Source organism: Macaca fascicularis, chromosome 1 (genome assembly GCF_037993035.2).
Source record: "Macaca fascicularis isolate 582-1 chromosome 1, T2T-MFA8v1.1".
Classification (NCBI taxonomy): Eukaryota; Metazoa; Chordata; class Mammalia; order Primates; family Cercopithecidae; genus Macaca; species Macaca fascicularis.
The window spans coordinates 126,389,459-126,506,183 of NC_088375.1; the positions used below are offsets into that span (position 1 = coordinate 126,389,459).

General features: G+C 40.9%; 1 long non-coding RNA gene across 2 annotated transcripts; it reads right to left on the bottom strand.

Annotated features, from left to right (window-relative positions):
- Nucleotides 1-54,777: 54,777 nt before the first annotated feature.
- LOC135968680 (uncharacterized) lies at nt 54,778-85,562 on the bottom strand. Of its 2 annotated transcripts, none has more exons than XR_010583620.1 (5): nt 85,250-85,562; nt 83,496-83,650; nt 58,043-58,115; nt 56,938-57,084; nt 54,778-54,942 (listed from the first exon to the last, which is right to left on the bottom strand). It is a non-coding gene; the product is annotated as an uncharacterized lncRNA (long non-coding RNA). The 2 variants fall into 2 exon arrangements; XR_010583621.1 differs by having other exon boundaries at nt 56,938-57,095.
- Between the last annotated feature and the right edge of the window lie 31,163 nt (nt 85,563-116,725).

The following is a 116,725-nucleotide window of genomic DNA, read 5'->3' on the forward strand; positions in this document are numbered from 1 at the left end:
TTTGGAAAATTTATAGTCTGACTGTGAGACAGAAAAGAAAAACCCATTTTCTGGGGAGAAATTCAAACTGGCTGTAGAAATTTGCATAGGTAGCAAGGAGCAGTTAATGTTAATCCCCAAGACCATGGAGGAAATGTCTCCAGGCCATGTCAGAGACTTTCATGGTAGCCCCTCCCATCACAGCCTGGGAGGCCCAGGAGCAAAAAGTGGTTTTGTGAGCCAGGTCCAGGGTCCCTGTGCTGTGTGCAGCCTAGGGACTTGGTGCCCTGTGTCCTAGCTGTGGCTGAAGAGAGTCAATGTACAGCTTGGGCTGTGGCTTCAGAGGGTGGAATCCCAAACCTTGGCAGCTTCCATGTGGTGTCGAGCCTGTGGGTGCAAAGATGTCAAGCACTGAGGTTTGAGAACCTTCACTTAGATTTCAGAAGATGTATGGAAACACCTGGATGCCCAGGCAAGAGTTTGCTGGAGGGGCTGGACCCTCATGGAGAACCTCTGCTAGGGTGGTGTAGAAGGGAAATGTGGGATTGGAGCCCCCGCACAAAGTCCCTACTAGGGCACTGCCCAGTGGAGCTGTGAGAAGAGGGCCACCATCCTCCAGACCCCAGAATGGTAGATCCACAGACAACTTGCACTGTGTACCTGCAAAAGCTGCAGACACTCAACACCAGCCCATGAAAGCAACCGGGAGAAAGGCTGTACCCTGCAAAGCCACAGGGGCAAAGCTACCCAAGATCAAGGGAACCCACCTCTTGCATCAGTGTAACCTGGATGTGAGACCTGGAGTCAAAGGAGATCATTTTGGAGCTTTAAAATTTGACTACCCTGCTGGATTTCAGACTTACATGGGCTCTGTACCTCCTTGTTTTTGGCCAATTTCTCCCATTTGGAATGACTGTATTTACCCAATACCTGTACCCCCACTGTATCTAGGAAGTAACTGCTTGATTTTGATTTTACAGGCTCATAGGTGGAAGGGACTTGCTTTGTCTCATATGAGACTTTGGACTGTGGACTTTTGGGTTAATGATGAAATGAGTTAAGACTTTGGGGTACTGTTGGAGGCATGATTGGTTTTGAAATGTGAGGACTGAGATTTGGAGTGCCAGGGTGGAATGACATGGTTTGGCTGTGTCCCCACCAAAATCTCAACTTGAATTTTATCTCCCAGAATTCCCACATGTTGTGGGAGGTACTCAGGGAGAGGTAATTGAATCATGGGAGCTGGTCTTTCCTATGCTATTCTCGTGACAGTGAATAAGTCTCATGAGATCTGATGGATTTATCAAGGGTTTCCACTTTTGATTCTTCCTCATTTTCTCTTGCCACTGCCATGTAAGAAGTGCCTTTCACCTCCCACCATGATTTTGAGGCCTCCTCTGCTATGTGGAACTGTACGTCCAATGAAACCTCTTTTTCTTCCCCATCTCAGGTATGTCTATGGGCTCAAAAATGGACTAATACGGCACCCAATGTGGACTGAGGTCACAACATGGAACAAAAGACTCAGTACTTCTTGTCTAGTGGGGAGAGACAGATGATAAACTATTAATAAGTAAAATATGTAGTGTGTCAGGTGGTGCTAAGTGCAGAAGGGAGAGCTGGGGCTGTGACCAGGACTGCAGTTTTAGAGAGAGAGATAGAGAAGGCCTTATTGAGGAGGTGCTGTTTGAAGGTGGTGCAGGAATGTGCTATACTGAGTCTGGGAAGAGCATCCAAGCAGCAGAGGGAAGCAGGTGCAGTAGCCGCAGGAGGGAGGAACCTGCAGGAGGCCCGTGTGGCTGCAGGGGAGGAAGCCCAGGGAGGCAGCAATCCAGGAAGCAGAGGGGACTGTGAGGGAGCCACATCATCATGCATTTCTCTATTTCTTGCTTTCTAGTGCTGCGATAGCAGCAGTTTCTTGAGGGTGCTCCCTAAATAAGATTCAAATGTCTCTCTTCAGGGGGTGGAGGACACTTGGGGTAGTATCATTGGAAATGATGGAAAATGCCTCAGTTTCTGGGAAGATTCGTGTCCATCACAGGCAGAATAGCTTACTGCTACCTGGACACGTGGCCCATTCCCTAAGTAGCATGTCTATTGGCTTCTGTGTGCCTCTCCTCCTCCAGGGAGAATTGTAATTTTTAAAAAGAGAATTAACTTAGAAACCTTAAAATCTTTCTAGATATTTTCCAAGAATTACAGAGGATTTTAATCTTAGCAAACTAACAAGGCTACCACTATCCTCACTTCCTTCTCCGATCACCCTCTACCTGCGCAGGGTTGGTTTGTTTATTTGTTTTTAATATACACAAGTTTGACAATGTTGGAAACAATCCTTTTATTGGATTTTTTGTTTTGTGTTCATTGATGCTGTCCTGTTTTAAATTAACTTCCACAAAGTCAAGATAACCACAGCAAACAAGTGATTTGTATTTTGTTACACCGGAAAGACAGACTGGTTTGTACAGGGATTTTAAAGCTTTCTAGAGTACCCTTCGAACCTAAGCTTATCACAGACTCCCTGTTTTCCCTAGTCAGCGTGAGTTTACGCTCATCTCATTACACTGGTTCCACCGCACAATCTCAGCCATGGGCTCAGGAGGAAGTGGCCTGAATCCCAGCACCTGTAATCAGTGCCTTCTGTAGCTATGCGTCACCCAGCCAGTCTTTGCCATACTGCTGGGGGTCCCCACATTAATCTTAGTGCAGCAAATGGGATGGTAAAAATGTGGTATTTCTTTATTTTATTTAAATCAACTGAAGTCCAGCTCCTTAACCACTCAGTGTTGTGCCAATGATCTAGGATGTTGGCCCCTTTGGACACTGGCCATGGTCTACACCACTCACGGCTGAGGCACCCTTTGTTCTAGCCTGCATGGTCCCTTGTTTCCAGCAGTTGTGCCATGCTTGGGATGGCAGCAGTTGGGAAGACATGGAGCATCTGTGTCTGGGGTCTGGCCTTTTCATTCTGAAAAGGTGACGAGCAGAATGTGGATCTCCCTTAGCCTTGGGACCCACTAACCTTTGTCTTCTTCCAAACCTCTGACCCACCTCTTTTTCTCTCTGCTCTTAAAATTATCCCTCTCCTTTTCCCTCTGAGGCCCCTGTCATCCTCTCTCGGCTTCAGTGTTTGCAAAAGACAGAAGAGCCTTTGATCAAAAGTGACTTCTGATTTCTACTTTAAAAAATCACAAAGGGGAGGAAATGCTAAAGGCCTGACTCCTGCCCTGAAATGAGACAAAAGGGAAAATATAGGGAAATAAATACAAATTAGTATTTTACGCTGTTGTCCTGCTACAGGCTGTCAAATTGCCTCCTGTGTCCTGGTACTCTGTCTCAGGAGTAAGCCTTGTGCCTTACAGCAGTACGCTCTGCACATAAAAGGAGATGATTGTTTTGTTTGTTTTAACATAAACAGATTATTATACCTATTGAATCTCCAAGTTCCCACACTATATTGATATGTGGCAATGCAGTTTCACAACCAGACAGTTCAATAAATGGTGTCCAGGTTGAAGGGTCAACTATGTAATTAAAATTCAACACTTTTCAATGGCCTGGGGAGGAGATGGGAAGTATGGGAGAGAGTACAATTAGTTGGAATGCTGAAAAGAATGATAAGGTAAGATTCCCTCTCTGCAGGGAGTCTAGAGCTGTTTCTAAATCTCTTTTGTTTTTGGATGTGTTCGTGAATATGAGTGCAAGCTCTCAGAAGACGAGGCTGACAAAGTTGCAAGTGTAGAATTAGAGGTGAAACTGATGAGTCGGGTGCTTGAGTTTCTAAGTAGAAGAATCTGGTGGAATTCTTCTACCAGAAGATGAGGAACATGGTTTAAAGCCCATCCTTTAGTGATCTTTGTTTTTGTCCTGATTTTATTCCCTTCCTGCTTTACTCTTTGTAAAGATGTTCCCCCTTAAGATATATGGGGAAATGTTCTATAAGGTAATAAAGCTATATTAAGGTGAACAAAAAGCAAATGAATGAAGACTTTTGCTGGAGTTTGGAAAGTTAGCTATTTTATATGTATGGTTTTTTTGACTAGCAGAAATGTATGACTATTATTTTAGGGAATTCCAACCAGAGATTGTGGGAGACTTTCTTTACTTTGCCAAGACTTAATAATTCACTTACTTTTTTTATAAGGCAGTGAGAGACATTCATTGGTCAAATGGGTTGTTCAACAATATTCTTTCTATTTTATTCACATAGCATTAACTAATAATCTTTCTATTTTATTCATGGTACCATTAACATCATCAACACTTTATTGAGTGTAATTGGATTTATTATAATTGATCACAATAAACTGCACATGTTTAAATTATATAATTTCACAAGTTTTGACATATGTATATACTCATGAACACAAGATAGTGAACATACCAGTTTCTGAGTACATTAGGAAACCACCGATTGCTTTTTTTCGGGGGGGGGGGCGGAAGGGGGTTGGAATCTCGCCCTGTTTCCCAGGCTGGAGTGCAGTGGTGCGATCTTGGCTCACTGCAACCTCGGCCTCCCGGGTTCAAGTGATTCTTCTGTCTCAGCCTCCTGAGTAGCTGGGACTACAGGAGCATGCCACCATGCCCGGCTAATTTTTGTATTTTTAGTAGAGACAGGGTTTCACCATATTGGCCAGGCTGGTCTCGAACTCCTGACCTCGTGATCCGCCTGCCTCAGCCTCCCAAAGTGCTGGGATTACAGGGGTGAGCCACTGTGCCCTGCCTGATTGCTTTCTTTCTATCACTGTAGATTCATTTGTATTTTGTAGAATTTTATGTAAATGTCTAGCTTTTCACTCTGCAAAGTTAATCAGAGTTATCTGTGTTGCTGCATGTCTCGATAATTCATTCTTTGTTTTGCAGAGTAGAATTCTCTTGTAGGAATATTCCACAGTATGAGGCAAGGCCCTACAGAGAAACTCTATATAGAAAGGGTCTCCATGGGACCGGGTGCGGTGGCTCACGCCTGTAATCCCAGCACTTTGGGAGGCCGAGGTGGGCAGATCACAAGGTCAGGAGATGGAGACCATCCTGGCCAACATGGTGAAACCCATTTCTACTAAAAATACAAAAATTAGCTGGAAATGGTGGCACACACCTGTAATCCCAGCTACTGGGAGGCTGAGGCATGACAGTCACTTGAACCCAGGAGGTGGAGGTTGCAGTGAGCTGAGATCGCGCCACTGCACTCCAGCTTGGGTGACACAGTGAGACTCCATTTCAAAAATTAAAAATAAAATAAAATAAAAAAAGAAAGGGTTTCCATGGAACACTTGATCCCTCATTGGCAGAAGAGGTCAAGGAAAAACACCAATGTGAAACAAGGGCAAAAGGTGAAAGAAAATTAAAAGGCAGTTAATAACTTCAGGAAAAATTAAAAGGCTCTAATATAAAAGAAATGTGGCAGGGCATGGTGGCTCACGCCTATATAATCCCAGCACTTTGAGAAGCTGAAGTGGGCAGATTGCTTGAGGCTAGGAGTTTGAGACCAGCCTGGGCAACATGGTGAAACCCCATCTGTACAAAAAATAAAAAATTAGCTGGGCATGGTGGCCTGTGCTTGTAGTCCCAGCTATTGAGCAGAGGGCAGCTAAGGTGGGAAGATTGCTTGAGCCTGGGAGGTCAGGCTGCAGTGAGCTGTGATTGTGCTGCTGCACTCCAGCCTGGGCAACAGACTGAGACCCTGTCAAAAAAAAAAAAAAAAAAGAAAGAAAGAAAGAAAAAACAAAAAAGAAATATAATTATAGTGAATACTAGCTCGGCAGTGAAAAATACTGCAAAGTCACATCATCAATGTGCTTTCAAAATAAAACGGTAAGCCTAAATATAGCTATAGAAGAATGTAAACGAGGAAGCAACAAATGTAATCACAAGCTGAGCAGTAGGAGAGAGGACGTGGGGCAAAAAGGGAAGGGTAAGGAAGGTGGGGGTGTGTAAGCCTCTTGCTTACCTGGGTACCTGACAGGTGAGATGGCTGTAGCAGACACTGGCAGTTCCCTGCCAACACACCTGTCCCTGACCATGGCTGCACAAGGCAGCTCTGTGTGCAATTGCCAGCATCTGCATTGGGGTTCCTCTTGATGCTGGAGCTCAGTTGCTGCCCATGTGACAGGAGCAGCTCTAAACTAGTGGTTGTGAGCTCTGTTTCGCACTGGCTCCCATTTCTACGCTGGGTCTGGCGCAGGTGCCCATGGTGGCAGCTGGTTTGATGATGTGCCCTTTACTGGTGGCCTTCCCCTCATCTTACTTTCGCATCTTGTCCTCGAATCGTCCATTTCAGGGTCTGCCTCTGAAAGAACCCAAACTAAGGCAGTCAGTCCACCACAGACAGACATGGAAATAGCAGCAGAGCATTTTATTTAGAGATTATGGAGGAAAACACCAAAAGAAGCAACTAACAGAACTACAGGAAGGGGCGGAAGAAGAGACCATGCTTTTAAATATATGCACGGCATGTACTACTTTAATATAATTAAAAACAATCACTTAAAACGTAAAGCAAACTGGAACAGTATAACAGTGAAATCAAAAGCAGAGAGCACGAATATATCTGAGCGACCTGGCCTGAGGCCTACCCCACCCCGTCCCCCTTAATGTTGTTACCTGAGTATGTCAATCATTGTCAAAAGACAAGCATAAACTGAAATCGATTATTGTATGGATCTCAACAGATGGAAAATATCCTCTGTACAGCAGTTTAAAAAGTATAACGTTAATCACTGTGTTAGGGATTAAGTATACTTCCCACTCTGTGTTTTTGCCATTGTATAGGAAAAATCATGCAGAATACATTGATAATCACTGTAGAAATGAGATGAGATTTATTAACTAAAACACTTAACACTTCACCTGGCACTATATGAAGAAGCACTTTGTATAGGGCACTATGTGTAGTTTATATATATAAAGAAACATTTTGTGTATTGGGTTTGAATGTTACTTGTTGTTGTTGAATATTCTCCTGCTAGTTCACCCTGTCCCCATGGAAGTCCACCCTGTCCCCATGGAAGTCCACCCTGTCCCCATGATGCCCCCGGAATCAGAAACGCTCTATGCTCAAGCAGTCCTGGGAAACCACTATTGCAAGTAAATCTCAGTGCCCTCTACTTTCCACTAGATGGCAGACTTCCCCCAGCTCTGTGGACGGCAGGTACCCAGGAGAGGAGTGCAGAACTTCAGATCTTTACTTTCTCCCTTTCCCTTGACCTGGAAAATCACTGGTCTGCCTCTGAGGCCAGATTTAGATTTCCTGCACAAGCCATCATTACCTTGTTTAGAGAAGTGAAATTAGGGTCGACCTGTCCTGTCATTCCAGGACAGAAGGTGACAAAGAAGGTCCTTTATGCATAGCACTGAGGAGAAGGGCTTGTTCTTATTTTTTAAGACATTTTCCAAAAATAGAAAAATTCTGTTTTACAAGTCAACTAAGAAACGATTGTAAAACAAGTATCGCTGTTCATATACAGAGTCGTAGGTAAATGTTCAGATACCAAAATTGTGACCATAGGACATATTTTTGGATATTTGTTTTCATAGTGTGATGAATATTTTTGTTTGCTTAAAGTAATTTCAGAAGTGTAATCATAATTCAAGCTTGAAATACAAGAATGGTAAAATAAGAGCAAAAATAAGTAATAAAATGCACCACAAAATTTCTGACTCCATTCCCTTTTAGGGATTTCTTCTTTTACAAGTTATTTTTATTGATTTGTGTGACACCCTGGCTGACACGTTTTAAAATAAATAAACTTTGGGTTTCAGATGAACACAGTTTGCATGGCTGTCTCTCTGGAACAATACACATCAGAAGAAGAAATTAATAGGAAAATCAGGCAACCCTCTCTGTGTTTTTGAATTAATCAGGAATTTCCTTCAATTCTAGTAAACAGGTGGAAATAGAAATTTTGAGCTGAGAAAAGTAGGAATCAGGACGTGGAAGGGAAAAGCTGGGTTCTGCTGCGGTGATGTGGGCGACCCTTCATGATGCGCCAGCTGTCTGTTCTCCCAGCTCCCTCCTGGCGGCAGGAACTGAGAAGAGGCGCCCCTCGCTGCCGGCCCATGGGTACCTCTCCTCTCCCCTGTCCTTTCACCCCACACTCTGTGAGTTGCTTTTAGATATCATTCTTTACTTACCAATTGTCTCTTTCTCCCCTGCTTAACTTACCATGAAAAAACTGTGACATGATTACCCCCCATAAATGCCTCTGGAGGAAAAGTGCTAGAAAATTTAAAAAGAAAATTAAGGTGATAAAACTGGCCTCATTAATCTGTTAAACTCCTTCAACTCTGCCAAAAACAGAGATGAGCTTTTCAGCTCAGTTTCCCCAAAATTCACAGAAAAAAATACTGTACTTGAAAACACAGAAGGCCAGGCACAGTGGCTCATGCCTATAACCCTAGCACTTTAGAAGACCATGGCGAGAGAGCTGCTTGAACCTAGGAGTTTGAGACCAGCCTGGGGAACATAGTGAGAACTCATCTCTACAAAAAATGAACAAAAATTAACCAGGTGTGGTGGTGCATGCCTATAATCCCAGCTACTTGGGAGGCAGAGGCAGGAGGATCACTTGAGCCCAGGAGGTAGAGGTTACAGTGAGCCAAGAGTGCATCACTGCACTGCAGCCTGGGCAACAGAGTGAGACCCCATCCACTCCCCCCATAAAGAAAAGAAAAACACAGAGGATGTAAAATGGAGCTGAGATAGTGAAATTCTGCCCAATGTTTTAGGCAGTGCTGGGATTTTCTCACTAAATGATCAATATTTAAAACTAAAATATTTTATTAAAATTAGAAATAAAAAATTATAAAAGTGAAGATTATAAGGCTCATTCAAAGAGACGAGGGTGTACTTATATACTCTCTGAGTTTTAATTGCAAGATGTTTTGTGACTTATGATGGGGTCATGTGACATCCCGATAAACCCATTGTAAGTCGAAAATTCCATAAGCCAAAAATGCATTTAATACCCAATAAACCAATCATAAAGCTGAAAAATCATAAATCAAACCATCACTAAGTTGGAGCCTGTCTGTATTGTTTACTTTAATATTTTGGAATATTGTTTTGAGTGTGTGATACCAAAATCTACTTGACATTTAAACACTGATTAATGCTAATGATTTTCACCCGGTCTTTTTTAAGCCCTAGCACAGCTGCTTGAAAACTTGGCTGCACATTAGAACCACCTGGGGTGGGAGCTGGGGTTAGCTTTTAAAACTCTCAGGTCATATCCCAGACCAATTAAAGCAGAGTCTCTGGGGTGGGACACAGGTACCAGTATTTTTAAAAGTCCCCCAGGTGATTCCAACTGCTGCTAAGGTTGAGAACCACTGCAATCTAACTTAATTCTGACCACTGCCTACACATGATGTTATTAATGGTTGGGATTAAAGTACTATAAATAAAAGGACAGTGTTTCCCAGTGCCCTCCCAGGTGGAGGAGGCCAGGAGGGAGAGATCACGGGATTTGCTGACCAATTAGATAGAGGTTTAAGAGAAGCTGTTAGGCCGAGGCAGATAGATCACTTGAGGTCAGGAGTTTGAGGCCAGCCTGGCCAACATGGTGACACCCCCATCTCTACTAAAAATACAAAAATCGGCCAGGCATGGTGGTGGGTGTCTATATCCCAGCTACTCTGGATGCTGAGGCAGGAGAATTGCTTGAACCTGGGAGGCAGGTGTTGCAGTGAGACGAGATAGTGCCACTGCACTCCAGCCTGGGCAACAGAGCATGATGCTGTCTTAAAAAACAAAACAAAACAAAACAAAAGCTGTTGAGTCAAGGATGACTGTAAGTGTTTGACCCAAGAAAGGCAGAATGATGAAGTTGCTTTTGAGATGGGAAAGTAGCATGAATAACAAGGTGGGCAGAGTGGGAAATGGAGAATTGGGTTTGGACACATGGAAGTTAAGATGCTCATGAAATATCCAGGTTGAAAGTTCAAGTAGGAAGTTCTGGAATCCAGGGAGGGGTTCAGGCTAGTAGACATACACATATGACAGTCATCAGCATTTAGATGGTGTTGAAAGCCTTGCGGTCAGATGATTCTCTAAGGAGTGAGGATAGATAAGGAAGGGATGAAGGCTGGCCCCTCTAGGAAATGGCCAGAGAGATGAGAAGGGAACTGTGGAGGTGCTGAGAAGCAGAAGCCAGAAAAGTGGGAGGAAAACGTGGGGAATAGGATGTGCTGGGGACACACCAAGGTAAGATGAGGACCCGGAACCGAGCCTGCCTCGCACTCCTTCCCTCAGGGGAAGGAGAGGAGGCAAAGAAGGGGGTGGCAGGAAGGAGAGTCCTGCTCCACCACACTGTTTTTCTCCAGCAGCACTGATACTATCCCAGGTGTGAGCACAAAGCTGGGCGCCTGATTGGCCCAGAGTAGAACTGGGTAAGTGCTGAGAGCGGAGGGGAGGGAGACTGAGACTGCTGGGGAGGGACTCTGGTTAGGACCATTGACTCTGAGTTAAGGGAAAGGAGGAGGTGGAGGCATAGAGAAGTGTGGGGGTCAAGGGACAGGGGGTCCCAAGGAATTTGAACAAAGGGCTGGGAATGATTGTCAAATAAATTGGAAGGGAAGCCTCCCGCCAGACAGATTCTGAATCATAAAGCTGACAGGAAACAGTTTAGGGCGATAACAATTTCTAGTGACCCAGCTACTTTAAAGTCTTTAAAGGGTGAGGGGTGAGCAGCACGTAAGAATGTGGCAGCAAGGGGTGGGTAAGCGATCAGACACAGGACACGGGACCGTTGACGGAGCAGGGTTTTCACAGGAAGGTCTGTGGTGGTGGGTGGGGGAACTGTGAGGGAGAGGAGGGGGACAGTGAGGGGAACACATAGCCTGCCTGCCACTCTGCCGAGGGCGAGGGGCGACCTCCTTGGAGGCCTTGGTTCAGTAGGAAGGGAGGCTGGGAGGAGGCACCTCGCGAGGGCTGGGCAGAGCTTTATGATGCAGAGATGTGAGGGCTGAGGAAGGAGGGCCTAGTGAAGACAGGTGCCACGCCTGTAACCCTAGCAGCTTTCGGGAGGCTGAGGCAGGAGGGCCGCTCGAGCCCAGGAGTTAGAATCCACCATCCACCGTTAGTAACACAATGAGACCCCGTTCTCTAAAACCCCAAAAAAGCCAGGTGTGAGACGGTGCCGGTGTCCCACCAGTCCCCTCTCTTTCCTGAGGCTCCAGCTCCAGGCGGTTCTCCTAGGGGCAGGCCCAGCCTCTGGCTGCACTGGGCGAGCGCAAGGCAGATATGGAGGCCCCATGCCGGCGGGATGCCAAGGTCAGCTGGTCACTAAGTCCCAATGGAGTCATCACCAGTGTTACTAAGAAAGTGTGGGGCCCGCGGCACAAACCCCAAGCGGGAGGGAGGAGAATCTGGAAAGCCGAGCCGAGTGGGAGAGGTAGCTGGAAGGGCCGGCTGCGCGGGACTGGGAGTATCCAGGAGGTGGGGCATCTACCTGCATTTTTGTGCGGTGATTTTTTCAATTCAGTCCCGGTGAAGTCCGGGGTGGATGGGCGTGGCACATCTAAAAGGGCAGGAATAGGATGGGTGGAAGGCACGGTTTCCAAAAAGGGCTATGCAATAATTACTACAACAGTGACAAGATTGTAAAGAAAAGGAGGAAACTAAACATTGTAAAATATAGAGGCTGTGCCTTTTAAATCAAGAATAGCCAATTAGCCTATTGTGTTATGTAATATCTCATTCATTAGTCATTGAATTACCTCTGGCTGCGTGTACTGTTTCCCTGATGTTAATTTTTATTCCATTATGAAGGAATAAATCAAATCCAGTGAAAGGAAATCTGACCTCTTTGCTGTCTCCGGGAGGAAGGCCTTGAACCAAGTCTTTTTTGTGGTTTAATATTTTCGGTTTCAACTTAATAAAGAGGAGCCTGAGGGATAAGAAAAGAGGTCAGGTTTTGTCTTTTCCACTTGAAGTACATAAACAGAATAGAAAGAAGTAATGATGTGTTGTCAATTGTAAGGAACATGAAATCAACCCAGAAAATATGAAATGTTGATGGGGATACACAAGCACCAAGTGTTCATGGTACGACTGAGAACAGAGTAATTAGTTCACAAAGTTCTTGTGGATGCCTGCTAACCATCTAGCAGAGCCTTTTCTAGGTGGGAGGCTTGTACAAAGGTAAACAATATGCTGTTTTGTTCTTAGAGCTCACAATCTGCTGGAAAGGCTGACATGAGAAAATAACTCAATACAGGTGCTAAGTGCTGTAGCAAAAGCTTGTTCAATGATTTATGAGAACAATGGGCAGGGCATTTGACAAGTTGTGAGAGGGGAGATGAAATGTTTGCTGTCTTTGGAGGATGAGGATAATATTGCCACACAAAGAAGGTAAGTGAAGCATGTTCTGGAGAAAGGAGACGGCATATGTAAAGGCATAGAGGCAGGCAGCATAGGTACATTTGGGGAAATTGCTAAGATGTTCTGTGAGGTTGGAGTGCTCCCTGGGGAGAGTGGTGAGAGCTTTGGTTAGAAAGATAGGTTAGTACCAGTTATATGCCATGCTGAGGCACTGGGTTTGATAAGAGAACCACTGGAGGATTTAATCAAAGGGGAATGCATGCTTAGTTGCATCTTTCTGAAAGGTGGATGGGTTGGAGAGGCGTGGATGGCAGGCAGGTGTGGACTGAAGGCAGAGGCTAAGCCCTTACCTCTCATGTCTGTATCCCCATGTGTTGTGCACATTATTTGGCATATGGTTGGTACTTGATAAATATTTGTTGGATGAATAACTGAAAGAAGGAAAACGAGATTTCTGATTTGGGGTGGTGGATGTGAAGTTTTAGGAGGTGCCGCATCTGGGAGAGTCATGTCTCTCTCCTGCCCCTGCCAGATTTGTCAACCCATGCCTCATGGGCCCACTGGCTCATAAAAGTGAAGTGTCGATTAGGGAGAATGAGAAGGAAAGAAACACCAAAGAGCTACTATCACAGTAGTTAGGTGATGAGTATTTCAAAAAGAAAGGAGTGATCAACATCGTCCCCTGTAGTACAGATGTCCAAAAAGAACAAGGTCCTTGAGTTGTGCCAAGTCTGAGGCTTCAGTGAGAACAGTTTGGTGGAGTTGCAGCTACAGATTCCAGATGGCAGTGAACTGAGGAGTGAATGGGAGGGAAAGAAGAGGGGTTCAGGAGGGTAGACATTCTTTCCAAAAGCTGGGCTTGAAGGGAAGAAGGGGAGGAGGCAACCTGAGAGGGAGGCGTGATCAAAGGGATGCTTTTTTTCGAGGGTGGTAGGCTTATGAATTTGAGAAAAAACAGTGAGGGAGGGAAGAGGTTAAAGTCACTAGGGAGAGATGGAATAAGAGAGATGGGCTCAAATATAGATAATTATAATTCAGATACTTTTAGTTTGAAGTTTGAAATCTGATTTTTGAAAGAATGAGTAAGTGACAGCTAGGGAAGCAGTAAGGGGTGGAGGGGAGAATGATGGATTGAGGGTAGGAAACCTGGGTTCTGGTCCCTGTACCTTTCCCGACCAACTGGGAGTGTCCCCAAACTATCAGTCTGCTCTGTGCCTTCGTTGTTTCACCTCTCAGACAAGCAAAGTTCTCTGGAATGATTTCCTTCAGCAACAGAATTCTGTGATTCAGAGTATTGTAAGCTTGGCAATATCTACATTGAAGATAAGACTCTTCCCAAAGTACAGTTTGCTTCCATCATAAATTAGCTACTTCATTTTTGGAATTTTTACTTTATTTATATTATCTTTAAGAAGAATTGAGATAGTAGGTGAGAAAGAACTTTGGAGACTGAAGAAGTAAAACAGTATGAAAGTCACATTTCTGGTTATTAATAATCATGCTAATATTCTTGACCTACAGACCTCACATGTTTTTCCTATTTTGTATATATTACCCCAGAGTAAGAAATCTTAGCAAAAGGAGAACCAAAATTAAATTAGCTCCTTATCTAAAGCTTTTAGATGCCCTGCTATAAACCTCTCAAGGATAATAAACTAATCACTTCCCTGTGGATGGTGAATTTATGGTTTGCATAATTATTTCCTCATGATTTAATTGAAAATATTAAAGATTAAGCACACAGATACCAGGGATCCTAATACCGGATTACGTATTTCCATCTGTTGTGTCTGCAGCACTTGTGGCCTGGAAGATTTAAATAGAAATGCTTGCGAAAGATGATGAGTCAGATGTGGGGCTGGGCCATTCTAGGGCATATTTAAGTACGTGATCACTGGCCAGTGGATGCCATTTTCCGGGGTTCTGTGGAGAGCAGAAGGCTAGCAGTTGCCTTTCCCTACCTCTGGCTTCTTCCTAATCCTGCCCATCAGATCATCCTGCAGGATCTGGCAACGCCACCAACAGTTCACACCCTCAGGCCTGGCAGCACAGGACTTGGCTGGCTTGTTATAATATCAGCCTTATGAACCCACCCACTGCACAGGTCTCTCCTGTATTTCAGAGGCACAACCAGTTGCACCAGCTGGAAGCCTGACAGCCATCTTCAGTCCTCCTTTTCTTTCTTCTCCCATGTCCCATGCATCATCAATGACTATGGATTTTGCCTCCTCCACAGCCTTTCTTCTGTATCCCCTTGCTCTTGTTGTGTTCAGGAGCTGCCTCCTCCTCTTTCTGTTTCTCAGCCTACTCCCTTCATATCCACACACTACTGCCAGGGTGAAGTTCTGGAACTTGGCATTCAAAGTTCCTCCTGTTTTGGCCCCGGATGCTTCTAGAGTCTGGTCTGTCATCCCTTTTACTTTCACATCTATTAATAGATTCCCACAAATGTGGTGGCTCCGTTTTTGCCTAAACTGCCCTTGGTATGTGGCTTTTCCTGCTGCCAGAACTTCATGGCTAATGTCAGCTTCCCTTTTAAGACTTCCTAGTCCAGTTTCTCCAACCAGCTGAAGAAGGAATTGCTAGTTTCTTTGTTCTACTCCTCTTGTTGCACAGATTAGAGGTTCTACATCATATTTAGAGGTTTAGTTTAATCTATCATCACAATTAGACTCTGAGCTTTTTAAAGGCAGGGGACTAGGTCCTACTCATCTTTGTATCTTTAACGTCTAGTATACAATAGGCACTCAATACATACATACTAAATGGAGCTGAATTTTGTTTTATTCTTTCCTTCATTGGCTATCTAACTTTTTCATTTATATTTTCACAAATATGTGTATTAGAATAGACAGTTTTTTACACATCTTCTAATAATACTAACACCAATATTACTACTAGTAATAATTACTTTTATGTATTATGTGCTTCCAAAATGCAGGCACCATTCTAAGAATTTGACATACATTATTTATTTTATTCCCCACAACAGTCAGGCGAATGAGGCGTGATTGCCCTTATTTTATCTACCTGAAGAAACTTAACCTCGGAGATGATGCAATTGGACTAAAGTCCCATAGCAAACGCATTGGACAGGCCTGCAGACCTGGGCCCACCAGGAACATGTACCCTTAGTTGTCTTGCACGGGACTCTTACAAATTGTACTTATCATTTCTTGAATGTACTTTAGCCACAAAATATTTATCAATTGTTTTAAAGAAGTTTTGAAAATTGCACAAAACCACAATGAGATACCATCTCACACCACTCAGAATGGCGATTATTAAAAAGTCAGGAAACAACAGATGCTGGCAAGGCTGTGGAGAAACAGGAACACTTTTACACAGTTGATGGGAGTGTAAATTAGTTCAACCATTGTGGAAGACAGTGTGGTGATTCCTCAAGGATCTAGAATGAGAAATACCATTTGACCCAGGAATCCCATTACTGGGTATATACCCAAAGGAATATAAATAATTCTACTCTAAAGACACATGAATACATATGTTTATTGCAGCACTATTTATGGTAGCAAAGACTTGGAACCAACCCAAATGCCCATCAGTGATAGACTAGATAAAGAAAATGTGGCACATATACACCATGGAATACCATGCAGCCATAAAAAAGAATGGGTTCATGTACTTTGCATGGACATGGATGAAGCTGGAAGCCATCATTCTCAGCAAACTATCACAGGAACAGAAAACCAAACACCACATGTTCTCACTCATAAGTGGGGGTTGAACAATGAGAACACATGGGCACAGGGAGGGGAACATCACACACCAGGGCCTGTTGGGGGATGGGGGGCAAGGGGAGGTAGAGCATTAGGACAAATACCCAATGCATGTGGGGCTTAAAACCTAGATGATGGGTTGATAGGTGCAGCGAACCACCATGGCTCATGTATACCTATATAACAAACCTGAATGTTCTGCACATGTATCCCAGAACTTAAAGTAAAATAAAAAAAATTGCACACGGTGTTAATACTTTCTCTTATTTAAAAGAAAAGCATCACAGAAAGAGTTCTTTGACCACTGCAAGGGATGAAAAAAAGACTGTTTTTACTACTCTCACAACACATCCTACTCAACATGGCACATCCTGCTTCACTTCTCACTCCAGATGTGCGTGAAGTTTCCCCACACACCAAGCAGTTCTCCACTAGACACCAAGGGGGTGTTCTGACATTCAGTTTAATTCTGACACTGTCTACCTGTAGTCAAAGTCAGATCCCACAGGTGAAGGGCTCAGTCCTATGAGACTACCTGCCACTTGAAAATGCCAACTGCAATTCCTAGCCTCTAGAACACCTGACTGACTGACTATAAACTGGGGGTTTCCACAACCCCCTCTTCAGGTTTGTTCACTTCCTAGTGTGGCTCATGGAACTCAAGGAAACACTTACGTTTAACCAGATGTTATATTAATAAAGCATATGATAACCATACAGATGAGCAGCCAGTTGGAAGAGAAGCACGGGGCATGGTATGTGGGAAGGGTATGGTGCTTCCATGCCCTTTTAGGGTGTGCCAACTTCCAGGCACCTCCGTGAGGTCAGTGTCATGCGCGTCCATGTGAGGAGACCACCAAACAGGCTTTGTGTGAGCAATAAAGCTTTTTAATCACGTGGGTGCAGGTGGGCTGAGTCCGAAAAGAGAGTTAGCGAAGGGAGATACCGATGGGGCCATTTTATAGGATTTGGGTAGGTAAAGGAAAATTACAGTCAAAGGGGGGTTGTTTTCTGGCGGGCAGGAGTGGGGGTCACAAGGTGCTCAGTGGTGGAGATTTTTGAAAAGGAATTTCACAAGATAATGTCATCACTTAAGGCAAGGACCAGCCATTTTCACTTCTTTTGTGGTGGAATGTCATCAGTTAAGGCAAGGACTGGCCATTTTCACTTCTTTTGTGGTGGAATGTCATCACTTAAGGCAGGGGCAGGGCATTTTCACTTCTTTTGTGATTCTTCAGTTACTTCAGGCCATCTGGGCATATACGTGCAAGTCACTGGGGATGTGATGGCTTGGCTTAGGCTCAGAGCCCGACTGTCAGCAACCTGGAAGATCCTCAAACCCTGACCTTTTGGGTCTTTGTGGAAATTTTGTCACATAGGTATGACTGATTAATTCACTGGCCATTGATGATGAACTCAACCTTCAGCTCCACTGCCCTCCACAGAGGGGAATGTTCTAATCCTCTAACCACAAGGTATACTGTCACTGAATTGTGTACTAATACAATTGTGTACTAATACTAATAGGGAAAGAGCAAGCTATTTCAGCAAAGAGGTCCCAAATATAGCTGATTAAATAAAGTAGAAGTTTATGTTCTCTCATGGAATAGTCCCAATGTGAGCAGTTGAAGTGGAGCATTGACTCCATTCACATGGCCATGGACCACGATTTAGCCATGTCTGCAGGGTTGAAGCTAGGTGGAAGGTAGTTCCAAATTCCATCCTAAGAAAAGAGGAATGCATAGGGGAGCTCATGTTGGTGTTGTTCTAAGAAGCAGACCCCAAAGAGGCACTCAGCACTTTTCCTGATATGCTATTGGGGGGACATGGGCATTTCATATCTTAATAGATGCTGTCAAATAGCTTTCCATACTGGGCAACTGTACCTGTTTACACTGTTTCCAGCAGAATATGAGAATCTTCTATGTTCTCCTTATTGCTTGATAGTAATGGATTTAATTTTTTTCTACCAGTTGAAAAGATGAAAAATGATGTCTCATTTTTCTGTTGAGCCTTTTTCTTATTGATTTGTGAGTTTCTTTCTATTAGAGTCTGATCTTTTATCTGGGATATACATGCCAAACAACTTCTCTCGGTCTCCAACTTCTCTATTAACTGTTATGATTGGGTTTCTTAACCTTGGCACTACTGACTTTGGGGCTGAATAATTCTTTGACTGGGTGGGGTGGGGGGACTGCCTTGTGCGTTGTAGGATTTTTGGAAGCATCCTTGGCCTCTATCCATTAGATGCCAGTCAGACCCTGCCTCCCCTTCTGAGTTTGGCAACCCAAATGTCTCCAGGTATTGTGAAATGTCCTCTGAGGCGCAAAATTGCCCCAGCTGAGAACAACTGACTTACACAAAGTGTAATTTTTAGAGCAGTCAAATTGATAAAGCGTTTCCTTATGATTTTGCTTTTTGTGTCTTGTTTAGGAAAGCCTTCCCTACCCACAAATAAAGTATCTTATTTTTTCTAGATTTCAATTGTTTATTTTTCTTTAAAACATTAGGTCATTAATGCTCCAGAATTTTTTTTTTTTTTGTATAAAGTAGGAGGTAGGGATCTGTAGCAGACCCAGTTTATGCACCACCCCAGATATGCCTGGGTCTGCCGACTGCCCTGGATCCTGGCTACCTGCCTTGTTTCCTGGCCAGAGCAACCCTGGCAATGGTTCATTCATGATCATAAAGTTATGGCCCCCAATGCCACAGACTGAAAAATCCCCTCTTCAGCATTAACTGACAAGCAGAGTTTGCCACACAGGCCATATGGGACCTGTGAAGCCTCTAACTTCCTTAGCGGCTCTCCAAGGGGTCAGGGAACATAACCGGGAAGTACCAGGGAGTTAAAGCCTCAGCAGGTGGGCTTCTGCTAATGGTAGTGAGGAGGGGAAGGGAAAAGCCAGCATTTAGTTTGCTTCCTTTTCCCATGGTGTTCTAAGATGCAGTGGTTTCCTATGGCCTTCCAGAAGATGTGCTGTGAGAACAGCAATGAGCTGTGTTGGTGGCAAAGCTGTGGCCAGCTCAGTAATTTGCTCTTTGTCCTTGCCACAATGAAGTGTTAGCCCATAGGCTCTTCCTTGGGTCTGTTCTAAAGTCAGACTCTCACTTTAACATTTATCTCGCATGGATAACTAGTTTTCCCCACTTTTTTTTATTGAATTGACCATGGCTTTTTTCACCCTGGGGATGATTTTGGCTGCAAGTAAAAAAAAAAAAAAAAAAAAAAGAAAAAGAAAAAGAAAAAGGAAATTGCAAATGAAAGTAACCGCAAATGAAAGTAACACCCCATTTCCCACAAGGCCAAGGGTACCCATGCAAAGTGAGTCTGAGCAATATCCTTAGGTGTCACAATGGAGATATGCTAATAGTGATTCTGGGTTATGGAAATATCTTTAATGAGATATGTTAAATTGTCAAAATTAAGAGAGGAGGGAACAACTGCCAAATAAAAATTAAAAAAGAAATTGCATCAAGGAAATAATTGCTGAATAACTCCACACTGTCCTATTCTTTTAAGAATATAAACAAAAACACTGTTTTTGGTCTTTGAGAGTTCAGAGTGGGTGTTGGACTCCTCTCAGAAGTCTGGAGCAGTTACTGAGCAACTCAACAACACGAGAGTGTGGAAAGAGGGACCGAAGAGCCAGGGAGAACCCCGTGTTCAAGAGTATTTTTACAGTATCTCCAGTAATTAGAGATTTGTCTTGTTAACAACCTATTATTAGGGTTAAAGCTGTTAGCAATTTATTTGTTTAGTGTAAATTGCAGGTTTTGAAAGGTAATCTCTTTCCAAGTCCTGGAGAAGATAATCAGCATTGGGATACCAGGAATTTGAGTTGAGGAATTGAGGAAGTAATAATAAATGACTATTATTTACTGAGCACTGAACTGGTCAATTTCCTTGAATTATCTGATCAGGATCTCTTAAGGTGGGTCCTATTATTATTCCATGGTATTTAGAGGAAGGACATGACTGCTTAAAGTTGTACCCCTATTAGTTGGCAGAGTTGGAGTTAGAACCCAGGATGTTCTGCTTCTAGAGTTGATGCTTTAGTTTTGTGGAGCACATCTGGAAAATTAGGGGTGGTGGCGTGGGGCAGGGGAGGAAGACCCAGAATCTGGTGAGAGTGGGATGGAATAATAAGGATAAATTAATGTTATAAATTATTATTAGTATACAGATAGCTATAGTATATTGGGTACCTACTCTTTGCAACCTATAGGGGAAGAAAAATAATTTTCCTTCTACTTTTCTAAATTCTCAGCTGGGCCTCTGTAACAAAGGACAGATTGGTAAGAGAAAAACAGCAGTTATTAACATGTATATCACATATGTAACACATAGGAGTACCCAGAGATGAGTAACTCAAAGGTTTGGTTAGAACTTGAATTTTTACAAAATCTTAGCAAAGGGACAACAAACTTTTAGTGATAGACAAAGGAAAAGGACCTTGAGTCTCTAGGGAAAGCAAATTGTGGGATGGCAAATATATGGTAAACTAATAGCATTTGAAGGCTTGTTACTAAAGTTTGTTGTATAGATTCCTCTGGTGCCATCTCTAGGCTGATGAAAGTTTAAATTTGCCCTCCCTGGGAGAGAGGGGAGGAGGGATACCTTTGTAAATTTATGTCCTGCTTTGTGGCAAATAGGAGGAAGGCAGAGAGCTTTTCTTGTGTCTGTTTCTTCTCAGTTGCCTTTAGCTCAAAATAATTCTTATGCCAAAGTGACATATTTTTGGAGAGGCATATTTTGATCTCCTACAAGCCCATCTTATATATATCATATTATTAACCCTCTCAACAACTCTAGGAGGGCTGTGTGATCCCGTTTTACAGATGGAAAAGGCAAGACTGAGAGAAGTTGCGTGAAATTCTCTTAGCCACACATCTCCAAAGTCCAGAAAGCAGCCTGATTGCCAGGCAAAGTAAGATCACCTGACTTCCTTCTTACCAGGGCCACAAATTGCTGGTGCCGTTTAGAGAGGGACATGCTCTTAGAACCAGAAATTGCTTCAGCATTGTAAGTCTGTCAAAAGCTGCCTTGGGAAGCAATTGAGACTCCAGAACTAGAATTCTATTAGCTTATTATGCTACTTTGAATTTGTTACATTAATATATCGAATTAACCCAGAGCCCCATGTAGAGTTTAATTTGTATGTCTTCCCTGAGGAATATTGGGCCTATTGCAGAAATTCAACTTCCACAGGTAGCCCTGAACCCTGGAGGTTAAGGTAGGGAGGAGCTGCAGGAGGTGCCTCAGATGGAGTCCTGTGGTCCCTGGGCTTCCTGAGAGTGGCCTAGCCGGGCTGTGCATCAGTTCTGTGTCATGTTCTCCAGACCTTTGATTCCTCTCAGAACAGCATGGAAATCCCCAAGTTAGTGCTACTCTCAAAGTCACCAGAAGACACCTCAGCCCAAAGTCATTCATGAGTATGAGCCTCTGGGAGGCTGGATGACACTCTAAGGCTCTTTTTAAAAATACAGTAACCTGTTTGCCATTTGTATGTCTTCTTTTGAGAAAAGTCTATTCAAATCTTTTGCCCATTTTTTGATTGGAGTATTGGATTTTTTCCTATAGAGTTGTTTGAGTCCCTTATATATTCTGGAAACACATCGTATACCACATAAATATATATATACCTACTATATACCCACGAAAATTTAAAAAAATAATATATATATATTTTAAAAAGTAGTCACCTCCTGAGCTATAATAATTTGTGCTATGGAAGCTTTTCAGGGGGACTGAGCCAAAGGCCCTGAGTCTCAGGATGGGCTCATGAGTTTTTTGCTGGGGGCTGTAGTGAAGGGGCTCCTAGCACTCCTGCCACTCATGCCAGAGCCTAATCTTCCTTTGTGCTCTGATTACCACCTCCATTTCTTTTTCATGGACTCCCAAGAAAGTCCTGGTTCTCTTGCCATATTACTCAAGTCCTAGGAAGAGGATTGGGTTCACTATTTTCCCTTGGTGTATAAATGCAAATTAAATGCCAAGAGTGATGCTGGGCCATACTCACAGATTTGGTAGCTTAATTAACTGTGTTTTCTGGAAATGGAATTAGGCATGCTAATAAGACCTTAAGTCAAACAAACCAGGCTGACTGATGAAAAAGGGCTTTACTGACAACTTCATTAAATATATATAAGGAAGTGAGTTAAGCATTTCAGCAGAAAGGAAATCCAGGAGACAGTGGGCAGGAACTAATAGGAGCACCAGCAGGGCTTAGAGATACATGAACAAGAAAAGCAGAGTTCTGAGGATGAGAATAATTGGCTTTGGCTTGGATGTATGCCATTATAGAGAATTAATGAGGCTTTATTTATACACTCATTGCAAAATATTTATGGAGCTATTTCTCCATCCAGGTGCTGTACTAGACAATGGAAAATGGGATGAAGAACAAGATCTACTGTCTACCCTTTTGGTACTTCCAAGTCTAGTGGGCTAACATTATTGATATTTTGTAGACACCTGTAGCTAGTTGATAGTTTGGGCAAATTAAATTTCTAATATTTTTATTTTATAAAATCACTATTTTTGAAATATGCAGTCAAAGGTGTCTAAAACTCAAGCATACAGATTAATAAAAATCATAAATACCTGAATAGCTATGTCTCAGCTTAGAAACAGAATATTACTAAACTTTAGAAATCTCCTGGGACCCCAATCCCAGTTTAATTCATTTCCCAGCCCCCACCCAAATGTAACTCCCCTGAAATTTCACTTAGCTATTCACTTCCTATGGCTGTTTTCCTTTTGTATGTTTCTCTGCACAATATTTTGGAAATCTTAAAGTACATAAGTGAATCTAAAGATCATTTTATTAACTTCATTATAATATTAACTCTTTCTGTCCAAGAACATGACAGATCTCTCCTTTGTTTAGGTCTTTCACAAAGTCTTGAAATAAAGGTTTATATATTTTTTTCTGTAAAAGGTTTTCACATCTTTTGTTAGCTTTTCCTCCTAGATAAATGTATCTTTTCTTAAAAATATATATTAAATATATCTTTTAAATTTTGGTTTCTGACTGCTGAGAGTATAGAGCAATATAATTGACATTTTTATATGGATTTGGTAAATAGCAAGGCTAAAATTTGTTATTTATTCTAATTTTTTGTACCGGTTTTGGATTTGTATGTAAACAATCATGTAACATGCAAATATTGACCTGTCTCCCTTTCAGATCTTCATTTTATCTTATTTTATTTCATATTTTTCTTATCTTATTGTATAGGCTAGGATCTCTAGTACAATGTTAAATTGAAGGAGTGGTAAATGGGCATTCATGTTTCGTATCTAAAGGTGCCTGATAGTACAATGCTGAAGGTACTTGTTTTAAGAATGAAGTTTGCTATTAGTTGTTTTCAGATGTCCTGTAGTAAGTTAGAGACTTTCTATTTTTAGTATGCTGAGTTTTATTCTCTTTAATCATGAATGAATATTGAATTTTATTAAATGCTTTTCTTATGTCAAATGAGATAAAAAATTAGATTAATTTATATTAATTAGTGCTTAATTTTAAATCAAACTTTCATTCCTAAGAATGAAAAACAACGTGATCATGTTGTATTATCATTTTACATGCTTTGAGATTCAGGGTGCTAATATTTTCCTTAAGCTGTTTACAGTTGTGTTCCTGAGTAGAGCCTGACTTTTGTGCTGTGTTCATTTGGTTTGGGTGTGCAATTGTAACAGTAGTCCATAATTTGAGTTGAATTTTTTTTGAATGGTCTCTGGAAGAGTTTATGTAACATTAGAATAATTATTTACTTAAATGTTTGCTAGAATTTGCCTATAAAGCTCTCTGGGTCTAGTTTTCTTTGTGGGGAGGTTTTACAATGTTGATTAAATTTGTTTAATGGTTATCGAAATGTTCAGATTTTCTATTTCTTTGGTTATTGCTGGCAAGGACTTTTCCCCCCTGGGGGTTGATATGTTTCAAATGACTTTCAAATTTACAAAAAAAATTGTTCATAATATCCTCTAGTATCTTTATGTTTCCTGTCTCAGCCCTGAAATCAACTGTTCTTCCAGGGAACCCAATTTCCTTTTGTGAGGAATAGTATTTACAGACCATAATCAAGGTGCAAGCAGTGTTTATTGGTACTAAAATATTATTGCCTTTAAGTAATTTCAGGGACATAGCTAAGAAAAATGTGTTTTTTGAAAACACAGCAAAAATTCTGAGTTGAAACTGATGGTTTTAATTCCAACTTAACACCCAGTATTTTTACTTCTTTGACTTTCTAAATTGTATTTTTAAAATATCACAGTGAAAATTCTGTTTCCTAATAATATTAATGTAAGTCTTTATTTGATTTATCCCATAGAAGATATTAATTAGTTTCAAAATAACAATAGCAAATATTATATTAACCATAAGACTATTAGATGAGGTTAAATATTTCTTTGCATCCTTATTTATTCTTAGAAAATATTCTACTAAATAATTACAATCAAACCAGTGTATTCTAAAGTCACTTGAAATACTTTTCTCTATGTTATGTAACCAACTGACATACAATTGAGTTCATTTCTGTTTCTATTCAATTTCTACATATTGCTCTTTAACTTAATTATATATTTTAGAATATATAAAACAACTATATGATTCAAAAATAAAACCAATAATACAGTATGTTGAGATAAATCTTGCTTCCAATGCTGTCCCCTTCTCCTTCCAATAATTAACTACTTAAAAAAAGTTTTTGGTTTATCCTTCTTTTTGCAAACATGAGCAAATATATATAACTTGCATTTAAAAAAACAGCCCCAAATCCTAGACAGATACAATATCTTTTCCCCTGAGCCATTATTCCAGTGAAGGATTTCTTGGTTACCACACTGCTAATTCAACCTTTACTTCCAGCCTCTAATCAATTTGAAGGTATTTATCCCTGAATTCAGCAGTCCATACCTTTGTCTGGATTTTTGCCCCCAAACTGAGTTTTAATTGGCCCGTATTGTGCCTAGACTTCTTCAATATTATCTTTTACTGTTTAAGATTGAGAAGTAGTTGCCTTCTATACTGTGTAAGTCCCAGAATTCTCTTTTCTTCCTTCCTGCAAACCAGCTGAATCTGCTGTGAACTCACACCATCCCTATGGCTCCTTGTTGAATGTAGACAATTGTAACCGAAACATGTAAATAACGTTTTGTTTTCTGAACTCCTCCCCTAGGGTTATAAATTCACTAGACTTATGATCTGCCTTCCAGATTGCTATAATGACAGCTTTATCAAATGCTTCCCACAAAGCATAAAATGACTGGCCACTCTGGCCTCTAATTACAGTTTATCTGCTCCTGACCAATGGACCACTAAGGCAATGTCACATATTGAAGGTTTTTTTGTTATAGCAGAATCCCACTTCTGATACCAATTTTTGTTCCTGTGAAGGTAAGTCTACATTGTGCTGCAGAACCAAATGACTTCAAAATCCCCGTGGCTTAACACAATACAAGTCCACTTTAGGTCTGCAGAGGCTCTGCTAATTCTTACTCCTTGACAAGTGCTTCTATGAGCATAGCAGTACAGAAAAGGATGGCTGTGCTGGTCATTTGCCTTTTTGCTCATGGATCTATTTTTCATTTCTCCCTTGCCTTGTTTTGTAATGTAGGAAGTTGGCACCTTGTTTCACAGGTTTCCATGTCAGCTGGCTTTTGGTGGGTTTGCTAATGGGAGGTACTGGTTGGAAATTATTGACAATTTCTGAGATTTGACATGGCTGGGATGACTGTCATGCTGTGGATGTTCTCTCATTCCCACGTGTAGTTTTTGCTCTACGACTTGATGCCTATGAAGACTTCTCTCAGTTTCACCAGTTGTTCTCAGGTGTGCTTCCTGGGTTGCCACTTGGATGGGTTCTTCTTTTGGTGGCAAGCATTTGCCAGCATTTTTAGGTTGTTATGTTTGGTTTTCAGGATGAGTTTTGGGAAGCTTCAATAACTTCAGATTGCTGCCATTATTTCTCTTTTGGTACCCCCCCCTTTTTTTTTTAAAGAGATAGGGTCTCACTAAGTTGCCCAGGCTGGAGTGCAGTGGCTATTTATAGGCAGAGTCATAGCTCACTGCAGCCTCAAACTCCCGGCCTCAAGTAATCTTCCTGCTTCAACCTCCAAAGTAGTTGGAACTGCCCATGTCCACCTGGTTGCTGCCATCATTCTTTTCCAGGGAATCCCCTGGGGCTACTTAAAATTTTCTGCTTGAATTTCTGGGCCACAGAGTTAATACGAATTTAGTCTATGAACCCCCTGAGAGCCCTGTGTGATTATGAGATCTCAATAAAAATACTGTTTTTCCCTTCCATGCATCGTTAAGGTGGAGGCAGATTGTCTCTTTCTGCATACATGGAGGCATTTATATTTCATTACTTTTATTCTCAGAGCATAGCCCTTTGCAAATTCAGTTCTATAAAGGGGTCTCCCATTTGATTCTCTGCTTTGCATAGTACCTGTGATTTTACCTTTCCTGCCTGTGTACTGTGCAGCTTTTCCAAATGTGTCTCCAGGTCTCCAGGTTTCAGCACAAACCCTCACTGCAGGGTTTGATACTTGCTTATCACTCAGGGTTCCTGCTTTCATCTCATTTTTGGATTCTATAGATTCTTTTATACCCGCTCAGTGATGCATTTAAAATATTTTTTAAACCACATTTTTTTTTTCTGAATTCTAGTTGATTCAGTTAAGAGAGTTGTTCAGGGTATCTAATTTGTCCATAATGTCAAAAGGAAGACTATTTCTAGTCTACTTTTTGTTCTTTCTGTAGCACAGGAGCAAAACTCACTGGGACAATAGTCCTCATTTTAAAGTGCTGCAACAACACCAAAAAGACAAGGGCAATAGAAAATGTGCTTAGTTGTGGATGACTGGATTAGTACAGATTACTAACTAATAACAAGGTAATTTGATACACTTACCTATTTATCAGTTATCTAAAATTTCTCAGGTCCGCCAGTCTACCGAAAGGTAAGAAGGTATGTTTAATGAATTTAAATAAAACTGTCTTGAAGCCCCACCTTAAATTAAAAAGAGAAATATACACTCCCTTCAGTAGAGCAGAAGGTTCTTGGGTGGAGGAGGCTGGCATTTAGGGTTCCAGATTTAGCCAATAATAATATAATTGTATTTAGCATAAAAATTTCTTAGGTAATATTTGGGATATACTTTATTTTTATTAAAAAAATATCTAAAATTAAAACTTAACTAACGATCCTTTATCTGGCTATCCTATTTGCATTTCCCCTAGTCATCTCTTGCTCACATTTTCTGCTTCCACCAAGTTCTTCCTTGAGCTATTTCATCTTTCATGGATATTTTTCTTGCTTTGCTTTTGGTCAACCTAAAGGGAACAGTTTCTTTTTCTTACTTCTATGAAATAAGATGATAATGGTTTGGAGGTTGATGTCAGGTTTGTGTGACACTGCAGCAGAGCTCAGAGAGTAATATAAAATAGAATATTAGCTGTCCCTATTCATCAAGATGGACCACCATGTCCACAACTTTGAATTTCTCCATAGCGATCTCTTCTCTGGTATCAACCTCCTGCCACTGTACTTGCCTTGTCTCTCTATCTTATCTTCTCCCTTAGCTTCTACACTGTTCTCAGACTCCCTCTACCTCTTCCACAAAAGCTTATTTATTATGTAGAACAATTTAGTTCTCTCTACTTCATCCCTGGCCTATGCTGAACCCATCTTAAGGGGGATCTTTTTACAATCAAAAGCCAATATGTTACAAATAAATGAACCTTCTGTTTTAAAAGGATTCTGCCACCTGGTTTTTAAAACGATATTTCTTCTCCCTCCACTCCTCCCCATGTGGTCTTTAATGATTGTAGATGAGAGCATGAAGAAAGAGCAAGGCACAAAAATCTTTATTGGAAGTTCTGAGACTAAGCTGTATTGGGAGGAATCAGGAATACAAGTATTTTGAAATGTAGCTATCTTTTCTAAAATTTATTTTTAAATGGACAAATACAAATTGTATATGCTAATGGTGTTTAACAACAGTTCAAGAAATTTGGCTTTCTTGGTAGAAAAATTATTCAAAGGCATTTATAGGATTGGTGAAGCCAGCAAATGTATTCATAGTTTTCTTCTAACTGGTGTTAAAATGTTGCTTATGAATACAATATATACCATCAAATTATACAACTGCTGTTCACATGGTGAAGATTTATAGTTAAAATGGCATGTTTTCACAGTATTATATGGCTGAAACATTCTTTCTTAGCAATTCTTTTATTTATTGCATCAATAAATCAAAAATGTACAGCACCATAAATATTTCAGTACTTATGATTACCATTAAGTTATATTTGTGTTTTTAAGACTATCAGACTCACATAGTAAGCGTAGTAACCTCTCTCATAAATGGAACTGAGTAACAGAAGCAAATTGGAGCCTTTAAATGAAAGTGACTGTCACTGAATGCCTGTAAGATTATAGTAAGTGCCTCTCAGGGAGCAAATAGAGCTGCTCCTAATACATACGGTCTTTATCTTGGCCACCTTATTATTTATTTAGTTAGTTATTTTTGTCATTATAATTTTAATAAAACGTTGCTCTTAGGTTTCAGATGCATAGCACCAGTATTTCCCTTTGGATAGTAATTTTTAAAAATAATTTCAAGTTTTACTTTAGATTTCAGAGGGTACACATATAGGTTTGTTACATGGCTATATTGTATGATGCTGAGGTTTGGAGTACAAATGATCTCATCACCCAGGTAGTGAGCATAGTACCAATGGGTAGTTTTTCAGCCCTTGCTCCCCTCCCCCTCCCACTTTAAGTAGTCCCCAGTGTCTATTGTTCTTATCTTTATATCCATATGTACCCAATGTTTAACTCCCACTTATAAGTGAGAACATGTGGTATTGGTTTTCTGTTCCTGTATTAATTCAGTTAGGATGATGATCTTAGCCACTTTAATATAACCACCACTCTTTCTACAGTTCTATGTGTTGGCTTAGAGTCCCAAGGGTAACACTTCCACAACCAGTGGATTTCATGCTCACCTCAATGCTCCTAGGGTCAATTGTTCACTACTATGTGGATCTATATTCTTAGCTGACATGGGTAAATGTTTTATGAAATAAGGCAGAATTTTTCACGGTTGTTGGCACTGAAAATTAGAGATTTTATTACGAGCTGACAATGATCCTTCATGAGGGCCTTATGGTAGATTGCATTAATGGATTGCATTATCCAGTTCTTTGCTGCTCCCTACTTCTTTACTCTTGCCATGGCTTCATTGTGGCTGAAATATATTTCCCTACTCCATGACTTTGGGCTCAGCTTTGTGATCTATTCTTGCTAACGTCATGTGTGTAGAAGTGACAGTGTGCTGATTCCAAACCTAGGCCATAAGAGGCCTTGTACATTTCCACAGGCCCTCTTGTGCCTCTGCCATCACCATGAGAAGGACATGCCTGGATTAGCCTATTGGTCCAAGGAGGATGAGAGACATGTGGAGCACAGCTGCCCAGCCATGCCTAGTCTAGATCAGCCCACTTGTAGATGTGTTAACAATAATAAATGAGGGTTGCTTTAAGCCACTGAATTTTGTGGGTTTTTTTAAATATAATTTTTGTGGTAATAACTGACTGAGACCGGCAGATGTTATGAAGTTTCTAAATGAATGATTTTCAACTTCAACTTCAATTTTACCACAATTCTGATTGCTGTTCCTACCTGCAGGATACATTGTCCTGAAAAGGAATCTGAGGTCAGATCTAGGTATAGCACAAAAGTGGTGTGATTGATTAGTAATGCCTGCCACAGGACTGGGAAGGGAAGGTAGAAGGATGCACACTCTATGTCTTCCAACCTCACTTAGACTCATCCTACATGTAACTGGGTATTAATGACTGGTAGGGTCAGTGGACCACCAGGAGCTTTCCAAAGTTGCTTATAACTTGTCGTTGAACCCCAGTTAGCTCTTTTATTTTGTATTTTATTTGTTTTTAAAAAAATACATGTTTCTCTAAGTATTGTATCTATGTATGGCATGGCAGATACCCCTCCACATCCACCCTCATGTCCTTTTAATATGCCTTCCTGTACAGCAGAGGCTAGAAAGCTGAAAACCACATTTCTATCACTCCCTTATGGCTAAGGGTTCTGGTTGTAATGTAGGTTTTTCCCATCAGGTGCAGTTGAGTGCTGTGGAACTCTGCCCAGCATCTCTTGGGCAGAAAGGGACTGTGATGGAGTACCAGGGGTCTTTGGTCAGCGGTCTACTCCTGTGGCAAGTTTCTTCCATTGGAAGGGGAAAGTTTTTGGAGATTGTTGCAGAGGCAGCATGCATCTGGAGTTGGGAGTTGTTTCTGGTGACTCAGGTCTTCAATCCAGCCATATTTCGGATTTTGTAACACACCCTAATACTTGGAAATGTCTATCTTTCAGTTTAAATTAGCTAGAGTGTGTCCTGTTGTATACAGTGAACTTTAACCTGATACAAGAAGTCTTATCGGGATATTAAAATATAGTAGAAAGAGCACTGGAATTGTAATGAAAAGATTTCAGTCCAAATGACAACTCTCACACTGATTTGTAGGACCTTGGGTAAGCCACTTTCCTCTCCATCTGTAAAATGAGATGAATATTATCTACCACATAGGATTGCTTTAAAAATTAAATGAGAAATTAACAAACATTCGTTTTTTGGTTTTTTGTTCTTTGTTTTTTGAGACAGAGTCTTGCTTTTTCACCCAGGCTGGAGTGCAGTGGCACAATCTCCATAAACATTCTTTACAAACTGTCATAAGATCAGAAAATGTTATGTATTTTCCCCTTCTTTTGCCATAGAGCAGGCGTGAATTATTTTTCTTCCTTGGCTTCCTCCTGCCCCTCATCCTCAGTTCTGAATGAGTCCACTCCATAACAGATCCGCTTGGCTACTCTAGTGGCAACAGGTGTGCCCCGCCCCCAGCCTGAACTTACACAATGACTGTCTTTGTCACCATCCCTGCTATTCCTCCAAGCATCATCGGTGACAGCATTCCTTTGAAAATATTTGATTCTCATTTCTGGAAGAAATCAGGAGTAGCATGAAGTACTGTGAGTCCCATAGGTGCATGTCTGAAAGGGAGCCACACAATTAAGTGTGGTGTTGGAGCGGGCAGCTCCCTGTGGGGCCAAAGATTGCATTTCTAGACTAAGAAAACTCTTTGTAGTCTGATCCTGGGAGTGAATGACCTTATGTAGGTTGAGGGAAAAAGAAATCCAATCCTTATTGCCCAGTTATGTTTACCATTTAATTAATGGGAAAACTTCCTCCCCCTTTTAAAAAATCAATAATAAAATGAAATATTGAAGATAGAACAATCAGATTGCAGGCATGAGGAAATCATCAATAGCCACAGAGTAATGGCATGTTGAGTTGAAAGTGACCTCAGAGGTAGTTTAATCTATCCCACTCGATAGAGAAATCTCATATCACTCTTGAGAGGGCTGATCTCTCACTAAACATTCCAGAAAAGGGGTTGAGAGAAATTACTACTTCATTAGAAAATTCTAATTCAACTCAACGTTTTCCAAAGTGTGCTCCAGTTTGGAAAGTGACCGTTTGCAGAGAAAGTTTCTGAGGTCAAATGCATTAGGGAAATATTTTACAAAATTGTATCCTCTTGAAGAGCCACTGTGTAAATAAGCATAATAAGAGCTCTGAAAAAGCACAGGTTGGGGGCAGAATTTTTCTATTTTGTTTAACTCAGAGTTTTTCAAGCATTTGGTTATGGAACATTTTTTCCCCTCCACGGAAGTGATCTGAGGATATATTTGGGGAAGTACTGCAATAATTATAAAACTCTTAACAATGAGTGAAATGTTGTTTTTGTTTCTTTCCTCACATTTATACCAATTAGTATTAATTATAACCTGGTGTCACAGAGAAGAATGACTAATCTCCATTTTTCATAAAACTTGAAGTCTTGTCTGGGTGTGGGGGAGAGATAGAAAGAAACGGAGTCATGAGGGACAGAAGAAAAAAGTCAGCCTCTCAGTTTGTCTTTCTCTCAGGCTTGTGACACCTGCTATTTTGTCCTGATTCCTTCTTCACTCTACCCATAGAGTGACCTTTCTAATCTGAGCAAGCTGCCCCCCTCAAAATGTCAGTGCTCCCTGTGATGGAATGGATACATCCCAGCTTCCTTGGTACAGTATATAAGGTGCTGTAGGATCTTGTCCTTTCTTCTTGCATTTTCTTTGTGGGGGTGTGGGAGTGTTAAAATTTTTCACCCCATCTCACTTGCACTTGCCTACAGCAATAATGAATTATTTATTTGCAGTTCTTGGACCCAAAGTACCTTTCACAACTTCCAGGCTTTTCAGAGGCTGGTTCCTGTGCTGGAAGAATATCTTCTCATCCTCCACCCCCATCTTGTTCAGTGGTCTTCATGCAGCCATCCTGGATGCTCAAAATCATTGCTCTATCTGTGAAGTTTTACCCAAATTCTTGCCATCTGGATCCCCAATAGAGTTAACCACTACTCTGTATTACCCTTGAATGTTATGCATGATTTTATTTTTTGGTCTTTTTACTCCATGTTTGTATGTTTGTCTCTTATTGGACTATGAATTTCTGAAGTTAGGGACTGTATTAATTTCCCAGGACTGTCCTATCAAAAGTACCACAAACTGGGTGGCTTGAAAGCAATAGAAATTATTGTCCTGCAGCTCTGGAGTCTGTCAGTCTGCAATCACGCTCCCTTTGGAATGTGTAGGGGAATCCTTCCTTGCTTCTTCCTAGCTTCTGGTAGTGGCTGTCAATTCTTGGTGTCCCCTGGTTTGTACCTGCATCTCTCCAGTATCTCCTCTATCATCCCATGGTGTTCTTCCTGTGTGTCTCACTTATCTTCTTATCAGAACACCAGTCAGATTAGATTAGGGGTTCACCCTACTGCAGTGTGATCTCATCTTAACCGATTGCATCTGCAACCTCCCTAGTTCTGAGTAAAGCCACATTCTGAGGTACTGGGAGTTAGGACTTTAACATCTCTTTTTGGAGGACACAATTCAGCCAATTACTGAAATTAGATCTCGTTTACTTTTACTACAGCGTAGATATTTAATAAATGCATATTTAATTGAGATCCATGTCTAAAGGTAGACATTTTGGTTGTAGGATTACCTATACTTTTCTTCCTTATTGTTTAAAATATTGCTATGAACATCTTTGTGCATCTGTTTTTCTTTGTCTCTGCTGAATGAGGCCTAGGATATAAATTCTTGAAACTCAAATTCTTAAATATGGGTTGGGCATTGAATTAGGTCCACCAAAGAAATGACTGCAAAGTTGCAGCCAGGTGGGAAGATGATTCATAATCTATCATTCATTCATCAGTTTTCCTACTGTCTACTAAATAACTGGGGAGTTACCAGGGATGCAGCAGTGAATAATGGTGCCATGGCCTATGCCTTCATGAAGTTTATAACTCAGAGCCCCAAGCACTGTGTAGATAAACCTTCATGGAGCTCCAGTCTAGTGGGAGAGATTTACACACTCAAAGGTAGTTATAATACAGCATTGAATGTAAGAAAAGAAATATGCTGGGATTTCTTTGATGAGGAGCACCTAAACCAGCCAGAGTGGGGAGTTGGGGAGTAAGGGAGGCTTTCTGGAGATGGAGATAGCTCAGCTGAGTGTAGAGTGATGAATAAGAGTTGGGTGTGTTTTTGTGTCTGAGGCTTCATGACCTGGGGGATGGTCATCACTGCATCACCAAAGCAATCTATGCAAGTTGTAAATGAGAATCAACGTATAATTCCATGTGGCAAGAGAATAAATTGGCAGGCAGGTAGAAGTGAAGATGATTGGGAAGCTAGAGAGTTTCTAGATTATGAAGGATTTCCTAAGCCATGATGCCAATTGTTTTTTCACTGATTATAAATATAATACATAGGTAGGTGATATCCAAATATTAGCAAAATATAATATCAAAATAAGTTCCACCAAATCCAACTCCAGAATAACTATTGTCAACACTTCAGGTCCCATTCCTCCAATTACTCTCTGTACATACTAGAATTTTATCACAATGGGGTTACGTTACATATACATTGTTCTTCAGCTTTCTTTTTAAATTAAGTAATAATTCTTGAGTATCTTTCTGCATTACAACACATGGCTCTACTTTTTGAAAAACTGCCTGGTGTTCCATGATGTGAGTGTCCTGAAGTGTATTTAACCACTTCCATACTGATGAATATTGGTCTGGCTTCCAAGTTTTGCCGTTACAAATAATATTGTAAAGAAGATTTTAAAATGTGTTTTGGGGGGTAGTTGTGGGAGTACAAATAAATTTATATAAGTAAAATATAAACTTTTTAAAAGGAAAAATCAAATTGCTCTTCAAAAAGATTATTAATTTGTCTTCCTATTAATAGTGTGTGATTACTAATTTCTCCAGAATACTATCAATATTTTAAGAATATTTACCAATATAAAGGCAAAACTCACATTCAGTTATAATGTTGCTTAATATAGTAAGAATGATTGTTTTTTCAAAAATTTATTCACCATAATTATTTATAAATTTCCTATTTATGTACTGTGTACCTTTTTCAATTTAAATTTTTTCCTATTATTTACAAGAGCTCCTATATATTATGGATACTAATTATTTGCTTGTTAAACTTGTTGAAAATCTTTATTTCCAATCTGTACTTTTACCTTTTAACTTTGCTTATAGTGTCTTTCGCCATATAGAATTCTAGTTAAATAGTGAAATCTCTCTCTCTATATATATATTTTTAATGACTTTTGGGTTTTATGTTTTGTTGAAAGAGCACTTCCACATCTCACAGTATAAAATATTATATATTTTCTTGTAGTCATTTATTTTTATGTTTAAGTTGTTTTTTATCAATCTGGAATAAATTCTTGTATATGATGTGAGATGGGGATTTTGTGATATTTATTTACTTGCATTCTGATTGGATTATTTTTTCCTGTCCCACTGTCTTGGAGACGTTTACTTTTTCATATACTAAATCCCCATGTATCTGTAGCTCTGTGTATAGGCTCTAAATTTTGTTCTATTGAGCTTTTGTCTATTCCTCCTCCTTCCATCTTACTGGGGTTTTGATGGAACTACATTAAGTTTACAGATGAATTTGAGGACAGTTAATATTGTTATGTATCAGATCTCTCTACCCAGGAGTGTGGCTTGAATCTTCATTTCTTTGGGTCTTTATTTTTTTTTTTAAGCTAAGTTTTGTGTTTTTATTTTCTCATGCACATTAGGCACATTTGTTTTAAAATTTATTTCTTGATATTGTGTAATTTATTTTGCTAGTGTGAATAGTATCTCCCTTTCATTATTATTTTTTATATCTGGCTACTACTTGTATGTAAGAAAATTATCAATTTCTATATATTATGCTTTTAACTGGCCAAATTGTCACTCTTCTTATTAGTTATAATAGTTCATCAGTTGATTCTATTTTCTTGATAGACAATTGTGATACTTTGAAAGTCATGGCAACTTTTTCCTGCTAATCTTTACAATTATTCTTTTTTCGTCTTGTGAGGGTTAGGTTTTCCATAGCAACACTGAAGCAAGGAAGTGACATGGTCAGATTTACAATTTAGATACACCATTCTAGCTAACTGCAGAATAGATTTAAGGGGACATAATGCAGGCAGGACACAAATTAGGAGATTATTACAGTAGTGTAGGTAAACAGATAATGAAGTCTTAAATTGACTGTATGGAAGTAGGGATAGTGAACAAGAAAAATTTTAAAGAAATATTGGGCAGTAAAGCCAGCAGGACTTTGACGACTGTTTAAATCATGTTGGTAAGAGGAAAGCCTCTTCTTGAAGGGATTATTTATATGGTTTAATGGAAGGAAGATTTTGTTAGGGCCAAGGCCCTGACTCGTTGATTGATCTGTCATCTTGTACTCCCATGTGATTCTTGGAAAAGATAGGACAGAGGTAGGCTAGGAACAAGAACTTTATTTTGCTAGAGCTTCAGAATCAAATGTGCATTTAGAATGTCCTTATTCTTATGAATGAGTTGTTGGAGAGTGAATGAAGGTTCTTACCATCCAGAATCTTAATAAATTTTGAATCTAATGTATGATCACATGGAGGTTAGCGTTATTCACGAGGATGACAAAATTCCAAAGTTCTAATATGAAATGGTGGGTTGGTGATCCTGGCAATGGTAGAAGGCAGCAAGTAGTGGGAGGGATAGAATGCAGTACAGCTGGCATGTATATCCTGGAAGAAAACGTTTGGGGAAGATAGTCGAAAGGGAAATGTAGGGATGTTGCAGCTGAGAGACAGAAAAATGTTCTGTGGAATATGAGGTATGGGAATTAAATGACAAGGTAATGAGAAAAGCGTAAGTGTGCAGGTGGATGTGGAGAAGACTCAATGGAGTATAGGTGCTCTTAGAATATGAGAACTGATCACTGGTGGAGGATGCCTAAGAATGAGATGGGAGTCGTGGGTTATCTATCCTATCCTCTGCATATCTATACAATAGATACTATACTATATCTATACTGGACTAGACTAGACTAGACTAGACTAGGGGTTTGGCATGAACAGCTGAGATTGAAAGGGTAATACAGGCTTCATGTTAGCAAAGAGCAGTCTTTGTCGATGAGATGTCTTTTGGTATCCCAGATTGTTAAAGGGAAGGATTAGCTGGTCATTGCAACACTATTTCAAATGGAATCATGGGCCCCTGAGGTAGCCGAGAGGCATAGAATGAATGGGAGGAAGTAACCATTTGCCAGTATTCTCTCCATTTATTTGGGGAAGGGCTTGGTGGAATCCAGGATTCTTATTTGTGCGGAGATAGGCATGGAAGAGGAGTCAGAGTATCTGCAGGTATTTTCAGGTCAGAAATTGTTCTTAAAATTAGCCTAAAGAGGGATAAGTTTTGTGGGCATACGTACTAAGCCATACTACAGGAAACCTCCCTACAAGTTGACATCAATATTGACTTATGCGACTGCTGGGATCAATAGATGAGGAGGAAGGAGCAGGAGGAAGAGGAAGAGGAGAAGGAGGAAGAGGAAGAGGAGAAGGAGGAAGAGGAAGAAAAAAGAGGAGAAAAAGGAGCAGGAGAAGGAGGAGGAGGAGGAAGATGGGGGAAATTCCAGTATTAGTCCACCTGTTTCTTCTTTCTCGCTCTATGCCTGCCTCTAGCTGCCCGCTTTAACGTGTAGCTAGCTGTCCTGGATAAAGGAGTAGAAAAGGGCTGTCTTTACTTTCTACATATTGAATTTTCACATTAAGTGCAAAGAAAATGCATATCAATATAAAACATTTTAAAGTAATCCTTGGGTAGGCATTTTAGTAACACCCATGTGATCAAGACCTGATATTCATTATTCTAAGAGTTGTGTGATAATTTAGGACCATACCTGTCTCTGGCATGTTTGGTTAGTTTCATTTGCCAAATTAAGAGGTCACTAGAGTAGTTCTTGATCCATGTGACAAAGAGAAGATCCTGATCAGCTGACAAAAATCTTAGACATGTGGGGTTAGAAAAAATTACTTGAAAATAATATGAAGGCAACATAAACCTCAAAGTAGAAGTTATGTGAGCAATTATTGAGATAACTGAAGGCATATCACCACTACCTCTTTTTTTTAACTTGTTATATTAAATATCTTATGTTATTGACCTCATGATATAAGAGGAAATTTAAATAGTTGCTTTTTTGGGAAGTGGGGAAATTGGCTATAGTTTATGTCCTACATTTTTGTTGATTTTAGGCAATAGTTATATGAAGTCAGCTTCTAGACATGGGGTATCCACGTAGAGAAATGGAGCAAATAAAATTTTCCTTGACACCATCAGATATTTTTTGTTATGTGAGATAGGATATTTCATTCAAGACCTTCTTACTTTGGTTGATAGAGAGTCCTGGGTCATCTTTAGGATATATAGTGTGGATAAACCATACAATACGTTTTCTCATGATCATCTACTCCTCTATTCTGTATAAAGTAAAATTAGATTAAAATGAACATTAATAGCAGTTGTAGAGGAAAAACAAAAACAAAAGCAAAAAACAAGGGTATATGATTGAAAACATATATATATATTTTCTGTTTTCTTTTTTTTTTTTTTTTTTTTTAAAGACAGAGTTTTGCTCTGTCACCCAGGCTGGAGTGCAGTGGCGTGATCTTGGCTCACACTGCAATCTCCACTTCCTGGGTTCAAGTTATCCTCCTGCCTCAGCTTCCCAAGGAGCTGGGATTACAGGTATGTGCCACCAAGCTTGGCCTGAAAACATATTTTTGAACAAGGAGAGGTAGTTTCCCTGGTAGAAGTAACGTGGACTTTGAAGTCATATGAATATGGCTTCAAATCCCAGCTCTGCTACCTTCTTGGGTGAACTTAGATAATATCTCTGAGTCTCAGTTCTCTCACTTGAAGAATGGGGACAATAAACATGTATTTCACAGAATTATAAGGATTAAATTTAGAAATATTGATAAATACTGTGAACTCCTGTAAAACTTATAGTCACTCTTTAAATATCAGTTCAATTTCTACCTCCTTTGAGAAGTCTTCCCTGACTGCTCATGGGCAACTTCAGCCACTACCTCCACTAAGCCCCCACCATATTTTGTGTATACCTCCAAGAAAGCAAGCCTTAACTGTATTGTAATTGTGTATTTGACTATTAGCCTTCCCAAGGGTCTTGGGAAGAGGCCAGTGATTATAAGTTATTCGGGGTTGTATCCCTAGCATCTAACACAGAGCCTCACATTTGGAATATGCATAGCATAATTTATTTTTAGTAAATGAATGCATGAATGAGCACTTATTAGGATTTCTGGTACTTGGTATGAGTTCAGTGAAGATTAATTTTAACTCCCTTCCACTGTTTCTTTTTCTGTCGGTAGGTATATGATGCAAGGATGGGAAGGGAAGGAGGAGTTAGATGGAGACCTGGTTTGGGATTAATTTATACATAAATGTAAAAATATTTTGGTTTTCCCATCCTCTCAGCCTGCTTCCTTGGATGACTGCGTATCTACCTGATGAGAGGAGGGGTGCCTTGCCACTCACTGTTCTGAAAATAGCTTTGATTTCACTCCAGTCTTGTATTCTCTTCCTAAGGAATATTCTCTCATTTCCTTAAAGTCAAATGTTTGTAACAGGAGTTGAATACAATGAAATATAGTTCATTGATCAGGTAATACATTTTGTCCTAAGTTCTTGAATTTTTGGAATCTCTTGAATCCCATATTCAAAAGGATATAGAGCAACCTATACTATCAGGGAAGGAGTATGTAGTACTATTTGGCAAGGGAATTGGGACTCATGCTGGCTTACATCCTAGACTTCCAAGTGCAACATCCATTTAATGACTTCTTGTCATCAGGCCCAGACCCTACACTGATGTAAAACAGTTCCTTGGAATCCCATGTGTTGACCCAACCTTTGGGCCTTGCTATTTGTTAAAGAAAAAAAAAAAAAAAAGTGGTGCAAGTTGTTTCTCATGAGGTCAGTGCACTGGGTTTCTAATATTGAAAACAGCTGTGTTTTCTGTGAACATCTTCCTGCCACTGCATCATCTCTGGAGGATTTCCCATATATCCCAGTAGGCCGATATCCATAATTGTCCATTAATTCTCATTTGAGTTGGTCTACTAAGAGTGAATGAATGTGTTTCATTTCTATACATCTCTTATTGTGAAAGGTACCAGAACTTCCTCTGTAATATTTGACTGTTAAATATTGTTTGGGTATGGTCCAATGAAGAATGTATACATCTTTTGCAATAAGCATCTTTCTGTTCTTAGATTATACATAGAGCATAGGCTTTAGCTGTGCTTCAAGGCAGTGGAAGGGTTTGTAAGGACGCTGGGCTAGGAGATAGGAGACCAGAGTGGTAGCTTTTCCTTTTCATTTAATAACTGACTGACCCTGAGCCACATTTTTCAAACCACTTCTGGATAATACTTTTGTAACTGCCAATATTGAACAGATGACATTCAAAGAGAAAAGTTTCTCTTCCTCTAAGAAATGTTACTTTGCCACTCAGATATACAACCTGTTTCCTAACGCATTTGAAACTAGCAACATTTGGAGAATAGGCGAGACTCACTGAGATATTAGCATATTATTACTTGCCAAATCTGACATTGTTTTGGGTAGAAAAATAACCTTATTTCTTTCTAAACTCTTTTGATAAAGTATTTCTGAATTAGCCAACCACAGTGGCTCATGCCTGTAATCCCAGTATTTTGGGAGACTGAGGCAGGAGGTTTGCTTGAGTCCAGGAGTTTGAGACCAACCTGGGCAACATAGTGAGACCCTGTCTCTACCAAAAATAATTTTTTAAAATATAAGAAAAAATATTTCGGAATAAAACATTCTGAAATATCAGTGACTAAGAATTATCATGACTAGAAATGTATAAAGACAATAAATACTGGTTTTAAATATCTGATGTCTCTAAGTTTTAAAAAAATAATATCTTTTACGTTGTGTTCTTTGTCCTTCTGCTTGCATATTTTTAGATCGTTTTAATAACAGTGCACATACTGTTTGGTATTCTGCCTTTGTTTTGGCAATAGGAGATAAAAGAACAAGTACTATAATAAAAAATAATTCTTTTGTTGAATATAATTGTAACTAAAAACATCATTCATAAAATCACACAAGTTGGAGGAAAAACAAAGAAAACAGTGTCTTATTTGTGGAACCTGTTTTTTCTAATCTCATCAGCAGAATATTCTACCCTTCTAGCACTTTCTGAATCTCCAGCTTGTTTGAAAGAAGCTTACATGTGTTTGCAGAGCCCTTGGGATTTCTCCTAGGTGCTTGGGAACCCAGCAGCTTCAGCTATCTCATCCCATATGCCATTTTCTTCTGCTGCTCTGGAGCTAACTTCACAGGCGCTGTGTGCTGCAAAGGCTGCAGCGACCAGCAAGTCCTGGGCAGGTATTTCCCCCTGCTGTGGAGCTTTCTCCCACTGATGGTGGTGTACTCCTGACCATGCTTTGTTGGGCCAAAGCCCCTCATGCGCCATTGTCTTCGATAAGGCATCTGTTCATCTTGTCTAAGATGAAGTAGACAGAATTGCTTCACTGACTGGTGTAATATGCTCTTGGATGAGTCCTAAAGCAGTTTTAGGACTCTATTTTCCCTTTGTGTTTGTGAAAGCAGCTTTTACACCTTTTGCCTGTGGTATGTTCTGCTATCTCCCAGAAATATTACATCGAAGCTGATAATATGTTTGTACCCTAAGGGCCTGTTATCAGTCCATACCCAGAGATGAACTCCATAAACACATTGTTGACTCTCAGCTGTGTGTACTTGTACTTTGGCAGCAGGAAGTTTAATTCTGATGAATGTATTGAGTTTCAATCTTGGATAGAAGTTGGTAAAGGCAGAGCATGACTCCTAACCTTTGGAGCTATGTTAGGGTGTACAATAAAGAGCTTGAAGATGTGTCAGCAGATGCCTGCTTGTGAACTCAGATTTAGGAGTTTGCCAAGGACGTGAATGAATGTTCAGAAATATTCCCCACAGAGCTTCCAGGAGGGCTGGGGCGACAGGGTTCCTGTAGGATTTTCTGTCCTCGGGTTGTCCCTTTTGTCTTCCTTTCTGCAATAGTGCCATGGTTCTCACCTGAATACTTCAATTCAGACTCCTGAACTTGAAGGTTTTGGATCCTCTGCCATTGATGGAACAGGGCTGACAACAATGGCAGAGATATTTTTGCCCCTGCTACAATTCTGCCTGTCCTACGCATTTTTGAACTAAGGATCTAATAGGGTTGGTGTTTGTCAAGGTGTAACAGGAAGTCTGTATCTCCCAAATGGAGAGCAATTTTATGTTCATGATCCTCCACGGTCTTGCCAAATAAAATTAGGTCATATAGACAAACTAGCACTTTCATACAATTTATGCCATTAATCATGTTACCGTTGATTTCTAAAATATAACAGTGGCCCTAAGATCCCTGGGGCCATACTTTTAAATTGGACCCATACAAGACAGAAGAATGCCATCTTTTCTTTATCTTGGTTGGTCCTACATGCATTTGATAATACCCATGTCTTTAAACAGTCACTGAAAACAACTGGCCTCCTAGCATTTAGTCTGGAATATCCTGGACTTCTGGCTTTTTTTCCCACAGATCTATTTTGGTGCATCTATTCAGAATGCCGTGGTTCATGTTACATCTAAATTTTGCCTTGTTTTTCTACCATAACCGATAGAAGAAGCATATGAACTATAGGATTTAGAGATGATTAGGTGACTATGCCTTTAGGTTGGTCTGGGACAGTCCTGGCTTTATGCCTATTATTCAGGCATAAATATTAATTAGTAGAACTCCATTTCATGCCTAAGTTATCCTGGTTTGAACAATAAAGCACATAGTCAACCCCAGAGGTGATACACTTAATCGTCAGCTCTAATCAGCTGTTAATGTTAAGCAGAGTACTCTTTCTATGGTGTTATTTTCAGGGTGAAGTTTCCTATCTCTCTATTTTATGCCTTTTCCCTGAGCCAGATTGTATTACACTTAGGAAGAACATAATGTTACTCCTTGCTTTGATCTTCTTCCTCAGTTTCTTTTCCCATGCTTCAAAATAGAAAGTTTTCAAGATTTAAAAAAGGTGTTCCAGTTGTGACAGCTTTAGGAGAGGAAGCAGGTTTTGTCTTTTGGCAGGATCTGCACTCAGGACAAGGATAAGAAAAAAAAAAACCCCAGAAATCCCTAGCCTCTCACCTGCAATATTGGGCAAGTACTTTAGATGGGCTGAGGATGTACTCCATTGGCAGGCCACCTCTTACACATCCGTCCCCAATTCAGGCATGCAATTGCTGCCATAACCACCTCTTCCTTATCCCTACCCCTCCTTCAGGAGATTCCGCCTTCCCATACCCCAAGTAGATGGAAGCATTTGGACTTGGGCATGGAATCCCAGTCCACACAATGCTTACAAGGGGAGGGGCTCAGGGGACTATCATAAGATGATTTCAGAATTATGGTGGCTTGTCACAATTAAGCCCTCCAGAATACCAGGCTAAATTTGCCTTTTGGTTTCTTTTGCAACTCTTATAAGTAAAAATTTCAAAGCAGTTTGTAATGTCCCTTTAATTTCAGTTTCACTGGTTCTCATTTCTGAGAGCATCCATACTTTTTTCTGTACAAGAACAGTGCAAGCCAAACATCAGATAATTCTTGTTCTAGATATAGTATGTAGTCTGTGGGGCAAGTGTGTATTGGACAAAGATTCATCATCATTCTGGACAGGCTGCCCGCTGTTTCTCCCCCTCCGCCTGCACCATCCCCCATGCAAGTATAACTAGTGTAGATTGGCAGGTTTCCTCAGACTTGGCCATGCTTACATTGACACTTATGACTTCCAGGCCTCTTTAGCCAAATTAGCAGGAAGGTCAGCTTTTCCCAGCCTCTTTCTTCCACTGGTGTTTCTGAGAATTACAGAGGCCATTCATTTATTCCTAACAGTTGTCCTGATCTTTATATCTGTAGGCAGTGTTGGAACTCAGACACCTTCTTGAGGCCACTACTGGTCACGGAGCCAGTTCCCCAGAGAGGTTATCACTAGCTGGGAATAGCTGGCTCTGAAGCTGCAGAACAATAATGTTGGGATTGCCTATTAATTCCGAGATTCAAATATCACTCTCACAGGGTGAGAGTGGCTCTTTCTCGAAAGCAAGGTTGTTTGTGCTCCAGTGAGTCTGGTGACAGTGGCGAAGTGGCCCTTGTCCTGACCACTGGGACAAGCTGGTGTCACTGCCAGCTTTGCGGAGGCCCTGGCATCCCCTCAGGGATCTGGACAGCTGGAACCCACCTCCTGCTGGCCCTATTACTTGCTCCATCAACCACCATTGCTGGGGTAGTACTTCTCTGACTGACTTTCTGAGCTTAGCAGAAATAAGCCCTGGCCCCTGAGGGCCAAAGCTCTTCTGATACAAATCTGTCTCCAGGACAGCTGAGCTGGGGAGAGTTCTGAGAGAGGCCCCCATCCTGACCTAGAACCAGGCTCCCTTTGATCCTTAACTCTGACGCCAACACCCATCTACTACTCCTGATTCCTCCTTCCCACAGGGGGAATTCCTTTCAGAATTCTCACTACCCTTTTGGTCAGCCCTCTCACCCCAATCCTTCAGACAATTTACAAAAACTTTGAATCTCACAAGTATTTGGGATTTTCTAAAAGTCCTTTCTCTCTTTCTTAATTTAGGGCACATAAACACTGTGGCTAGAGACTCTGTAATTCTCAAGACGAAATGCAAATAGGTGTATGGTGAGTGGCCTGCAAATCCACCAGCCTCCTGAGTCAGGGCCAGCACTTGTCCAGGAAAGCATTTTGTATTCCATGGTAATAATTCATTTAAAAATAAAAATTGGATAATGCTAAATCATCTCTTTTATAACCTTCATGTTTTTCCTTAACATCATGAACATGTTTTTATAACAATAAATATTTTATGGCATCATTTCATAGCTGCATGGTATATGTTGCTGATTCTCTATTATGAGATATTTATTTCCAGTTTTGCCACTATCATGAATAATGATGAGGTGAATATCTTATTATAAGCAGCTTTGTGTACAGTGATGATTTCTGTGGGTAATTTCCTACAAGTGGAATTTACTGGTTAAAAGGGCACTCTGGTTTACACCAACACCAGCAGCCTCTGCGGCTTTGCAAAGGGTTGTCAATAGTTACCTAAAATAATTCAGAAGATGTTCCCCTGTGGCTGTTCTCTTAAATGGTCTATAAGAGAACATAATTAAGGCTTAGGATTGTTTGAACACTTTACTTTTGAGTCCCTGAATGTCACATTAGATAGGACAGTTCAGTTTTCTAAACCATTATTTTGTTTTCTCTTAAAATATCTTTTATTAAATATATTTTTCATATTTCCTTTTCAGCAAAACATAATGACAGCTCTAATACTAATAATTGCCAGGAAAGGTTTTCCCTAATCCTCTGAGTATTTGTAGGCTAAAGGAAGAGATTTTATATCCTTTCAAAAGAACAGTAAATATGGTGGGGTGAGGGTGGGGACAGAGTTGTATCTCAAAGGCCCTCCTATTTCAGAGGAGATGCTATAGAGAGGTTAGAAATTATTTACCGGGGGACATAGGGTGATTTTCCCACCATTATCACACCCTTAAGAAGAATTCTGTGTCTTACCTGTGAAAGATGTTTGTCATTTGATTTTTAGGTTATTACCTGGGACCATTTTTTTAACCTTTGTAAAGCATCCTATGGTATTTTGGCTCTAGACTTGTGACATTTTGTCTTCTTCCCTGAAGGCACAGGGAGAGTTAGGGAGCCATCTGTGCTTGCCCTCAATACTGTGTTTAAGAGATAAATAAACAATTACTTCTCCAAGCTCTTTTGTCTGTCAGGAAGCCTCTGTTTTGATCCTGTCTCAGTAAACAGAAAAGGATATGTAGCAATTCCACAGCCATAGTAGCCTGTGGCTGGCCTCAGACTACGTTCATAGAAATACAACATATGGACTGATTAAAGTACAATCCCATTATACTCTGTATATCTTCATTCTGCAAACATTTCCTGTGTATTATGCAGTGGACACTGGGCCACATGTTAAGATTCAGGGCTAAAAAGACAGTCCTTACACTCTAGAAGCTCAGACAGAAGAGAGAGAGACATGGCGACAAACAATTGTCACAGGATGATGTAATGATTTTAATAGGTATTTGTTCAAGGACAGGAGGTGTGTAGGGGGATGGAACACCTGAGGCAAATAGCCAATGAGCTCTTGGAGGGTAAGTAGGTGTGTTTGCCCAGCACATGAGTGAAGGAGGGGATTCTTGACAAGGAAACAGCATGTGCAAAGTCAGGAAACTATACTAGTTTATGGAGGGTGAAACATCAAGTATTCTAGTTTTGCTATTAAAACATGAAAGGTAGATGGGCAGGAAATGAGGTTAGAGGTGTTGGCAGGAAGAGGAGATGAGGAATCTTACATGTCATGTGTGGGAGAGACTGTTAATTGTTCCCATTATTTATTTTCTCCCCTCTTCAATTGGTGATAGACATGTTAGCTGGGCACAAAGCTGCCTGGATTAAACACTACATTTCCCAAGCTCCCTTGAATGTAGGCATGACCAGCTGACTAAATTCTATAAAGGAAAGTGTCACATAGCAGCTCCAGGGAGTCTGCCCTTAAAGACAGCATCTCTCTCTTTCTCTTTCTCTTTCATCTTTGTCTTTGTCCCCATTTCCATCTAAGTTCTGGAAAGCAAATAGTGTTGGCTATACAAAACAAGATAGAAAGATCCTTGGTTCCTGAAGCCATGAAAAAGTTTATAGCCATAAATCATTACCTAGATTTCTACCGAAGAGAGAAACATTTCTGTTTTGTTTAAACAACTGTTATTTTGAGTTTTCTGTCTCTTACAGATATACCTAATTTTAATGCATTGAGCAAAGAAGTTTAGATTTCATGCTGTTGTTGATGGACAGATGATGGAGAATTTGATCATGGGCGGCACCATGATCAGAGTTGCATGTTAGAACCAACTCCTGAAGACACTGGGAAAGACTGATTAGAGTGGGACCAATTACCAGCAGGTAGAGCCACATGGTTCAGGGGAGAGACGATGCAAGGAGTGGCTTTGCACTGGGTCAGCTTAGCTAACTGAAAACAGATATCCCAGAATTCCTTTCCCTGGATGGCTATGGTTAGGACTGGGAAGGGGGAAGTGAGGCAGCAGCCACATTGTCACAGGAAGTCAGCCTAGGGTCAGGAGCTACTGCCGCTCACATGCGTAGTCCAGGATCTGCTGGCTCACCTTCTTGGCATGAGGCAGCAGCTGGGCTTGCAGCTACTGCAACCGCTGCCAGCTCTCCTCTTTCAGTGTGTCCAACTCCTGGGCCAGCCGTGGGTTTAGATTCCTGACAAAGGGTGCCAGCATCTTTGGCAGGTCACCCACATCATTGAAATTGAAAGCTTGGAGGCGATGAGAGACTGACACTCATTCCAGTTTGTCCTCTTGGGTTCCAGCTTGTCCTTGCTCCCCCCCACTTCCTGTGCATCTTTCCTTCCTGACTGCCTACCCTGATGACTTCAGGCCAGCACCAAATGAAGAAGCAACAGCTGTACATAAACCTGTTAACTAGCTCCTACAATTGTATAAGGTCAAATCCATATGCCAAACCTCTTATCACTCTGAGTGGTTCTGCTTTTTTGATCAAACCCTGATTGATATTGAATATGAAGATCCTGAGGGCAAGGTTTGACTTTCTTATTTACCACTCTGTCCAGAGTCTAGAACAGTGCCTGGAAGATAGTGTATGCTCAATAAATATTTTTGAACAATAGGAGATTTTTAGGAGGTAGAAGTAATAGGACTTGGTGATTGGATGTAGACTTAAAAGAAAGATGAAATTAGTAGGACTCTCAAAATCTTTGCTTTGGCAAGTGGGTAAAGTTGGTGTCATATGCTGAGATAGGGAATTCAGGAGGAAGATTAATTCAAAAAGTCTCATCAGGAATATATTGAGTTAAATGAACCACAATAGCTCTTATGTAGCAATGCTTGTGTTCTTAGAGACTTCTTGAAGCTGTAGGATAAAAATTGAACCAGATAGACTTTGCAGTCCCTTTTGAATTAGAATTCCTATCAGAGAAGATGATGAGTTCAGTTTTGAATATACTGGATTTGAGAAGAACTGTGGGATATTCTTTTGGAGATAGGTAGGGAACTGAAATTCAATTCATACATCAGGAAAGACGTCTGGGCTATATTTATTTGGGGGAGTTGTCTGTTAAAAGCAGTATTTGAAGCTATGGGCATGGTTTTTAAAAATTTAAATGTCATTAAGGGACCACACTGGAGCCTTAGGGACCAGCAACATTTAGGAGTCTGGTGGAAGAAGAGAAGCCTACAGAGGACACTGAAAGGTAATGATCAGTAAGACTGGTGATGATAGGTGAGCAAGGAGAGTGTGGCTCCAGGAACTGAGTGAAGACATGGTTTCAAGAAAGAAAGAGTGACTAGTGACTATATTGAGCACTAAACGCTGTAAAGCATTCCAGTAAATGGAGACTTAGAAATATCCCTAGAAGGAGTTTTGGTGACAAGTTGAGGTGAGAAGACAGAGTGAAGTGAGTTGAGGTGTGGGTGGCAGATAGCAAAATGGGTATTGGAGAGTGAAAAGCACTCTTTCTTAAAGCTTGGCCAGGGGGTAAAAAAGACTGATTTGAGATAGGAGTAAAAAGAAGAGTGAGAACTTGACAGAGAATGGTTAGAATGAAACAGTGGGATTTAGTATTTCAGAGAGGAAGATGTTCTGAATGATGACAAAGTATGAGTGTGGTCTTGGGTGTAGGTGTCTGTGGTGGGGTGGCGATGAAGGTCACTGGAGTTGAGATCAAGGAAGTGGAGGCCAGGATGTGGAAACACAGTCTGTGTGGGTGCTGGTCCCCAGGCAGATGATGAAAAGATGGAAGAGAAAGAGGGCAAGCGAAAGTTCATGATGAATATAAGAGAATTGACAAGAGATTGTCAAATGACAAGGTTGAAGGAGCAGAGAGGTTATCATTCTCAGAGGGTGTGGGTCTCAAAGGAACATGAGGCTACTTATTCATTCAATGTTTGATATTAAGTGCCTACGGTAATGACCTGGATGACTGAGGAATCACCACTGACTTGGTGATAAGTTGGGCAGGGAGATAAAACATTTTCATAGCCTCGGGAAGAATCCTGGTTTCCTCACTGGATTTTAACCCTGACTGTCCATTAGAACACCCTGGGAGCTTTTCGAAAGTATCATGCCTGAGTCCTACAGCAGCCCAATTCTATCAGAATCTGTGGGTAGTATAGCAGTATTGATATTTTTAAAAGGTGTGCAGGGATTTCTTTTTTTTTTTTTTTTTTTTTGAGACGGAGTCTCGCTCTGTCACCCAGGCTGGAGTGCAGTGGCCGGATCTCAGCTCACTGCAAGCTCCGCCTCCCGGGTTTACGCCATTCTCCTGCCTCAGCCTCCCGAGTAGCTGGGACTACAGGCGCCCGCCACCTCGCCCGGCTAGTTTTTTGTATTTTTTTTAGTAGAGACGAGGTTTCACCGTGTTAACCAGAATGGTCTCGATCTTCTGACCTCGTGATCCGCCCGTCTCGGCCTCCCAAAGTGCTGGGATTACAGGCTTGAGCCACCGCGCCCGGCCCGTGTGCAGGGATTTCTAATGTGCAGTCAGGATAGTGAACTACTGGTGAACAAGGAGCCCTTGGGCATAAGGACATTTTTGCGCAGAAGCTGACATGGGCCTCCAGTTGCTGGGGGTGAGGGGGTGGGTGCTGACTGGCACCTACCTTTGGCACCCAGGGATTTAGGGGGCAGGATGTACAGTGGGGCCCCAGGATCTGAACAGTTCTGATTGTCTGCAGCTGAAGCCCTTGGCTGGCAGGCAGGAAATGAAGCGGGGCCCAGAAGCAGAGCATCTTATCATTGCCTGCAGCTGGGTGCCTGTGCAGGTGGGAGGGGGACAGGAAGGGAGGTGGGCCCCAGCATTAGTTCCCACTCGGAGGCTACTTCTAGAGTTTTGTCATCAATCCTCCGCACCACGCTTGAAAGGTACCATGAGAAATTGGAGCCTGTCTTGAGAGGGCAAACAGGATGAAGACTGAGTTCAGGAAACCATGTCAAATTAAGGATGAAAAAAGGAGGTGGGGGCTGTGAGAAAAAAAACACTCGTGTGGCTCTGATGACTGTCATCAAATAGTTAAAAGGCTGTCATGGAGAAGAGTGATAAGATTTAGCTCTAGAACACAGACCAGAGATTAGGAATTCGATGGAATTCATCTCAGTTTACAGAAAGACGTTTCTAACAATTAGCTTTCACTACACACTTGAAAGGGTGTTCATATGAAGTAGAATGCTATTCTAGAGTTTAATGGGAGGTTGAATGACGAGATTTTTAAGTGGTTATAAAATTATAACCCCACTCTGGGTAAAAGTATGATGATCTTTAAGATTGCCTAGTATTGGATTCTGGAAAATTCTTCAATGGGAATATTAAAGGTAATTAAAACAAAATAACAAAAACCCAATTTGGTGTGTATTGGCCATAGTCTTGGGCAAAATGTAGTCTTAGATTTTAAAAAAATCTAGTGTTACACTGGGGTAACAACATTAAACTATTCAAACTAGCATTCTTTTGGAGTTTAAAATCAAGGACTTGCTTATTTCAACATGTATATTTATAATTTAACACATTAATAATGTTTATAGACCTTGACACTTTCAGAACAACCTATTAGTTAATCCCCACAGTGTTTCTATTTAAGGAGGCTAGTATTTTTACAAGATGAGCATCTATGAGACTTGAGGAAGGTCATCACTTAAATCAGCATTGCAGCCAAGAATAACCGATTGTCATAAATTGACAGGTATATATACGTTTCTCACAGTGAGCCCAAACTGAATACATAATATGGAGCATATAGATAAATATAGTTCCCATTCAAATGGATTTGCACATAAACCAAGGCCTATGACAAAAAAGAAAGAAGATGGGTTATCTTCCTTAGGGAAAGGCAGTAGGTATAGCCTTGCTTTCCTTTGCTGGATTCTTTAAGACCTTGTGAAGAAACTACATTATAATCACAGAGAATGTTTCTATTGTAAGCCTATTTAAAAGTTGGGAGAGGTTAGAAACAGATTTTAAGGAATTACTGGTCAAAATCTGGAATAAAAACAGCAACCCAGAGGTGGTTTTAGAGGAAGGCTAATTACTAGGTGATTTTAGGAAATTAATGTGAAAATTATCACAGCTCCCCAGAGCTGCCAAACATGGGAGATGGTAACTGAGAGAGCAGGAACTTGCTTGGCAAGGATACAAACCCTCCCTGTCTTTTTAGGGGGCAGGAAAAAGGCCGTTAATGATACCTGCAGATGTTTAGGTATCCATAGTATAACCAGGTGATGATGATGAAGATTGTTCTGAACTTTCAAAGAGAGTAAACAGGAAATATGAGGCGAACAGAACTACTAATCCCCTCCAGAAGGACCTGGGTACCTATAAGAGCACCCGGTTGTGTGATCAGGAGAGTTAAGAAGGTAAAGGACCCTTTCTTTATTAAAACAATAAAATGCTCTGAAGCTCCTGAGAACAGTGTAGGAAGTGATGTCTCCAGGAAGTTGTGGGTTGCACAGGCCCTGAGATTTCAAACATCTGAAGCATGAAAGAAAGTAGAAAGTTTCTTCTTAGAAGAAAAAAGAGAAACAGCACTGGAATCAGTGGTCAATGTCCAACGATTGATGTTTATAGTGAAACCACTTGTTTTCTACTGGAGTTTTAAGCCTTATTCTAAATTGTGTGCTATGCTGTTTACAAATGGACTTAAGCATTCTCATTTATTAAATACCTATAATTTCATAGAAAAATCATGTATTCTGAATTGTGAGTCAAAAATTATGGCACCCTATATCCTCACCTGGGGAGACCCTGGACAGGTGGACCAGATGACCGTGGCCCATAGAATCAAACTTTGGTGAGTAAGAATTCATCAAATTGTAAAAATTAGTGAGTCCATAAGCTGCAAGTATAAACTTTAGCCCATCCTCAGACATAGGCATCCTCATGTTTACCTCCCTCTTAGGCCTTTGAGAATAGATCACCCTCCTATTCAAATAGATTGCTCATTCTAAGTAAGTGGTGAAAATTTAAAGACCAAAATGTTTGGCTGTGAAGTGAGGTAAAGGGGAAAGTGTCCCTGTTGGTATCTAAGATGCTATAATTGGAGACAAGTGGCTAAGTTGAGATGAGTGGCAAATGATGAGTCTGGAATAATGGCCCTTTAATTTTGGTCTTCATTAGAATCATTCAGAAAGATTGTTAAAAAATACACATTTTCAGACACTACCAAAGTGAATATATGCAAAGAAGTACATAAAAAGATGCTCTAACATCATGCATCATTAGGGAACTGCAAATTAAAACAATGGTATATCACTACACATACATTAGAGTGACTAATATCTTTTTAAAAACAAACCCAATAACACTAAATGCTGGTGAGCATGCAGAGCAACGGAAACTCTGGTTCATTGCTAGTGGGAAGGCAAAATGGTACTTCCAAAGCCACTTTGGAAGACAGGCAGTTTCTTACAAAGCTAAACATAATCTTATCATACTCAATTGAGTTGAAAGGTTTATGTTCACAAACCTGCATGCAGATGTTTATAGCAGCTTTACTTATAGTTGTAAAAACCTAGAAATAATAAGAAATAATAAGATGTCCTTTAATAGATGGATGGATAACCAAACTGTGGTAGATCCATACAATGGAATATCATTTAGCAATAAAAATAAATTAGCTATCAAACTACAAAAGGACATGGAGGAACCTTAAATGCATATAGGTAAGTGAAAGATGCCAGTCTAAAAAGACTACTTTCTCATTCCAACTGTATGACATTCTGGAAAGGACAAATCTATATAGACAATAAAAAGATCAGTGGTTTGTCAGGGACTTGGGGTGGGAGAAAGCATGAACACATGAAATATAGGGATGTTTTAAGGCAGTAAAACTATCTTGTATGATACTGTGACAATGTACACATGATATTATGCATTTGTCAAAACCCATATGACTTTACAACGTAAAAAACTTTTAATGTATGCAAATTTAAAAAGTAATTTAGGAGGTCAGAGATCCCAGGAAAAAATGCAGACTATGACAAGAGAATCTAATTGTATTATAAATGTGTAAAATGCCCTCACTTCCAGCACTTTGAGAAGCCTAGGCAGGTGGATCACCTGAGGTCAGGACTTCAAGACCAGCCTGGCCAATGTGATGAAACCTGTGTCTACTAAAAATACAAAAATTAGCTGGGCGTGGTGGCAGCCACCTGCAATCCCAGCTACTCAGGAGGTTGAGGAAGGAGAATTGCTTGAAACCAGGTGGCGAAGTTTGCAGTGAGCCAAGATTGTGCCACTGCACTCCAGCCAGGGAGACAGAGTGAGACTCCATCTCAAAAAACAAATAATACTAATAACATTCTTATTATAATTATATATATAATAATAATAATATTTAATTCCCCGAAGCGGGGAAAAGGCGCTGACCTAGGTAACTTTGGAAATGGATGGAGTGTGTAAGGCTAAAGGCACATTAAGTAGTGTATTTTATTTTAAAAAGTTGTTTGTCATGGAAGTAAGTATTAACAATTCTGAGACTGCTATACATGTCTGCTGGAATTTGACAAATAATTTTTTGTAAAAGAATTTGCAGATGGTGGGAGCCAGGTTTCTTACTGTTTGAGTGGAAGATGATAGATAAGTGAGAGAATGATCCACGTGATAATGGACTAGAGTTGGTGACATCAGTAAGAACTCATGTTTAACTTAATGTAGATACATGTGTTTCCATGCAGCCATACTCCTGTATATTTACACACACAACTTCTCATAGACACATATATTTCTTTGCTCTGTGAGCTAACAGGGTGTAAAAGAAATGACATCCAGTAGTAAGGAGCACACCGAGCACTGAAATCTTGGTTTCTTATACTATTCTTCAATAAAAGGCACCAGGGCTATTTGGAGAAATGGTTGATTCTAGGACTGGGGCAGTGACTATGCGAAATGACTCTAGAGCATTCTGTAGTGCCAGAAGGTAAGTAAATAACACACACACACACACACACACACACACACACACACACACACACACACACACAGATGGGGTATGTCAAAAGTATACATGAGCTAACTAAAAGAGCTCCTACTGGCCAAAGCTAGCATATTTTGAGAAACAGCATAAATAAAGTCACTTGAGAGTATCACCCAAAGTATAAAATAAATATCTATGAGTCCATACCGATATAAAGAAATTATTGAATAAATTAATAAATGATGGAGAGGAGATAAATCTCCTATGCGGGAAAACTCCAAATAAATTATGTAGACTCCATCCTAAAGGAGGGGAAGCATAACTCCCCATTCCTTAGGTGTGGGCTGCATATAGTGACTTCCTTCCAATGAATACGTTATGGAAAGGGGAAATGAAAGAGTAACGTTACGACGTAGAAATCTGTCTAGTACTACAGAAGCCAAATGCTCAAGGTCAACCACATCCATAAGTCATGTGATAACATGTACCCTTTATAAACTATGATGACAGTGGATCTTTACCTCTGTGATCCTCTTTCCCCAAACTTATAACCCAAGACTAAAACATCAGACAAATTCCAATGTAGGGCAATCCTACAAAACACTTGAATTTCACAGTACTCCTTAAAACTGTCAAGATCACCAAAAACAAGCGAAATCTGAGAAATGGTCATAACCAAGAGGAGCATAAGGAGACATAATAACTAAACATACAATATGGGATCCTGAATTGGATTCTAGAACAGAAAAAAGACATTAGGTAAAATCTAAGGAAACTGAAATAAACTATTGCCTTTTGTTAATAATAATATATTAATATCCGTTCCTTAATTGCAAAAAATGTACCATACTAATGTAAGTGTTAATGGGGGAAACTCTGTGTGTGTGTGTGGATAATCTTCTGTATTATTGCCTTAATTTTTCTGTAGGTCTAAAACTATTCTAAAAAATAAAGTCTATTAATAAAAACACCAACTTTAAGAATACACATTTCCAGATCCACCACCCAGGTGATTCTGATATACATCAAGGTACGAAAACTACTTACCAAAAAATGCTTCAAAACCAGGAGAAGACTTAAATTTCAGACCTTTTATTGGACCAACAATTTAAAAAAATCTATAAAGCAACCACAGCAAATATAACATATTGGTAAATTTGTCTTGAATTCTATATTTATTTTTTGGACATCTGTATCCTCAGCTGGATGGGTCAGGTGCAAGAAGCTGTCTGACACTGGAAGGCCAAGTAGAAACTGGAAGGCAAAGCCCTGCAGAGAGGAGGTAAGGGAAATGTGTGGGTTTCGAATCTCCTGCAGTTGTCTATTTCTTCCTACAATTTAGGGGTTATACAGAGCCAGTGGGATTCTTTGTTACTGTATGAGATTTGTATTAAAAACTGTCATGAACAGTATGTAATAATAAAAATACTCTTAACTTCCAGGAGTCAGCAATTTTCATTTTTCTTCACTGGCTATTGATTATTGAATGACAAGATAATAAAAAGAAAAACGATTAGAAGAAATAATTGGCTAAGCATCCTCTCTTCTCTTGGGTAAAAGCAGCCTATACTTTTTTCCTCTGAAATTTAGTAATGGAAGATGATCATCTTAAACTCATTCTTTAAAAACAACAACAGCAACAACAAAACAAGCAAATAGGTAAACTGTGTTAAAACTGCAGGACAAGCCGGGCGCGGTGGCTCACGCCTGTAATCCCAGCACTTTGGGAGGCCGAGGCGGGCGGATCACAAGGTCAGGAGATCGAGACCACAGTGAAACCCCGTCTCTACTAAAAATACAAAAAATTAGCCGGGCGCGGTGGCGGGCGCCTGTAGTCCCAGCTACTCAGGAGGCTGAGGCAGGAGAATGGCGGGAACCCGGGAGGCGGAGCTTGCAGTGAGCCGAGATCGCGCCACTGCACTCCAGCCTGGGCAACAACGTGAGACTCCGTCTCAAAAAAAAAAAAAAAACTGCAGGATAGATAATCATGGGTCCTTAAGGATGGAAACATCTGACTTACAAATGCCTTATCCATACAAAGGTCAACCTATGCTTAACACCAAATCTAAAAGAGGGATGTTCCCAAGACAGGGAGTTCTATCCTCTTGCAAACCATGAAGCCTGTGGCCAATAAGCCTCCACAGCAGTGATTCTCAAAGTGAGGTTCCAGGACTGGCTGCCTTAGCATCACCTGGAAACTTGTTAGTAATGCAAATACTGGGGTCCCATCTCTGCCTTAACCATATCTGGAACTCTGGAGTGGGATCCAAAATGTGTGTGGTAACATCCCCTCCAGGTAATTCTGATGTACTGGAGAACCACCAGTCTAACAGATGGGAGTGAAATCCTCTCTGTATCATGAATTCCCCTCTTTCATGTACTCCAGACACTGTCACCAAAGTAACCAAGAGAGTTCTAGAGGATCAGGAAAGAAGGTTATTTTCTCTTTGCCTGGAAACAATTTTTTCACTCAAAGAATGCTGTATAAATAGATAGAGAATAGATAGGGATCTTAGTAAGGTCCACATAAGTTTCTTTTATCCACAACATGACTGATAGAGAATCAGATAGGGACCTTAGAAAGGTCCACAGAAGTTTCTCTTATCCACAACATGACTGAAGTACTCATACTGATCTGATCACCATTTAGAAGGTTTGGGATCTTAGAGTTGTATCATGTCTGTTTCCCATATCAGCAACGCTATCCCTTCTACAGGTTTATTTGCAACAGGAGAAGTTTTGTTATAAGTAACAAAAATTCACAGTTAAAAGGAAATCACATTTCCTCAATTTTCAGATGAGTAGTTGTTAATAAGCTAATATTTCTGAAATAAAGATGCACCTTACAATTTGGTGTACATTCAGTGTGCTGGGTTTCTCACCAAACCCTCTAAAATGACTTGTAGATGAAAAATGTGTCTTGCAATTGACATCTTAGAACTGAGGAAATTTAGTCGTCAGAATGTTATTGAGCAACGGCCTTGCTGTCTGATGCACATAGAAGCCAATGATATGGCACCAGTTTTTGAGGAAAGAAAGGATTTGTTGTGAGGTCCACCTATAAGAAGGTAGGAGGATAACTCAAATCTGTCTCTCTAATCTGGGATTTGGGGCAAGTTTTGTCAGTTGAGGAGGGTAGGTTGGTATGCAGAAGCACCGGCAGGGCAGGTTTTGATTATTGGAAGGACTTTAAGTAAGACTATTTATGGTAAGGCAAGGGGAAGGGTCTTATCAGTGAACATTCCTAGGAAACGAACTGCTCACTTTTCAAAGTGTTTAGGTGCTGGAGCTCCAGCCATGTCCCAATCTTGAGTTCTGTGGTAGGGACTTTGGTTCTAGGTGTTATTTGAGGTCGAAGTTTTCTTCTGTGTGTGCTCTGGCTGCATAACTTGCCATTTCTTAACTCTGTACCTGCAAAATAACTAGACATTCTGTTAGTAACAGAGCTTGACCAGATAAGACTAGCCCAACACTTGCACAAACATGCTCTGGGAGGTAAAGGCGAAAGCCTCTGAATCATTTCCCCCTGTGAATCCGGTGAGGACAGTGAGGAAGCAATTTTACTTTCTCATCAAATTCTGAAAATGATACATTTAATATCTACTCTTCTTTAGTTGAAAGACTTCCACTTTCAGGAAAAACAAAGTACTAAGGACTGTAGTTAACTCTGTCTGGAGCAACTAGAAAACCAGACAAAATATGGGCAACAAAGAAAAGTGATCACTGAGACATGGAAACAACACAGCTGAGCCCTAGGACTGTCCCGGGGGATGCCTAAGTGTCTCCAGGCTGTGACACAGGTGCCCAGTAGGGCACAAAACTGTCTTCTGGAGTGGACAGGAAGGTTCCATGCCATAGTGGTGGTAACATGGTGATTTGGAGTTACAATGTGTTTTTGTTCATTTGGAATATATTTAAAATAATTAGGCAACTTGATTTTTAAATGTATGATATAGAATATCAAGGTATTGGTCAGGATTAGATGTATTTAAGTATTGCTATTTTCAGGAAAGTGGTGTTATATCAGTGACTTAATCATTCTAGGTTTTTGCCCAGCTGCAGATGGCTTGAGAGAACTGCCTGGTTACAGCTGACGGTGAGTTACAGTCAGTAGGAGTGTGTGTGGGCATGCACACTCAGTAAGCAGGCAGCAGCTGTTTGGTTAGAGAACGAAATTGGCCAATTGGAAACTATGGAATTATTTCGTTATGCAGACCTTACTCAGAACCTCCTGGCTTCTGCAAGACTGGTCTGTGATGTGAGTGAAGAGGTATGGACAAGATTCTACCTTATGGAAATGAAGTTCTTTGACTTGGTCTCTCCAGTTGGACTAAGCTGCACATGGTTTTGAATATGCTCTTGAACTCACCATGAAAGATGTTGCGGAAATGTGGAATGAAGCTGCTGCTCAATTGCATCTGCAGCATATCAGGGAGTGGTCCCTGTAGAGGGCAGAAGAAAGCATGTGTTAAATTGGGAGTCAGTACACTCAGATACCAACAATGACCAGTTAGTTAGTTAGCCTGCAACTAACTAAAAGCTGGGTGCTCTTGGGCAAATTAATGACCCTGAGACCTAGACCCCAGTCCAGACCTAGTACCTCAGAATTCCTTGTTTTGGTTCTTGAGTATCAGTAATTATTTAGAAGCATCTAGGTGATTTTAATGTGCACCCAGAAATAGTATCCACTAACTAATAACTGATCTAAAAGCTCCCTTCCCGACCTTAAAATACAAACTGAACTCTACATTTTGGCAGATGACAGATCATTGGCTGCCCCAGCTCCTTCCTCTCCTGAGGCTTTATTTTTTCCTAATTTCTTTTCTAATCATTATCATTTACTCCCACATTTGCAGACGTTTGTAACCTTAAACCCAACATCTGGACAGATACATCTATCTGAGGCCAGATCTTTCTACCTCCCAGGACTAGCTGGAACAATATATCAGTGTCTTATCACTCTTTTCTTATTATTTTAATGAACTTCCTGCTATTTAAAAATTGGGCTGGCAGTGTACCCTCTCTAGGCTCAGTTGCTCATTTCTAACAGCTGGTTATTATCCTAATTAGAGTGAGTGTTGGCTTTCTTTTCAGCCTCATAATTTAGGGTGCAGGGGCTGCCAAGTTGAGGTCAGTTTTGTTTATGGGATCTGAAACATGCCAGAGTAACTTTGATGGCTAAAACCTTGCATAGTTTCCTAAGCCTACTTCTACATTCTTTTTTTTTTTTTTTTTTCTCTCTCTCTTTTTTCTCGGTACTTAGGGAATTGGCTGTAACCAGGTGTATTAAAAGCTTAAAAATTCAGCCAGGTGTGGTGGCTCATGACTATAATCCCAGCACTTTGGCAGGCTGAGGTGGGTGGACTACCTGAGGTCAGGAGTTTGAGACCAGCCTGGCCAATATTGTGAAATCCCATGTCTACTAAAAATACAAAAAATTAGCCAGGCATGGTGGCGGGCACCTGTAATCCCAGCTGCTCAGGAGGCTGAGGCAGGAGAATCGCTTGAACCTGGGAGGCAGAGGTTGCAGTGAGCCAAGATCTCGCCACTGCACTCCTCCTGGGCAACAAGAGTGAAACTCCATCTCAAAAAAACAAAAACAAAAACAAAAACAAAACAAAAAGAAAAGAAAAGAAAAGAAAAAAAAAAGCTTAAAAATTCCTCAGAATAAATTACTGAAAGCATGAAAACATGATAAATGTCTCACAACAATGTTATTATTATTATTTCATAACATCCAGGGTATAGAATCATAGGCTCTTAGGAGGGGATTTATATGGTCATCTACATTTTGCCACCAAAAATTCCTTCTATAATATCACCAATGAACATATACCTGTCTTCCTAACACTTCTAGTGACAATTTGTTACTATGTTCACTCATTAATGATTTGTTTCTCCTGAGCATTTATTTAAATTTTGATATTTCAAATATTTATGCTAAATTCAAGAATTACACTGGTTTAGGAAAAGAAACCAGAATTTATGTTCCCACAATTACTGGGGGAAGCAGACAAGATAACAACTATAACAATACAATGAGACAAGTGCTGTTATAGATTTTTCTGGGAACTTCCAAGCTGGGAAATAATTAACTTGCTTGGGACTCATGGTGGGGCTAAGGGGGAGAAAGTTCAGGAAAGTTTCACAGAAAAAACTTAAAGTGAACTGAGTGGCACCCAAGATGGCTGAATAGGAACAGCTCCAGCCTCCAGCTCCTAGCATGAGCTCCCAGCATCACGCATCTCCCAGAAGACAGGTGATTTCTGCATTTTCAACTGAGGTACCAGGTTCATCTCACTGGGGCGTGTCGGACAGTTGATGCTGGTCCACGGGTGCAGCCCAACCAGTGAGAGCTGAAGCAGGGCAAGGCATCGTCTCACCTGGGAAGTGCAAGGGGGAAGGGAATTCCTTTTGCTAGCCAAGGGAAGTTGAGACACACAACACCTGGAAAATCGGGTAACTCCCACGCTAATACTACGCTTTACCAAACGTCTTAGCAAACAGCACACCAGGAGATTATATCCCACACCTGGCCCAGAGGGTCCCATGCCCACAGAGCCTCAGTCATTGCTAGCACAGCAGTCAGAGATCTAACTGCAAGGTGGCAGCGAGGCTGGGGGAGGGGTGCCCACCATAGCTGAGGCTTAAGTAGACAAACCTGCCAGGAAGCTTGAATTGGATGGGGCCCACTGCACCTCAAGGAGGCCTGCCTGTCTCTGTAGACTCCACCTCTGGGGACAGGGCATAGCTAAACAAACAGCAGGTGAAACCTCTGCATATGTAAAAGTCCCTGTCTGACAGCTTTGAAGAGAGCAGTGGTTCTCCCAGCAGGGAGGTTGAGATCTGAGAACGGACAGACTGCTTGCTCAAGTGGATCCCTGACCCCTGAGTAGCCTAACTGGGAGACATCCCCCACTAGGTGCAGACTGACACCTCACACCTCACATGGCTGGGTACACCCTGAGATGAAGCTTCCAGAGCAAGAATCAGACAGCAACACTCGCTGTTCAGCAAGATTCTATCTTCTGCAGCCTCTGTTGCTGATACCCAGGCAAACAGAGTCTGGAGTGGACCTCAAGCAAACTCCAACAGACCTGCAGCTGATGGTCCTGGCTATTAGAAAGAAAACTAACAAACAGAAAGGACACCCACACCAAAACCCCATCAGTATGTCACCATCATCAAAGAGCAAAGGCAGATAAAACCACAAAGACAGGGAAAAAGCAGTGCAGAAAAGCTGGAAATTCAAAAAATCAGAGCGCATCTCTCCCTCCAAAGGAACGCAGCTCATCGCCAGCAATGGAACAAAGCTGGACAGAGAATGACTTTGATGAGTTGAGAGAAGAAGGCTTCAGTCGATCAAACTTCTCAGAGCTAAAGGAGGAACTACGTAACCAGCACAAAGAAACTAAAAACCTTGAAAAAAGAATGGATGAATGGATAACGAGAATAATCAATGCAGAGAAGACCTTAAAAGAACTGATAGAGATGAAAACCATGACACGAGAACTACATGACAAATGCACAAGCTTCAGTAACCAACTCGATTAACTGGAAGAAAGATTATCAGTGATTGAAGATCAAATGAATGAAATGAAGCGAGAAGAGAAGTGTACAGAAAAAAGAGTAAAAAGAAATGAACAAAGCCTCCCAGAAATATGGGATTATGTGAAAAGACCAAATCTATGTCTGATTGGTATGCCTGAAAGTGACGGGGAAAATGGAACCAAGTTGGAAAACACTCTGCAGGATAGCATCCAGGAGAACTTCCCCAACCTAGTAAGGCAGGCCAACATTCAAATTCAGGAAATACAGAGAATGCCACAAAGATACTCCTTGAGAAGAGCAACTCCAAGACACATAATTGTCAGATTCACCAAAGTTGAAATGAAGGAAAAAATGTTAAGGGCAGCCAGAGAGAAAGGTCGGGTTACCAACAAAGGGAAGTCCATTAGACTTACAGCAGATCTCTCGGCAGAAACTCTCCAAGCCAGAAGAGAGTAGGGGCCAGTATTCAACATTCTTAAAGAAAAGAATTTTCAACTCAGAATTTCATATCCAGCCAAACTAAGTTTCATAAATGAAGGAGAAATAAAATCCTTTACAGACAAGCAAATACTTAGAGATTTTGTCACCATCAGGCCTACCCTACAAGAGATCCTGAAGGAAGCACTAAACATGGAAAGGAATAACTGGTACCAGTCATTGCAAAAATATGCCAAAATGTAAAGACCATTGATGCTAAGAAGAAACTGCATCAACTAACGAGCAAAGTAACCAGCTAATATCATAATGACAGGATCAAGTTCACGCATAACAATATTAACCTTAAATGTAAATGGACTAAATTGTCCAATTAAAAGACACAGACTGGCAAATTGGATAAAGAGTCAAGACCCATCAGTTTGCTGTATTCAGGAGACCGATCTCACATGCAGAGAGACACATAGGCTCAAAATAAAGGTATGGAGGAAGAGCTAAGCAAACGGAAAACATAAAAAAGAAGGGGTTGCAATCCTAGTCTCTGACAAAACAGACTTTAAACCATCAAAGATCGAAAGCGACAAAGAAGGCCATTACATAATGGTAAAGGGATCAATTCATCAGGAAGAGCTAACGATCCTAAATATATATGCACCCAATACAGGAGAACCTAGATTCATAAAGCAAGTCCTTAGAGACTTACAAAGAGACTTAGACTCCCATACGATAATAACGGGAGGCTTTAACACCCCACTGTCAACATTAGACAGATCAATGAGAGACAGAAACTTAACAAGGATATCCAGGAATTGAACTCAACTCTGCACCAAGATCTAATAGACATCTACAGAACTCTCCACCCCAAATCAACAGAATATACATTCTTCTCACCACCACATTGCACTTATTCCAAAATTGACCACATAGTTGGAAGTAAAGCACTCCTCAGCAAATGTAAAAGAACAGAAATTATAACAAACTGTCTCTCAGACCACAGTGCAATCAAACTAGAACTCAGGATTAAGAAACTCAATCAAAACCACTCAACTGCATGGAAACTGAACAACCTGCTCCTGAATGACTACTGGGTGCATAATGAAATGAAGGCAGAAATAAAGATGTTCTTTGAAACCAATGAGAACAAAGATACAACATGCCGGAATCTCTGGGACACATTTAAAGGAGTGTGTAGATGGAAATTATAGCACTAAATGCCCACAAGAGAAAGCACGGAAGATCTAAAATTGACACTCTAACATCACAATTAAAAGAACTAGAGAAGCAAGAGCAAACACATTCAAAAGCTAGCAGAAGGCAAGAAATAACTAAGATCAGAGCAGAACTGAAGGAGATAGAGACACAAAAAACCCTCCAAAAAATCAATGAATCCAGGAGGTGGTTTTCTGAAAAGATCAACAAAATTGATAGACCACTAGCAAGACTAATAAAGAAGAAAAGAGAGAAGAATCAAATAGATGCAATAAAAAATGATAAAGGGGATATCACCACCAACCCCTCAGAAATACAAACTACCATTAGAGAATAGTATAAACACCTCTACGCAAATAAACTAGAAAACCTAGAAGAAATGGATAATTTCCTGGACACTTACACTCTCCCAAGACTAAACCAGGAAGAAGTTGAATCCCTGAATAGACCAATAGCAGGCTCTGAAATTGAGGCAATAATTAATAGCCTACCAGCCAAAAAAAGTCCAGGACAAGATGGATTCACAGCCGAATTCTACCAGAGGTACAAGGAAGAACTGGTACCATTCCTTCTGAAACTATTCCAATCAATAGAAAAAGTGGGAATCCCCCCTAACTCATTTTATGAGGCCAACATCATCCTGATACCAAAGCCTGGCAGAGACACAACAAAAAAAGAGAATTTTAGACCAATATCCCTGATGAACATCGATAAAAAAATCCTCAATAAAATACTGGAAAACCGAATCCAGCAGCACATCAAAAAGCTTATCCACCATGACCAAGTGGGCTTCATCCATGGGATGCAAGGCTGGTTCAACATACGCAAATCAATAAATGTAATCCAGCGTATAAACAGAACCAAAGACAAAAACCACATGATTATCTCAATAGATGCAGAAAAGACCTTTGAGAAAATTCAGCAGCCCTTCATGCTAAAAACTCTCAATAAATTCGGTATTGATGGAACGTATCTCAAAACAATAAGAGCTATTTATGACAAACACACAGCCAATATCATACTGAAAGGGCAAAAACTGGAAGCATTCCCTTTGAAAACTGGCACAAGACAGGGATGCCCTCTCTCACCACTCCTATTCAACATAGTGTTGGAAGTTCTGGCTAGGGCAATCAGGCAAGAGAAAGAAATCAAGGGTATTCAGTTAGGAAAAGAAGAAGTCAAGTTGTCCCTGTTTGCAGATGACATGATTGTATATTTAGAAAACTCCATCATCTCAGCCCCAAATCTCCTTAAGCTGATAAGCAACTTCAGCAAAGTCTCAGGATGCAAAATCAATGTGCAAAAATCACAAGCATTCTTATACACCAGTAACAGACAAACAGAGAGCCAAATCATGAATGAACTCCCATTCACAATTGCTTCAAAGAGAATAAAATACCTAGGAATCCAACTTACAAGGGATGTAAAGGACCTCTTCAAGGACAACTACAAAACACTGCTCAGTGAAATAAAAGAGGACACAAACAAATGGAAGAACATACCATGCTTATGGATAGGAAGAATCAATATCGTAAAAATGGCCATATCGCCCAACGTAATTTATAGATTCAGTGCCATTCCCATCAAGCTACCAATGACTTTCTTCACAGATTTGGAAAAAACTGCTTTAAAGTTCATATGGAACCAAAAAATAGCCTGCATTGCCAAGACAATCCTAAGTCAAAAGAACAAAGCTGGAGGCATCACGCTACCTGACTTCAAACTATACTACAAGGCTACAGTAACCAAAACAGCATGGTACTGGTACCAAAACAGAGATATAGACCAATGGAACCGAACAGAGCCCTCAGAAATAATACCACATCTACAGCCATCTGATCTTTGACAAACCTTAGAAAAACAAGAAATGGGGAAAGGATTCCCTATTTAATAAATGGTGCTGGGAAAATTGGCTAGCCATAAGTAGAAAGCTGAAACTGGACCCTTTCCTTACTTCTTATACGAGAATTAATTCAAGATGGATTAGAGACTTAAATGTTAGACCTAAAACCATAAAAACCCCAGAAGAAAACCTAGGTAATACCATTCAGGACATAGGCATGGGCAAGGACTTCATATCTAAAACACCAAAAGCAACGGCAACAAAAGCCAAAATTGACAAATGAGATCTAATTAAACTAAAGAGCTTCTGCACAGTGAAAGAAACTACCATCAGAGTGAACAGACAACCTACAGAAGAGGAGAAAAGTTTTGCAATCTACTCATCTGACAAAGGGCTAATATCCAGAAGCTACAAAGAACTCAAACAAATTTATGAGAAAAAAACAAACAACCCCATCAAAAAGTGGGCAAAGGATATGAACAGACATTTCTCAAAAGAAGACATGCATACAGCCAACAGATACATGAAAAAATGCTTGTCATCACTGACCATCAGAGAAATGCAAATCAAAACCACAATGAGATACCATCTCACACCAGTTAGAATGGCAATCATTAAAAAGTCAGGAAACAACAGATGCTGGAGAGGATGTGGAGAAATAGGAACACTTTTACACTGTTGGTGGGATTGTAAACTGGTTCAACCATTATGGAAAACAGTATGGTGATTCCTCAAGGATCTAGAACTAGAAATACCATATAACCCAGCCATCCCATTACTGGGTATATACCCAAAGGATTATAAATCATGCTGCTATAAAGACACATGCACACATATGTTTATTGTGGCACTATTCACAATAGCAAAGACTTGGAATCAACCCAAATGTCCATCAGTGACAGACTGGATTAAGAAAATGTGGCACATATACACCATGGAATACTATGCAGCCATAAAAAAGGATGAGTTCGTGTCCTTTGTAGGGACATGGGTGCAGCTGGAAACCATCATTCTCAGCAAACTCTCGCAAGAATAGAAAACCAAACACTGCATGTTCTCACTCATAGGTGGGAATTGATCAATGAGATCACTTGGACTCTGGAAGGGGAACATCACACATGGGGGCCTATTGTGGGTAGGGGACAGGGGAGAGGGATAGCATTAGGAGATATACCTAATGTAAATGACGAGTTATTGTGTATAGCACACCAACATGGCACATGTATACATATGTAACAAACCTGCACATTGTGCACATGTACCCTAGAACTTAAAGTATAATAATAAAAAAATTAAAAAAAAAAATCTTAAAGCATGCATACATTTTCAGGTAGAAAATATAGAGTGGAAAGAGGGTAACCTCTCACAATTAAAACCCCACTTTTATTCTTGGAATCCATCTAATTTCTTCTCTTTCTGTCTCCCTAAGACAAAGAACCGTATACATCTTTGTTACTCAAAGTTATGATTTGTGGACCAGAAGCCTTGGCATCATCTGGGAGCTTGAAAGAAATGTATAATCTCAGATCCCACTCCAGATCTGCCAAGTCAGTAGGTGCATTTGAATAAGATTCCTGGGTAATTTATATGTACATTAAAGTTTGGGACACACCAAGCTATGGCTGATGCCTCTATTTCCTTGCTTCCCATTCAGTCTTTTAAAAATTTTTCCTATTTTATATTTAACTAGTACATATATACAGTTCAATAGTCACTTCTGCAAGGCTCATAACAAAAAATGGCAGGCCCCTTTTTAACTCCCTCCCCATCCCTACTAACAATTCCTAGAATCGATCAACTTTTACATCTTCAACTATTTCTTCCAGTATTTACCTCCAATTCTGAAATAAAAATAATTATGTTACTCTTTATATGTTTATCCGTTTTAAAACTCACCTGTACTTTTTACAGCAGGTGAGAATTTAACTTTCTTATACTACCACTTTGACTTATCCATCCCCTGCTTCCAACATAATTATAATTTTGATTAAACAAATATTTAATGTTTTAGTGTTATAACTATACACCTTAGTCATTAAACCAAGTAGAGTACCCTTTTATGTTTTTCCGGTAGTTAGTTATTGCCTTCCTTTTTTATTTGTTTAGATTTTTATGTCTTTGTTTGTTTGTTTTGTTTTGTTTTGGTTTTGTTTTTCTTTTGAGATGGAATCTCGCTCTATCACCTAGGCTGGAGTGTATGCAGTGGCACGATCTTGGTTCACTGCAACCTCTGCCTACCAGGTTCTAGTGATTCTCCTGCCTCAGCTTCCCCAGTAGCTGGGACTATAGGCATGCACCACCGTGCCCAGCTAATTATTTTGTATTTTTTGATAGAGATGGTATTTTGCCACATTGGCGAGGCTGGTCTTGAACTCCTGACCTCAAGTGATCCACCTGTCTTGGCCTCCCAAAGTGCTGGGATTACAGGCATGAGCCACTGCACCCAGCTGTACTTGTCTTATATCTAATTCTTTCTTATCTTTCCAAAAGAACTGTAAAATTTCTGTCAACATAGTCACACTATTCTATAAGTTTCATTTGTTTTCCTTAAAGTCTTCTCTTAAATTTCTTCATCCCTCTGTTCTAATCTGGGTTGGCTGCTATATAGGCAACTAATATAGCTGTTATCCTAGGACCTTCTTTTGTCATCATCTGGGAAAGTTCTTTTGTCTCTCTTCTGTCTTGAATTCTGAGTTTCTAGGGTCTCATGATGTCTTCCTTTTTGGTTTAATCTTTCATTTTGTGGAGGATATCCTCCAATGACTTCTAGAAAAAGTGTGTGCCAGGTATCTGTCTACTGGTATTCAGTACCTTTCTTTGTCTTTCCTGTATAATAGAGGCTGTAAGCCTGGAAACTACATTTCCCAGAATTCCTTGCTATCAATGTTCTTGTTTAGAGTAGGTCAGTGAAATATGTTTGTATGATACTTAAAAGTAGGAAGTGAGGTAGGTTTAATTCTTCTATCAGAAGTAGTGACAGACTAGCATGGGCTTTTGCAGTGGCTGTCTCATATTTCAATATGCATTACCAGCGGCTGTAGCTTTACCAACAGATTTACGTGGTTTCCTGATTATTGTGTAGCATCCTCCTACCCCTCTAGCCATTTCAGCAGTATGAGATCAGTATATTAGATTATTTCCTGCTTGGACTACCTAGAATAGATTTTTTTTTTCTATTTGAATGCCTACCAAGAATGGCTTCAAGAAAAAGATCTTCAAAAATATGAATTTGACTTAGTTATTGGACACCACCAATAACTAAGATTTGAAGCAGTGATGGTCTCTGAGATATCAGTAGTTCATGGCAAAAAGAGTTACATAAATTATTACCTATACTTGAATGGAATTAAGTGCCTAATATTAAAGATACAGTTTTGGGAGACAAAGATGCTGTTGCAGTATTTGCATACTGTTTTAGTGAAGACTACAGAGACTGTGTGGTGGGCCGGATATTTCTGAGTACACTGGAGAGATTACAGAAATGACCTCAGGGTTTGAAAATGTTTGCTTAGGCATTATCAGAAAACCAGAAAGCTTCTGTTGTGACTGCCTCAAAATAATACCTTATCTTTTAGAGTTATAGGACTCTACATACCAAAATGTACCAAAACTAGGACTCCAAATACCAGTATAACCAAAAGCCAGACCCCAAATTTGATCTTGTGTACTGGAGATCTGCAATTGACTTCCTCACCAGGTCTACTATGTTAAGACATATTAAGAAAGAAGAGTATATTGTGGACTGAATTATGTCCCCCATCCATTCATATTTTGAAGACTTAATCCCCAAAATGACTATTTGGAGATAGATTCATTAAAGAGGTAATTAATGTCAAGTGAGGTCCCTATCCATTCATATTTTGAAGACTTAATCCCCAATATGACTATTTGGGGATAGGTACATTAAAGAGGTAATTAATATCAAGTGAGGTCCCAAGAATGGGGCCTTAATTCACTATTACTGGTGTCCTTCTAAGTAAAAGAAGAGACATCAGGGATGCACATGTAGAGAGGAAAGGCTGGGTGAGGATTCGATGAGAAGATGACTGTCTGAAAGACAAAGACAGAGGTCTCAGGGTAGAGAGGAAAGGCTGAGTGAGGATTCAGTGAGAAGATGGCTGTCTGCAAGCCAAAGACAGAGGTCTCAGGAGAAACCAACCCTATCTTGATCTTGAACTTCCAGCCTCTAGAACTGTGGGAAAATAAATTTCTGCTGTCCTAGCCAACCAGTCTGTGATATTTTATTACGGCAGTTTTAGCAAACTAATGCACACTCTTACTACATCTCATCAAAGATATCAAAGGATACTACCTTTATCAAAACATGGGGAAAAACATTAGTCAGAGGCACTCCATCTTTCTTGGAAAGCCCTCTTGTGTCCATCCTGGAAGGCTGAGGATGATGACTGAAGACGCTGCTATAGAAATAGGCTCCTTGATTTCAGTGAGGATGAAGGATTTCAGAGTGATAGAAACTAAGTGGCAGCAGATACTGATAAGACAAGGTGGGTGGTACTGATTAGTGATAATTAGAACAGTTTAACCCACACATATTTTTTATGATGGCTAATTGATCATAGTGTCCTTAAGACTGAAATAGATGGGCAATTTTACATTTATGTAATACGGTTTTACTTTATATATAAAATAGAAAAAGTTTTAGGTCATGAGTACAGGCTTAATTTTAATCACAATGGAGAGTTAACACTGTTCACACCATTTCCAGACCCGAGCCACTTCTCAAATCTGGAATCCTAGAATGGAATGGAAAGCCTATCTCCTGGAGGAAGAATCTTCTGACATTGCTACCAGTATATGTTGTAAATATTCTACAGAGGAATTCCAAGAGTTTTCTGGAATTACTGTATACTGCCTCTGAGACGACATTACTCCATAGGGCTCCAACATGTCACTGTGTTCCTCCAGTCAGGGTGGAAGTCCATGCAGGTCAGGCAATCCTATTACTATTGTTGAATACTCCATTTTCTTTCCTTGCAGTGCCTTCAAGATGGCAGGATTCTATGATGCCATTTTGAACTCAGGAGTGGATGTGTGATTTGCTTTGGCTGATAACATGTGGGCATGTGTCATATGTCACTCCTGGACAAAAGCTTTAAGACACTGTATGTTTGTCAATGTTTCTTTTTCTTCTCCCACAAGATTAGCAGTGCTCCAGATAGCAGCTACCAGCCTAGACCCTGGAGCAAAGAAATGTAGGATAGAGCCATATCCAGCCCATGATGGACATGTAACATGCACAAGAAATTATCTTCTGTTTTTGTAAGTCACTGATATTTAGAGTTATTTGTTTTTCTGCATAACATAGATCGTCTTAACTAATACAGGTGTCAAATGCCCCAAGCCTCTATCATGGTGGGTCCAATGGGTTCACAGATCTAACTAGTGGTTTTTCCCCAGGACCTGAATGGAAAGTTAGAATAGGCATACTAAGCAACTAGCAAAATATTCGCTGACTTGTAAAGATCTATTATAGTAGAAGGATAAATTCACAATCCAAAAGCAATACTGAATCCTTAAGAGAATAGTCCTACTCTCCTTGCTCTGGATCTTAGCACTTGGTGGTGACTATATTGAACTGTATCTGGCATCTGGTTGTTACCTCACAGCCATAAAACTAAGATCGCCCACATGTTCCCCTTAAATAAGACATCTTGATGGATCACAGGTCTATCACCCTATCCTATCTCTGCTATCAACCCTAGCAGAGATTAAGGTTGCCATTAAAGACATGCAAGATGCATGGCTGGTGATTCCTATTACTTCTTCATTTATTGTCGGTGCAAGAAGACAGATGGATCTTGGATAATGACAGTAGGGTATCATAAATGTAATCAGATGGTGACTCTAATTGCATCTATTGTTCCTAAAGTCTTATCTTTGCTAGAATCAATTAGTGTAGCCCCTCACATCTGCTATTGATTTGCAAAATACTTTGTTTCTCTAAACCGAATAGCAGAGACTAGTAGAGCAGTTTGCTTTTACCTGGCAGAGACAGTAATGCATCACTCTGTCTTTTTTGCTGATTGCTTCCCCAGATCCAATGCTGCATTCTCTACCTTCTAATCTTGAGTCTGGACCTCTCTTGGTTCTCTAAAGAAGAATGGCTGTGCCTCTACTTCTGCTGCCTCTGCTATTCGAGACTTCTGGGAATTTTGTTTGTTCATCTATTTTTTTTCCCACTCTGGCTATGTGTTAATGTGATTAGACTCACTTTGTCAACAACTCTATCAGACACATCTGTCCGATGCCACCTTGTTTTACTTCATCACATCGATAAATTTATTCTTTTTGGGGTCATGTGGTAGAGAATTTCATTCACCAGAAATTCTCCAAAAAGATTTGAAAATTTGTTAGAGTGAGAAAATTATACTTCCTAGGAAGCTCCACACATTTTCTTCTTGAGGAGAAAAGTGGAGAGACATTGTATTTTCCAGAATTCTGAAGCTATTTGATGAAGCTCACAGGGAAGTATAGAAGTTTCTATTTGTAAGTGTTGCTACTTGTAAGTGTATAGTAGGGAGATATAATAGTGTGTAGGGAGTGGAGGAAGGATAAGAACATGAGGGGTAAGTATCTGGGAGAGTTGGGACAGACACACACACACACACACACACATACACACACACACACACACACACACACACACACACACACACACAGAGAGAGAGAGAGTACTGCTGCTACAAGTGGAGAAGATATAGAAGAAGATGGAAAGAGGATATTGCAGATATTTGCTGTGACCTAAGAATGCACTTCTTACTATATTGTCGGGATTCTTTTTCATTAAGGAAGACACCATGTTAAGGCTATAATTCGGGGCCCAGATGTTTGTTTGGGTTATATTTGTATATCTTTATTCTATATCAACGTGATCTGATGGAGAGGAAGTCATACATGTGCCCATTCTGTTCTCTTGAACTATTTTACTTTGAGGACCACTCTCCTTTATTATAGTATTTAACATGCTTATCTTAATTTAAAAATTTGAACATCATTCTTTATAATGAATCTGGAAGCAAAAGTGGATGTGTCTTCTCTATCATCTGTTGAGATTATACCATATTAATCTCATTATATAGCATATCAATATATTGATCAATAATCAATATACTATATCATATATATCAATTATACATTAATTAATTAAATATTAGTTGCCCTTGAAGTTTGTGAACTACTTATGGAAGTTTTTTACTTTGTGACACAATTTTTACAGATACAAAATTAAGGAAAAAAGCTATTTCTACCCTCACGAAGTCTATACTTATAAGTGGTTATTCCTGGTTTTATGCCTATCCTTTTTTAAAAAACGTATAGTTTTGAGTCTGAGCTAATTAGACACTTCTGATTCACTTCTGTGAAATCTTTTATTTCTTTAAATGCTACTCCACTTTTCTTCCAAAAAGGATGGGATTGTGACTATTTATCTAGAATTTTATACTTGTAAAATATCTGAACCTGCATGTGCCAAATTCCTTTTCAAGATCTCCAGTCATATCTACATTTTCTCTAAAATAATTAAGTGTCCTGTTGTCTAAAGCCTATGGTACATGTCCAACAGTTTGCAGCTATCCTTTCTTTCGCTATTACAGGCTCCAAAATGACATCGTCACTTCCTGTCACATTCAATCACCAACCACATTTCCCTTATTTCTTGGAATTATGTATGGAGTATCAGTTCCCTTTGTGGCTTCCTGTGCCTCCCAAGAGATGATATTACCAGCAGGACAAGTAAAGAATGAGTCTGTTACTTGGTTTTCAGTAGAAGAGGACTTTTAGAAACTGTTGATGTCATTAGTTCATTAGTACAGTTGAATTCTGCCATGGATTTTTTTTTCTCTTCTTTTTAACTCATATTTTAGGTTGAGGGGTACATGTACAGGTTTGTTATATAGATGAATTGTGTGTCGGGGGGCTTGTTGTCTGGATTATTTTGTTACCCAGGTAATAAGCATAGTACCCGATTGGCAGTTTTTTGTTCTTCTCCCTCAAGTAGGCTCCATGTTGTGTCTGTTGTTTCCTTCTTTGTGTCCATGTGTTCTTAATGTTTAGCTCCCACTTATAAGTGAGAACATGTAGTATTTGGTTTTCTGTTCATGCATTAGTTTGCTTTGGGTAATGGCCTCCAGCTCCATCCATGTTGCTGCAAAGGACAGGATCTTGTTCTTTTTTATGGCTGCCTAGCATTCCAAGATGTGTATGTATCATATTTTCTTTATCCAGTCTAATATTAATGAAAGTGTAGGTTGAATCTGTGTCTTTGCTATTGTGAATGGTGCTGCGATGAACATACATGTGCATGTGTCTTTATGGTAGAAAGATTTCTATTCCTCTGGGTAGATACTCAGTAATGGACTTACTGGGTCAAATGGTAATTCTGTTTTACGTTTTTTAAGAATTTACCACACTGCTTTCCACAATGGCTGAACTAATTTACATACCTACCAGCAGTGTATAAGCATTCTCTTTTCTCTGCAACCTTGCCAGCATCTGTCACTTTTTGACTTTTTAATAATAGCCATTTTGACTAGTGTAAGATGGTGTCTCCTTGTGGCTTTGATTTGCATTTCTCTAGTGATTAGTGCTGTTGAGCATTGTTTCATATGATTGTTGGCTGTGTCCATGTCTTCTTTAGAAAAGTGTCTGTTCATGTCCTTTATCCACTTTTTAATGAGGTGTTTGTTTTTTGCTTGCTGATTTGTTTAAGTTCCTTATGGATTCTAGATATTAAACCTTTATTGGATGCATAGTTTGCAAATATTTTCTCCCATTCTGTAGGTTGTCTGTTTACTCTGTTGGTATATTCTTTTGCTGTGCAGAAGCTATTTAGTTTAATTAGGTCTCACTTGTCAATTTTTGTTTTTGTTGCAATTGCTTTTGGCATCTTTGTCATGAAATCTTTGCCAGGGCTATGTCCAGAATGGTATTTCCTAGGTTATCTTCCATGGTTTTTATAGTTTAAGGTTTTATATTTAAATCTTTAATCCATCTTGAATTGATTTTTATTATGGTATAAGGAAGGAGTTCATCTTCTGCATATTCCATTAATTTTTAATCTCTGTTAGGAAAGCAATGACTTTCATGTAGCTTGATGTTCTATAAAGCTTCCCATGGACATTTCATTTGTATCCTTTTTCTTTTTATCCCCACCTAAATATTTCCTAATCTGTGTGTATTATCAGAATCATGGATTCCCAGATGGGGTTTTACCAGTTTACCCTAGAGTGTTGCCATTTCTCTGCCTGTTTGCTTTTTATTAATAAGATATATCCTTTCAACACTGGGTTACGCATTTCATCTCTCTAAGCTCAAGAGCCTCTCTAGTCTCTAAAATCTATTAATATCTTTCACATATCTCATTTTTCCCATGAAGACTCCTTTATTGAATATATATTTATCTCTTTTCTAACCTCTACAACACCCTCACTTAAAATATGCTATCTGTTTTCTAACCCTGCTATAACAAATTACCAAAAGTTTAGTGGCTTAAAACAACAGAAACTTATTATTTTACAGCTGTAGAACTCAGAAGCCTGAAATGGGTCGGGAGGGCTATGCCTCTTATGGAGGTTCCTGGAAAGAATCCATTCCTTTGCTTTTTCTAGTTTCCAGAGGCTGCCCACATCCTTTGGCTTGCGGTCGCATATCATTCCAAACTCTGCTTCTATTGTCACATCTTTTCTAACTCTGATTCTCCTGCCTCCCTCTTTTAAGTACTCTGTGAGTACAGTAATCCCACTCAAATAATTTAGAGTAATCTTCCCATCTCAAGACCTGTAACTTAATCATATCTATAAAGTCCTTTTGGCCATGGAAAGTAACAGGTTCTTGGGATTAAGATGTGGACATCTTTGGGGAACCATTATTCTGCTTACCAGAAATATTCTATACACATGTAACTATAATACATTTTAATCCATAGCTGTATTTAATTTAGCTCCATTCTTTATATAATTTATAATTATTTTGGGTATAGAAGTGCCATTTTTCCTCATCAAGTATCAATTCCCTGGAGGCATATGTCTGTCAGAGAGCTGGGTGCATATTTACCTATTGGTTTTAGAATTTCATTCTCTTCATTAACAAATATTGTATATTTCTTTGACATGAACATAAACACCAATACATCTTTATGTTTAATTGACTACAACAAAAATTTATTCACTCCCCTTGTTTCTCAGGTGTCTTAGTTCTCATCTTGTGATAAAAATATATAAAATCTTATAAGCCTAAGATAAAATGTAGTTTTTATCTTTTAATCATGTTTTAGGAAGAGTTAATAATACTTGGGCCTTTTTGGCAACAGTAATGGGATATTTGAATTCTGTAGACTTTCTACATTTTGTTTTTAAATGTCTCTTGTTTGATTAATTTTAGACTTTTTATTGTAAAAATCTTTCAATATATAAAAAATTAGAAAAAAAGTTTAGTGAATATCCACTTATTCACAACCTAGATTTAGCAATGTATGCATATCTACATGATCTTTTTGCCAATGTATTTTAAAGTAAATTACAGTTAAATAATTTTTATTCAATGCCATAAAGAAGTGAGAATTTATGTAAATTTCCTATGTTTCTTGAGACTTGTCAAGTGATGGCTGGAGTAGGAGGACACCTCAATATATTATAAGTTTTCTCCTTTTATAAAAGACTCTCTGGTCTTCTTTTCACCTACTATAACATCTGTAAATAATTTTTTTCTTTTTTAAACACATGACTGACTTTGACTAAATTTTATTTTAATAACTATGCCTTTAATATTCCTCTTAATTTTTTAACTAGTTTCCTGGAAAAAAAAGTCACCTAATTCCATTTTATTTGGGGTCAAATCTCCTTTCAACTCACTACAACAATGCTTCATGCTAGAAGACTAAAGGGATAATTGCTTTGGTCTTGATGTTTTCTATGCTGTCACTTTTGTACCACATTTATACCAGTTTTTGGTTGCTTTATTTCTTTCCCAGAAAAGAAAACTTGGATATAATTTAACATCTACTTATGCAATTACTTTGCTCTTGTTTCTGCTAAGGGAACCGTGGGTGTTCTTCAAAACTATCTCCAAGAACTTTTGGCATTATTAGAACTACCCAGTGCCAACCGTATGAATGATGAAAGTATCGTTTTCTAAGTAATGAAAGCCTCCTCTACTTTTGCTCTATTTTTTGCTCCACTTTCTCCTTTCGTAATAGCAACAAATCATCTCACAAACTTATGTATCTTTCACTTGAAAATTTAAATTCAGCAAAAATCTCTTAAGAGTTGCTTTGGCTGTTAGTATGTCAAATTGTTGCTGTTACCGAAGATTTGGGTTTTCTGAATGAGCAAAGCATATTGCTTTTGAAAATATTTGGGAGATAGAACTGAGCTAAAATTCTCTCTCTCTCTCTTTCTCTTTTCTGTCTGAAGAGGCTTGAACAATTTCAGAGGAACATTTCCTCCAAGAAAGGAATGTTTTACATTTGGGATGGTAGACAAAATGCTTTGTGAAAAGAGTTCAAACTACAGGGTTCTCAGAAGAATCTTATTGTTCTGACTCCAGTTCCCTGACACCAGCTGGATGTCCTGCAATTCAATTCCATTCTGACAGCAACTACCTAGAATTAGTGTGACTCCATGGTTTAAGGGTTCAATCCCACAAAACCGCCCTTACTTCAGATGCTAGCCACAAGCCCCGGGAGCCAACCCTATTTCTGACAACCAGCAATATATTTGAAGGGTCCTACAATCCTCTCAGGTTTGATAATTTGCTAGAGCAACACACTTAACTAACTAGAAGCATTATATTTACAATTTTATTATGAAGCATACAGATCAGGAATGACAACTAAAAGAGATGCACAGGGCAAGGTCTTGAATGGGGGCCAATGCTGAGTTTCTATGTCCTCCCCTCATGAAATCCTGGTGCATCAACCCCTGGCTCATCAATGTGTTCACCAACCAGGAAACCCCTCCAAGCTTGGGTCCAGAGTTTTCACTGGGGATTCATTACCTAGATGTCCTTGATTAAATCATTGGCCATGTGATTAAACTTAATTTCTAGCACACCTACTTTTCCTGGAGGTCCAGTGGGCCCAAAGTCCCAATCCTCTAATCACATGATTTGTCTCTGTGGTGACCAGCACCCATCCTGAAGCTATCAAGGTGCCTACCAAGAGTCCCCTCATCATCATAACAGACACTCATGCTACTTGGTGTATTGGTTTGCTAGGGCTGCCATAACAAACTACCACAGACTGGATGACTTCACTAATAGAAATTTATTTTCTCACAATTCTGGAAGCTAGATGTCAGAGAACAAGAGGGTATGGGAAAGGATGGTTTCTTCTGAGGCCTCTCTCCTTGGCTTCAGATGTCTCTTTTCTCCCTGTGGTTTTGCTTGGTCTTCCCTCTGTGTATGTCTGTATCCTAATTTCCGCCTTCTATAAAGACACCAGTCCTGTTGGATTTGGGACCCACTCTAATGACCTTATTTACTTCGTCAACCTCTGGAAACACCCTGTCTACAAATACAGTCACATTCTCAGGTACTGGTTAGGACTCCAACACATGAATTTGCGGGGGTGGGGCGGGGACATAACACTGGGGAAATGCTAAGGGTTTGCAAAGCTCTGTGCCAGAAACCAGGGACAAAGGCAGGATATCAGCTTCATTATTCCACAGTATTCTTTACACATTCCATTTGCACATCTCCTTCCAAGAAACACCTTTACATTTTGGCCAATAATGATGTGCTTGAGATGAATGCAAACCAAGTGGTTGTGTTTCGCTGCCTAGGGAGAGGTGGGGCAGACCACTTCTCTGGAGGTGACACATTGCCTGCTCCTGTAACTCATATTCTGAAGTCCCTGAGAAGCATCACATCTAATTCCATGAACAGGACCATACTGAGAGGTGGCTGAAGCCAGGACTCGTTTGTTTCAGGATCCTCTTTCTGCTTCTCTATTTCTCAGCATTTCTCTACTTCTCAGCATTTACGCATCTTTTCTCCCAACCTAGACTTTCTCCTCCACTATTTAAACAAAGGTTCAGGAATAATCTTGTTCATATTTAAACTGAGCATGCATTTAAATCAGCATGTTACCTCTCCCTAAGATATTTGTATTAAAATCTTATTTTCTTACTTCCTTGTACTCTTGAAATTACTCCCAGGTGAACCTCTTGTGGGTAAGGTTTGTGCTCCCTACAAGCGAAGTAATAGATAATACTAGGATTTTATTTTCTCCCATCAGAAGTTACTTTGAATCTGAACCTATCAACTGTAGGATCAAAAAACTCCTTAAATTCATTTTACCTTTTTAGTATATCCATACCTTGTCAAAGGACAAATGCCATTCTTTTGATAGAAAATACGTCCATGTTGTTTGTTACAAACTCTGAAAACCTTAGTTGGGTCTTGCCTTCTCTTCAGCTATTGACACTTTTGATGAGGGCAGACAGCTTGTTGGGAAATAGCAGAGAGGAGCAGGCAGGAAATGGAGTTGGGGGTGGGGCTGTTTTCTTATTAGTTTCCCAGGGTGAGATGGGCAGATGAGCTTGACTTAAAGAGCATCACGGGATCACTTCCTTTTAGAACTGGGAGGGGAGAAGGGCACACGCACTCCCCAGTGTATGGGGTGTAAGTAGTAAAATAAACGTAGGAACACAACATTCTAATATGGCTAATAAACATAAACTTACATGTTTATAAGAGCCTAGAGGGAAAGGGGTAAACTAGAACTAAATGCAAATTTAGTTTATTCATTCTGGCTTAATCATTTGAAGGAATAATTTTATCCTGATGCTAATTCAGAAACATGGCAGCCTAGGGCAGCAACCCAGGGTCTCTTTCATATAACATCTTGAGAACGCAGAGAAAGAAGCCAGATTATTTTTCTTTTGCATGAGTTCATTATTTTCCACCTAATTCAACAAATATTCATAAAGAAAATTCTACATGCCAAGCATCTGGCAAAAATAAACTGTCTTGTTTAAAGTAGATGGTCTAGAAGTTATTGAAGAAATTCTCTCTCATCATAAAAAGTGAGGGTTTTATTAGTTTTTAAGGATCTCAGTAATTATCTAGAGGAGATAAGTCAGGTACTTTGTCCTCATCTATAAAATCAAATGTTTTATCAAGAGGAGATAATTCATATACTTCTGTCCTCATCTATAAAATCAAATGTTTTATCTAGATGATCTTCAATGTTTTTCCAACTCTAAAATTCTAGGATTCTGTGGTCTCTGCCATGATTTCTATACCCCAGAGAATGAAGTTCAAATACAGTTGATGCTTGTGGGGTGGAATTCTTTCCCAACTGAAAAGCTCATAAAAAAGTGAACCTGATTTTTCAGTATTGCACTGAGTTGTAAGATGCTGGTCTTAGGCAGCATCTTAAATCAGGCGGTAGCTGGTCATAGTTACTGTTTCTTAATATAGATGTCAAGACTTTTGGTCATTTCTGCAAGGTCATGGAGGGGGCTGGTCTTAGGATGGCTTTCTTCCCCAAACAACTCTTAAGTCTGCCATGAGACCAGAAATGCCATAATTAGAAATGTATTCCTGTTGCTGAAGGCATGCCCTCTATACAGCCCATACCAAGATATGAATAACAGACTAGAAGTTTCTGGGTTTTCCATTGAATCAGTGAGAATGCTTTTGGCTGTAAATAACAGAATACCCAACTAAAAGTGACTTAATCAATAAAGCATTTATTTTCTCCCATAGTGCCAGAATTGGTTAATTGGATTCCAGGTCAATTCCTTTCATATTTCTTGGTTTTCCCTTCATGGGCACAAAAGGGAAATCTGCTACAAGCATTGTGTCCTCCCATGATAGTGTCCAAAGAAAGAAAGGACAGTTTGTCCCCATACAGCTCTTTTTTTTTAACTTTTATTTTAAGTTCAGGGGTACAAGTGCAAGTTTGTTACATAGGTAAATGTGTGTCATGGGGGTTCGTTGTACAGATTATTTCATCACCTAAGTATTAACCCTAGTACCCATTACTTGTTTTTCTTGATCTTCTCCCTCCTCCCACCCTCTACCCCCCTAAAGGCCTCCATGTGTGTTGTTCCCCTCTATGTGTCCGTGTGTTCACCTAATTTAGCTCCCACTTATAAGTGAGAACATGTGCTATTTGCTTTTCTGTTCCTGCATTAGTTTGCTAAGGATGATGGCCTCCAGCTCCATCTATGTTGCTGCAAAACACATGATCTCATTCTTTTTTATGGCTGTGTAGAATTCCATGGTGTATATGTACCACATTTTCTTTATCCAGTCTACCACTGATGGGCATTTAGGTTGATTCCATGTCTTTGCTATTGTGAATAGTGCCGCAATGAACATTCGCGTGCATATGTCTTTATGGTAGAATGATTTATATTCCTTTAGGTATATATCCAGTACTGGGATTGCTGGGTCAAATGTTATTTCTGCCTTTAGGTCTTTGAGGAATTGCTATACTGTCTTCCACAATGGCTGAACTAATTTACACTCCCACCAACAGTGCATAAACATTCCTTTTTCTCCATTATCAGCATCTGATTTTATTTTTTTTAAATTTTTTGCCATTCTGACTGGAATGCAACTCTTTTTATTAGAAAGGGAACCTTTCCTTGAAGCCTCCAGCAGACTTCCTCTTACTGACTAGTAAGAACTATGTCAGATTCCTGAGCCCAAGGCTGAAGGGGCTTTCTGTTAGTCACAGAGGGAGTGGTGGGAATACATCAAGGAGGCAGTCAATCATGTTTGCTTCATCTGGTGTGGCCAAAATCTTCAGAGCAGATCTAACTGGAAGTGAGGATTTGCAAGGTATTTTGTCCATATGTATAGATGTATGGGGTTCCCCCTTCTTCACGCTTTTAGTCCACTACCCTTAATTTTCAGGGGTCCTGGATAGCCACTGGTAAAGCTGAAGTTAAGCCTGTGGATGGTGTGATGTAAAAGCAAGGGACTGGGAGTCATATGCAGGGAACTGGACTTGGGAGGCCAGGTGGATGTTGGGAGCGAGGCTGAGGCTAATGCTGAGAAAGGCTGCAAGCCAAGTGGCATTGGTGAGTGGGAGTTCTGTGGCCCTCCATTCTCTGATAGACCATCCATGTGACTCTTGCTGAGCATCAAGGACATTTTAAATAGATTCCTGTGAAAGCCTGGACCAGATTGCAGCTCCACTGACATATAACACATTTGTAGAATATTTCATCTCAGATAATTAACCAGAAAGTATATAATTATCTTAATTCTCTGATCTATTGCCCAGGGGTGGATGATCCAGATACAAATAATGGTCTTTTGACTTCTGGTGTTGAACTTGCTTTCTTGGGATTAGAGATCAGCAGAATGAGTGCCATTCTATTTAAAAACCTATTTTAGTATTACTGTAACAGGTAATTAACTGGCTCATATAATTTGGTCAAGTTCAGTCAAGTTTTTGACTTAAAGTCATCGTGCAGGTTAGTGTAAGAGTGCTTTAATGAGAGCACAAGCGTTCCAGAATGAAAGATTGGAAGGATTAACTGAAATATGCAAGAGAGGCTGCTTAGCATATTTCCTGGTACATAGTGGGACTCAAGAAGTATTAGTTTCCTTCTCCCAGTTGGGTTTCTTTCCTAATTACTATTTCCCCAAAATCTCAGCAAAATTGTCTCCCCTTCTCTTTTGGAGCTTCCCTTACTCCCACCTCAAAAGAGCAGGAAACATATAACCAATATTCTAAGACAAGGTAATAGAAAATAGAAAAATAGAGGGAAGGAAACGGTTCTTTTATCTTGGATAAAATAAATATAATGCATGTGTCAGGGATTCCAAGAATTAAGGCACAGCCTCCTATCTGAAGGGAGGTCACAGTCTAGAGCAGGAGACCCAGGGAGAACTAATCTGAGGACAGAAACTGCAGAGGGTGCAGCTGAGCACTTAGAAGGAGCACCTAACTTACACGGGTGGGGGTGGCCAGGGAGGCACATAAGGGACATCTTCCCTGGGGAAATGATTCCTAGAAGCCATGCTTGCCCCTCAGGACACCTGCTGACCCAAAAGGGAGGCAGAAATAGAAGGTATCTGTTTTTCTAGGAGTCTTGAAAATATAAAATCCCAAACTATAAAAACCCTAGAAGAAAATCTAGACAATACCATTGAGGACATAGGTATAGGCAAAGATTTCACTAAGAAAATGTCAAAAGCAACTGCAACAAAAGCACATTTTATCACATTGCTCTCTGCTATCAGGTTTAGTTTGTAAAATTTTCCAAATTAAATTTAGGTTATTGTCCTTTGATGAACCTATTAATCAGTATAGGCCTAGAGGATCTCAAATGCTTTGAGAGGAAGTAACCCTAGAAACTCAACTTCAAAACTGGTAGATTATGTATACAGGGCTGTTTTGGAACATCTGACCATTTCAAGGGTGGAAATGATGTGTGTTGTCCTTACGTAAGCAAGCATGAGTCAGATAAATGACAATAGGACTGGGAACTGGCTGCAAAGGCTTCCATAGTCCCTGGAGTCCTGCAGAGAGAGATCCCCTTGCCTAAGTTCTGTTTGGAACCATGAGCCCAATTAGTTTCCTTCTTCTCATCCCCGTGATACCTGGCCAGCACCAACAATGCAAGCCATTTGAACCCACATCCTCTCATGTACTCTTATTCCTATATTGTTTTGTGCATTTTAGTGCCTGACTCATCATCCCACTGCTTTGCTTTCTGCCAGCCTTTCCAGTGTGTCCTCTGGAATTCCATTCAGTTGTAAACTCCCCACCCTCACATATACTTGTCACAGAACATTCCCTCTACTTCCTCATCTTAACTGAAACCCAGCTCTTCCCCAGGACAAGGTTCTCAAATAGAGGTTGCCTTTTCTTCCAGGTCCCACAGACCAAACAGCTGGGTAGTGACAGCAGCATTCTCCTAGCTTCCCTCTGCTACTTGGCATTTTTCCACAGTTACTTGCTCGCAAAACCTTCTCTTTTTCACATACCCACACATACACACAATATAATAATAAATAGAATTATGAGAGCAAATAATTTCCAATTCCAGGATTGTATCCGATACGTAAAAAGGGGTATATATGGTTGTCTTAAATGGATTTCTTTCCAGGGTTCACAAAGTGTTCATTGCTGAATTCCAAGGCAGGCAAATGCAGGGGTCAAATTGCCTTATCCACTATTTGTGACCTTGGACAGGTAACTTAACCTTTCTTAACTTCTCATAGGGGTTTTACTAGAAATAAATGAGACACTGCATGCAAAGGGTGCTTGGCACAATGCTTGGCAGTCAGCACTCCATACATGATCATTGTCATCGTATCTTCATATTATTTCTCACATGTATTATAGCTTTCTAACTGGTCACACTCATTACTTCTGCCCTTTCTCTTCCCCCAATACATTCTCTATGCAGCAGCCAGAAAGTCAAAAATTCAAACCAGATCATGTCACTCTCCTGTATAAGGCCCTTTCCCTATCACTGCTTTCTCATTGCACCTAGGATAAAGCCAAACTCAAACACCTTGCCATATTCTACCAGGAAGGCCTTGCAGACTTGGCATTGCCTGCTCCATAACCCCCTCCCTTTGCCTGAACTCCTCCCTGTGCCCAGTCCTGCTGGCCTGCTGGCTGCTCCTTGAACTCCCCACTCTTGTTGCTGCCTTACCACTGTTGACCCTGTTTGTCCCCACCTGGAATGTTCTGCCCCTGATTTCTGCATAGTCGATTTCTTCATATCATTCATATCTCAGCTCAAATGGCATCTCCTGAGTCTTCCCTGAACACCCAAACCAAGTGACACACCTGGTAGTTATAATTTCATCAGCTTGTTTTATTTTCATCATGGCACAAACTCTCTGTGCATTTATTGGATTTCGTGTTTGTCATCTCTCTGCACTGGCATGTGATCTTCCTGAGAGCACGCCTTTGGTGTCTTGTTTAACACTAATTCCCAATGCCTAGAGAAGAGAGCAACACATAGTATTAGGAACTCAAGAAGTATTTGTAGAATGAATAAATGATTGATTGAATGGGCTTGATAATTACACCCTATTCAAAGACAGGCCAGGCTCCTTCCAGAGTTCAAAGTACTTTGGGTGAAAAAAAGGCCCAGAGTGCTAACAATGAAATTTGACACCATTAGAATGTTCTGGCCTGCCAATTTCTGAGCTGATTTTCTTTATACTTAAAGAATCCCAGATTGAACGGCATTTCTCTGGGACTTGTGGGGTCTTGAAAAACTCAAAGGGGGCCACAGCTTTATGGGACATCAAAAATAACTACATCAAAGAAGCAAAGCAGAGGCACTGTGCAGCAAACACAATTAATGAAGAGCCATATAAACCACTCTCGGGAGAAAAGGGGAGGGGAGAGGGTCTGCTCTCATTCTTCCTGTGCACGCTTCTGACATAAGCATCACTTGTAAGTCACTTGTGGAGCACTCGCTGCTCTTTCAGAAGCCTAGGCCCCTTTTGCTTCCCAAGTCAGCCATTCCTTTCCTTCTCAAATTCAATTAAATCAGCCCTAATGAGTGGCTGCACACAATGAGAGTCCTTGTTTACATAACGCAGGGAATAATAATGAGCCAACATCAATTAGGATTGTTATGAGAAATCAGAAAAATTGATTTGCCGCCTCGACAGCAGGCAGATTTCTGCTTTCAGACACCAAGTCTCACAGACTTGAACCTCAAGCTCCCTCTTGCACAGAGAGAGGCTGTGGTCTCTGTTCATTGCTGTGAAGCAGACTTTAAAGACCAGAGTACCACTAAGTTTTTCCTTTGTTCTACTACTGACTCGTTTCAATTTAGCCAATCATGATTCACTATTTTTCCGGCTGTTGCCACTACTGAGTTTTCTGAATAAACACAGGCAACCAAATTTTAACCACATTGATAAAATACTGCTTTCTTTCTTTTTTTTTTTTTTTTTTTTAATTCTGTAGGCAAAGGGCCATGGCAGTAGTCAGAGGGTTTGACATGCAGATCATGTTTATCCTTTGATCATCTGTCATTTTGTTAGAAGAAAGCATATGCCATCCTTTGCTCTGTTTTTAAAATAGATTCAGAGGAAGTGAGGAATTAATCTTAACCTTAAACACATTGAGCCCAGTATTTCCTATCCAACTGTAGAATGCACTATCTAGTTTCCTACACCTCGCCCTTGCTAAGTTTAGGTTCTTCGGGCCAGCTGTTAAGAAGGAAAAGAAGGGGGAGGGGACGAGTACTTTAGATGGACGAGGCATTACACTGACGATGATCAATCCTGGCTTATTTCCTAACTCCTCCATCCCCCATTCCCCACAGTGACAGAACCAAGCAAGACCAGAGCCAGTGACCCTTGTGATTTTTTGGACATTTGTTCTCAAATGGGATTGGCATGAATCTCTTTCTCACTGTGTTCCACTTTGGCATTATGTGCTGTGCTACTACGAACACTGAAAATTAGCACATCAACAGTGCATATCTTGATCATCTCAGTATTCTCTAGAAAAGCAAAGTTTCACCTTACTTTTTAAGTGTTGTTGCCAAGAAAGGAAGCTGGGTATCATCCACTCACCTCCTCCCCACAGCAGGTGGAGCAGCAGGATGCAGGAGCAGCAGCGTTCAGAGAATTTGTCTTTTACCAATTCTTCTTCATTAGATTAACACTACTCACATGACTGATTTGCGGACAATTCAGTCAACATTCTTCAACTTTTAAGGACAATTAAACATTAGCTCTTGCAGATGGTGGACACTTGGAGTCTATGTGTCTTGATCTTGACACACTCAGTGCTGAACACCCTGACCTGGCTCATGAGGAGGGTTCAAAAAATGCTTCTTGAATTGAACTTGTGTTAGTATCTAAGTCCCCCTTCCCAGTGCATTTCAGTGGAGGGGTTGCTCCTGCCCTGTGTTTTTTCACCCTCTTCAGCCTGCTGCCTACTCATTTCCTATGCCCCTTGCCTGGACACCGCCCTTCCTCTGCCAGAGCAGGCTTCTGCTTTCCACACAAGTACAGACAGAATCAGAGCACACTTGGCAATATCGGCATGCTGCTGGGCCCCACGACACAGAGACACGGTGAAGCCTGGTGACAAGGAAATGAACAATGTAAAGGAAGACTAACTAGGAAAAAACCTGTATCCAATGAAATCAACATTTACATTTTCCCTTTTTAATAAAAATTTTAACACACAACGTAGGAGAGATAAATACAATAAACACTCATGTACCCATCATCCAACTCCAACAACTGTCAACATTTTTGCTAGTTTGTTTTATTTATGAACTCTTCCACTTCTGTGTGCCTGTGAGAGAGAGAAACCAGTGAGACTTTGCCTTTACAGTGTCCTATATATTCCTCTAAAATTTAAGCAAAAATAAAATTTAATAAAGAAAAACGTTATTGTTGAGTCTTTTGTTGTTATGCCCTATTTTTAGGTCCTGGGACTAGAGGTTCCAGAATGTTTCAATTAAATGCTAGTAATGCTGAAAACAGCCTTTTCCAAGGTCTCATGTCCCCTGCATCAGTGGAGTTCAGCCACTTCCTTCTGTTTGGTAGAATTCTTAGACATGTCCCTGGTGGCTGCTGGTGGAGCTCATGCTGCTTTGTTGGTCTGTCTGCTGCTGGCACCCACATGCTGCAAGTACAAGCTTCCTTTGGGCATTTGAGACTATTGGAGCTCAAATTTTTCTTAATTGCTGTATTTTCAATGAATGTCCTTTTGTCGCAGTGCAATGACCCATTTTTTTTTCAACCACAGAGCTGATGGAGCTGGGCTGCCAAGTCACATGGGGGAATGACTCAGAGAAGGGAGTAGTGGGCAGCAGCCCGCACATATTATAACTTGGGCAGTGCTCATTTTTATGGAGCACTTTCATTTGATTTTGTTCTGTTACTGATGCCATTGAGAAAGATGAGGTGATATCATCTGTTTTGATTTACATGCTCATAAAATAATGAAAAATAAAATGAAGTCCAGAAAATTACCAAACCATCTCATGAAAATTACTTCTTGACCAAATGCCATTCCGTGATTCCCATGATTAAGCAATGGGATTTGAATGAATCAGAAGAGAATAAGCCTTGTTTTCATTATATACATGGGGGCATGTTTGCCCCCAGGTCCTTCCCTTGTCCTCTGCAGGCTGTATTTCCCTCACTTCTCTGCCACTTGGCTTCCTGTTGGGTTCAGCTGGTGGCAATATTGAACTACAGGAGAAAGGGGCGAGCCGGATGTATCCATTTCCTATTGTTGCTGTACCAAATTACCACAAACTTAATGGCTTAACACAAATTTATTATCTCATAGTTTTGGCAGTCAGAAGTCAGAAATAAGTCTTATGAGACTAAGAGTATCAGCAGAGCTGCATTCCTTCTGGAGGCTCTGGGGGAGAATCCATTTCCTTTCCTTGTCCAACACCTAAGGGCTGTCTGCATTCCTTGGCTTGTGACCACATCACTCTAACTTCTGCACTGACATCATATTTTCTTCTCTAACTCTGATCCTCCTTCCTCCCCTCTATAAGTACACTTGTGATTACGTTGGCCCCACCCCAAAAATGTGGGATAATCTCCCCCTTGGAAGAGCCTTAACCTAATCACATCTGAAAAGCCCCTTTTGCCATGTAAGATAACCTTTCACAGGTGCCGGAGATTAGAATGTGGCCATCTTGAGGGGGAGATTATCCTCCTTACCACACCAGGTATTTCTCCTCCTCCATGTTTAATGTCACCTGGGCCCTTGGTCTCCGGTAAATCTCCTCCTTTCTTGTCCTTATAGCCTAGGGGTGGCAGTGGCTTCCTACTATTGCCAACCTCTGGGTTGCTTCACTGTTCCCAGTTGGCTAATCTGCTTCTTTTGTAACCTGTGTAACAAATTCCCTGCATCACATTCCCTTTGTTTAAAAGGCTGAAAGCTTTCTGCTTTCCTGGCTTGGCTCTGATGAGATGAGGTGAGGTGATGATGCTGGGATACTGGTGGTCTCCACTGGAGACTGGGGAGGGGAACATGTGGGGCACCTCAGACTGTTGGGAAGTTATGTCAGGATTAGCAGAGGCCCAGCCTTACATTTGACAAGAGCTCTTTCCCTCTCTCGCCCTCTCAGGCCAGGATGTACAAGCAAGTCAGAGCTGTCAGAAGAAGGACCAAGGGTGAACCATCTGAGGTACACCAGGACTCGAATTTAGACCTGTTCAGCATCTTAGTGCAGGTAGAAATAGTTCTCTCACTGAAGATTCTGTACAATGCTAAAAGACAAAGAGAACCTGGCAAAAACATTTGTGGGAAGAGGCGTGACTTCCTGATGGAATACTTGAATTTAAGTTCTTCCATTCACCCTCTGCATGGTCTTGAACAAATCATCTAGTCCTTCAGCCTCGAGTTCTCATATGTACAATCATACTTAACTTAAAGGTTTGATAAAGATTAAATGAAGACTGCATAAAGACTAAATGAAGCAAAGTATGGGGAAGTGCTGAACAAACATACATCTTCTATTGGTTAAGGAATTCTAGAAATACTTATTGAGCACCCAACCATGAGCTGGATACTGTGCTAAGTCCTTGCTGTCCTGGAGTTTTTAGTCTACTGGGAAGACAGGCATTATTCGGAGTCACACTAGTACATCTCCATTACAGACACAGCTTCAAAGGAAAGGCTGTTTGAGGACATATGAAAAAGGAAACCTGACTTTAACCAGAGGCTCAGAAAAGTTCATGTTCCCCTCCCCAATCTCCAGTGGAGACCACCAGTATCCAGGCATCATCCCCTCACCTCATCAGTCGGGGCCAAACCGGGAAAACAGAAAACTTTCAGCCTTTCAAGCAAAGAGAAGGTGATGCAGGGAATTTGTTACACAGGTGACAAAAGAAGCAGATTAGCCAACTGTGGGACAGTGAAGCAACCTAGAAGATGAGCAGGAGTTATCTAGGCAAAGGGATGGGCAACAGCAGGTACAAAGGACGGTTCATGTTGTATTAAAGACCTAAAGGAAGCTGATGTGGCTGGATCCCAAAGAGCAAGAAGAAAGCAGTGCAAGATGAGGCTGACGGGGTGAGCAGTGCCAGACATGCAGGGCTTTGTAGGGAGTGTTGCTTTTGTGCTAAGAGCCAATGGGAGCTGCTGAAGGATTTTAGGGAGTGTGTGTGTGTGTGTGTGTGTGTGTGTGTGTGTGTGTATTGGTGACAGGAGAAGCTCTGTGACTTAGCAGATCACCCCTCTGGCTGCTGCATGGAGAACAGATTGGAGAGGGGTGAGAGGATGAGGGAGACCAGGTGGGAAGGGCTGTCTGTGGCACTGGTTGGAGCCTGGGTGGTAGCTCAAATTAGAGAATGTGGAGGCTGAGGGTGAGGGAGAAGGTTATCTAGGGTGAATGGTGGTGCTGTTCTTAGAGGAAGGGAGCATTGGAGAGGACCTGGATTGGAAAGAGACAGTCATGAATTTGGTGTTGGACATGCTGAGGTTGAGGAGCTTTAGAGATACCCAAGAGGAGATGCTCCATTAGGAGAGGTCTTCCCCGGAGTTAGAACTTTGTACATCATGGGCTTATTCATAATAACTAAATACTTGGGTACAGATGTGATCATCTTCCAGACAAGCTCACGTGTCCCGAAGGCATATTCTGTGCCAGTCACAAGTCTGAGTACTTTATTTGCATTAACTCATTTAGTGTCCATAACTAGCTTTTGAGATATTTCCTCCATTTTGCAGATGAGGAAACTGAGGCAACAGAGAGCTTCCATAACTCACTCCAGGTCAAACCAGGATCCAAACCCAGGCTGGCTCCAGGTCCCACCTCACCACACTGCCTGTCTGTTTCTCTGTCAGGGCTAATAGCTCACTCCTAGGACACAGGCAAGTTCTAATACATGGACTTTGTTGCAGAGCTGTGCCATTCATTTTCAGGGGGTGCAGGAGATGTTGGTGTTTCTGGTTGCCATGGTTTGCATAATATACATTCCTCACCTGCTGGAATCCTACTGCCCTGAGTTGCAGCTGCCAGGAGCTGCAGAATGAACACATGCCAGCAGCAAGGCAAAGCACATGGAGAAGAGAGCAGGAATGAAGAGAGGCACGCAGCGATGATCCTTTCAAGCAAAAACATGTTTGAAATGCCTTCGGGTGACCAGAGGGTTCCATGTCTTTCCACAGGGAGGCTGACCCCACAAACAAGGTAACCACTGTTGATAGTAAAAACTGTGGTAATTAAACTTACAAAGCGGGGATACGTAGTTTTAAAGTTACACAGTGAGCTGTCTGCATTTAACCTGGAGGCTGGGAAAGTTATGTTGCCACAGGGAAAAGTCTCACCAACTTTAAAACCCTAACAATGTGTTAGTGCGACACGACACCTTCAATAGGTGCCTGCCTATAGCTGAGTGGATGTAAGTCCACGCTCCAGAGGGAAGGTGGAGGATGAGCCTAGGGTAAATTATATAAACTGTGAATCAGAGATTCATAGAGACAGGTTCCATAAGTGTAAAGTGCTTTATCATAAGCAAGGTTGTGTCCTTTCCTGGAGTGTTGTTGCAGCTGGTAACCGTTCAGGCAAAGGCAGCTTAATGCCCCATAAAATGATTAGATAAGGATGAAGGTGGGATCAGTTTTGTCAGTCCTGTCGCACAGCTGAAGAACATTAAATACAGCACACGGTGTGCAGGATCCCCTTGCAAAGTATTCCGTTTGCCCCGCACGCTCAGAGATGCATAGTGAGCCGTCTAACTTTACAAGGAACAGAACCGTGTCACCCTTTTCCTGTCTATCACATGCCCTTTATCTTTGCCATTGGCATGTCTCACTGCCTCGCAGCTACCTGCTTTTTTGCCATTGCTGAGCCATTTACTTAAATGATTCCAGGGCCCAGAAGGCAATTGGAACACAGGGAGCTCATTCATTGCAACAAAACTTGAGCACCGCCGGGCGCGATGGCTCAAGCCTGTAATCCCAGCACTTTGGGAGGCCGAGACGGGCAGATCACGAGGTCAGGAGATCGAGACCATCCTGGCTAACACAGTGAAACTCCGTCTCTACTAAAAAAATACAAAAAACTAGCCGGGCGACGTGGCGGGTGCCTGTAGTCCCAGCTACTCGGGAGGCTGAGGCAGGAGAAGGGCGTAAACCCGGGAGGCGGAGCTTGCAGTGAGCTGAGATCCAGCCACTGCACTCCAGCCTGGGCAGCAGAGCGAGACTCCATCTCAAAAACAACAACAACAACAACAACAACAACAACAAACTTGAGCACCTACTATGTGCTCATTACAAGAAGAACTTCAATGAAGAAGGGACAGGTCTGCCTTCCTGGTCTGGGGTCTGGTGGGGGAGATTGTCAGTGACAAACCTAAGGCGCACTGTGACTGGGGACATGACATACTAAGGTGGTGGCATTTGACATGCATCCAGAAAAACAGGTAGAATTCTGAAAGGGGACACCAGAGGAGGTGGATATTCCAGGTAGAGGAAAAAATTCAGTTGGTTTCTGCCTAATATAGGAAAGGTCTTTCTGATAACATGAGCTGTCCCTAGACAAGGTGGGTTGTCTTGTGAATGAGTGAGTTTTGATGGCATTTGCATAAAGAATAGAAGCCCACATGTTAAAGGGACTCCCACTCTGAGATTTGGACTTTATAGACTACAGAAACTTCCCTCTTACTCAAGGTTGTATTTTTCAAGCCCTTCAAATGAATTTTTTTTTCTTCTGAGGATTTTTTAGCTTGCTAAGCAGTTGTTGAAGATAAATATGCAGACAAAGATAATGTAAGGGTTCAAAAGTTTTCTATTCCATATTGGGAGACTACATGGGTATTTAGTATCCTCTAAATATAGTGTTCTATCCTCCTGCTTGGCATGAGAGTAACATCAGGAGAAAGACGGAGATAATATTTAGTTTCTGACATGTAAATAGGATCACGCTGCAGGAGAAAGGCTTTGCTATGTTCCTTTGGCTACTGCTCTCTTGCATATTACAACCAAGCCCGGATGACCTAAACCATAGAGTTCTCTTTGGTGTAGAGAAGATGCTCATTCCGTCTTTAACAGCAAAGCATGGAGACTGCTGCTCAGCAGGTGCAAGGGTATGTATATGACAAAAGGAAGCAAAATAAAAGCTCACTCTCTGCCTCAGAGGAAGTGGGACAGAGAGGAGAGGGGAAGGAGGAAAGTGAAAGAATTAAATGTAGGCCCCAATTTACTGTGCATTTTATAAGTTGAGGGAGCAACCAGCCTCCAGGAAGTTTTTACTCCCCACCTCCAAATCCCATTTGGGAACCCTGGGAGGATGCTTCTGTGCACAGTGGGGCAGCCCAGTGAGTAGGAAGGGGATGCTGAGTGGTCCTATCAGACCCAGAAAAAGGTCTGGTTGTCACTTTCTAGATACCCCTCCATTCCTAAGGTGTTCATACTGAGTTGAAGGCCAGCAAGTCTGTAATAGGGTTTGTCATGGTGGGACAAGGTAATTTGGCAGCAAAGCCACGGACAGGCTGTAGGCCAGGGCTGAATGGGGTCTGTGGCAACTGCGTATGGGTAGTTGGCCATCAGAAGCTGAGGCAAAACCTCAAGGCCTGTTTAGCCAAGGAGGCTCGGGATCGCCGAGCCAAGAGATGAGATTGAGCTAAAGTAGTGGTATTCTGCAGCAGTGGATGCTAGCAAGACAGAGCAGTTTGGGGTTTACTCCAGAGACCAGAGGAGGAGGCCACTACCATGCTTGAGAGCACTTCCTCTTTTTTGCTGCCAAAAGATCATGTCGGATGCCCTGATATACCGAGCTGCCATTCTGATGAGAAAAGTAGTGGAAGGGGAATTATGTGAGAGATTTAACACTTTTATTTAAGAAGACTGAATATTACCTAAATTATGATTGCAGACTAACCTTTAAATCAGATCGAAGAGTAAGTTAAAGTTTGTGATCCCTACTGAACATAATTTTCCATTGAGTGACTAAAGCATAATGAATTTACCTATTTCCCTCTGGCTGAAATAGAAGGTTTTCAATTTTTTTGATTATTAGGAATTTTATATGAGCATCGATGTGCATGTAAACTTGTAGCACACAGTAGTCACTAAATAAATAGTCCATCAGTGAAATTTGAAATGAAATTGTCACTGGAAATGTGGGATGGCTTATGTATGTGATCTGAGCTTCCATATTGCAAGGCAGTACTTTGCTTCTTGTGGCAGAAGAGGAGCCCCTAATAACATGGATTGGTAAGAGAAAGCATAACGGAAGAGATCATACACTGTCTCTGCATTAGAAATCAACAGAAAGTTTGAAGTGTAGGCAAAAGAGAAAAAGAGGGAAAAAGGCAAAGAATGTGGTGGAAGACTACCATCCACATCTGAGAGTGACCATGATACTTTTAGGAATGGAGATGTCTATCACGGAATTTTAAGTTACATGTGATGTGTACCTTGTCATCGACAATCTTTGACAAAGTCTTCTATTCATATAAATACCTCAGAAATGGTTTCATTTTGTTGGTTTGTTAGTTGATAATGGTGAAAATCAGAGAAAAGGCTGAATCCAATATTCAGGTCACTATGATGAGGAATTGGGACCACACAATGTGATGAGCAATCATGATCTCTAAAACAAGTATTTCAGTGTAAGCGACAGCTCAGAGCTGAAAGTGACTATAGGAGGTTCAAATCCCTGAGGCCCCAGGAATTCATCATCCAGTGGAAAAGGAAAAGGGGGCTTCCCCTCACTTGTTTTGGAGAGCCCCCACCCTCCAGTGTCCTCTGTGGCAGAACACACACACCACCCACCTATAGAAGGATAAAAACAATAGCATAGTGGAGAGAACTCATGGGAGAAACTATGGACTGTATGGGAATATAAGTACAATATCTTATATAATTTATTTTTGGTAGCATAACTTAAAAGGCCTTAGACTCAGCCTGGTGGCTCACACCTGTAATCCCAGCACTTTAGGAGGCCTAGGCAAGCAGATTGCTTGAGTTCAGCAGTTCGAGACCAGTCTGGGCAACATGACAAAATCCCTTCTCTACAAAAAATACAAAAATTAGCCAGGTGTGGTGATGCATGCCTGCAGTCCTGGCTACTCAGGAGGTTGAGGTGGGAGAATCATTTGAGCCCAGGAGATTAAGGCTGCAGTGATCATACCACTGCACTCCAGCCTGGGTGACAAAGAGAGACCCTGTCTCAAAAAAAAAAAAAAAAAAAAAAAAAAAAGGAAAGAAAAAAAAAAGTCAATAGGCCAATTAGCTCTTCCAGGACTGCTATTTTCTCCCTATTTCTGTGCCTAGTCTGGGCTAATTTAACCCATTCTCTTCAGGGAAGAGACATATATTTTTTAGAGGTCTTGGGTCTACTTCTTGGTTCTAGATCGAAACTGAACTCATGTATATTCAAATCTCACCAAATTTTCCAGTGTAGAAATTTCCCTTAACAAGTTACTTTCTTTCCCATCACTCACCCTATATTTGACAGAACAGCCCCATGTGTTCTCTATCTTATGCATTCGAGCCTTTCTAGAGGTTTTGTTTTGGTCACTTAACACATCCCTTTTATGGTGGCCCCATGAATCGCCTGGCTGCCCTCTCACCCTCTATTTTCTCACCTTTCTGTTTCCTTTGTGCTTCATTTCCTCTCAGTTTTTCTTAGGCTCTTTGTTCACCATCCTCGAGGCAGGAGGTCAAGTTGGTTCATATCTGTGTTCGTTATCAGCGCAGTAAAGCCTGTAATTGAGCTTACAATCTTCTTCATAGTAAAAATGGCTTACATTGTAGTACGCAAGCATCTGGGGAGACAGATTTCCCTCGAAGCATCTTAAAAATCGAAAAGTAGGGAAGTCATCGCATTCTATGATTAATGGAGTCTGAACAGGGCTGTCAAAGCAGGCTGAAATATTGCCCAAAAGAGAAGATTACAGATTAGCACACAAAAAGTGGTAAGCTTAGTTTTAAAAATGACTAAATTTTATTAACTGCTGACGTTCCTTAAGCAGCATTTCTGGAGCCAGAGTCAACTTCAAATTCCTTTCCTCTTGCCTGAAGCGTCAACTGTACTTGGCAGAGCAGGCTGAGAGTTAAAGCCCCTGCCTCGTCCAGCCAAATGCCTTACCTCTGCCAAAAGCCTGGAGTTGAAAGTAGCCTGACAACTCTACTGCAAGCAATCTGAAGCCTGGCATAATTGTATACCATGGGGCCCTTGGGAGGCTGATGATAAGCCCAATGGCAGACCATCCCTGCCTTCCTAAAGGGGGAGCGTAGAAAGAAAGAATATGTAAAGAGAGGTGGGAAAGGAAAACAGAAGTATAAGCCCTCCTTGTTGCTTTCACCTTCAGAAATCAGAGCTTGGTGGATGTTTGGAGGGTGGGAGTGGATAGGTGGACAGAGAAAACCCACAATGACTCTGTAGAGCAAGAATCCATAGGAAATTTTCTTGCACTGAGACACCTCTGCTATGTTACATTCAAAGGAGTGTTGCTCAACTGGTGAACTTTTTTCCTTTCCTTCTTTTTTCTATCCCAGTGCCCCATATGTTTAGTGAATGGAATGAAACCTTTTTATTTCACTGTACTTTAGTGTTTTAGGTAATGTTTAACATCTGATGATAATAAGATCAAGCTGTAGACGGACAGAACATGATACATTAGTAATCTCTTTTATAGCACACAGCAACTCATGTTATCACAACCACCAGTTGTGAGGTAAACAGGGCAGATATTATTCCATTCCATTCTACAGATGAGGAAACTGAGGCCCAGTGACTCACTTGCTCAAGTTTAAACAACCGCAAGCAGTGAAATTGAGGCTCATATTTTCAGATTTGGAAGCACTTGCTTTTTCTATTGTTAAATCTCTGTTCACATAGGCTTTTAGCTCCTTGTAACAAGGATTTAATCATATGAACTCTTTTCTTAATCTTAGTTTGTCTTAGTGTAGAATGTATACATGCTTGGATTTTTTTTTTCCTGTGAATGTGAAATTGGCATTCAGCAATTATTTAATAAACATGGCAAAGATCTGTTAGGGTCGGACATTAAGCTTAACCCTGGAACTACTAAAGACCAAAAAGATGCAGCCTCTGACATGAATTTTGTTTATCCTAGAAGATATGGCCATAGAAATTATAAAATAATTCAGTGGTTACCTTAGACATATATAAACAAGAAGATGTGGAAACATTGAAGATACAGCATCTAGTTCTGCTTGCGAGACTGGAAAGTGGAGGTGTATCAGCACTTTGTCTTCAAGAAGGAGAGAGGTCTACCAGGCAAAGGAGGGAAAAAGTATTATATTCCAGGGAAAGGACCCAGCATATGCATAACACAAAGTGAGCAATGGGCACGGTGGGTCTGGAGCATGGTGTATGTGGTAGGGAGCAGAGGCTGGATAGGGGCTGGCTTGTAAGTTCTCTGTAGACCAAGCTAAGCAATGTGTTTTTATCACATAGGTAAGAGAGGACCCCCAGAGGATTGTAAACAGGTAATTTGACATATAGAGGAAGAGTCAACAAAAGGAGTACTTTGATATAAACCTTTTGGAACTCAGTGTTAACTTGGAAAATGAGTTTTCATACATCTGGAGGAATGGTTCTCAAACTTCAGTGTGCACCAGAGTTACCTGGAGTGTTGCTGAAACACAGATTGCTGGACCCTGTCCCAGAATTTCTGATTCAGCAATGCTGGGGTGGGGTTGGAGAATTTGCATACCTAACAAGCTCCCAGGTGATGCTGATGCTGCCAGCCCAGGGTCATATTTTGAGAACTACTGCTCTAGAGCTTTTGGGAAGGCCTCTGCCTGAACAGGACATAGAAAGAAAAGCTCTAATTTATTAATAAAGCAAACTTGAAACAAAAGGTTTCAGACATTTGAGATCCGATAAAGGTTTTCTTTAAAAAGTCTTGACAGGCCAGGCGCAGTGGCTCAAGCCTGTAATCCCAGCACTTTGGGAGGCCGAGACGGGCGGATCACGAGGTCAGGAGATGGAGACCATCCTGGCTAACACGGTGAAACCCCGTCTCTACTAAAAAAAATACAAAAAACTAGCCGGGCGAGGTGGCGGGCGCCTGTAGTCCCAGCTACTCGGGAGGCTGAGGCAGGAGAATGGCATAAATCTGGGAGGCGGAGCTTGCAGTGAGCTGAGGTCCGGCCACTGCACTCCAGCCTTGGGCGACAGAGCGAGACTCCGTCTCAAAAAAAAAAAAAAAAGTCTTAACAAAGGGTTGTAATCATCATCTAATAATATGAAAAATGTATGTATTTGTGAGGCACTGTGCTAAAAGCTGTGCATGGGAAGCTAACTGGCCATGACTCGTCACTCAGGGGTTCCTGATCATGCTCTGGGGATGGTCGGGACAGATAACTGGCCATGCTGCATTTTACGTCTAGTGGGGCTTCTACTGTTTTTGTTCCAGAAAAGACAGAAAACAACTGCTGCTGAGACAGAAGTGGTCATGCATTCTAAGATTTTCACCAAAATTATTCTGTCGTGTTGGTACAATTTTGGGAGAAGGGAGGAAGTATGCAGCAATCACGGACCATCTCATTATGTGACCAAATCGTCTCATGACCGAGAATCATCTGACAATTAATTGGGTGGAAACAGAAAGAATACCAGGAGCTGAGTAAAAATAGGAACACCGTCTGGAGTGGGGAACGGAATCATGTCATGAATGTAAGACAATGTAGGGCCCTTTGTTTGTTTGTAAAGTAGATGTCTCTCTAGAATCGTCTCTTTAAACCCCTTCTCTAGGATGTAGCATCCTTTGTGTTGGCTGTAGGCAGCCTCTGAACGTGACATCTGTGGGTTTCAGCCAAGCCTTCCAACATCAGCCGTGACTGACCCTCTCTGACCTTCAGTCTGTACTCCCATTCTGGGGAGTCTGTTTCATGAAATATTGATAGAGGCGTTTACTCCAGAGCAATGTTTACAGAATGAATGATGTTTCTTTGACATGTTAAGCCGTCTTCCTGCTTTAAAAGTTGTGAGGCAAAAAATAGAAAATAAAAAGGAACTGTTCTTAGGAAGAATACTCACTTGATTGGTACTCGTGCTGAAATATGCAAGATAGATTTCAGACCTCTTTTCTGGTAAGTAGTACTAAACCAGCACTCCCCAATATAACACCCCAAAGCTCTGGCCTGGGCTGAGTGTTCTATTTTCACTACATAGGAAGACACCATTTTTCCCCTGCATTATAGTCCGCTAATATCTAATGCATCTGTCCCTGTTCCCCCTTGTCTCCATTCCATGCTTTTTAGAGCAGTGGGTTTCCCCTGGTGTGCTCAGGCATACAGGTGGTCTGAAACCCATTATGGGCATAAAGCCACATTTTGATTAGCAGATGAAAATAATTCTGGCTACAACTAAGTACAATGGTAACAACAGCAGCAGCAGCAGCAACAACAACAACTAACATTTATATAACCTTTACTGGGTGCCAGGCACTGCTCTAAGCACTTAGCCTAGATTAATGTATGAAATCCTCATAAGGGACCTAACAGAATACATTCTGTTGTTGGTCCCATTTTCAGATGAGAAAACTGAGGTGGCACAGAGAGGGCAACTAACTTGCCTAAGGGTCCAGGAAGAGTAAGTTGGAGGGCCCAGCTTCAGAATTTGTGCTCTGGAGGCATTCTTTGAAATAAATGCTCTTTCATCTCCATGTTCACTGAGTCAATTGCAGTTCATCCTTCAAAGTCCAGCTCAACTGTCTTCTTCTTTGCAACTTTCCCTGCTTCCTTCAACTTCTCTCCAGAAGAAGGAATTGATCCTGTATCTGTGCTCTCAAAGCACTTCATATACACGCTGATCATATGCTTATCCCACCACCGATGTTGTTGATGCATTTATCTTTCTGCTAGTTTGGGAGCTCCACAAGCCTGTGATTTATTCACGCCTATGTCCTTCCATCTCCTATAAGGTCTAAAGGACCGGTGATATGTAATTTCTGTTGTTGAGTTGGAAGTAGAAATTATTATCTTTTATGTATACTTTTTAGAAGTAAATTATATCTCATTTCAAACATATTTTGAAATCTGACCATTTGAATTCCGAATTCTATTTCATGCAGTTATGCAAAAAATATTAACAGAATGCCTAAGATATTGTTGGATGCTGTGCTAGGTCTAGGGATACAACAGGGAACAAGGCAGACAGAGTCCCTGCCTTACAGGCCACAGAGATTGGTGAGGGAGGACTATGGTGCCAAGTACTGAATATGATAATAACACATAGTTTAGGAAATAGCCTGACCTGAAAGGCTGAAAAGGTTTCCCTGAGTTAATGACATCTAAACAGAGAACAAAGAGTGACTAACTATTAGTCAAGTGAAGAATGAAGAGAATTATATTTTGAGCTCTGATTTGCCTATAAAAAGGCAACATTCTCACCCATTCTGCAGATCCTAATAGTTTTTCAAGCTTCAGATAAAATTCTGCTTTCTCCAAGTACTTTATCTGAATATTTTAGCTTTATAACATCTTTTCTTTTAACAACTACCTTTGATAATGTTTTAAAAGAAGTGTGAACCTCAGAAATGTGTCCCACATTGGAAACACTGAGTTATTTCACTGAATCTTGAAAACAACCTTATGAGTTAATCATTAATATCTTGCCTTTCCAGATGATAAAACTGAGGCTTACTGAGCTTGAATGCTTTTCCTAATAACTCATAGCTAGTGAGAGCTAAGGGAAGAGTTGGATTTCAAATGTAGGTCTGTTTGCCTGGATTTAATCTTCACAACCATTCTAATAGGTATTATCAGTCCCATTTTACAGATGGAGAAACTGAGAGCCAAAGGACAACTGACTCAAGGTCACAAAGCTCCGGGATGTGGCAGTATCTAGATTCCAATTCATGTTTGTTGGGGTCCAGAGACTGTGCTTTGAGAGGCTAATACTAAGACAGGAAGTATTTCCAAAGCCTCCCTCTCATCTGAGCCCATGCAGTGCCTCTGTGATTCCTATCCTGAGGCACGTTGCGGCTCCAGAGACTCCAGACTCACTACTCCAAGTTGGCCCTCCACGGACCAGCAGCATTCTCGTTATCTGGGTGCTTATTAGCAAAGCAGAGTGTCAGGCCTTACCCTAGGCCTACTAGTTCCAAATGTGTATTGTAACAAGATTGCCAGATTATCCTAGACAATTCACATTACAGTTGGAGAATCTCATCCAGAGATGAGATTGTGCCCTAGAATCATTCTTGCAGTTATAAACCATGAAATACGGACCTTCGGGCTTAGAGCCAGCACCAGTCCAGTTTTGAGACTCTCATCTTTCAGGGAGAGACCCAGGGCTCCGGATTGAGCTGGTCTTCCTTATTGACATCCAGAAGGTCCTGGGTACCTGTGGAGACTGAGTTCATAGTTGGGATCTTTGGTCTGGTGTCCAAAATACAAAAGGCCCCTCTAAGGTTACTATTCCCCAGGAGCTGAAATTTTTTGCTGTGGGCTTTAAGTTACAGATTGCAATAAAAGACATACAAAATTACATGATGATTTATAGCATTCTTGTGAGGAATAAGGTGATAAATACCCTTCCCAAATTATAGAAAGACCTGGGAGAGCCAAATGACATTTCCCATAAAACCTTGCAAATTTGTGGTAAATCTGTAATTATGATCCTGTTCATGTGACCCCCTTGTCTGCCTTCTAGCCAATACAAGTCTATAGTAACATTACTGTGTTTTCCTTAAATCTGTCATCTTTATCTTTATAGTTGACCATTCTCTCTTTTGTTATATATTCATTCATTCATGAACACTTGTTGAATGCCTACTTTGTGCTGGTACTTTGTGCCAGGTACTTTCCTACTCTGTGAACAGGTAACAAAACTTTACTAAAGTTTTAGTAAAACTTTCTTGTCCTAAGAAAATTATATTTTTTTAGTGGTCACTATAGCAAAGACTTCAAAGACTGAACAATTGCTACATGGAGAGGTAACTGGATGATTTAACTTACACTTTTAAAAAAAATATTGATCCTGGGCCAACATTTATTTCAAGTTTAAGTCCAGACCCCAGCTCTGTTGCTCTGGGCAACAGAGCAAGACCACATCTCTACCAAAAAAAAAAAAAAAAATTAGCCGGGTGTGGTGGTACATGCCTATAGTTCCAGCTACGTGGGAGGCTGGAGTGGGAGGATCACCTGAGCCCAGGAATTCAAGGCTCCAGTGAGCTGTGTTGCACCCCAGCCTGTGTGAAAGGGCGAGGGGTGAGACCCTGTCTCTAAGTATACACACACACATATATATAAAAATATATGTATATATGAGAGGGGTTCATTTCTTTTTTAATTGGAGGCAAAGAACTTCAAAAATAGTGATGCTTATGGCACTGTGTATATTAGTATTTCCTGCTGGATGTAGTATAAGCAAGAGAGATAAAAATTACATTAAATAAAGCAAAGTCCTAGAGACCAGATTGCCCTTTTTTCTGCTTTGATCAGATTTTCAGTCTAATTCTCCCTAATGAGAACCTGTCCCATTTAGGAGTCATGGTGTTGAGTGTGTGTGTGTGTGTGTGTGTGTGTGTGTGAGAGAGAGAGAGAGAGAGAGAGAGACAGAGACAGACAGTGTATGTGTGTGTGCACATGTGCTCATAAGTCTGTATGAAAGCCAAAACTGTCTAAGTGGTTTGTTTTTATTTCTATTCCTTGTGGGAAACAGACTAACTTCCAGCCTCGAGTGCCAGAACTGACAGCAGGTATTTAGCATTCATTTATTTCTCTCCAAAATTTAGTCTATAGGGATGAAAACTGTGGTTGTAACATTTAACAGTTTAAGTGCACTATCCCTGTGCCAACTAATACGACAGAAGGGCTTTTCTAGGATACATCAGGGAGGCATGAGGTCCAGAAGCGCTTTTCTTCCTTGTTAAAATTAGATTATAACTAACTTAAGAGTTTGGGTGACTTTGAGTTTTCTAAATTGGCAAGATCTATGACTCTGAAAAGACAGCTCAGGGACTGTCTATGCAGTCTGTCTACGAGTTGTTTACACAGCAAGCAAGCAAACATGGAAATAATAAGTTGGTTTGCAATTTGAGCTGTGCTAAGTTTGTTTTGTTTGTTGAGGACAACTCCACCCATGGTGGAGGGGCCCTTTGAGCTGAAAGTTACAGGATGAGTCTAACTTTGCTAGTCCAAACAAAATCCTTTTCTCATTAGGTGACTCTACTATGGTGGAAATCATGCCACATCAGTACATCCTTGTATCGGGCTTTCTTTTACTCTCAGCAAAACATCTCTGCTGCCCTTATAGAGACCCTTGATGAGTAATTTCTTTCTTTAGAGAGTCAGGAGAGTATAGCAAAGTAGTGGTCAAAAGGATAGACTTGGAAGTCAGAGAGGCTGGGAATCATATATAGCTTTACCCCTTATGTCTCCGTGACTTTAGGAAATTGGTTTAACCTGTCAAAGCCTCATTTTCCTCCTATAGGATAATAACATATATCCCATGGGATTAGTGTAAAAGGTTTGTGAGATAAGAAATGGAAAGGATTTAGCCTACTGGTACCTAGAAAGCCTCAATAAATGCAGTTATTATTATTCACATATGAATTCAGATACAAAATGTCCTCTCTACCTACTTCTCTAAGCACTTGGTAGAGATGCAAGGAACCACCTTCAAGAACAGCCCATTCTTGCCTAGCTTGTAGCCACCGGTTGGTTGATAAGATGTACCTGAATTTAATGGTTTCTAATTTTAGTACGTAGTTGGAGATTTAAACTTTAGAATTTTAACAAATTGGATCATTTTGCAATAATTCAATTTATACCACATGGACAAAATCAGAAACAGATTTGCTAAGTAATCAAAGCAAACATATGTAGCTCATCATATCATCACAAATGGGCTACATCAATGTAAGCTGAGCTGTTGGCAATTCTCATCACTTGGGGAGTTGGTAACTGATTGATGGCCAAGGGTAACAAGTCTGTGTTTCAGTCCAATTCTTTAGCCTCTTGGCCTTTGGTCAACTTCTTTTTGTATTTGCCATGTTATCCTTATTGATTTCACTCACTGAATTGATGATCACCTGTTACAGTAGCAGCAACAGATATTCTCTCCTTATTGCACAAACCTCATAAACAGCTTCATTCATTCATATCCTCATTCAACCACTATTTAAATATTGAATATATTAAAAATACCTACTACAGGGGAAGCAGATAGTTCCTTGCCCTTAAAAGGTTCACAGTTTGGTGGAAAAACATATTTAATGAAAGCTATCCAGCAGTTATAACACAGTGTGGTGAGTGCTCTAATAGGGGTGAGCAAGAGGTGCTGATGGAGAGAAGAGGGACACCTTACATGGCCTGAGAAATCAGGAAAGCTTCCCTGGCAGCATTGAAGAAAGGAGGAATAAGGACCAACCTGGCAATGGAAAAACAAGGACATTCCAGGCAAAAGGAACAACATGGGTAGTAGAGGTTTGGAGTCAAAGGAATTTTGACCTATACATGAATAGAAAGTAAGTTGACCTCATTGACATGTGGCATGTGCAGAGGAATGGTGTGACTTGTGCATGGAGAGGTAGGCCCAGGAGAGACTGGAACACACTAAGTTTTAACTTTATACGAAAGGCGATAAGACCCTTCTGAAGGATGAGAGAAGGAATCCGTTTTCTGTTTGGGAAAGATCACTCTGGCAGCAGTGAGAAAAATGAAATAGATGGGAGCAAGACTGAAAGGAAGGAGAGAAGTTGCAATCATTCAGATAAGGAAATAGGAAGACCTGAGGGCAATAGGGAGTGAGAGGCAGGGAAGGTTCGAGAAGAGGGAGAATGCACTGAGCTTGCTAAGTAAATGCTGGTGGATCACAATGCCATCAAACAAGAATGAAAACAAGAGGCACATTTGGGGCAGGGAGAGAAAAGGCAGGATTGCCATTTATTTCCTTCCCAACTTTGTTTTCATGATGCTGTTATCTCTTTTTTTCGCTTTTCTCCTTGAATAGACTTTCCTTTCTCTACTCTGTGTGCAAAAGATTAGTGTAATGGAAAGAACATGAGATTTGGATTGAGATAAATCTGGATTAAAATGTTAACTTTGCTACCAGCAGCTTTTGGTTTGTTTGTTTTTGCTTTAGAGATAGATAGGGTCTCACTCTGTCACCCAGGCTGGAGTGCAGTGGTGATCATACTTTACTGCAGCCTCCAACTCCTGGTCTCAAGTTATCCTCCCACCTCAGCCTCCTAAGTAATTAGGACTACAGGTGCACACCACCACAACTAGCTAATTTTTAAAAATCTTTTTTTTGTAGAGATGAGATCTTGCTATGTTGTCCTGACTGGTTTTAAACTCCTGGCCTCAAATGATCCCCCTGCCTTGGCCTCCCAAAGTGCTGAGATTACAGTTATAAGTCCCCGCACCCAGCCTACTACTAGCTTTTTAACCCTTGGTGAGTTAATTTATCTCATTCTTCCTTGCTTCTTCTGGAAAATAGTAACAACGTTGTGTAGAAGGAGAAAGAGCTGCAAGTGAAATGGAAAAATAGTTGCCACAGGGGCAGTTTTTGTCAGGAAGATAGAAATCACTTTTGGTATTACAAGTGGCAAGGAGTTTAACACAGGAGACATTTATGAAAAATTAGAAAGGCCAGAGGAGCAAAGTTCACTCACTGAAGCACCCTCTCCTGAGCACTGGAGACATGGCCTTTCCTACCTTTGCTGGATGGTGTTTTTCTTATCATTATTGTTATTGGTTTTTGTTTGGCATCTAACCCCATCCTTTTCACGCTCTCCCTTGTATTCCAGAGCCTACTAAATCCGGGTAACTAAATTTCCCGGCATCCCTTGCCAGCAGGTTCCTGCTTTAGGTCCACTGATGAGAGGTATTCGTGTGAATTTTGGGAAGCAGAAGAGAAGCAGATGTTGTTACTTCTCCTCCAACAATAGGCACATGGGAGGTTTATAGCCGCCTCCAGCATTCTCTTGCAAATCACTATCTTTAAGTAGCAGGTAGGTGTGATCACTGAAAGTTTTTGCAATTTCTTGCAATGTTTTAATTTTCTGAAAGTTAGCAGTAAATCTGAGAGCAGCTTTCTCTGCTCTGTATTTTCCAACGGATTTGTGAATAAACTTCCTGTATAAATACCGTTCTATTTAAAAATACCTAGGCCAGGTGCTGTGACTCACGCCTGTAATCTCAGAACTTTGGGAGCCCTGGGAGGGTGAACCGCTTGAGCCCAGGAGTTCGTGACCAGTCTAGGAAACATAGCAAGATCCTGCTTCCACTAAATAAATAAATAAATAAATAAATAAATAAATAATAGCCAGGTATGGTGTCATGCACCTGTAGTCCCAGCTACTCAGGAGGCTGTGTTGGGAGCACTATCTGAGCTCAGGAAGTCAAGGATACAGTAAGCCATGATCATACCACTGCATTCTAGCCTTGCTGACAGAGACCCTATCTCTAAAAACATTAAAAGTACTAAAGTGGTGTCTCTTTTCCTGACCAAAATGTCAATGGAAATCTTTCTGGTAACTATTTTTCAGTGTCCTTTGCCACCTTTCCCCAGCCATTAAAAGTTGAAGACTTTCAACCAGGTGCAGTGGCTCACGCCTGTAATCCCAGCACTTTGGGAGGCTGAGGCGGAAGGATCCCAAGGTCAGGAGTTCAAGATCAGCCTGGCCAACATAGTGAAACCCCGTCTCTACTAAAAATGCAAAAAATTAGCCGGGCGTGGTGGCGGGCGCCTGTAATCCCAGCTACCTGGGAGGCTGAGGCAGGAGAATCGCTTGAACCTGGGAGGCAGAGGTTGCAGTGAGCTGAGATCACACCACTGCACTCCAGCCTGGGTGAGAGAACAAGACTCTGTCTCAGAACAACAACAACAACAACAACAACAACAAAAATTGGAGATGGAGACTCTCAGGGCTTTGTTTAGACCCTTTTCAAGCTACACTCCCTTGGTGAACTTATTCAGTCTTAAGCCTCTAATATATTTCCTATGGTCCAACAACTCCACAAGTTATATCTCAAATATCCCAAGCCCAGACTTTCCCTTGAGATACAAATCCATATATTCAACTTTACCTAGTGTCCACTTGACTGTTCAGAGTCCTCAAGCTCAGCTTGTATGAAATTGAACTCAAGGTCTCCCTCTCTCCTGTTACCCTGAACCTCCTTCTCCTTCAAGTTTCTCTTTCTAAGAAGATGAACTCACCCTTCTCTCTGGGGCTTAACTAAAAATCTGAGAATCCTTCTCCTTCTCCTCCTTTTTTTTTTTTTTTCTTCAGATGACTTCTTGCTCTGTCACCCCAGACTGGAGTGCAGTGGCACAATCTGGGTTCACTGCAAACTCCGCCTCCCTGGTTCAAGCGATTCTCCTGCTTCAGTCTCCCGAGTAGCTGGGATTACAGGTACCCGCCACCACACTTAGCTACATACTGTTTTTTTTTTAGCAGAGATGGGGTTTCACCATGTTGGTCAGACTGATCTTGAACTCCTGACCTCAAGTGATTCACCTGCTTTGGCCTCCCAAAGTGCTGAGACTACAGGCATGAGCCACTGTGTCAGGCCTGAGAATCATTCTTGATTCATCTCTTGCACTCATCCCCCTCATGCAATGAGTAACCAATCCTTATTGATTCTGCCTGCCCACGTCCTGAATCTGACCACCTCTCTCTGTCCTCACTGCCACAACCCTCTTCTGATCCAGCAGGCTTGATAAGGGGAATACCAGGCTTGATAAGGTGCACAACCTCACTGGTCTCCCTACTTCCACATCTACCCACTTGAGTTCATTCTCCACAATAGTACCTGAGTGATCTTTTGATAACAGACCATGTCATTACTCTGCTCAAGGTCTTTAATAGCCTCCAGATGCTTTTAGGGTAGTTGTACATCCCTATTCTGACCTGCTTCACCCTGGGACATTCCTGCCTCCTGCCCAACCACCTTCCCATCGTCTCTCCCTCCCTTTCTGCTGCCTTCGTGCTGTTCTCTGCCTAGAACATGTTCTCCTACTCTTCCTCCACCTAATTCCTGATCATCCTTTGGTCTTTTTTACAGATCACTTCTTCAACTCACTGAGTTAGAGTAGATCCCTCACTATTCACTAAAATGGCAATATGTATCCCCTCTTAGTAGTCATCACAAGTGCAGTAACTTGCTAGATGTCTTTTTCCACCCCCAGCTAGAATGTACACTGCATGAGAGCAGAAAACCTTTCTGTCTTGTTTGTGATCATAGCCTTAGTTCCTGGCACAAATAAGGCATTTAATAAATATTTGTGCAATGAATTAATAGTAGGTAAGAAATGTTCATTCTTTCCCTTCCCCTTCTTGCTTCTTCTCCCCTCCTTTTCCTTTGCTTGCTAGTGCCACTCTGCTGTCACTCCTGCTGTTGTTTTCCCAGTCGTTCTCTGTCTCCCTCCCTCCTTTTCTGGGGCAGCCAGTGTTCATGTGGACAGCATAACCCTGTGTTAGCTCAGGTTCTATTTGTCTCCCTGTGGTTCTTCTGCCTTTGGGGTTTTTCTAAAAGGGGAATCATTTGTTAACCTCTCAGGACACTTCAGGCTTGAGGTTGCAAGGGACCGATTTCCAGCAGAGCACAGGATATTTTTCTCAGAAATAATCAACCTCTGTCTCCTGTTGCTTTGCCTTTGTCTTGAAATGGCCACCTCAGTGCCAGGAACTGGTGATTGATGAGGCCTTTGATGTTCACTGTAGAACAAGGAGCATAGTACAGAAATGTACTCCATCTCATTTCCAAAATTATATTAGACAATATTATAAGGTTAATAAAATAGAAGGAAATATTGAGACTCTTCAAAAAGAGAAGCATGCAAATATACAGAATTGCCTGAGAGCTAAAATAATTAGTTGAGTCAATTGTTTCAACTAACTGGCAGCCAGGGCAAAAGGAGAAACTACATAAACAATAATCCTGTCAGAAAATGAGCAAGCATAGCTGTTCATCAAACACTTTACGAAATACCACCTTGAGCTTTTACTTTCTTACTACGTATTGTATTTATTGCATCCTGTGTGTTCAATTCAATTCAGTATATATTTACTATATACTATATATCAATATATATCCTATTCGGTTCAATTCCACATCTTTTCAGCACTTACTGGGGTCAGGCACTGTACTACTTACTAAAGGTTCAAAGACAAACAAGATATCATATCTGTTCTTGTAAATGTAATCTGAGTGATTTAAAATTCAAGTCTCCCATGGTTTTGTCTTATTTTGCAGTCTCAGATTTTCCTTTTCTCCTCATAGTGTCCAGCGGTGTCTTTGTCTTCACCCTCTCACAGCTCAGGGCTTTCATCATAGTTCTTACTCTGAGTAAGACACAGCTCAGATCTTAGTGAATCTTTTAGTGGCCAACCACAAAATTGCATTCTACATTTTCTAATATCAGCAGGTAAGCTATAACCCCATGGAGTTCTTTTCTGATTCCTCCTTCAGGAATCCAATGACTATAAATCTGGGGAAAAGACTTCTGAAGGAGAGAGTCCATTCTCTTCTAGGGTCCTGCTTCTACAGAATGAAAATCCTATCTCCACCCACTCTGCCATCTGTGACTTCTCAGTTACTCTCTTACATTCACATGCAGCAGAGCATTAAAATGAGACACTCTTAGCCTCCGTTCACACTGAAGATCCAAGACATGTATTTGCCCTGCATATCAGCGTAAGGTACTGGATTTCCCAAGCAGGAGATGCAGACAAGGATTGAGAATCACAGCCCTGAGAGGATATCCAGCTCCAAGAAAGAAGTGGTATGCTAGAGGGGGCATCTCTTTGGCGAGAATTGTTAGTGTACCTTGAGTCTTGACCTTCTCCATGGAGAAAGATGGGAGTGAGTCTCATCTCCTTAACTTGGTGGGAATAGCTTCAAGGGAAAGACACAAAGCTTTTCTATGTCCCTGGAGTCTTCGGGGAAACCAAGGCTGGTGCTCAGGGGGCACTTGTAAGCAACAGCTGGAGGAGGAACAGTTTTCCATAAAGAGACTGGAAGTGACTGGAAATAAGAGGAGGAGGCAAATGTCTCTGAAGAAACCACTAATGTGTTCCTGAAAGAAGCAACTGCCAATACTCGGCTTTAAATATTCACCAGATGTTTAAACATTAGAGAAAGCCAGTGCCAGTTTCACTGGTGCAGGTCAAATAAGGTCTTGCCTGCCTCCACATCCTCCTTTGCCCCTTGCTACCACTTCCATTCTCAATAAGCCAGGAGCAACCTGCTGAGTGGGGGGAGTAGGCAGGGAACTAGGGAAGTCAACCCCACTGCCCGTTTCCACCTTCAGCACGTCTAAACTGAGAAGGAGAGAAACTTGAATTTTGAATAAAATGGGGAGTTTTGATTATGACATAAGATTGTACATATTAATAACTAAAAATCAGACTTCTTGCAATTAAAACAGAGGACTTTGTTATCTAATAGTAACTGAAAAATTTGTACCTTAGATTTCATAAAGGGATAGGGGGAAGATCCAGCTCCACAAAATATGTTTGCAAGGGCTGTGTGGGAAGGAAGACTGTGCTTAATTGCCCCTACAAGTCCTACTTATTCAGTGTATGCTTGGACGACCTTAGTGCCTGGTTTGCTGTCTTCTTCCCCATCACTCATGGCACCATTCTGGTGTTTGCAACATCTATGTTATGATAGTTAGAATTATTGCTCAGAAAATGTTCACTCTCTTCCCACCCCTACTGTGGGCAGAGCAAACATCCCTGAACCATTGGTATTGGGTTTGGTACCATGTGACTTGCTTGGACCAGTGTAATGTTAGAAGACCTGGGGAATGTGCTTCCATGATTAGGCTTGGCTCTTACCATGGTAATCTACATGAGATGAACGTGCCCCAGGTAGTTAGTGCCCCTTCAGCCTGGGTCCCCGAACAAACCCGTGTGCAATACACTGGAACCAAACCCAATAAACTATGCCCTGAGACCAGCCGGGATTAGCTGGGTGATCTTCAGACCTGTGAACAACACATTAAATGTCCATTGTTGGATGTCATAGAGTTTTGTGGTGGTTTATGATACAGCACTATTGCAGAAATAGCTGAATAATTCATATGCAGATAAATCCCATAACCTCTTAGATCTGTGACTTCCTTGCCTCTCATGATCTTTTCTTCTACCTTACCTTAGCCACCCATTTCCATGGTCATATTCTAGACTATGTCACCATCAATAATTACACCACCTTGATACACTGATTTCAAGAGTCTCAGTTTCTGGCTACCTTCTTTCAGCTCACTTGCTTTGTTACGCCCTACTCATACACCAACACCTTATGTGACCTCCAATCCGCTGGTCCCACCACTTTTTCACTTTCTAGAATCCTTATCCTTTCCTTACTTCCCACCTAACTCAGCTTAAGTTTTATGGCCCATCACAATAATCACTCCCTTGCAAAAATAATAATAGCTATCACTTACATAGTGCTTACAATGTTCCAAGCGCTGTTCTAGGCACTTTATATGTGGTGTTAACTCGAGCTCCCCTGAAAACTGAGCATGAGTCAAAGGCATTCATATAAGTAGTTTGTTTGTGAAATGATCCCAGAAAGTATGTGTGAGAGACAAAAGCCAATGAAATACAGAAGGAGGAAAGCAATACAAGGGTGCCTTATTTGGGGGCTACCACTATGAGCACCTGGTGCTTGGCAGGAAGCCTTATAAATGCTTCTCAGAACTATGTACCCAACAGAAAAGAGGGGAATATAACTATGACTCCTATTCCTCACAGGCCAAGGGTAGACACATGGCTTTAGTTCCTCTACATTGCTAGATTGTTCATGTCTAGAGCTCTAGAGTTCAGAGTAAGTTCCATAGGTGTCCTATGCTGTGTTATCAGAGAGGCCCTGTGCAGGAGGCAACAGGTATGCAAGGAGGGCCAGCAATGAGGCACTGTCAAGTTGCCCTAGGGAAAGCTGCTTAAAGCCTGAAAAGGATTGATCATTGCAGCCATAGCTAGAGCAAGCGGAAGCCCCAAAACGACTTGGAGAGATGCTATAAGATGGTGGAGACATGCACATACTCATTCAGTCCTCACAGCAACCCCATTAACTAGGTACCATCGTTCACCCCATTTTTCAAGATGGGAAAAGTGAAACACAGAGGTGGTCAATAGCTAGCTCCAGGTAACATAAACAGTACAAAGCAAAGCTGGATCCAAATCCAGGCAGCCAGGCTCCAGAGTCTATGTCCTTAACCTCCACTCTGTATGTGTCTCAATGTGTGCACACCATTGACTTCTTTGCCCTTTTTTCTCTCCTTTCTCACTTGTCAGGAAATTGACCTTGTCAGTTTTAACACAAAGTCAGATAAAGCCATTTGAGGCATGCAAAATTCAGTGGGATATCATTTTAAATATTGATAAGATATTTCATATCATCAAAAGAATATGAAAGATTTCAAGATTCTATCAAGTTAGAAAAAAAGTATATTTATGTAACTTAAGGTTCCCTGCAAATTCAAGTCTATAGAGTTAAAAGAAAAATAAATATACATATCTCAAGATCTAAATTAAATGATTACAAGAGTGGAGTTACAGACCTCTGGAGGAGACATAAAATTAGTTTTCTTGGCCATGAAACTGTCTCTGAGATAGCTCTTAACTCCTACTTCTCTTTGCTGCTGTCTGGCACTAAGCAATTTTGCTTCTTTTAGAGAATTCTTCATATTCCCACCACCAAATCTACCAACTTATCTACAACTTTATCTGTATAGTCTTTTTCCTTTTTTTTTGGAGACAAAGTCTCGCTCTTGTCCCCCAGGCTAGAGTGCAATGGCGTGATCTCGTCTCACTGCAACCTCCACCTCCCTGGTTCAAGCGATTCTCCTACCTCAGCCTCCCGAGTAGCTGGGATTACAGGCAACTGCCACAACACCCAGCTAATTTTTGTATTTTTAGTAGAGATGGGGTTTCACCATGTTGGCCAGGCTGGTCTCGAACTCCTGATCTCGTGATCCCCCTGCCTCGGCCTCCCAAAGTGCTGGGATTACAGGCGTGAGCCACCGTGTCTGGCCTAGTCTACCTTTCTGAGATGAACTGGATCTTGGCATTTGGAATAAATTCTGACTCCTGGTTATCTCTCTGATCCGTTCTCCTATCACCACACCATGCTCCTGGGACAAGGACATTTTTTTTTTGTTCCCCACACACCCAAACTCGTGTCAGTCTCAGATTTTCACACTTGCATTCTGTGTGCCCAGAACGCTTTACCTAATAATCTCCAAGCTGACTTTTAGCATTTAGATCTCAGCTCGGATATCACTCTCTTAGACCTTTCTCTGACCACCTATCTAAAGTAGCATCTCTGTTCCCTCTCTACTCCTGAAAATGCAGGGTTTGTCCCCAGCTTAGAACAATGCTTGCGGTCATTGAATAGACCAATGCCTGAATCCACGTGGGCTTTATTGTTTCTCTCAAGGTGCTGAGGTCTTGTTTGGAAGACCCAGAGAAGTCTGTATGTTTCCCTTATTTTTAGTTTCTAATGTAATATAATCATACTATTACATAATAGTTTTGTGATGGCTAATACTCAGTGTCAACTTAATTGGATTGAAGGATGCAAAGTATTGATCCTGGGTGCATCTGTGAGGGTGTTGCCAAAGGAAATTAACATTTGAATCAGAGGGCTGGGAAAGGCAGACCCACCTTTAATCTGGGTGGGCACCATCTAATCATCTGCCAGCATGGCTAGAATATAAAGCAGGCAGAAAAACGTAAAAAGGCTAGACTAACTTAGCCTCCCAGACTACATCTTTCTCCTGTGCTGAGTGCTTACTGCCCTCGAACATTGAACTTCAAGTTCTTCAGGTTTAGGACTCGGACTGGCTTCCTTGCTCCTCAGCTTGCAGACAGCCTATTGTGGGACATTGTGAACATGTGAGTTAATACTATACATATATTAAAAATATATATATATACACACACACACTATATATATATATGAGTTTATTATCCTATTAGTTATATCACTCTAGAGAACCCTGACTAATACAGATTTTGGTGCCAGGAGTCATTCTAGAGTAAGAGAATATTAAGGATGGAGTTCTTTCATTGGTTTTGGGGTTTCTGGAGTTGTCTGCTTAATATGGTTACATCCAAAAATGCTAAGGACTCTACTCCTAATAGTATGGAGAATGCTGATAGTCCTTGGCATGAACTGTTTAGAGAGTTATGAAAAATAAATGTATTTGATACTCCTGATTCACCGCTCATAAGAGGCAAGGAGTTTAGTGACTCTGTACATAATACCTTTGACTATATGTGGAGAACCAAGGAACATAATGAAACTGGTTTGTTGCTCCTAAGTTCACTGGACAAAGTGATGAAAGAAAATGATGAACTCAGGGATTCTAACTCCCAGGTTCAGAAGCAGATACTGAGCCTCAAATCCGCTAAGATTGCTCTGTGTGAGAGTCTTATTTCCTGTAGAGAAGGAGCTGAAATTGTGGAAAAACAGAAACAAGCTCTTATAATGAGAGTGGCTGACCTGCAATGAAAGGTGCTTGCACAGCCTCGCCAGGTGTCTACTGTTAAAGTGAGGGTGTTGATTGGAAAAGAATGGGACCCTGCAACTTGGAATGGGGATGTGTGGGAGGACCCTGATGAAGCTGGGGACACTGAGTTTGTAAACTCTGATGAACTTTTTTGCGAGAAGAAACAGCTTCCCTATCTCCGGTAGTGGCAACATCCCCTCCCTGACCCATGTTGCCATCAGCGTTTGTCTGAGGAGATAAACTCTGAGCTGCCTGAGGCATCAGTGATGGCCTCTGCTGAGGCAGTTGCCAGGCAAGATAATGTCGATTCTCCTCAGGAACTACCCCCAACACCCCTGTTTGCTTCTAGACCTATAACTAGACTGAAGTCCTGTCTGGCCCCTAGAGGTGAGGTTTAGAGTGTGACCCATGAGAAAGTGCACTACCTTCGAAAAGAACTGCTTGAGTTTTCTAATTTATATAAGCAGAAACCTGGAGAACAGGCATGGGCATGGATATTAAGGGTGAGGGATAATGATGGAAGGAACGGAGTTGGATCAGGCTGAATGTACTGATTTGGGCCCACTAAGTAGTGATTCTGCATTTAATGTTGCAACTTGGAGAGTTAAAAAAGGTTCTAGTAGTTTATTTGCTTGGTTAGCTGAAATATGGATTACATGGTGGCCCACTGTGCATGAGCTGGAAATGCCTGATCTCCCTTGGTTTAATGTAGAGGATGGGAAATAACACTACAATTCAGGGACCTTCTACCCCAGTAAAATTTCTAGGGGCCCAGTGGTGTGGGGCCTGTTCAGATAATCCTTCTAAGGTGAAGGATAAGTTGCTGCATTTGGCCTCTTCTACAACCAAGAAAGAGACACAACCTAGTGGGCCTATTAGATTTTGGAAGCAACACATTCCTCATTTGGGTGTGTTACTCCACCCCATTTATCAAGTGACCTGAAAGGCTGCCAGTTTTGAGTGGGGTCCAGAACAGAAGACGGCTCTGCAACAGGTCCAGGATGCTGTGCAAGCTGCTCTGCCACTTGGGCCACATGACCCAGCAGATCCAATGGTGCTGGAGGTGTCAGTGGCAGATAGGGATGCTGTTGGGCCACATGACCCAGCAGATCCAATGGTGCTGGAGGTGTCAGTGGCAGATAGGGATGCTGTTTGGAGCCTTTGACATGCCCCCACAGGTGAATCACAGTGGAGGCCTCTAGGATTTTGGAGCAAGGCCCTGCCATCTTCTGCAGATAACTATTCTCCTTTTGAGAGACAGTCCTTGGGTTGCTACTGGGCTTTGGTGGAAACAGAACGTTTGACTATGAGTCATCAAGTCACCCTGTGACCTGAACTGCCTATCATGAACTGAGCACTTTCTGACCCATCTAGCCATAAAGTGGGTCATGCATAGCAGCATTCCATCATCAAATGGAAGTGGTATATACATGATCGGGCTCGAGCAGGTCCTGAAGGCACAAGTAAGTTACATGAGGAAGTGGCTCAAATGCCCATGGTCTCCACTCCTGCCACCCTGCCTGCTCTCCCCCAGCCTGCACCAGTGGCTTCATGGGGAGTTCCCTATGATCAGTTGACAGAGGAAGAGAACACTAGGGCCTGGTTTACAGGTGGTTCTGCACGATATGCAGGCACCACCCAAAGTGGACAACTGCAGCACTACAGCCCCTTTCTAGGACATCCCTGAAGGACAGTGGTGAAGGGAAAACTCCCCAGTGGGCAGAACTTTGAGTGGTACACCTGGTTGTGCACTTTGCATGGGATAAATGGCCAGATGTGCAATTATATACTGATTTATTGACTGTAGCCAGTGGTTTGTCTGGATGGTCAGGCACTTGGAAGAAGCATGATTGGAAAATTGGTGATAAATAAATCTGGGAAAGAGGTATGTGGATGGACCTCTCTGAGTGGATAAAAACTATGAAGATATTTGTATCCCATGTGAGTGCTCACCAATGGGTGACCTCAGCAGAGGATGATCTTAATAATCAAGTGTATAGGATGACCCATTCTGTGGATACCACTCTGCCTCTTTCCCCAGCCACACCTGTCATCGCCCAATGGGCCCATGAACACAGTGGCCATGGTGGCAGGGATGGAGGTTACGCATGGGCTCAGCAACATGGACTTCCACTCACCAAGGCTGACCTGGCTATGGCCACTGCTGAGTGCCCAATTTGCCAGCAGTAGAGACCAACACTGAGCCCTCAATATGGCACCATTCCTCAAGGCGATCAGCCAGCTACCTGGTGGCAGGTTGATTATATTGGACCTCTTCCATCATGGGCAGGGCAGAGGTTTGTCCACTGGAATAGACACTTACTCTAGATATGTGTTTGCCAATGCTTCTGCCAAGACTACCATCCATGGGCTCATGCTCATGAAATTCACTGGTCTTACTATGTTTCCCATCATCCTGAAGCACCTGATATTGATAGAACAGTGGAATGGCCTTTTGAAGTCACAATCACAATGCCAACTAGGTGACAATACGTTGCAGGGCTGGGGCAAAGTTCTCCAGAAGACTGTGTATGCTCTGAATCAGCTTCCAATATATGCTACTGTTTCTCCAATAGCCAGGATTCATGGGTCCAGGAATCAAAGGGTGGAAGTGGAAGTGGCACCACTCACCATCACCCCTAGTGATCCACTAGTAACATTTTTGCTTCCTGTTCTCTAGACATTTTTGCTTCCTGTCCTCTAAGCCAGCAGAACTGGCTTAGAGGTCTTAGTTCCAGAGGGAGGAACACTACCACCAGGAGACACACAACGATTCCATTAAACTGGAAGTTAAGATCCCCGCCTGGGCACTTTGGGCTCCTCCTACCTTTACGTCAACAGGCTAAGAATGGAGTTACACTGTTGAATGGGGTGATTGACCTGGACTATCAAGATGAAATTAGTCTTACACTCTACAGCAGAGGTAAGGAAGAGTATGCATGGAATACAGAAGATCCCTTGGGATGTCGCTTTGTATTACATGCCCTGTGATTAAGGTCAGGTGTACGTTACAACAGCCTAATCCAGACAGGACTACAAATGGCCCAGACCCTTCAGGAATGAAGGTTTGGGTCACTCCACCAGGAAAAAAACCATGACCTGCTGAAGTCCTTGCGAAGGCAAAGGGAATACAGAATAGGTAGTAGAAGAAGGTAGTCATCAATACCAGCTATGACCACATGACCAGTTGCAGAACTGAGGACTGTAATTGTCATGAGTATTTCTTCTTTTTGTTAAAAACATGTTAACGCATGTAAACACAGTACTAAGAAAATATCTTCATTTTATTTCCTTTTCCTTTATCATGTGACATAGATTTATTGACTTCATATCAGTATTTAAGTATTGTTAACTTATGTAATAGCATTTGGGTTGCGGATTTGTGTATTTCCGACGGATGAAGGACAGTTGTGTGATGTTAGGCATAATTATGACATTATTGTCTTTATTTGAAGATTATGTATGATCTCAGGAGATGTGTGTGGATTCAAGTTGACAAGGGATGCACTTGTGATGGTTGGTATCGAGTGTCAACTTGATTGGATTGAAGGATGCAAAGTATTGATCCTGGGTGCGTATGTGAGGGTGTTGCCAAAGGAGATTAACA